Source organism: Myotis myotis, unplaced genomic scaffold, assembly GCF_014108235.1.
Source record: "Myotis myotis isolate mMyoMyo1 unplaced genomic scaffold, mMyoMyo1.p scaffold_m19_p_7, whole genome shotgun sequence".
Taxonomy (NCBI): domain Eukaryota; kingdom Metazoa; phylum Chordata; class Mammalia; order Chiroptera; family Vespertilionidae; genus Myotis; species Myotis myotis.
This window is the reverse complement of record NW_023416379.1, coordinates 54,364,101-54,508,279: the sequence shown is the minus strand read 5'-3', so window position 1 is coordinate 54,508,279 and position 144,179 is coordinate 54,364,101. Positions and strand designations below refer to the sequence as shown.

The window sequence follows — 144,179 nt, the reverse complement described above, 5'->3', positions numbered from 1 at the left end:
ATGTTCCTTCTGCTCAAGGAAAGTTTTATACCCTCCTCATTCTTCTTTCTCTTCCCTGTCCTCTCTCTCTCCCTCATATTTTCCTGCCCTTTCCTCTCACTCCCAGGACACAGGCTGAGGCACAGGAGCCATCCCTATTTTATTGACCTCCTCCTTGGGCCCTCGTCATCAGTGACATCCTTATGATCACTTAGGAGTTGCTCGTCATGGTCAATTCTTGACACAATTACAAAATAGCAGAAGTCTTGCTTCTGGTCTATCCTTTTACAATACCAGACTCCCTCTCTTTCTGGTAACCAGGATCCAGGACCCCCCAGTGCAGACAGACTAGTGGTCCGCTAACTTACCTTGTGGTATGAATGGCCAAGTGTGTTGCCTCAGTCAGATGTGTTGCTATTTTACTGGAAGGTGCCTGAAATAGCACATTTTAGCTATAAGGAAGGAATCTCAAACAGGAGAATTTCATGCAGCCCTCCGGCTGAGGCGAATGATAGAACATTTTCTGAAAGAAGCACCCCTCAAACATGTGCTGGCTCTACCTCTATTACTTCTTTCAGGCATTTTTCACATATAGACTTGAAGCAAAATTCTCAGCCTCCATATCTGCCTCTCTTCACTGCTTATATCTCTGAGATGATAATCTTTTCTCTAGAGAGGGCTCCTGCCAGAGCTGTCTAATTATCCCAAAAGACATAGCACCTATTTTCTCGGCCAGACTGGTCCAGAATCTATCCTTGGTGGTCCAGCATCTTCTCTTCCTCATGGCCTCACATACTCCTGAGCAATTCTAGCCACTCTTGTGGTTTTGATTCCACCGGCCACTGGTGCTCCTCGTGCCTATACCTCCAGGCTGGAGTCCTTTCCTGTGCTCTGTATCACTGAACATGCTGCCTGTCAGAAAGGCTCACCTGCTCCTTAGAGCCTCAAGTCTGCAGGTCCCCAACTGAATTTGTCATCTCCCTTCTTCTGCCATGTCAAACTTTTCCATTTCCCAAGTATTGGCACAATCATCCACCAGCCACCCCAAAACGAGGTGCCACATCCTCAATCATCTCTTTATTTTCTCCCAATTCCTCCCAAATCCATCCCTTCCTTTTACCCTCACTCTCACTGCCTAAGTCCATCACCATCTCTTGCCAAGATAATTTCAAAGGCCCAGATTCGTGATCTTATATCCAGTCTCCCACTTTCTCAGATCACCCTCTACTGCTGCCACAATGGTTTGTGCAAAGCTGAGCATATTATTCCTTTAATAGAATCTCTCAAACTCCTCCACTTAAGTCTTCTAATGGAAGAAGAGTGAACAAGCTCCCAGGAGGTTGGGAGGGTCAGAAGAGCAGGATCCAGAAGTCCTTACTTACAACATGAAATTTCTTTTTAAGTCACAATTTTTAACTCCATTTTTGCAATTTTGCATTCTATTTTATAATAGACTAGAGGCCCAGTGCACAAAATTCATGCACTGGAGGGGGTGTGTCCCTCAGCCCAGCCTGCACCCTCTCCAATCTGGGACCCCTTGGGGGATGTCGGACTACCAGTTTAAACCAGCAAGCCGGACATCCCTCTCACAATCCGGTACTGTTGGCTCCCAACCACTCGCCTGCCTGCCTGATCAACATCTAACTGCTCCCCTGCTGGCCCAATTGCCCCCAACTGCCCTCCCCTGCTGGCCATCTTGTGGCAGCCATCTTGTGATGACATGGGCACAGCCATATTGTGACCACATGGGGGCAGCCATCTTGTGTGAGGCAGTGATGGTCAATTTGCATATTACCTCTTTATTATATAGGATCAGTTTTTGTTTTGAAAGTAAAATAACATTTCCCTCAAATTGTCAAGCAAAATTGATCCTGCAAGAAGGCACATGTTTATCCTGTGGCTTTCAGAAACCCTCAGGCCCTCTAGTTTGAGAAGCTAGGGTCTTAGATAAAATGCACTGTTTTTTTTGCATAATCTTCTTGACAGGTGTCCATTTGTCTCTGCAGCTCCAACCTTCCAACCAGCTACCTGCAGTCTAGTCCAGGGGTGGGCAAACTTTTTGACTTGAGGGCCACAATGGGTTCTTAAACTGGACCGGAGGGCCGGAACAAAAGCATGGATGGAGTGTTTGTGTGAGCTAATATAAATTCAAAGTAAACATCATTACATAAAAGGGTACGGTCTTTTTTTTCAATAGTTTTATTCATTTCAAACGGGCCGGATCCGGCCCGCGGGCCGTAGTTTGCCCACGGCTGGTCTAGTCACACTGGACGTCTTACCATTCTGTGACTATTGTACTGGTTCTCTTCTCAGGATATGTACCTATGCTGTTTCCTCAAACTAGAATGAACCCCTCCCCCATCTATCTAGATCTAACTCAAGAATCGCCTGCCCTATGAATTCTCTATGAAGGACCAGACAGAGTTAGCCATCCCTTCCTTTATGCATCAAAGTCCACACCTCTCCAATAGTAGATACCTCACTAGATCTAACTCCTTGTTTATGTCTCTCTTCCCCACTGGACTGTGAATTTCTTCAGGGCAGGTCTGTGTCTTACCCATGTTGGCCTTCCCAGGACCAGCACTACGCCTGGCACGTGGCCAGAGGGGAGGCCAGGGTTGATTTGGCTGATCTGATTGACCATGAGGATATCCTCTTCCTCCCTCATTACTTCTTCCATCCCCTCTGTCAAATGGGATGATCCCAGAGGGCACTCCAGTCAAGGGTGTATCAGTGGATTTCTCCTGCTGACTCATCCAAACAAGCTCTGAAGACCTGACCCATAGTAGACTCTCAATGAATACCTGTTAAATATTTGAATGATCAGCACCATTATTCTTTCTAATTAAGCTGCATTTTTTCTAAATCTTATCTTCCAGAGAATCCTGATATCTCTGAATCCCCATGATCTAACAACTTCCAGCACTTACTAGACATTAAATAAATGATAATAAATAAATGAATTATAAAGTGAAGTACTAGGATCATGTGCAATTCAGTGCTTCTTAAAAAGTACATGCACTCATTTTAATTTTTTACTCTGACACGTGGTGTGTTTACCAAACTTTTAAGAAGGGACTTTTCACTCAGAAATGGAATCTTGACAAATTGGTGATGACTGAAAACTTTTCTTGAAAACTTTATCTCTGACTAGAATGATTTTCCCCCTAGTTTCAGGCTCCTTTAGAACTAGAACTTTTAGGTTGCCTTGATCTCTCATAGCCAATATAACCTAATGTGTAACAACCATGATCCTCAAAGTAAGGACCATCTCTGTTTTTAAGTATAACTGCTCAATAAATGTGACTTTGAAGCATGTCATCTCTTCAGCATTTGCATAGACGAAGTGAAAGTGCTTGGTACTCTCTCTAGCCCACAGTGAACACTCAGTGAATACTTGGCTCATTGTCTGCTCGTTCCCACTCCGATCTAAAAGTGGCAGGTGAGAGCTGATGCCGCTGGAATTTCAGAGCAATGCCCATTTTTAGTTGAGGATGGTGGTATCTTTTCCTGAGCCACCGCATTCAGTTACAACCTGGCTGCGAGGGACTAATAAGATGCACCTTTTTTTTTTTTTTTTTTTTTTTTTTTTTTTTTTGCTAGACATAAGGCGAGTGGATAGAAACTTCAGGTTGGGAAGGATTTTGTCTTTCCCAAACTCTGGGGCAGTGTTTTGTGGTGGTGGTGTTTTTTCCTGATTGAAAACTTCTACCAGTAAACGTTGATGCATCCCCAAATATGCATAATTACATACTAATGTATCTGTACTTCTACAAAATTCGTCAACCATCAAAGGGATGCTATAAAAATGAATAAAAAATGCAATTTATGTTTTCTTCCCTCATCCCAATGGAATGTCTTATAACTTGCCCACTGGCTGCCGGGTTCCTTGCTCTGGAAGGCTGGGTGGGAAGAAGGTTCTCCAGGGTCAGGTCACTCAGTGAAAGTGGCTCCCGCTCACCCCTGGGCTCACTTCCTTCAATGAATTCTATCAAAATCAACAAGCTTTAAGCTTTGAAGGAAAAAAATTGGAATCCAGTGATAGAATGATGATTTAAAAGACTTTATTTCCAGCAGAACCAGCTTTTTATAGTCATGCTAAATGCTGTATTTCATTCCAAATGAAAAGAACTAACTCCTGATTATTCTGTAGGATAGAGAAAAGCAATAAAGCTGCAGTATATCCTAGAAGCATGTCAAAAGCGGCGTGGTAAGGAAAAGGAGAGTGTTATCTCACAAGGCCAGAAACACTGAACAAATTAATTTTCCATTCCAGGAAATCAGCAGCCATCAACACAGCACTTTGCAAAATATTTAAGATTTGTGATAATAACAAGTACTGCAGTGGCACTCCGTGTGGTTCTCCACTTTGACATTCCCCATTACTGTGGCCTAAAGGTGAACAAAACAAAGTCAGATAATTAGATAGATAGATAGATAGATAGATAGATAGATAGATAGACAATAGGCAAAATTAAAAACTGTTAAATAAAAATATCTGTAGCCAGCTGAGCTAAATAGATGCTTGCTAGATTTGCATTTTCTCCCATTCTGATATTTTGACTCTAAAAGGAGAGTGCACACAATGTGCATGGTGTAAGCATCATACTCTCTCCCAATCCGCCCCTCACTACCTCTGCCCCTATTCTCTTCATTCTAAATAAAACCAGCCTGTACCCACAGGGTTGCTGACTCTTTGATTAAAAAGGACAAATGCAACCCCTCCCACCATTAATGCCCAACAAGGATGTGTCATTAGATGCCTCTGACATTAAACCCCATGAATATGCACTGGGGACATTTCTTCGGTTAGACTGTTAGAAAGCTTCTGGAGCCCTTTAGGTCCTCACCTTGGTAAATGCTTTGGCCACACAGCATGTGGCTTCTGAGGTGATGTTCTTAGGGACCAACATCGTCTTCTTGGACCTTGCTGGAGTGGGGTACGCTCTGGAGAAGCAGCAGCCCATGCATTGGTAAATTGGGGCACCCAGCTTGGAGAAGTATTTGTTTTCCTTTAGCTTGCATTCTGGGCAAACTATTGCCAAAAAGAAAAAGAAAAGGCAAAGAATAAAATAATATGAACACAATTCAAATAGAAACTATAAATTTTTCCTTATTATGGCATGGTATATAGTCTTTTTTCCATTGGGACTAGAATAAATAAATACTTTTTGAATACTATATATGTAATCTTCATACATAATAACTAATTATATGAATTAGAGTTATTTTGTGGGAAAACAATTTTGACAGATATTCATGGAAAATCTCAACAGCAGCAGTCTCTCTCTCTCCCCGCATGACCTCTCTATCCTAGTACTAATGGTATGCCTATAAGGAAACACAGTTTGATAAATGAAAACATCATGCTCATCTGAAAGGAGAATTTTGCCCAAAGGCAAACTATTTTCCCCTTTAAAATCTACTATTGTTCTTTCCAAAAGAAACTCCAAATATTGATAGAGAAAACTATGCCAGATTTAAGCAAGTTTGGTGAGAGCAGAGAGCCTGATATTAGAGGGGACATCTGCATGCAGGATCTGGGATTAAAATATTACCACTTGTCTAGAGAAAAACTCGAACCAATAGTAGCTCACAATTTCAAAGCAGATGGAAATATATCAGCTACTCTATAAAATGTTTCAAACAATACAGCAAAACAAATTTACTGCATAAAAAATGATTTTGCTTTTCTCACTCATTAACTGCTGTGAGACTTCATCTTTCTCAAGTCTTCCAGGAGAAATGTAAAAAAAAAAAAAAACCCACCAAAACTGAGCTAAATTGAATAAGAAACATTTTCTGCTTATAAAACTCAGATAAAGAATAATCAGGAATGTATTTCAGATGAAAATATACAGGCTGCTATTTAAATAGATATGTAAGATATCATTTTCATTAGAACATAATTTAATTTATGTTCACAATCTGCAAGTTCCTGGATATGTATCCAGCAGCCAGGATTTACCACATGTGAAAAGGAGGTAGATATATAATTAGTGGAGTTATTGATGTACATCTGGTTTTCTTATTACTGCAAATGCAAGTTAGGTCACACACCCTGCATTGTAAACTCTCCATCAGGAAAGGAATGGAGAATGTGCAGAAACACAAACAATGTGGCCAGAATGACAGCTGCGTGCTTTCTGTAGTAATCCATGGCTCTTCTGCAAAACAGGATGGGGGGAAAAGTTAACTCTAAAATTGGCTTATCAGTCATAACAACAATCAGTAGTTTTAACAGTGCTACTAATAACAGTCATCAGGGCCTGGATCCCTCTGCTTACAGCTCCCACATACGCTTAAGTCATGTATAAAACAACAATTTGTCTTTTGGGAAGAGGTGGAAATTTGCATCTTCTCATTTCTCACATCAACTGGTAGAATCGGGCTTAATGACAGCAACAATAAATTTTCCTTTTTAAATGTCCTGTAAAGAAGCCTCACTGTCCTTATTTGTAGTTAGTGTTGGGGAGGGAGATGAGGGGTGTCGCACAAGGGATCCTTGTGGTGATGGGACAGCTCTGTATCTTGAAGTGGTAGTTGTCACACTAATCTATACATGGGTAAAATTTCATAGAACTACACACACACACACACACACAATGTTAGTGAAATCTGAATAAGTTTTGTGGGTTGTACCAATGTCAGTTTCCTGGCTTTCTCATTGTACTATGTAATTAAGCAAGGTATTATCATTGAAAAAACTGGCGAACGGGTATCCAGGACTTCCCTGTACATTTTTTGCAACTTCCTCTAAGTCTATACTTATTCAAAACAAAAAGTTAAAAAAAAAAAGACATTTCTGAATGAAATTTAAAAATGCATGTGAGTCAAAACTTATAGTTATTTTTTCATGTAGACTGACATATAAGACCATGGTTTTGCTAGATGTTTATATCTCATAAGAATGATTTGTCAAATAGTAAAACTAACAGTTTATAATACAGAAAAATAGGCTGTATGAGTGCAGATAAGGCTAAAACATATGCACATCATTTCTATCTGATGTATGTACTTATACACAAGTAACTATTGGTTTTATCTTCATCCATAATTAACAAATAAATATTCTAAGTCAGTGGTTCTCAAAGTGTGATTTGGGGGCCCTAAACACTTTCAGTGGTCTGAGAGGTTAAAATGATTTTCATAATAATACTAAGCTGCTGTTCGCCTTTTTCACTCTGATCCTCTCGTGTGTGTTCAAAGAAATTTTCTAGAGCTTACATGGTGTGATATTATAACAGACTAAGTAAAGAAACACATACGAATGTAGTTATGTTCTATTGGGCCAGTCTTTTTTAAATTTTTGCAAAAAGATGAAACAATGCCACTCTTCTCATTGTTTTTTGTTTGTTTGTTTTGGAAATTGTCATTTTTATTATAAATATATGTTATTTGCGTTAACATGTGATGGGTTTGATGTTCTTGCTCTTAAAAGAATAAGTATTTTGAAACTTTTACTGATATAATTTCTAAATCAGTAAATATTGATGAATATAACTTAATTTTAAAAAGATATTTGGGCTCTTCAATAATTTTTAAGAGCATAAACAGGTCTTGAGACCAAATAGTTTGAGAGCCACTGCTTAAGTGATGTACAAAGCCACAAGGAAAATTTCAGAATTAAAAGTGGTTTCCTTTTTAAACTTGCACCACTTTTGTGCTTTGATATTGCAGCTCATATATTATGAAAATTCAGCATTATGCAGTGAACATATATCAGAATTAATTCAGGAAAAAACATTTATAACAAGATTGCTGAATGTGAAAGCATAAAGTCAATCCACATTTTAGAATTTGCTTTATGATAAAGGAAAGAGAAGATTGAAAAGAACAGCACCCAAGTCCGTATTGCTGAACAACAGAAACAGCTTTGTCTTAATTTAAAAATAAGTAAATAAATAAGATTAACCAAGCAGAAAAGGACTAACCCTTAAATTCTAGGTGTTTTTGAAAACATTTTTAAAAATGTTTTTATCATGCTAATCACCTTTATGTCTTTTTGTTTTGGAACTGAAAGAAAAACATTATAAACCAGGGCAGGAAAAATAGTATTCAGCTGAGATTTATGCTATTTTGAAAAATATGCACAATCTAAATCAGATTTGCTAACCACAGCCTCTTAGTATTCTGAGTAGACACCACAGACTCTCTGCATTCAACCCCTCAGTCCATTTCTAACGTCCACTGAACATGCCCTGAGCTCCTGCCACCTGCCACATCAGGATGACGTGAATCCAAGAAACTGTGTTTTCTCAACTTGTCCTGTACAGCCTTTCTTCCCTCTCAGAGCCCATCTACCTCAGAGTCCTTTAAGGAGCTGCCCATGTATATATATATCCACACACATATACATATGAGGTACAAAGATAGACACACCACTTTTTGATGTGCGAGTGTCTATCTTGGCAGAGGGAATGTAGGCTGACAGATATTTTTGTGGCCATCTTTGGAAAGTACAACCTGCCATAGCAGTAAAACCTCATGGGCAATGAATAGTGCGGGGACTTCTCTTTGAAGCGCCTCTGCTCTGTTTGTATCACACACAAAAATCCTTAAAAAGTGCCAGGATTGAGAAATCTATAATCTTGGCCTATCCCATTATTGAAAAACCTCAAGGCAAATTTGATGTGTGTTTTTTACATTAGATAGAAAAATAGGTGTGTATGTGTGTACATATACCTATATATAAAGATTGTTCCAAGGAGACCGTAAGTGTTCTGGTGCAATGTGACACCCTGCCCTTCACTTACAAAGATGCTGCCATTGGTCCCCACTGCCAGAGAGGGAGGTTTTCCGTTTTTCTGATGGTGTGATAGATGGGGTGACTCATCTCTACTCTCCATACCAGGAAGCCCAGCTTACTCATAGCACATTTTTTTAGATGACTGCTAGGATAACAGGCATAATTCTTTAACAAAACAGATTAAATCTAACTGACTTCTAGAGGGTTAACCTAATAGTTCACCTCATTACCTCATCTAACCCAGCTAGCTACCAAGGAGGGGAAGAGTAGGCACCTCCAGAGAACAGCAATTAATGAAAGGGAACCTTGAAAGTTCAGCCTTTAATCCCCAGCATACTGTCTGGCATGAGATAAGTATTCAATAATTGTTATAATGGGGAGCATAAGACATTTTGGGGGCTAGCAATCTGAATTAGTCCCAGTAACCTGCTTTCTACTGCACTCTCTTGCTAGCCGATAATTAACTCCATTTGTGAAAGAATATAGGAGACTAGCAGGAACTCTGTACCTAAGTTAATTAATATCCCTAATGCACATTCTTGTTAGCCTATAGTCTAGTCACTGCCCCTTCTTAATTATCTGGTCTGTCCTTGGTTCCTCCCATGTCAGGTATCTTCTGGTTATCTGAGCTATGCTGTGCTCAAGGCTGCAAGCTTTCTGCAAGATATCTGCTGAGCACAATAAATCTTTCTCTGCCCCGTTTTATTCTCTTTAACCCTTCTAATATATAGAGAGAGAAAATCTCATTGTCCAGGTTGTTTAGGGTCTGGATCTTAGGGTCCCCTGAACCAGCAGTGCTGCTTTAATAAAGACTTTTTCCTGAACTTCACAGTGTCCGACTGTCACTTCCTCACCAATTTCATAAATTCCATAATTCCATTACAGTTAAACAGAAAATAGGCCTGTAAGTTTTAGCATCTTTCCTGGTCCAGAGAAGACAGCAATAGTTCAGCCTGATGAAAGGTTTGAAGATGGAAAGTCACAAGGGAGAGTAGAATGTTTGAGATCCTCCTTTCCACCACCAACTGCGGAGCAGACCCCTGAGCAGGCTCACCTCTGCCTCCCACCAAGTGATCACCTCTGTCTCTGGGTGCACGAATTTAAAGAGTTTGGGGTCCGTGGTCAGGAAATTCAGCTTGGAATGGCCATGTCTACTAGTTTTCTTTACTCATGCACTCTAGTTGCAGTGAGTGAGTTTTTACCTCGTTCTGTGGCATGTTTTGAACCACCAGTCTGGCAGGGAGTGTCTCCATCATTCCATGCTCCAGCCCCCAACTTCAATAATCCTCCTCCAGGTTCCTAGTTTTTCCAAAAAGCCCTTCAAACATTGTTCCCAGGCACTAGAGTGACCTTGAGACCTATTAACACCTTCACTGATAGTTTTCTCCAAGGTAGATAGGGAATATCTGAGAGATTGGGGAGATGGATTAGGAGAGCCTCGTCAACACTCCCAAGATCCATCTCAAATCCCTCATCCATTCTTTGATATGGAGAATTAGTGTTCTCTTTCTTATAAAAAGATGAGTTTAGGCCGAAACCGGTTTGGCTCAGTGGATGGAGCGTCGGCCTGCGGAGGGGGGGGGGGGGGGGGGTGTCCCGGGTTCGATTCCGGTCGGGGGTGTGTGCCTGGGTTGCGGGCACATCCCCAGTGGGGGATGTGCGGGAGGCAGCTGATCGATGTTTCTCTCTCATCGATGTTTCTAGCTCTCTATCTCTCTCCCTTCCTCTCTGTGAAAAATCAATAAAATATATTTTAAAAAGATGAGTTTAGGGTAATTTGACAAGCGTTCAGTGTTGTTAAGTGCCAAATTTAAGATCCAAATTGAACACTTGGAAGATTTAGAAACTTGGAATAATTACCTACTACATGTCAGGCACTGTGCCAAAGTATAAGTAATACAAATATGAATGTTTCCTGCTATCTGACCCAGATACAAAAGCAAATAACTACAAGGTAAAGTGATGAATGCTATAATAAATGCATCTGTAGACACTGAGAGCCTTGATAGTCTGGGTACATGAAGATGGAGAGATGAAAAACTAATGAGAACAAAGAACATGTATTTTATTGTTTTGACATTTGTGCAGGACCTTCATGTATTCAGTCGTCCTCATAATTTCCCCAGAAAGTAGAGGACAAATAGTTTGTCCCCAAAGTGCCCTGGTATCCAGAGGAAAATAAGGCCAAGTGAAATCACACAAGTTCAACAGCAGTATTTGGATTAGGATTTCTGCTTATCCATCACTTAATACTGTTTTGTGCCTTCACAAAATTTTAAAAGGGAGCCAACTTGTTTTCCAGATGAAATAGAGAGAAAAGAAGTGAAAAAGGAGTCCCATGACAAGGGAAATACACAGCATAGCTTATACAGCATAGCTATGCATTCACAAACGGGTGTTCCATAAAGAAGAACAGAACAAAAGATGACCTTAAAATATTTATTTTAGCCGGAACCGGTTTGGCTCAGTGGATAGAGCGTCGGCCTGCGGACTGAAAGGTCCCAGGTTCGATTCCAGTCAAGGGCATGTACCTGGGTTGCGGGCACATCCCCAGTGGGAGATGTGCAGGAGGCAGCTGATCGATGTTTCTCTCTCATCGATGTTTCTAACTCTCTATCTCTCTCCCTTCCTCTCTGTAAAAAATCAATAAAATATATTTTAAAAAATATATATTTATTTTAAAAAATAAATTAAAACAGGCAGTATCTAGAAGAAAACTGAAAGGTTCATAGAATTATAAAAATGATTTCAATTTCTTTATGACCATTCTTATAATAATCACGTTTTGCAAAGTTTTTTTTTTAATTAACTAAATTTAAGGGACTTATAATAAGATATTTACTCTCTACCTTAATTGTTATTTAAAGGCACTTTGCAATGTTTACATAATCTTGTAATGCAAGTCTTGGTTTTTCTATCACCCTTCTGGTTTTCCAAGCACATCAGCATTTTTTAAAATTGTCTTCATACTAAATCAATAAAAAATGTTGATAGGACAAACTCTATGCAACATGAAACATTGTTTTAAATGAGAAATTCAAAGGTTTATTGTTTTAAAATACCCAATTTTTAAAATTAACATCATTTCAGTAACATATACTTATCAGGAATGAAATATTGGATAGTGTCAATTTGTCACTCAGAAAAATAAAACATCCAAAGGCCAATAAAGTTTTATGTGGAGGATTATTATGGTAATATAAGTCTCTATCTTGTGACTTTTTAAATTTGTGCACCATATTTTGTTGTGTTTATTTGAGCTACTTTCAGGCAATCTTTTGATACACCAAGTACCATTCTTAGTTAAAAGCACTAAAGCATAAAAACATATTTGACTTTCCTTGAAGTCTTTCAATAATAGAAGAGACAAACCGGGATTATAGATTTCTCAATCCTGTTACCTTACAAGGATTTTAATTCTGTGATAAAACCAGAGCAGAGGAGCTACAAAGAGAAGCCTCCTTGTTGTTCAGTTGCCTGTAAGTTTTCAATGCTTTGTATTTCCCAAAAGTGGCCACAAAAATATTTCTTAGCCTTTATTTCCTCTGCAGTATGAGCATGCCACTTCCATATCAAAAAGTGGAATGTCTATCTTTGTACCCCCACTTGGTCCAGGTGGGCCCTATGACTATTTAGGCCAATAGGATATGGGAGGGGAAACACTGGGCCAATAGAATTTGGAAGGACCAACACTGGGCCAATAGAAAATGGCAGGAGACCTGGAATTTTCTTCTTCCATCTCTCGGAAGTCAGTTACCATGTAAGAAGTGCTACTACTCTGAGACCATCATAGGATAAAAAGGCTAAGCCACATGGAGAGGCCTGAAGAATGACATGCCACATGGGAAGCAATGAGTGAAGAAACCATCCAGGATGACCAGTCCAGTTGAGCCTTCAGATGACTCCAGCCCCAGCCACTATCTGGTCACAAATGCATGAGAAACGCATGTTAAGAACTGCCTGGATGAGCCTAGTCCACCCATAGAACCTTGAGAGATAACAAACAATAACTTGTTTTACCCACTAAGCTTTTGGGTAGTTTGTTACACAACAGGAACAACTGCTCTCTCTTATAACAAAAACTTCTCCTCCAGCATCTGAGATACGGGATCCCAATCTTACCTCTCTACTTTTCTCCTGATACTTTCTCCCTGTGAAGTGGTATTTATAGAACACCTATTCAAATAACCTATTAGGGGAAATGTAATAAAATGTGGGGAAAAAATTAGACTTAGCATTTTACACAGTATCTGCAATACTGAATTTGGTAATAATAACTTATACCTTGATTATTGATAGAAGAACTATCAGTAACAATATAAGCAGATGACACCATTTTACTAGCAGAAAGTAACAATAATTTGAAATGACTTCTGATGAAAGTTAAAGAAGTAAGTGCCAAAGCAGGACTGCATTTGAACATCAAGAAGACAAATATCATGACCACAGAAGAAATACACAACTTTAACATCTATAATAATAAAAGCATAATATGCTTATTAGACCAGACAGCCGAATGACCTTCCAGATGTCATTCTGGACATCATTCCAGATGAAGCTGCCATGGTGGGGGCCGAGGGAGAGGCAGTTAGGGGTGATCAGGCAGGCAGGCAGAGTGGTTAGGGGCAATCAGGCAGACAGGTGAGCGGTTAGGGGCAATCAGGCGGGCAGGCATAGTGGTTAGGGGTGATGAGGAGGCATGCAGAGTGGTTAGGGGCGTTCAGGCAGGCAGGCAGGCAGGCAGGCAGGGGAGTGGTTAGGATACAGCAGTCCCAGGTTGACAGAGGGATGTCCGAGGGGTCCCGGATTGTGAGAGGGTGCAGGCCGAGCTGAATGACCTCCCCCCACTGCACGAATTTCGTGCACTGGACCTCTAGTAGACAATAAAGATATTGAAATTGCTAAAGATTTTATTTGCCTTGGTTCAGTCATTAATTCAAATGGAGACTGCAGCAGGAAATCAAGACAAGGCTGAGATAGGAAGGGCAGCAGTGGAAGAATTAAGAAAGAACACCAAGAAACTCTTTTTGAACAAAGCAATCAGACTTGGGCAAGTGATTTCGAATGGCAAGGTCACCAGTGATAGTTGGAGAAATACTACTGACTCTTATTTTTGTAGCATTTTATGAAAAAAAAATGGAAACGATGTTGTTCAAGAGATTTCAGTATTGTTATTCAAATCTAGACAAGAACATCTTTTCAAAACATATCAGGATCTATGTCATTTAGCTGAACAGGTGAGCTGCTTTATCAGTGGGCGGCTTCCTCAGTTATGCGTCATTTAAAAACTGATGATAAAACAATATCAGCAACTTACATAATGTCTACTTGCCCTCTGCCTGACCCCTGGAAGCCACTCAGAAGAATGCCTTTCAAATGACTCCAGTATTTCTTGAGGAAATTTTTTAGATACTGACAGGCACTCACACATCTCAGCAGGAGACATTTGGTTTCTGGCTTCTGTTAGATAACATCTTAGGCTGTGATCATAGACCACAATATTACAGACTTCCTCCCAGTTCAATCATGAGTGCTGGAAAGAGAATGTGTAAACGCCTCTCCCTCTTTTTACTAAGGTGTATGCACAGCTCCCCTACATTCTCAAATATTTTACTCCTCACTCAATTAAAATCCCCCAATTTTTTTTCCTTTTACTTTACCTTCCTCTGGACTTTTTGCAGGATGTGTTCAGGATAGTTGATTGTGGGTCTGAAGAATTTTAGCTTCGTTTTGTGGTTTCTCAGTAACTGCAGTTAAACAAAGTCCTCACCTGCTTTTATACCAGCAGAGAAATAAAAACTGCATGTTCCCACCCGCATCTAAGCCCAGGGATCAACAGTAAAATCTACCTAATGACTAAATGGTACTCCGAGTAATTACCATGACATCAATTTGATCTTATCTTGTTTCAACCCTTAGATCATTTTTTAGTTTTGAGCCATTTTCAGGCGGTGATGACCTCAAGGTCAGCCTATGAAACGAGAGCACGCAGTCATTTTCTACGTAATTTTATCGGGACTTACACACAACATCCTGAAAGTTGACACTTTCCTGTAAACAAGACCCTACTGGTCTGACATTTAATTAGCTAAGTACCTGATGTTTACTTAAAGCAGGAGAAGAGCTGTAAATTTCAGATCAGATACAAAGCATTGTCAGGAGTGCAACACGATTCCAGTAGGAAAAAGAAAAATAAAACACATGCCTGTTTAGACTTTTCAAAAATCAAAGGTATATCTGGATTTAATAAGGATGCAGGGAGAAGGAATGATGCAGTTCTGAGAAGGACTAGTTGTGGCTCAACATTTGTGCCTTGTTCCCCCCTCTTTTTTTTTTTTAATATATTTTATTGATTTTTTACAGAGAGGAAGGGAGAGAGATAGAGAGTTAGAAACATCGATGAGAGAGAAACATCGATCAGCTGCCTCCTGCACATCTCCCACTGGGGATGTGCCCGCAACCCAGGTACATGCCCTTGACTGGAATCGAACCTGGGACCTTTCAGTCCGCAGGCCGACGCTCTATCCACTGAGCCAAACCGGTTTCGGCGCCCCCTCTTATTTCACTTTTGTAAAGGTCAGTTTCTTCCTAAGCAGAAGATCAACGTGTTGTGGCTTGTCAGCTGTGGGACATTTAATTCCAAGATTCCCAGTACAGTGTCTCTCTAAAACCTACCTAGCTCCTCAGGCTTTGGCTGCAGCTGCTTTTATCCCCACAGAGATTAGGATCCTAAAAAGGTTCCTGTTTCCATTGACCCAGCTCAAGGCCATTTCTGTAGGGACTGGTTTAGATTCGTGTTAGCAGCAACTGTCCCAAGGTAGAGCTTAGAGGATTCTTGTAATAGAAAATCAACTCTTGTTTAACACAAAGAAATTGGCTAAAGAAAGCAAAGTTGTTCTGAAATTTAAAACCTGTAATAAATTGACTTGTTTCTGTTCTTAAACCATTTCCATCATCTCCTTCTGATGGTCTCTCCCAGTGACTACACTACCCATTCACGTTTTCCTGGTAACTGTTGGTGTCACCATTATTCATGAATTTCTGTCATTTAAATCTCAAATGCCTCAGCTGGGTGGCTGGGTTGCTTGGAGCATGGTCCCAACATCAAAAAGGTTGTGGGTTGGATTCAGGTTGGATCTGGGTTAGGGCGCTTATGTGAGGCAACCTATCTCTCTCTCTCTCTCTCTCTCTCTCTCTCTCTCTCTCTCTCTCTCTCTCCCCTCTCTCCCTCCCTCTCCCTCTCCTTCTTCCTCTCCCCCCCCCCCCCCCGCTCCTGCTCCCCCTTTCTCTCTCTCTCCAATAAAATATCCTCGGGTAAGTATTAAATAAATAAATAAATAAATAAATCTCAAAGGATTGGCAGCATATTTTCAAAGTAGCAGACTTATTTTGGAAATCTGGAGCCTTCATAGTTTCAGGGGAAGGACACCTTTCAAGTCATGAAAAAATTCCTTCTCCTTCCCTCTTTCCATTAAGGCACTTCACTCTCCTTTATTCTATTTTCTCCCCTCCATTTGTCCTTCTTTCAATCCTTTTTTCTTTTTTATTTGGATGATTAGGAAGAAATGTTTCTTGTGTGCTCTTATTAACCATTTTCATTTTATTTATGATTTAGTTAGTAATGGGCTTTGTTTTTGTTTCATATATTTTATACGAATTTAAGAATTTTTATAAGAATATCAGGGAAGCCCTAACCGGTTTGGCTCAGTGGATAGAGCGTCAGCCTGTGGACTGAAGGGTCCCAGGTTTGATTCTGGTCAAGGGCATGTACCTTGGTTGTGGGCATATCCCCAGTGGGGGTTGTGCAGGAGGCAGCTGATGGATGTTTCTCTCTCATCAATGTTTCTAACTCTATCCCTCTCCCTTCCTCTCTGTAAAAAATCAATAAAAATATATTTTAAAAAAAGATTATCAGGGAATTCATATGAATATTTTAGAGCATTTTTAATGTTTGCAGTGCTTTTATATATTTTTTAAAACATGATGTAGCAAAATCAGTTATACAAAAGAATTGTCCCTTTCAAATGTGACCTTTCACTTCCCCTACTTCAGAAATTATGTCTTCTGTCCCTCATATATGTTTCTGCACATAACCTATGCATACATAAATAAATTATATATAACTCCCCATCCCCATTCAAATAGTCCTTAAAATGACGAACAGAATACAAAAATTGAAGAAACTCTGCATTTGTGCTTACACTGTGGAGAAATTTATTTCTGTTAATATAGTATAAGTTATACTTCTCTGTGCTCTCTAAAATGGTACATATTACTTTTAATTATAATTGGGGATATTATTTTTAGTTAATTGGGGAAATGTGATTTTTAAGTGTAATTGGGTAAAGTGCAGTTACCGAAAATGTTTTTAAGTTTCAATATTTTATGTAGCTGCTTTCATCTATTTTTGACAGTTTTATCCCATTCTTAGCAGCTCTATTTTCCCCATCTTGAATAGCTGGTTGAGCTGGTGGGTAAGATGCAAATCACTCCTCATTAATTTACAGTTACCTCCCTGATGCTAAGATCTGGAGTGTCAATTACCGAGAGGGTAGGCTAGCTGAAGACACTGGGATGACATGGCAAATAGTCGCCTTTACTAGGCAAAGTCCTAAAAGCATGTTATGCTACAGAGGATGTATCAGGAACATCTTTTCGTACCAGTATGACAACGTGAGGTACATACAGGCTGTGCCAACTGCATGGATTTTTCCTAATGAAGTTTTGTCATTTACACACTGAATTTTAAAAGGTTGACCACTCTCACCACTCTTGTTCAACATAGTACTGAAAGTGCTAGCCATAGCAATTACACAAGAAGAAGAAATAAAGGGCATCCAAATTGGAAAAGAAGTAAGACTATGATTATTTGCAGATGACATGATATTGTACTTAGAAAACCCTAAAAACTCCAGTGTATTAATGTCTCCATAGCTGGGAAACATCATGAGTACAATTTGCTATCAGTTTCTAAAAATTTTCAAATCATTTGGAATACCAGATTGCTCACACTTAGTTCTGAGTATGTTGTAACTTTAATTTTATATATCAAATTGGCATTTTAAAAATGGGTCTATATTTACCTGGATATAATAAGAGTGCCTGCCACCACCACCAGACAGACCTGGTGCTCTCATGCCGAGTTACATGTGGGGCTATTGCTGTCATGTCTTCATTGGCACTATAAAGGTGGCCCAGAAGACAGGCTCGCAGAGTAAGACGTCCATAGTGGTGGTTATGAAACTCAGGGTAAGAGTACTTTTGTCTCTTAAGTACCAGCTATTTAGCTTATCTTTCTCCAATGAGACCCGCTGTGTGAATCTGGGCTAGATGATGGACTCTGCTCTGTCTGCTAGATGCCATTGTGGATAGAACAACATTTTGAGAAGCTACCTAATGCCTAAGCTTTTTAATGCTGTAAAATATAGTAGCTGAAATTAAATGCCAGTTAATTTTTTCAGAGATGAATTAATGGACAGTCTGGTCAAATTCAAAGCTATTTGATATATAAAACTTTATAAGTGAAACTATTCCATCAATAGGCAAAGTGTAATAAAACCTATCTAGATGGATAGTATGTAATTTCCGCACAGGTCTCTGTTTAGTGAATACATCACTGTATACTGGTCAGGAATCTTGCTCCAATACAGGAACAGAAAGACTAAAAAAAAAATAATAAAAATAAAAATCTTCATAGCAAAAGAAGCCATCAACAAAACAACAAGAAAGCCCACTGCATGGGAGAACATATTTGCCAATGTTATCTCTGATAAGGGTTTAATCTCCACATTTACAGGGAACTCATACAATTTAACAAAAGGAAGATAAACAACCCAATAAAAAAAATGGGCAAAAGACATAAATCAGCGTTGTCAACCTGTGGGTCACGAACAATGAAAATACATCCTGCATATCAGATATTTAAATTACGATTCATAACAGTAGCAAAATTAGTTATGAAGTAGCAACGAAAATAATTTTATGGTTGGGGATCACCACAACATGAAGAACTGTATTAAAGGCTCGCGGCATTAGGAAGGTTGAGAACCACTGACATGAATAGACACTTTCCAAAAGAGGACATACAGAAGGCCAAGAGACATATGAAAACATGCTCAAAGTCACTAATCATCTGAGAGATGCAAATCAAAATGACAATGAGGTATCACCTCACACCTGTCAGGATGGCTATCATCAACAAATCAACAAACGACAAGTGCTGGCAAGGATGTGGAGAAAAAGGACCCCTTGTGCACTGCTGGTAGGAATGCAGACTGGTGCAGCTACTGTGGAGAACAGTATGGTGTTTCCTCAAAAAGTAAAAAATGGAACTCCCATTTGACCCAGTAATCCCACTTTTAGGAATATATCCCGAGAAACCAGAAATGCCAATCACAAAGGATCTATGCACCCCTATGTTCATAGCAGCACAATTTACAATAGCTAAGATTTGGAAACAGCCTAAGTGCCCATCAGCAGATGAGTGGTTTAGAAAACTTTGGCACATCTACACAATGGAATACTACACTGCTATAAAAAAGAAGGTACTCTTACCATTTGCAACAGCGTGGATGGAACTGGAGATCATTATGCTAAGCGAAATAAGCCAATCGGAAAAAGATAAATATCACATGATCTCACTCATTTGTAGAATACAGTGAACAACATAAACTGATGCACAAAAATAGATCCAGAGACAGAGAAGCATCAAACTGACTTTCAAACCTCAGAGAGAAGGGGGGGTGGGGGGTGAAGAAGGGGGAAAGAGATCAACCAAAGGACTTGTATGCATGCATATAAGCATAACCAATGGACACAGTCACTAGGGGGTGAGGGCATTTGCTGGGGGGTGGGAGTGGCCAGAGAGAGGTCAATGGAGGAAAAAAAATAATATTGTAATAGTTATGTATGGGCCGGGGTGGGGGGTACTTGAAATATTAGGGGACCACTCTGTAAAGTATTTGATTGTCTCTAACCTCTATATTGTGCACCAAAACTAATACAGAATGTGAACTATAATGGAAAAAAAAGGAAAATTGTATGTTATATGTTTTTCATCATCATCATCATAAAAATAAATAAAATAAAAAAGAAATGTAGTCTGCCACTTAAAAAACAGAACCACCTTGTAAATGTTACCCATGCTTACTTTACTTGTTTTATTAAGTATAATTTCATCTTTTTCATAGTGAAGTATGATTATCACAAACATTATGTTTAACCAGAAAACTAAAATATATAAAATCCTTGCTTTTTCAAGTAGCTTTTTATTCAGTAATTTCAATGATACATTACATAATTTTAAATTTTCAAGCAATATAAAAGTATATACCATGAAAAACAAGTCTTCCTCCTACCCCAAAATCTTTACTCCCATTCCCAAAGGTACCCATTTTTCACAATTTCTTGATGTTGCCAGAAATTTTCTTATGTGTGTACACACACTTTTTGAGGTTTTGATGTTTACAAATAGAAACAATATACACAGTAGTGTCCTGTCTTCTTTCTTTCTTTTTTTTTTTTTAACTCTAACAATGAATCTTGGTGGCTTTTCCATATCAAATATTCAAATCTAATAACCAGACTTAAAATAGTACAAAGCATTATAGATTATTAATTTTTAACCGGCCTCTATCAGTATTATTTCCATTTTTTACTATTACAAAAAATACTATACTTATCATCTTTGTTCTAATTACATGTACAATTATACTTCATGGATACATCTTTAGAAGTGGAATTGCTGGGTTAAAGAATGTATTTTAAAATTGTATAGAGACTGCTCAAGTGGTCTACTCCACCCTTCCTCAAAGCTGATCCATGAAATATGTTCAAATAGATGAAAAATAGTATCTTATTTTCATTTGCATAATTCTGAGCAGGGTTGAACTTTATTTCATAAATTATATGTCATTTATGGGTTATTTTTCTGTTCAAAAATCTTTTTCTTGTCCTAACCAGTTTGGCTCAGTGGATAGAGCATCAGCCTGCGGACTGAAAGGTCCCAGGTTCGATTCCCGTCAAGGGCATGTACCTTGGTTGTGGGCACATCCCCAGTAGGAGGTGTGAAGGAGGCAGCTGATCGATGTGTCTCTCTCATCGATGTTTCTAACTCTCTATCCCTCTCCCTTTCTCTCTCTAAAAAATCAATAAAATATATTTTTTTTAAAAAAAATCTTTTTCTTGTTAATTTTACCTTTAATTTTAAGCTTGGTTATTTACTCTTTTATGACATTTTTACCATACAATAGTTTTCATATAGGCAAATATGTCTGTCTTTAACTTTTAGACTTGTTGGTTTTATGCAATGCCAAGATGCTAAAAAGAAGTATCTGTACTTTATTCTAGCATATGTCCAGCTTTATATTTTTTTCAGTTTAGATCTTTAATTCATCTATAATTTATTTGGGGGTGAGGAGTGAAGTAGAAATCCAGCTTCTTTTGAAATCTAAATGACGAGCCAGTTGTTATAACACCACGTAGAAAATATTGAAGCCTTTTTTCAAGACTTAATTTGAAATGCTACTAAATTCCCAAATATTTAGGGGGGAGTCTAGTTTTGGGTTCTCTATTATGATTTATATTAATAAAAATATTCAATAAATGATAATAAATATTTTACATTAATTAAGATCACTATTAGATTTAATTATTTAGTGCCCATCTAACAAGTGTATCAGCCAAAGTGCATTACCAAAGAAAAATTAAACATAAATCATATTTTTAAGTTGCTAACAATCTGGTTGCTATAAATGAGAGCTGTATTGAGATTTTCCCTCAATATTATCTTTGACTTGTCACGAGGCTAAGACAGAACCTGATTTTTTTAACCTCCACTAGACTCTTTAATGCTATACAGCTATGTTTCTTGCATTATATCCCATGTTTCATCTAAATCAGAATTACCAGGCTATTTGTTTAAAATACAGATTTCTGGGGTCCCTTCTGGGACCTACTGAATCAAAATCTCTGTCAGTTCAGCTGAGAAATTTGCATTTTATATACCAAAGCTTGAGAAGCATGACTGCTACAGCATTGTTTAGTAAGCCAGAAATGTAGTTAAGGGGCAATGTGGTTTGTTTTCATCTTCGGCTGCCCTGTAGCACAACTAAATTGAAAATGGTAAAGCCATTTGTTCAGCTATGTGAGCCTCCGCTCTGCACAAACAGCTGAACCTCCCAGCAATGGGAACCTACGATAAGCATTGCCCAAAGCACCGAACAGCTATCCGCGGTCACAGACACAAAAACAAGCAGCAGACAGTTTGTTGGTTGAGATAAGGTTTGTAATCAGCAGCAGCAGGAAAGGTGACTGACAGTCTGAAAGCACATCCTGAGACGTGATGTCTAACACATGCAGCAGCAACAAAATCTCCCCAGAATTGATGGACAAGAAGCAGGCCAACTTGACACATGCAAATCAGCCAAGAATATTCACTGCTATTTCAGCCCGAAGAGTGTGACCTAATCAATAATGCAAACATCCTGTTCCTCAGACTAACAACCTCTGTCATTTGAACCCTCAGAGAGAGAAAGAAACTGCTGGTACAATTATGCACAATCTTCCTCTAGTCTGAAATGTCAGTGAATTAGGCAAATAATGCTGGGAAGAATGGGATGAAAATCTCACAGGTGAAGGTAATTTGCTTAACATTTTCCCATTTCTTTTTGCTTTGCACATATATCCTCGCACTTCCACTCAGAAAGCTTTCAGTAGTGGGCTATCAATGAAAGACTTCAGAGGAGGGGGCTTTGTGCAAGAATCAAAAAAGAAGCAACTGTATTGATAGCGTGGTTTGGTTATATTTATAGTGCAGTATGGGAGGGGGATAGAGATAAAACCAGAAAGACCTTTCTACCCTGGTTTTGCAGGGAAAGTCTCAGGAGATTTAGAGATCATATGGGTTTGCCTAAAGAACATAGCTATTTTGCCATGAGAGGTAAGGGTGCTGCATTCAGAAAACTCGGCGTAGTTTCCCTCTCATTTGTATGAATGACCATGTGTCACTTTAGAGCAACCGTGGGCAAACTATGGCCCTCGGGCCAGATCCGGCCCGTTTGAAATGAATAAAACGAAAAAAAAAAAAAAAAAAAAAAAAAAAAGACCGTACCCTTTTATGTAATGATGTTTACTTTGAATTTATATTAGTTCACACAAACACTCCATCCATGCTTTTGTTCCGGCCCTCCGGTCCAGTTTAAGAACCCATTGTGGCCCTCGAGTGAAAAAGTTTGCCCATCCCTGCTTTAGAGACAGTGAAGAACTTGGAAGGAGGGAATCAGACCCAGTTTTATCAAGTAAAGAAGCTTTCCTTTGGATGATGCTTTTGGTGTAGGTCTCAGGAATCACATAGTTCCTACAAGAAGAAGGAGCCAGCAGGGCCAGTTGTCCAGCTGAAATCTTGGCTGCTAGTCACTGAACAATATATCTAAGGGAAAAAAGAAGACATTGTCAAAAACATTATCCCAACACCCCGTCCCCACGTACTCAACCATCCCTACCTTCCAAACTCTAGCTGAACTGAAGGGTGGAAAGATTCTGTCTAATCTCAGCCTCTAAATGCTGCCCAACCCTCTTTTGAGCAGATCAAGTTTCCAGTCATTGTCCAGACAGTGGTATATTCAGCTGTTCACATCGGTGCCTCCGCATTTCTCCAGCGTGTACAAGGCAGTATAAATCAGCCACTGCCCACCAAGCCTTCTCTAGACCCATACATTCCCCACACTCACATCACCAGGGTAAGATCTGAGATTTGGAGCGGGGGCGGGGGGGTGGGTGCGCAAATGGGAATAGAGAGTAAAGGTTTCTCCCACCTCAGTTACCTCAATGCCTGATCAGATTCCATGGGAGTTGCTTTAACTTGGGTCACTCTGTGAAACATGTAAGCTGGGTTCCAGGAAGAAGAGAGGAGGGGAGAAAAGGAAGAGAATTTGCATATATCTGAAAATTGCCAGAGGAATAGAACACCATAAATATAGCATAGGAGTTGTTGATAATAAGACAGAGAGAAACCAGTGTGGAAGCTGACTCCTAAAGTTCAGAGAACTGAGACAACATAATCATTAATTGAGTATGTGGCCTTCTCTCCCTATGCCTCAAATACTGTGTTTTTAAAATTAATTTTGTTTTGTCATTTATATTCTTTGAGATAGAGGTATTCTGGATTTGGTCCCAGAAATAGGGTTGGAAGCTCTGGCCTCAAGCACAAAGTATGCAAGACTCATCCTCTCTCATAGTTTCACATGAAATCTGTTCCAGACCTGGCAGCTCCCTTGAGCTTCATGCTAATGTCTTAGTTCCGTGTGCTATCTATTGCTGTGTAACCAGGTACCCCAAATTTAGCAGCTTGAAACAACTATTATCTCACGTAGTTGCTGAGGGCAGAAATTTGGAAGTATCTTAGCTCAGTGGTTCTGAATCAAAATCTCTCATGAGATTGTAGCCAAGCTATCATCAGATGGGGCTGCTATCATCTTAAGGCTCAGTTAGGACAGAGAACCCAGTTCTGGACTCATTCACAAGGTTACTGGCAAACCTTAGTTCCTCACTGGCTGCTGGGCTGAGACAGGCTGGCTACCCCGGGGGCCTCTCCATAGGACTTCTGGCTTCCCCCAGAGAGAGAGAAGGCACCCAAAACAGCCACTGCTCATGAGGATACAGAGTAACTGGAGCTCTCATACATCATTGGTGAGAATATAAATAATATCATTATTTGAGTCAACAGTTTGGCAATGTCTTATAACATTATATACACATTTTGATCCAGAAACCTCTCTCCTAGGTATTTATCCAAGAGAAATTAAAACATATGTTCATGCAACTGTACATGAAATTTTATACTAGCTTTAAACATCATAGCCAAAAACTAAAAATAATTTAATTGTTCTTCAACTGGTGAATGTATACTAGTAGACTTAATACCTGACCTAATTGCTATTTCAGCCTCTCCCCAAAACATAATCTTAATCAACCAGTCTGGAATGTTCTGGTCAACACCGATGAGATAGCCTGTCATATCTCTCCATCTCCCTGTTTCCAATAAAAAAGAAGAGGCAATCTGTCTTATAAAAACCCTTCCCCCCAAAAGAAGATGTTCTGGTCTAAAAATAATCCTTCTTTTTTTTATGAACAGCTTCCTTGTCCCACCCTTCTTCCTATAAAAACTTCTATTTTGTACAACCCCTCAACACTCCCTTTCTAGTTGCTAGATGGGTTACTGCACAATCCGTGAATCCCTCAATAAAGCCAATTAAATCTTCAAATTTACTCAGTTGAATTTTGTTCCTTAACAATACAAAGTATAGCACATCCATACAGAGGAATGCTATTCAGCCATAAAAAGAAACGAACTACTCATACATGCAACACATGACTGAATCTCAAAATCATTATGCTAAGTAAGGAAACCTGACACAAATTGCTACACACAGTACGATTCTATAGATATGAAATTAGGGAAAAGACAAAACTAGCAAGACAGAGATCAGATTAAAAAATAATTTTAAAAGGTGGGAAGGGCATTCCAATCAGAGATAAAAGCAAGAGAAAAGGCATGGAAGAATGACAGTGTGGTGGTGCATGCAAGAAAAGAGACTACAACTGTCCAACGTTACAGGTACAGACCAGTCAAAGCAATGAGTGGCAAGCAATGGAACCCAGAGCTTTTCACCTGCATCTCCAGCTTTCACCTCAAACTCAATATATCCTGCACGATAGGCTGCATCCCTCTCTCCTGGAATAGTAACGTCTTGCCTGTTGATGATGTCATTTTCCTGGTCACGGAACTGTAACGCTAGATTCATTCTTGGCTGCTTCCCTTATCTGTCCTACCAAATCCTTGCAACTCTCTTGCAATATCTTAGTTTTTGTGGGTTTTGGCAGTGGCAGTGGTGGTACACTGACACCGAAAGGCTTTCGATTTCTCTCACATACTATTCTTTCTTATCCCAGTGCTTTCATATAGATCAGGCTTTTATTTCTTCTCTCCATGATTGGCATGCAGCCCTCTAACTGGTCATAATGCATCTGGTCACTCTCTTTTCTTGCCAGATAAGTCTTCTGAAAATACCAACCTAATCCCACCACTTCCTCACCAAAAGTTGATTCAAAGTCCTTGTCAATGAAAAGACTCTCTCCACCTGATCCTAATCTACTTTTTGTTGTTGTTGTTTTGTTGTTGTTAATCCTCACCCAAGGATTATTTTTCCGTTGATTTTTTTTTAAAGAGAATGAAAGGGAGGGGGAGAGACAGGGAAACAGAAACATCGATGTGAGAGAGACACATTGATTGGTTGCCCTTTGCACACGCCAACTAGGGCTGGGGATAGAGTCTGCAAACAAGGTATATGCCCTTGATTGACCAGAATTGAACCCAGGACCCTTCAGTCTGTGGGCTAAGTAGAATATTTTTTCATACTCTACATTTTTTAGGTAAACAAAAACAGAGCCAGAATATTGGTTTTCAGTCAAGAGGAAGAGGTAGGACTATTTTTAATGGAGAAAAGCTATTTAAAGTCAGAAATAACACATATATAATACCTTAATCAATAAAGAAAAATAAATAAATAAAGTCAGAAATAGACTATGTAAAGTCAGAATTGAACCACAATGACATTTTTACAGACCACAATGTCTGCTTGGTTTTTGCAAGTCTGGTAAGATACTGTGCTAGGCAGAATTCAATCTAAACAGTTCAACAGGTGGATTTTTAAAAAAACTGGGAAACTGTACCTTCAGCCAGCACTTATTTCTACTTTTGCGACTGTAGGAGCTGACTGCGTGGGAGAGTTAACTGCTGCATTAAATATGGAAGTAAAATTAAAAAGCTCTGACATGTATTTTTAGAGAACAGAAAGAATTAAAATTAAATGCAACTGAAAATCCAGTTAGTAGAGTTGGCATTTAAATTGGCTGTTTAATTAGCAAAATTTCTATATGATTAAAGTAGTCACTTGAACATGACTTTCAAAGTAAAGCATTTTAATATGCTCCAGTTCTTAGAGGATCTGCATCACTTTATCTTTGTGTTCCCCTCTGGAATTGACTCATTCTGCAGTTTGAGCTAAGTAAGGAGCTCCTGGACTAATGCTTTAGAAAGGAGCTTATCAGAATGAAAGCAGAAAGAGAATCTTATTCGATAATAAAATATACTAGGCCTTGAAAGTGTTAGCTCTTTTCAATATAGAACGGAGTATAGGGAGAAATCTTTTTCTTCAAAGAGAAGTCTTAGATCTCTATCTTACATCCATCTGTGTTATTGGGTTGGTAACTACCTCTGACAATCAAAGAATTTTTGAGGTTGAAAGGACACATTTTTAAAAACGTACACACACAGGAAGGTCTTGGAGAAAGGATATCTGTCTCATTCCATCTTTTTCATTTAGAACTAGACCAAAACCATGACCAGCAAATTAGAATCCGAACAGTTTCAAAGATTAGCTAGATATTCACCAAATACATTTCCTCTTTCTGTGTACCCAGGTATTTCCCAACTGCCTTGCACTTAGAAATGGAACCACATGATCAGTTCTGGTGAATGAAATGTGAGAAGAGACGTTTCAATGCCCAATCAAGGCAATTAAGAGGTGTGTGCCTTCCCATGTGTTCTCTCTTGATGATGCCCGAGTACCCTTGAAGTGACATGTTGAAGATGGCAAAGCCACAGCATGGAAGGAACCTGCTCATTAAAGGACTGTGTACAGAAGACCCTCCCTCACTGACTCCATGGATCTTCAAGGTAAGCAAGATATAAAGTGTTATTATAATAAGGCACTGGGTTTAGGGCAGAGGTGGGCAACCCCTGACACGCGTGCCAAACATGGCACGCCAGTAACTTTTGCTGGCACACGAAACCCTTTATTATAATCTTCCATTTACAATTTTTTTTTCTTAATATCGACTTTTTTATTTTTCAGATAAATTCAGTGTAGGTGCATCTTAGATAAATAAATAATTTTACATAACAAGTTATCTTAAAGACCATAGACATGGATTGACGAGAGAGGGGAAGAGCAATTTCTATGCCTCTGCCTTAACTCTCCCTGCCTTCCTAGATCTGACCAGTGTTTTGGTTTCATCCACATATGCTTGTGAATCTTTGTTCTCAGTGATGAATTTGGTTAAGTCTCGTAATAGGAGTAGCCTGACGGATGAAAGTAGTAGCTCATGCATATCTCTGAAGGTCACGAAATATAAACCTGATGTAAAATCTCTGTCATCAGTGATGCAGCAGCAAAAGTCCCACTGATAATATCTAACGGAGTCATAAAGTTTTCTGTCGGACTATCAGTGTACATGTATACATTCAAAACTAAATGTATTTTTCATCATCATATACTGTGTTTTTGTCGCTCGAATGAATTTTATTATTTCTTCAAGGTTCTTCACATACGTACACCTTAAGAGATATCAAGTAGGCGTAACATGTTCTCAAAAAATTAGGGTTGGCATGCAGAAGAATTTTGAGTCAGAGATTTTGCTGGTTTTGGCACGCACTCACAAAAAGATTGCCCACCCCTGGTTTAGGGGATTGTTTATTAGACAACTGGGTATTGGCCTACCTACTAACTCTACACTCCACCCAAAAGAATTTTTTGCGACTATAATATCACATGCTATATCTAAACAAAGTTGTTTTATTTGGGTTGTCCTTTTGTTCTAGTTGTCTATGCTAGAAGCCAGTGGATCTTACACTTCTTCGAATCTGATAAAAATTCATAATCCTCATTGCTAGGAAAATAAACAAATGCACATATGCTCAAAATTTTGCCAAAAATTTCAAGATGTTTTCAGAACCCCAACAGGCTCATCAACAGACCCCAGGCTAAGATCCCTGCTATTGGTAATTAATATATAAAGAATGTAGAAGAGCCCTGAGTATTAAGTGTCTATTATTTCCAAGCTTTCCAATTTTACTTATCATCCCCTTCATGTACAGTTACCCAGTCATGTTTATGTCTTTGATCATTAGATTTTAAAAATGCAGAAAAATCTAGTTCTTCAACATTGATTTTCCTCTCCCAAAGCAAAGATGTCAGTGCAATTGTTGCAATGCCAAACACCAACTATGTGACCATGTCTTTTGATTTCTGTATCGATTGTGAGCAATCCCTGCGTTAGAACCATCAGCGATGTGATGGTCAATATTCTATGCCAGACACTGCAATAGCTTTTGGAAATAGAATCTTAACTCCCTAGCATGACCCTTGAGACCTTTTCAAGTTTGCCCTTTTCAGCTCCCTAACCTCATTTCTCATCACTCTCCTACACAAACTTTTTGTTCTTGTAGTATCACACCGCTGATGCTTTACCGAATCTACTATGTTCTTTCATGCCTCTGTGACTTTGCCTGGAATGTTCTTTCCCCGGACTGCCCAAAAACTCCTGTTATCCTTTAATATTCAGCATCATCTGTCTAGTAATCATCCCTAGCCCCCACACTCTCGAGTAGTGTCGCTAAGAGTGCTCCCATGATATTGTCAATGCTCCTACTGCAGTCCTCATCACACACAATGAGGATTTTACTGCCTGCCTCCCATTAGAGGTAGCTCTCGAGGATGAAGACTGTCTTTGATTGCATATTGTTTGTACCATAGTCCTGGCACACATTGAAGCATGCCATGTTCTCAAGGAATTCATCGTCAAGGCAAGTAGTTAGTAATACATGGGGGAGGAGGGAACAACCAAATGTAATATATCATGTTTTAAAGACACCAGCAGAAGAACGCTTAAACTACCATGGGGACACACAGGATAGCAGGATGGGACAATTAGTTCTGGAAGAGTGGGAGGTGGTAGAGAAGAAGGAAGCAGATAAAGGAGACATCCAAGGAAGGTTTCACTGGAAAAGGGACTTTTGTTGTTAATCCTCACCCAAGGACATTTCTCCATTGATTTTCAGAGAGAGTGGAAAGGAAGGGGAGAGACAGGGAGAGAGGAACATTGATGTGAGAGAGACACATCGATTGGTTGCCTCCCACATGTGCCCTGACAAGGGGGTGGGTTGAGGGAGGGGGATGAGCCTGCAACAGAAATACTTCAGTCCCTGGGCCCACGCTCTCTTCACTGAGCCAAACCAGCAAAGGGAGAAGGGTCTTGAGTTAGGCCTTGAGAATTGAGTTAGAGTTTGCCAAAGAGAAGAGATAAGGATTTGTCCAGGACCTCTTAAGGGGAAGAGGTCTACCTCATTATTGTATAATCTGACTGGCAGAAACTTCAGATCTTTTCTAGGCTTTCCTGGCTGAGAGACCTGCTCTCAGTCACTTCACTCCCCAGGCCTTGATCTTGAGTATCATCCTGGTTTATATGAATCACTGATCACCCTGGCCCAGGAATGTGGCTCAGGAGGTCTGTCTTGTTGGTGGACTAGTCAGATACGGGCAAATTTGGTTTTCATGACCTTGGCTTGGAATAACCAGAGTAAGTTAGCCCACCTGTAATTCAGAACTTAACTAATAAGTTGTCAGTGTTAGAAAGCTTTCTCAAATTGTTTAGGCAAAAGGTAGGAATTTGGGAAGATTGTGGTGACTCATGAGGTAAAAGTACACCTGGGCCTTAGCCCCTCCATTTCCCCTTTTGGTCTCTCTTCCAGGGCACTCCCTTCTTTTTCTTTTATACCAGCTTTTTCCACACCTCAAAAAATATGACTGCTGCCCTAGCTGGTTTGGCTCATTGGATAGAGTGTCAGCCTGCAAACTGAAGGGTCCCAGATACAATTTCGGTCAAGGGCACATGCCTGGTTGCAGGCTCGATCCCCAGTAGGGGGCATGTAGGAGGCAGCCAATCAATGATTCTCTCTCATCATTGATGTTTCTATCTCTCTCTCCCTCTCCCTTTTCCTCCGAAATCAATAAGAAATATGACTGCTGATGGAGTGTAAGCATCTTTTGTCAGAGCTTCCATCCCTGTGGGGGATTTTTCTCATGTGCTAGGGCAAAATATCCAGGGCTCTGGCCTGACTTCAGTCAGATTGTACCCCTGGATCAATTGTGGCAGGCTGAAAAATGCCCCTGCCCCAAAGATAATGTGCATGCAAATCCCCAGACCCTGTGACTATGGTATCTCACTTGGTAAAAGGGACTTTGCATATGTGATTAAATTAAGGATTTTGAGATAGAGAGATTATCCTGGATTATAATGATGGGCACAATGTAACCACAAGAGTTCTTATAATAGGATGCAAGAGGGTCAGAGAGAGAAAAATGTAAGGATAGAAACAGAGAGGAGATAAAGTGCTAGGCTGCTGGCTTTGAAGATGGAGGAAGAGGCCATAAACCAAGAAATGTAAGCAGCCTCTAGAACAGTGGTTCTCAACCTGTGGGTCGCGACCCCTTTGGGGGGTCAAACGACCCTTTCACAGGGGTCGCCTAAGACCATCGGAAAACACCTATATAATTACATATTGTTTTTGTGATTAATCACTATGCTTTAATTATGCTCAATTTGTAACAATGAAAATACATCCTGCATATCAGATATTTACATTACGACTCATAACAGTAGCAAAATTACAGTTATGAAGTAGCAACGAAAATAATTTTATGGTTGGGGGTCGCCACAACATGAGGAACTGTATTAAAGTGTCGCGGCATTAGGAAGGTTGAGAACCACTGCTCTAGAAACTAGAAAAGGCAAGGAAATGCGTTTTCCCCTACAGCTTCCAGAAGGAGGCCTGCCTTCGCCAATTTTATCCCAGTGAAACTGATTTAGACTCAGACCTACAGAACTGTAAGATAATAAATTTGTGTTGAGACACTATGTTTCAGTAACAATAGGAAATTAATACACCAATTGAATATGATCAGGAAACTAGCTAAGATTTATCCAGCTTGAGTCAGATTCTCCCTTAGGTTGATTTCCTGTGACCAATACCACTATAGAGAGTGTCTATGTTCCAGGCTAATAGAGGATCAACAGTTGTGGAGTTATTTTTACTTGTTTAAACTATGAAACTACCTTGAGTATCCTCAAAATCTAACATTTCTTTACTATAATATGGCCAGCTGGTAAATTAAAGGTAAGGATTCTAATATGTTGACTTTATGGATAGTCCTATGTAATAAAAGGCTAATATGCAAATAAACCAAACAGCAGAACGACCGGTCGCTATGACACACACTGACCACTAGGGGGCAGACGCTCGGTGCAGGAGCTGCCCCCGGTGGTCAGTAAGCTCCCACAGGGGGAGCTCCACTCAGCCAGAAGCCCTGAGCCGGGCTCATGGCTGGCAAGCACAGAGGCAGTGGCGGGAGCCTCTCCCACCTCTGTGGCAGCGCTAAGGCTGTCCAACTGCCAGCTTAGGCCCGCTCCCTAAACCGTCTGTCAGACATCCACTGAAGGCTCCTGGACTGCAAGAGGGCACAGCGGGCTGAGGGGCCACCCCCCCCCCCAGTGCACAAATTTTGTGCACCTGGACTCTAGTTTTAATACATATTCTTTAAAAATAACTAAATATTGTAACATATTATATAATAATATAACACTATATGTTGTAATTTTCTATTCAATTACTTTTGCTGAATGTCTCCATGTACCAGACACTGTTCACCTATACACTGCTGATGGATAAACAAAAATTTATATGTGAAAAAAAATAAAATAAAAAATAAAAAAAATAAAAAATAAAAAATTAAAAAATAAAAATAAAAAAAAACAAAACAAAAATTTATATGTGAACAAAATGTATAAACTCCCTACCTTCACAGGGCTTATGGTCAAGCAGGACACAAATAATAAACAAACCCCAATCTATAATAATAAAAGCATAATATGCTAATTAGACAGGACATCCTTCCAGATGACCTTCCAGATGAAGCCCAGGCTGCGAGGGAAGCCCGGGTCCCGGGTGCCAGAGGGAAGCCCGGGTCCTGGGTGCAGAGGGAAGCCAGTGCCAGCAGCTAGAGGCACCGGCTTTCATGCATTGGGCCTCTAGTAAATACATAACTATAAATTGTAATAATGTCCTGATGGAAAAGAGGGGATAAAATATGAAACAAAACTTAGAACAAAATTGAACTAGGAAACAGAATAAATAGAGAAGGTTTAAAGTTTTTATCTTCAGTTTTCAAGTGGGGGGAGGGGGGGAGAAAGTGATTGAAAATAGAGATGAATTAGCCATGCTTATTTCTTTTATCCTTAATTAATTTAATGCTTACATTTTTCTAATAATGGCCCAGTCTAAATTTTGGATATGTAGCTTCTCTTTTATGTTTTTCTATCTTTTATTTATATTAAATAGGCCATGAAGGATTGATAGTGACTTCCTGTGGAGCACTATCATAAGCTTTCTGCTGAGCCAGACTTTGAGATAGAACATATTTATCTAAAAGGAAAATTTCTTCCTACATGTATTTTAGCACAGAATCTGGGTGTTCTGAAAAGTAGTAAAAAAGATTAATCTAGAAAAAGCTTTGACTGTATTTTTACATTAGATACAGTTATAAAAAATATCTTGTTTATTCCCTCCCTGCTTTCTCGAAAATTGAATATTTGGACTAGGATAAAGTAATCCCCCTCCCTTTTTTATTCTTTTACCTAGTTTACCCAGAAGCCATTTCTGCTTGGGATTGAATGGTAAAAATTAAGGCTCTGGAAAGGGTAAAGACATCAGGAATCTTTCAGATTTTGTGGGTGGCTTCTTACTATACAATGACTCCTCAAATTCAGCACTGCTACTTCAAAGGTGAGGCTACTCCTCTCACCTTCTGTCAGTGGATTGCTGATCACAAATATGCTGTTCTCTTTCAGCAAATTGATGATGCTCCCAGTAAGCCATTTGATAAAGATTGCAGGGGTCAAAAAAAAAAACCCACATAATTAATAATAAAACATCTGAAACAAATTAGAAGATGCTATTGACTTCTTATTCCCTAGAAATCATTTAATCTCCTTCATTCTCTGTTTTGAAAAGGAAGAAAGAAATCACAATCTCTCTCTCTCTCTCTCTCTCTCTCTCTCTCTCTCTCTCTCTCTCTCTCTCTCACACACACACACACACACACACACACACACACACAGCATATCTTGGATTACAACAGGATCTGGGTTTATTTATCAGATTAGATCTTATAATGAGGGCAAGTTCTAGAGCCAAGTTTTTCAAGGTATGATTTATTTTCTTTTTATTGTTTAAAGTATTACATGTCTCCTTTTTTCATGATTGATCTGCCCCCAGCCACTCCCACCCCAAGGGCAAGCCCCCACCACCCCACTGTCTGTTCCATTGGTTATGCTTATATGCATGCATACAAGTCTTTTGGTCTCTAACCCTCCCCTCCCCTGCCTTCTTTCGGAGGTTGGATGGTCTATTCAGTGCTATCTTGTCTCTGGATCTATTTTTGTTCATCAGTTTATATTGATCATTATATCTCACATATGAGAGAGATCATGTGATAATTACCTTTGTCCAACTGGCTTATTTCACTTAGCATAATGCTCTCCAGTTCCATCCATGCTGTTGCAAATGGTGAAAGTTCCTTCTTTTTATAGCAGCATAGTATTCCATTGTGTAGATGTAACAGTTTTCTAATCCATTCATCTGCTGATGGGCACTTAGGCTGTTTCCAAATCTTAGCTATTGTAAATTGTGCTGCTATGAACATAGGGGTGCATATATCCTTTCTGATTGGTGTTTCTGGTTTCTTGGGATATATTCCCAAAAGTGGGATTACTGGGTCAAATGGGAGTTCCATTTTTAGTTTTTTGAGGAAACTCCATACTGTTCTCCACAGTCACTACACCTGTCTGCATTCCCACCAGCAGTGCACGACTGTTCCTTTTTCTCTGCATCCTCGCCAGCACTTGTCGTTTGTTCATTTGTTGATGATAGCCATTCTGACAGGTGTGAGATGGTACCTCATTGTTGTTTTGATTTGCATCTCTCAGATGATTAGTGACTTTGAGCATGTTTTCATATGTCTCTGGGCCTTCTATATGTCCTCTTTCAAAAAGTGTCTATTTAGGGCCTCTGCCCATTTTTTGATTGGATTGTTTATCTTCCTTTTGTTAAATTGTATGAGTTCCCTGTAAATGTTCGAGATTAAACCCTTATCAGAGATAACATTGGCAAAAATGTTCTCACATGAATTGGGCTTTCTTGTTGTTTTGTTGATGGTTTCTCAAGAAATAATTTCTGATTTAAGTTGTGAAATCTCAGATCTTGGTTAATAAAACCATCATTATTGTCTTTACAATTATAAGTGATTTCTAAGGGCCAGATCCCAGGCTAAACAGTGGATATACATTATATTATCATAATTATTTCTCATAACAACCCTGAAAGACAATCCCAGGAACTTTTATCTCCATTTTACAAATGAGGGAAAAGGCCCTTAGGAAACTAAGAAGCAGTAGAGCCAACACTTAAGCCCAAAGCCAAGATGCTCTCTGACTATGTGTTAGTATTGTTTTCATCTGTTATATATTGACTTTAAAAGTTCAACCTGAATGAATAACAAGTAGTACAAGATTCTGACTAGAATTGTTAAGCCTTAAGTACTATTTTGAATGTATGCTTATTTGTTTATCTTCATTAACTCTACACATATAGATCTCAATTCTAACAATACTTTAATTTCATTTTTCTAAGGACAATTATTTAACCTAAAAACTTACTACATCTTCCATCCAATGGGTATGCCAGTTCCATGTTTTCTAAACTAATATTGGCTTTCTCAAACCAACGTTCATTGTGAAGAGCAGGGATTCTTTCGAGAAAGCCATTTCCCTATGAATATTATTTAACTCTTCTATTAGCTTGTGGAAAAATTCTTGGTGGCTTAACATAATGGAGATTTATTTCTTGCTCGGACCACATGTCTATCACAGGTCAGCAAGGTCTCTGCTCCACACGGTAGCTCAGGCTGACCAACTTGTAGATAGATGCTCCATATGGAGCACATAGCTTCCTCAATAAGGAGAGAGAGACTGACTAGAAAGAGAGACATAGGTTTTTTACTGCCTCAGTCTGAATATCAGTTTTGCTGCCATCATTGGTCAAAACTAGTCACATGGGCTCACAAACTGCAAAGTACAAAGAGGATAAAAAATGTAGGAAATCAAACGGAACATTTGGTATGTATTACTGTCTCGGCCACAAGTAACATCATACTTTTCTTGTCTCTTATCCATCTTTCTTTCCCTTTGAAAACAAAATAAATTGTCAAGCTGCATTTACTCAAATAGAAACATTTTAAAACTTTGTTTTGTTTTATATGCTTATTTAAAATCTATATATATTGAACTAGCTTAAGAATGAGTCTGGGGCAGGGGAGAGTGGTTTCTTGTTGTGTCAGTTAGTAATGTCCATTGAGGCAAAATAGGAATCTGCAATGTCCCCTTCTCCTCTCATATTTTTACCTTTGTGATTTGATGCCACTTTTCCTTGATCTGAATGCATGACCCCACTATAAAGAATAGAAAGGTAAGCACTCTCTTATGTAGAGATGGCATGTCTCTACTCAAACACTCCAAGATTGTCCTTGACAGGGAATCATCTTCCTCTCACATTACTTCCCTCCAAAAGGCTAGAGACCAAGTATTCTAGAATTAGTTATTATTTTCTTTTAATATTACCCAACATTCGATGAGTTCACAATTTATAACTCTATACTAGTAAATCCATTTAATTATATTTTATAATTAGTTTAATTTAATATGTTCACCAGGAAGTTATATTTCTTTAAGGTATATATCCTCTGGATCCTTACTGAAATAGTTTTATGGTTAAAACTATGCATACTTATAGCTGCTGTTAAGTTTTTACGGGATAAAATAATTGTGTTCAGGATCAGGGTGAGGAATTCTGACTTTCTGAAAGCTCTTTGGTCTGTGTTTTAGAGATAACCAAATAATACTTTTTCAGAAGAACTCTGCCGTGACTACAGATGCTGCCACGGCCATCTCTGTGCAGAGATTGGTTAGCTGCCCTACTGGACCCCTAACCTGCCATTGCAGCCAGTTGACTTTTAAATGCCAAGCCTGTGACACTACACATTGAATAACTGCTGCTTTCCAGACACATGTCAGGGAGTATAACCTCACACTTAACCTTGATCCATTCCTATCAAAACTCCCAGAAAGAAAAACAGATAAAGTATTTCCCAGAGAATGTACAGGCTATCCCTTCTCTCATGAATCAAATCCATAGACAAGAAACATCTGCATCACCTGTGAGCTTCTTGGATCTATAGAAACTGAGGCCCTACCTCAGATATAGTAAATCAGAATCTTCATTTTATCAAGATTCATATGTGCAGTAAATTTAAGAAGCACTATTCTAAAGCACATTCTTAGTCTTGAAAGATAAGGAAGCAGAAAGCACCCAATCAAAACAGCAAGAAGAAAAAGAATTTTAAAATATGAGGATAGTTTAAGAGATCTTTGGGACAACATCAAGCAAACAACATCTGCCTCATAAGGGTATCAGAAAGCAAAGAGAAACAGCCAGGGATTAAGAACCTATTTGAAGAAATAATGACTGAAAGCTTCCTGCACCTAGTGAAGGAAAAAGACACACAAGTCCAGGGAGCACAGAGAATTCCACAAGATGAAATCAAAGAGACCCATGCCAAAACACATCATAATTTAAATGCCAAAGGGATAAAAATAAAGAGGGGATCTTAAAAGCAGCAAGAGAAAGATGGTTACGTATATGGGAGCTCCCAAAGTCTGTCAGCTGATTTCTCAACAGAAACCTTGCAGGCCAGAAGGGAGTGGCACAAAATATTCAAAGTGACAAAAGCAAGGACCTATAATAAAGATTACTCTACTCAGCAAAGCTATTATTTAGAATTGAAGGACAGATAAAGAACTTCCCAGACAAGAAAAAGCTAACGGAGTTCATCACCACCATATCAGCATTACATGAAATGTTAGAGGGTCTCCTTTAAAAAGGAAAGAAAATGATAAAAAATATGAATAATAGCCCTGGCCAGTTTGGCTCAGTGGATAGAGCGTTGGCCTGTAAACTGAAAGGTTCCAGGTTTGATTCCAGTCAAGGGCACATGCCTGGGTTATGGGCTCAATCCTCAGTGGGGGACTTGCAGGAGGCAGCCTATCCATGATCCTCTCTCATCATGGATGTTTCTATCTCTCACTCCTTCTTCCTTCCTCTCTGAAATCAATAAAAATATATAAAAAATATGAATAATAAAATGACAATAAATGCATGTCTATCAATAATTACTTTAAATGCAAATGGATTAAATGCACCCATCAAAAGACAAAGGGTGGCTGAACCAATAAGAAATTAGAACCCTTACATACGCTGTCTACAAGAGACCAACTTCAGGTAGAAAGACACAGACAGACTGAAAGTAAAGGATTGGAAAAACATATTTTATGACAATGGAAACAAAACAAAATAAAGCTGAACTAGCAATACTTATACCAGGCAAAATAGACTTTAAAACAAAGGCTATACTAAGAATCAAAGAAGGACCCAGCAACTCCATTTCTGGGCATTTATCCAAAGAAACCCACGACACTAAATTGAAAAGACATGTTCATTTCAGCATTATTTACAATAGTCAAAATATGGGAACAACTTAAGTGTCGATAGGTTAATGGTTAAAGAAGAAGTGGTGCATATATACAATAGAACATGACTCAGCCATAAAAAAGAATGAAATTTTGCCGTCTGCAACAACATAGACGGACCTAGAGGATATTGTGCTGAGTGAAATAAATCAGATAAAGACAAATGCCATGATTTCACATATATGTGGAGTCTAAGAAACAAAATAAATGAACAAGTAGGATAGAAATAGACTCGGATACAGAGAACATTTTGACAGTTGCCTGATAAGAAGGAGGTTGGGGGATGGGTGAAGAGGGTGAAGTGATTAGAAAGTACACCTGGCCAGGTGGCTCAGTTGGCTAGAGCAAAGTCCCATACACCAAAAAGTTGCAGGTTTGATCCCAGTCCGGGCACATACAGGAGGCAACATATAGATCTCTCTCTCTCTCTCTCTCTCTCTCTCTCTCTCAGACTCCCTCCCTTCCTTTCTCTCTAAAAATCAATAAATACATTCTCTGGTGAGGATAAAAAAAAAAAGAAGTACAAATTAGTAGTTACAGAATAGTCATGGAGATATAAAGTGTAGTATGGGGCATATATTCAATAATATTGTAATAGCTATGTAAGGTGTCAGAGATGGGTACCAGATTTATTGGGGTGATCTATCATTGGGTTGTATACCTGAAAATAATATAATATTGTACATCAACTGTAATTGAAAATTTAAAAAGTTATTTTTAAAATTAAATCACAAAAGATAAAGTATTATATTCACAAAGATGAATTGACATTAACAAATTAACAATTGGGGAACGTTTTCCAATTTTCCCCAACCCTGTCTGCATATATCAAGGTGCTTCTAAGTGAACGAGTAAGAGTAACTAATGCTTATTTGATAACTCTTAGTAAAACCTCTTTGGGAGATTTCCCCAAAATGAAGGACTCTAATAACTGAGAAACAAATACTATGCAAGTTGGGTGGTTTCTAGTTCTGTGCTTTCAACAGAATTGAAGAAGCACCTAATCAAGTTGTCAGTTGCAATATTTTTAGCACATACCTTGAAAGAAGTTTTAAAAATTGAGTAATATTGCCACAATAAAACTTCTCCCGTTCCAATTACTAATGGAATAAAGATTTCTCAGAGCTCACATCATTAAAATAAAAAAAAAATAGAATAGAATTGAGGCTGAAAAATCTCATCTTTTTCTAGTCATAAGTAACAATAAATGATAGTTACCCATAGATACATGTAAAAGGTGAGAGTCACCACATTACAAGATTGCCTTGAAAAGTAAATTTACACAAAAAGGACTTAGACAATGAGAGGCACAAAATGAATGGCAATACACAAAAACTATTATTATTAGGTAAAAATTTACGATAAAGACCTTAATTTGGACAGGAACCAGGAGGGCCGAGAGGAGGCGCTCTCTAGTGGTGCAATTGGCTTCTCTAGAAATAACACACATCCTGAAAATTATCCTTTTTGTGGTTTGCTTCTTCACCCAAAATGTTAAGGCCTTTCTTCTCTTTGCAGTAGTCTCTTCTTGTATAAAGTGTGGACTTTTAGCCCTAGCCGGTATAGCTCAGTGGATAGAGTGTCAGGCTGCGGACTGAAGGGTCCCAGGTTCAATTCTGGCCAAGGGCACACGCCTGGATTGCAGGCTCAATCCCTAGTAGGGGATGTGGAGGAGGCAGCCGATCAGTGATTCTCTCTCATCATTGATGTTTCTATCTCTCTCCTCCCTTCCTTTCTGAATTCAATAAAAAGATTTAAAAAAAAAAAAAAGTGTGGACTTTTACTGTTGCCCCCAGAATCCCACTGGAGGTCTGAAGGGGTTCCCGATTCACCTGCCCTTTAAAGGCATCCCAGTATCCTTTGTTCTAATAGACGTAGCAGGCTGGTTCCAACATTTGTATTTTTTTTTTATCTTTGTTTCTATAGCTCAAGATTTCTAAAATTCTGTTCTCCTAATCTGCCATCAATACTTTTTTTAAAAAATATATTTTATTGACTTTTTACAGACAGGAAGGGAGAGGGATAGAGAGTCAGAACCTCCTGAACACCCCCCACCAGGGATGTGCCCACAACCAAAGCACATGCCCTTGACCAGAATCGAACCTGGGACCCTTGAGTCCGCAGGCTGACGCTCTATCCACTGGGCCTAACCGGTTAGGGCTACCATCAATACTTTTGTCATTTTCCTCCTTTCTATTTCCAATTCTCTCTCTTTCCTTAATTGCCCCCAAAATAATCATTCACCTATTTTGGAAATAAATTTTCATACTTACTAAAATGCATACAAAATATAAAATTTAAATATACTAGAATTTCATACAAAGGGAACTTGCACTTCAGGAAGATTCTCTGACCTTACAAGCCTTTAAATATAATTTCTAGTCACTAGTTTCATGCAGACAGCCCAGATTCTGTATATGCCACACAGTCACCATCATTTATGGGGTAATGCGACTTTCCCCAAACGGTAAGACTGATACTTCGTGTCCTTGGCTTGAATAACTCAAGCAGTTTCTCTCCTGCACATGGCCTCACACTTAGTTCAAGGCTTTAACCAATCTGGAACTAGTTTATTCATTCCGTCTGATCATCCCGCAGGTTCTTAACGCCACACTTTCCATCCAAGAAGGCATTACTACTGAGTCTTGCATTTGCTGTGGTGGTGGTTCACAGCATAAGCAGTAGGCTGCCTTCTTTACGTTTATACTTGTTCAACAAACATACCCATTATGCAAAAACTCCTGAGCTCTGTGTATGTGACGATAATGAGGGGCACTGGATTATGTTTCCACAAGACTCTCGAGAAAGTTTGTGATCTGTGCAAATTGTAAACATACGGCTCTAACAGAAAAAGACGTGAGACTTCCTAATCCCTGAGATGACAACACTAAGGGCTTCTCTGACAGTTGTGCCTTTGTGCATAGTTCTGTTCTCTAAATGATACTCTCAAGTAACAATCGGTGTCTCTTTGCTACTGGCATCTTATGACTAGACCCACCTTCAGAACCGGCATGATGATTTATAGGTAGTAAGAAGCAGTAGTTGTGTTCCTCATCATGCATTCCCGGAGATTAAAAGTCAATAGCCACTTGACATTGAGAAAATATCCTCATGCTGGCAAGTCCAGTGCTTCTGTCTTAGTTTGCTCAGGCTGCCATGCCAAAATATTGTAGATTCTGGGGCTGAAACGACAGAAATCTGTTTTTTCACAGTTCTGGAGGCTGGAAATTTGCGAGCAGAGTGCCTGCATGGTCAGGTTCTGGGGAGGACCCTCTTTCTGCCTTGCAGGTGGCTCCCCTCTGGCTGCGTCTTCTCATGGGGAGAGAAAGGGCAAGCTTCATAAGTTGGCACTAAACCCACCATGAGCGCACCGCACCCCCCCCCCCACCACCACCACCACCGGGGATCTCATCTCAACCTAATTACCTCCCAAGGGCCCCTTCTCTAAATAACATGACATTGGGGGTTAGGCTTAAACCTGTTAATTGGGGTGGGGACACAACTTAGTCCATAGCGGTTTTATAACACCTTTTCTGAGTAAGCAATGAAATAGTTACGCAGAGGCCACACTTTGTGAAGAAAGCACCGGGAGGGAGTGATGTAGCAATAGAGGTATAGGTGTGAGGGTTTTATCATGAACTGCACACACACACACACACACACACACACACACACACACACACACACACGGCATCTGAGGAATTCCCCCAAACTGCAGGACTTGGACTTTAACCTAAACAATGCACTTTCCAGTCTGTGGGTCCCATGAAGGAAATTTACACTGCAAAAGCATTTGGGGTGGGTTTGTTTTGTTGTTGTTGTTTGACAACTCCGCCTGAAGACCAACAGGAGAAGCAAAAATAAGGAGCAGCAGTTCTCCCCAGCCTTTACCGTGCTGAAGGGAAGTCACCTCGGATAGCTCTATCCACACTGTGCCTTCACAAAGAGGGCTAAAGGAGTTGTGATTGGGGTTTGTCTAGAGGGAATTCTAGGAATAAAAAATTATCCGTTTGAGGACCTAGTCCTTCCTAGCCTGGTTTTGTGTTTGTTTTATTTTTCCTAATAACCAGTATGTCTACACCTCCCACCAAGGCCTGTCTGCTCCATGACCCTGATTTTCCCTTTCTCTAGCTCTTAAATCACGCATTGTTTGGGCTGTACAATAAATTTCTCAAGAATTCTCTAAGGTGGTCACACACAGCAGTCAATTCATGTTTGATTGATTAATTGACATGCTTTATAAATAGCTATTGACCATTAATTATGTGCGTGTATGTGCAGTTTTTAAAAAGAGAGAGAGGGAGCAGAAAAGAGAGCAAGTTGTATGCAATTGGACTTCTTCCTGGAAGCCTCTTTATTGCTCATGCTACCCAACGCATACCATCTGATCCATATCGCCACTTGGCAGGAAGCAGGACACCAGGCACAGCCACGCTTGGATGCCCAAATTTATCTGGAGAGTCTGTCACCATCACCTCTCCCAATCCAGAGTTTTGTTTGCAGAGGTACAGACCTCCTTTTAAGGAACCACTCACTAATATCTATTATTTTTTTCCCAATGTTCTCCTTCTCTCCCAGTGAGGTTGTGTGTGTGTGTATGTGTGTGTGTGTGTGTGTGTGTGTGTGTGTGTGTGTGTGTTGTTTTGTTAATTTGTTCCCAGGTGGGAATAAAGAGAGGTAGGGGCAAAGTGGAACTGACTTATTAAGTATTCTTTCTAACTCTTCTGCCTTCTACTTGGTACTAAAGATTTGAACTTAAAAAGCAAGCAAACAAAGAAACAAAAACAGGAAGCTGCTACCTTGGTTCTCTGGATCTGTTGTCCTTGGGATAATGGTGGCATGACCCCAGCAGCACCCTTGAGGAAAAGGTGGGGGAATGAAAGAAAATGGAGGGGGAGGACATCCATTCATATTTTGGAACATCATCCAGTTGCAGACTATGGTAATTAGGTTCACTACCAAAGGTAGTTTAGTAATTATTGGAGGAGTTATAAAATAATACTTTTAAGGAACAGGATTTAGGGAACCCTCGTGCACTGCTGGTGGGAATGAAGATTGGTGCAGCCATTACAGAAAACAGTATGAAGTTTCCTCAAAAAAATTAAAAATGGAACTTCCTTTTGACCCAGTGATCCCACTTCTAGGTATATATCCTAAAATCCCGAAACACCAATTAAAAAGAATATATGCACCCCTGTGTTCATAGCAGCATCATTTACCATAGCTAAGATCTGAAAACAGCCCAAGTGCCCATCAGTAGATGAGTGAATAAAAAAGATGTGGTACATTTACACAATGGAATACTATGCAGCTGTGAAAAAGAAAGATCTCTTAACCTTTCTGACAGCATGGATGGACCTGAAGATTATTATGCTCAAAAAATTAAGCCAGTCAGGGAAAGACACACATCACATGATCTCACTTATATGTAGAAACTAATGAACAAAATAAACCATAGGTCCAGAGGCATGGATATATGAAACAGACTGACAGATGGCAGGGGGGAGGAGGATGGGTGACGGGAAGAGATTAACCAAAGAACATATGTGCATATATACATGACCCATGGACACAGACAATAATGTGGTGAAGGCCTGGGGTAGGGTGGGGACTGAGGGACATCTGTAATGCTGTCAATAATTAAAAAGTGATACCTGGCATGGGCCTAAAAAACATTAGCTATATTACAAAAAAAAAAAAAAAGATTTAGTAATAAGTTTAAATAATTATTTTTAAATGAATCATAAAATTAAGTTTGTCTCAGATTCCTTAAGGTTTCCCCAATTCTTATCTCTAGCAACAACTTTTTTCTATGAAAATTCATTAACAATTTTTATCTGTAAAATGAAATTTTGATCATTTGATGGGTGTGAAAAGTAGTGATTTGCTTTTAGCAAAAGTGACATTTTGTTCCTAATCAAGTAAGAGAATAGCTGTGTAAAGAGCTGTTATCTTGGTGTTTAAAAAAAATGGAGGCTACACATCCCTAAAAAATAATGTATTTGTTAAGTCGTTGACCTCAAGGGAGTTATCAAGGAGGAAGTTATTATTTTCTTGCCAAATTTTCACTTACCATAATATTATGAATTAATTGTAAATAGTGTAAATGTTTGTGTGAGTGAAAATTATTTATAAACAAAGAGCTATAGGAAGACATATATAGCTGTGAAGATATGTATAGGCTTTTTATTAAGAAGTATTTATATTACATTCTTCTCTCAGTATTTTCTACATTCTTATTACTGCTAACCAACTATGTTACAAAAGGAATTTGTTACATTCATTATATTCCCATTAATCTTTTTTAGAAAATGAATATTATATTGCTTTTCATTCTATCATTTCACAGCTATTGTTTTTCCACTAAGCAACGATTTTTACCATGAGACTGAAATCAATAGACATTTAACAAGTCATATACATAGGTTTATCATCAATCAAAAACCCGAAGGACCTAACACAGCACTTACTAAAGCTGAGTTTGAGTTCATCTTTGCTGTTATATTTTATGCAGCCTCTTCTACAGGCTCTGGTTTATTTTACTGAGAAAAATAAGGCAGTTCTAGAGGCTGATTGGCAAAAGATTTAAGGAAATATAATTCAAAAAAATTATTTCTTGCATCTAGCTGGGATGTGAAAATGTGGAACTCCCTTTTTTCCATACTTGCTCTGCCTCTGGCAGTATAGGACAGCAGAATATTTTTAGACTACTTTGATTTTGTGCAGTTTTTACATAGAAAACCTTCACTTAGAAAAAGGGTTGGAGATAGAAAGTTTGCTTTCCAGGAAGGTAAAACTAAACTAATATCTTTAGGAAAAACTACTTGAAACATGAAGTTTCCTTTGGTTATCTGATTATACTACCTGGCCCCAAGTCAAGAAACTAAAATGAGACAAATTTAAAGGTCAAATCATTAAAGTGATTGTAGTACCTAAATTAGAATATGACACTAATTAAAATAGGGACTAGGAGGAAAACTATGTCGTTAAAAATAAGGAAAGTTGAAAATATGCCCATAGATGAGCCCACAGATCAAAAGAATCTAGCCAGCAATTAGAGGTCCTGGTAATGGAAACCAGGCAACTCCAGGTATAGAATATACAGCGATGATAGAAATGAGCTGCTATGCCAGGACCTCACACTTTTCATACATCAGTTTCTTTGTCTAATGCCCCTTAATATGGGCACCTCTGCCTTTATCACAGCCCATCATAGTCCAACCTACACTACTTCCTTGGAGCTGCAGGTTTCTCCCACTTGCCAGGGGGAGTTTTATGGGTGAGTGTTTATTAAAGAACTAGAGACCTGATGCACAAAATTCATGCAAAGGGCTCGACCTCTGCCATGGCGGCAGCCGCCTCTGCCTCAGCCCCTGCCCACTGCGGCGGCCGGGGGCCTCTGCCTTGGCCCCCGCTGCCACGGCTTCATCCGGAAGGTTGTCCAGAGGACATCTGGTCTAATTATCATATTACATTTTTATTATTATAGAATATACTAACACTAGAGGCCCAGTGCATGAAATTCATGCACTCAGGGGTGGGGGAAGGTCCCTCAGCCCAACCTGCACCCTCTCACAGTCCAGGAGCCCTTGGGGGATGTCCATGTGGAGCAGGCCTAAGCCAGCAGTCAGACATCCTTAGCACTGCCACAGAGGTGGGAGAGGCTCCCGCCACCACCACTGTGCTCACCAGCCATGAGCCCGGCTCAGGACTTCTGACTGAGCAATGCTCCCCCTGCAGGAGCTCACTGAACACCAGGGGCAGCTCCTGCACTGAGCGTCTGCCCCCTAATGGTCAGTGCACATCATAGCAACTGGTCATTCCGCTGTTCGATCAATTTACATATTAGCCTTTTATTAGATAGGATGGCCAGCATTAACAATTCTAGAAGCACTCTCCCTAGACTTAAAGGAACTTGCAGCAATTATTTTTGCACATTACCCTTACTAAATTAAACTTGGTATTATCTGAAATGGCAATGCTGCAAGTATATGCATGTATATAAGGATATAGAGGAAACTTCTCAGGGAATGTTTTGATAATAAAGGAAAAGATAAACACTTTGCACAGAATAAAGTTTAACAATTGGAAATAAATTTCTGCAAGAAATTGGGACTTTTATAATACCAACCATAACATCTCTGGGTTCATAAATCCTTCTGTAGTCATTTGAACTCTCCTAAAAGCTCTCAGAGGGTTATCCTTTCCCCCTTTTCCTGCTTTTTGTTTATAAATTAGAATCAGAGATATTTTATTGAAAAGGACCAACAAATCAAAAGGCAATACAGCCAATTTAAAATTTGCAGTTTATGAACAGTCAGGGCCTCTTGTCCGAGCCAGAGACTTCTTGACTTCTCTATGGATAGTCTTATTTTGGGGAATACTATACAACTTGAATCTACAGGAATCTGTAAAATATTAGAGGCAAAATGAGAGTAGCAAGCTACACTCCACGCTTTAGAATAGGATGATTTTTCAGAATCTTAAATCCTTTCAATCAAAGGCAGCTTTTATGAATAAGAATAAGGTAGATTCTTAGATCAATACCTTGTTTTTGAGGGGCCAGGTTCTCCTTCTATGTAACTATGGAAATTAGATTACACAGGAAAGCAATCTTTCCAGAGGGAGCTGCTTACAGGTGAACTTTCTGATACTGCTAGTGAAATTGAAATTCTAAAATCCAGCTATGTTGATTGAATGCAACACACTCTAATGGGCACACACATCATTTTCATAAGTTTTATTTTGGTAAAAGAAAACAAAGCACAAATAGTGTGATTGAAAGTCCTTCTTGGCTTCTCAGTATATGCTACTGAACAAATGTGTTAACATTCTCTGCATCAAGAATCTTGTCCACTTAATGTAGCATCCTTTACCTACAGTAGTAACACATTAGCAATTTATTTTGATACACTCGTATATGAGCCAGATTACTGTTGTTTTTTCAAATGCCTATCTTAAATATGTCTATTTTAAAGTTTTAAGTTGTCGTTCCCAATTATACTAAAATTAACCAGTTTACTGACTATCTTCCTTTTCTTTTTCTTTTTTTTATAATATTCACATTTGCATTAGGTTCTTATGACTGCTGTTTTAAATGATCACAAACTTAGTCACTTAGAATAATGCAAATTTGTTAACTTACAGTCCTGGAGGTCAGAAGTCCCTAAGTGGGTCTGAAATCAAGGTTTTGACAGGGCTGCCTTCCTTCTGGGGGCTCAGGAGAGAGTCTGTTTTCTTGCCTTTTCCAGTTTCTAGAGGTTGCTGCATTCTTGGCTGGTAGCCTCCTTTCATCTGCAAAGCCAGCAATGGCTGCTCAAGTCTTTCTCACATCAGAACATTCCGACCTCCTCTTCTGCATCAATCTTCCACATTTAAAGGACATTGTGATGACGTTGGGCCTGCTCGGAGAGTGAGCACCTTATGTTAAAGTCAGATTAGCAACTATAATTCTGTCTGCAACCCTAGTTCTCCCTTGTCAGATAACCTAACATATTCACAGGTTCTGGGGATGAGGACATAGATATCTATAGGGCACATGGGGCATTATCCTGACTAGCATAGCACTCTAATATTGCATGTGATTGATTATATCCTCACAGATTCATTTTTGTGCTAAAGTATATTTGAATTTTAAAAGATCGTTATAGGTCATAATCTGTCATGGGTTGTCCCTTAAAAAGATGTTGAAGTTCTAACCCTGGTACCTGTGTGAATGACCTTATTTAGAATAGGGTCTTTGCATATGTAATTGAGTTAAGATGAAGGGTGGGCCCTAAACCAATACGACTGGTCTTAAAAGAAGAGGAAAACACCATATGATAAATAAACTGTGAATAGAGAACAGTTTGGTATGCATGACTGCAAAAAAAAGTTTGTGAGAGTCAGTAGTAAGTGGAACTCTAGAGAGGTAGGTTAGAGCTGCACCATTGGTTGGGCATTATGGCACCACTGACAGTTTTGAGAGGTAAATTCACATGACAATAATAACTGTTAACATCTATTGAGTGCTAATTAAGTGCCAGTGATAAGTATGTTATATGCATATTTTCATTGAATTGCAACACTAACATACAGGAATTATTATCCACAATACAGATAAGAAAATAGGGAGTAAAAAATAAAATGGCTTAACCAATCCCCTAAACAGCTCACTTCAGATTTGAGGGGTTCAACTCTTCCTGACTGAGTTGCCTTAAAGCCAGAGTTGTCCTTGAGAAGGACATCCTAGCTGGAAATCCTTAGCACAAAATAGAAGATGCAGAGGTAAGCAGTCAAGTTAAAAAACCTGGCCAGCATGGCTCAGTGGTTGAGCATCAACCTATGAACCAGGAGGTCACAGGCTCGATTCCCAGTCAGGGCACATGCCCAGGTTACAGGCTCAATCCCCAGTGTGAGGCATGTAGGAGGCAACTAATCAATGAATCTCATCATTAATGTTTCTATCTCTCTCTTCCTCTCCCTTCCCCTCTGAAATCAATAAAAATATATTTTAAAAAAAGAGAGAGAAAGAGATTTATGAGAACCACTGGGGGACAGCGTTGGGAATGGAAACGTGATACAAAGACTTCTTTGGTAAGTCTGCCTTAGCTGATGTAACCACATTATACCACTGGAGGCAAAAACAAAGGAAACGGAAAGCAAGACTCAAAGCTGAACTCCATGTTTGGAATCTGAAACTTGGAAGGACATCAATGCCCTGTACAGAAATAGGAAAGCAAGAGGAAGCTTAACTCCGGGTGAGAGCAAGGGTGGGAGGGGAGTTGGATGAATTTATCTGGGATTGAGATGCCAGCAAAACATCCAGTGGAGCTGTCCAGCATGCAGGTGGCTGTGTGAAGCTGAAGCTCAGAGAAAAGTTCAGACTGCAGATATTGATTTGAGAGTCACGTTCATAAAAATAAAAATTAAAGCCATAAAATGGAGGAGATTGCCAAAGGAGAGGATATAATGAGGTTGATGGCAGAAACTTAAAAAAAAAAACCCAAACATTTAGCAGCCTGAAGGAGTTTTTAGTGAGATCAAAGATTCAGTGTAATAGAACCATGTTATATCACTGGAGGCAAAAACAAAGAAAATAATTAATCACTGAACATCTTGAGCAACTAAGACAGATGTTCAGGTCTTAAGAATCTTAGAAGATATGCCTCCTAAATAGAAACTAAACAGTGGAAAGGTGTCACAAGGAAGTTCTTTTCCAAAATAATTGTACAGAAAATGGCTTTTTGAGATCAAAGGTGAGAACCTTGGGCTTCCATTCATAAAGGTCATCACTGCAGATTTTCTGGGCATTCTGCACTACACCCTGCAAGGCACAAGTCCTGCTGTCCTCTTTCTCAGAACAAGGTGCTTTACTTTTTCATGTGCTTTTATAGATTTCAGAGAGAGGAAGGGAGAGGGAGAGATAGAATCATCAATGATGAGAGAGAATCATTGATTGCTGCCTCCTGCATGCCCCCTACCTGGATTGAGCCCACAACCGGGGCATGTGCCCTGACTGGGAATCAAACCATGATCCCCTGGTTCATAGGTCAACACACAACCTCTGAGCCACACTGGCCAGCTAAGGGGCTTTACTTTCACTATGCTTTGAGGGAAAAGTATCTGGAATAACTGAAAATTCTTCATGCAAAAAACTTATACAGGGAAGTAATAAAGTCTTTTCTTCCCATATAAAGAGCGCAAGTGTATGAAAAATGCAAAATACTCCAAAATATTGAATTTGTCATAAAACTAGTTTTCATAGTTACAGCCTTATGATCGCAAACAAATATGTACAGAGCAATTTCTAATAATTCTGCGAGGACCAACACACACTGATCATTTGGAAGTTAAAAAATAATGCTTTGACTTTAATCTTGCAAGTTCATTTGAAGCATATTTGGTTCGTTTTGAAGTCCTGGTCTTATGCATTTGACAGGAAACCCAAGCAGAAAGAAAACATACATTTCTCATAGTTTCCTCTTTCAGCTTTACTCCCTGCTGTGTTGTGCCAGAGAGTGCGTGGTGAGAAATGAGTCTTGCTTTCTAAATGATGCAGCAAAGCGGCAGACCGTTGGGTGTTTTTAAGTGCTTTGTTACTTTCTACACTTGAAATAGGGCAGAGCACCAAAGAAGGAAACTTAACAGCAGCACTGAAATGCCAGAGTGAGTCTTGGTATCCTGAAACAAAGGTAAAGGAAGTTGCCTCCTTGCTTCACTGAATATTTCACACCCCAAATAACTTCTTAGAACATTTACCTTTCATCACTAATTCTATTGGCAGAAATATTAAATAAGAAATAAACATTAGCTCGATATATATATATATATATATATATATATATATATATATATATCAAGGAAGGGAGAGAGAGAGAGAGAGAGAGAGAGAGAGAGAGAGAGAAGAGAGGGGAGAGAGAGAGAGAGAAGAGAGGAGAGAGAGAGAGAGAAAGAGAGAGAGAGAGAAAGGAAGGAAGATCGATCAGCTGTCTCCTGCCTGCACCCTACCTGAGCATGTGTCATGTGTCCTGACCAGGAATTGAACCAGCAACCTTTCAGTCCAACTGAACCACACCAGTCAGGGCCACTAGCTCCATCTTAATATTCCTGACCAGGAATCAAACTGTGACCTCTTCATTCTATGCTCAACCACTGAGCCATGCTAGCTGGGCACTGTAGTATTTTTAGAGTGGAAAAAAAGGAAATAACCCAATTGTATATCTGTTAAATAAATAATTAATTTGTCGCATTTATACTGTGGAATACCATGTGGCTATTAGAAATAATGTTGATATGGCAAATTTCTAAAAATTATTAAGGGAAAAGAGCAAAGTGGAACACCACCCAGATGAGTGGTATGAATCAATTTGTTTAAGAAAGTGGAGTGGTAACTTACAAATGCCTATATATATACATATAAGAAAAATTTCTTAAGAATAAATAAACTCTGAGTCTAGTGACAGGGTGGGACTAGAGGTTAGGAATAGAGTATTTTAAATTTTACTTCATGTCTTTCCTTACTTCTTGAAAAATTTCCCCAAACATGAATTATATTTATAATTTAAAAATTAATGATACCCATTAACAATGACAGGAACTGTTGGAACCATGGAGTTCACAGATTGAAATTTAAATTAAGTGTTTCTTTCTGCTCCACTTACCCTTACGCGTATAAAAATGCATTTTAATAAGGCAGATAAATGCAGGAAAGGTTTTGAAGTATCTTCCACTTGTTCCGGCACACACTTCCTGAGAGGGCTGTTAAGAAGTAATCAAGTTCTGCTTAACAAGGAGCATTGCTAGAGAAGGCATGAATAAGGGGTTGAAAATGCACATCTACTGAGAAACCACCTACTATGTGCCGAACATTGAACTAGGGGCTTAAGATCCAAATGATTCACAAAACAAAAGCTTTGGATAATTAGGGTGATTCAAACAAATTATGAAGAGCTGGCTATAACTTTTTTAAAAAGTGGCCTGTGCCCACTGGTGGGTGAAGCCAGAAGGGGGGAATTTGTTACAAAAATGGTGCAAGGGCCCTGAGTTGAAGAAAGGGAAGGGAAAGCAGAATTAGACAACTACAGGTCCAGAGCAGTATGATCTGAAGCACCCTGAAGGGATGGTTAGAAATGCAGATTTCTGGGACCCAGCCTACGGAATCAGACTTTCTAGAAGTGTGGGCTGAGATTCTGCTTTTTAGTCAGATTGTCTAAGTGAGCTAAGGTTTGAGAGGTTCTTCTCTAAGATAACTCAGATCCTGAAGAATAAGTCCTACCTGGAGTCAGAGATAATCTTATATTTATTGTCTCCTTAGATTCCTAGGAAGGTAGTAGGGCCCATATGAAGCAGCGCACTAAATACTATGGTGAAGAAATTGAGAAATTATTCAGTCATGTTAAGAAAACAATTGGCTTGGCGATTTAGAATCTCTTGGGAAGATGATTTTAAAAATGATTATTGTCACACAATGTAAGAGCAAAGACAAAGTTGAATTAGGCCTAAAGCACAGGTTAAGTTTGTGAAAAGGAAAGAAAGCTAGAGTCCACATTTTTGCAGTTCATCTGTTACAGTGAAACAACTGAGCATATCTCTTGTCTTCTTTTGATTATCTCTATATATAAAAGCCTAAGCGACCAAATGACCAGTCGCTATGACGTGCACCTACCACCAGGGGGCAGACGCTCAATGCAGAAGCTGCCCTCTGGTGGTCAGTGCGCTCCCACAGCCAACCTCCCGGGGCCAGCCAACCTCCCGCCGTCCTTCCCCCTGGCCGGCTGGCCCTGATTGGCCATGATCAGGACTGGGTGAGAGGGCCCAAATCGGCCCCCCATTGCCAGCCAGGCCGAAGGACCCCACCCGTGCATGAATTTGTGCACTGGGCCTCTAATGCTATTATAACTTCTTATCATAGAAAATTGCATTAATAAAACATAGATCCTTGAATTATTTAAAAGATAGTTATAAATAAGCTCCTATAGTTTGGAGAACATCTGATCTCCCTGGATAAGTCTGGGATATTTTAGATAATGAGGATAGGTATAAATACATATGTATGACTGCCAAAGATAAACGAAATTGAATTTAGTTCAACGGGCACTTCCTGACTACTTATTACCTTGCAGTGTGCCAAAGGGTATTAGAGAAGGGAGGCTAGATATGACACAGTCTCTACCCTCAAAGGGCTTACAAGTTTGTGAGTGAGGCTTATCTATAGACTATGATAAAAGGCATGAGGACAGATTCCAAATCAAAATACAGGAAGTACTAAATCAAACATACCAGAGTTTTACAGAGTGGTTACTTCTGTATGGGAAGGGGTACGAAGGAAAACAAAACAAGTCAGCCAAATTTACTCTGTTGACAGATATTATATCCTGATTTCACTCCACCTAAACAAAGGAAGTCTTCACAGAGGAGCTCTGGTTGGAGAGGAACTTGAGAGGATGAGGCTGTGAGGAGAGGAATAGTAAGTAAGAACATTTTTTAAAAAAATTCTTTATTGTTTAAAGTATTACATAAGTCTCCTTCCCCCCCCCCCATTGACCTCTCCTTGGCTGCCCCCACCCCCTAGCACATGCCCTCACCCCCTTACTGTCTGTGTCCATTGGTTATGCTCATATGCATGCATACAAGTCTTTTGGTTGATCTCTTACCCCCTCCCCCCCACCTCCCTCCCTGCCTTCCCTCATAGGTTGGGCAGTCTATTAGTAAGAAATTTTTGTAAAGGTATGATAGAGGGTAAGTTTTTGGTGGGACTGATCCTGCTCCAGTATACGAATATAATACTAAATACTCAAAATGATATTATTAAATTGTTGTCATTATTATTGCTATATGTCTGTAGGAATCACTGAAATCAGCAGAACTCCTAAGAAGTTGATGTCTTTAAGTGTGAAGATAAACAGCAGTTCAAGGGCATGGGACACTCTCCACCACAAAAGTGCTATTTTCTGATGGATTTCCAATGAGATACAGTGATTAAAACTTAGAAATATAAATAAAGAAAGGCACTTTTTATATTTATTTCTTTGCTTCTTTGGAGAGATGCTGTGAATCAACTCAAATATTTTGTTACGAGGTTTTATTTTGCTTCATTTCTCAAATATTTTCACCTCGGTTAATTTAAACGTTTGAGGGCCTGGGGCTCTATTAAAAGCATTTTAAAAATGTTATTATTCTTGCCCTGGCCAGGTGGCTCAGTTGGTTGGATCCCTGGTCTGGTACATCAAAAGGCTGGGGATTCTATTCTGGTAAGAGCACATACCTAGGTTGCAGGTTTGGTGCTGGGTTGGGGTGAGGTCAGGAGACAACCCACTGATGTTTCTCTCTCTCTCTCTCTCTCTCTCTCTCTCTCTCTCTCTCTCTCAATCAATCAATAAAAACAAATCCTCTATTGTGGATTAAAAATGATAATAAAAGGTTATTACTTTCTCATTTGCACTGGCTTTTCCTCAGATGGTAAGAAAACAGAATATCCAAATAGGCAATACAAACATCCCTCCTCATTTAATTACCTGTTCATTTAACTGTATGTGTTATCTTTCTGGGAAGAACTCAAGGACTGAAATTAATCCTCTTAAATGTGGGTCCAATGTTTCCGGTGCCTTTGGAATAATTTCAATTCTGTGGTATAGCACCTGTCTCATGTTTTCAACATTTTGTTTCCACTTCGCCGTTCCTCGCAAGGAAAATGTGTTCCTGGGATACGTGTGGCATTTTTAACCGATTCCACTAGGTCTTTAACCCGTGTTCCTTTTCTCTGTCAGTGAGCATAGCACTGCTTTCCAGACTCTGAGGAGGACTTTCCACTGGACAGAGCCCCAGACAGACTCCAGCCCTCACTTCTGGGATCTAGGAGGCGGCCAGTATGGGGCCGGACGCTCGGCCCTTTGCAAGTGAGCAGACTGAGTCTGCGAGCCCGGCAGCAGCGCCCGCGCCCCGACCTCGCGACCTCCGCGGGACAGACTCCAGCACGCCCCGGGGTTGGTTTCCGAGGCCCCGCGCCCCACCGCGCCCTGGAGAGGTTCCAGCATCTTTCGGCCTGGACGCCCCAGGCAACCGCTGCACCGGGGCCCGGAACCACAGCCGTTCTGCGGGCTTGACTTGCAGCTCTGGGTGGAAAAGCCGCGGCTGCAGATGCCGAGGTTGAGGCTGCTGAGCGCCGGCGGCCCGGGACAAACGACTCTGAGCGCCCATGCGGCTGCTGGGCCAGCGCGCGCCGAACCGCGGCCCGGAGCCCAGTCTGGCCTCGGGCAAGTGGGGATCCGCACGCAGGGTCAGCGGAGCAGAACGGAGCCAGCTTTTAGCCTGGTTCCAGTCCTGCGGACCTTCTCAGTCGCCAGGGCCCACCCAGGGAGAGAGCAGGGGGAAGATAAACAGCAGATCCAGGGCGCGGCGCGCTCTCCGCCACCTCCCTGGCCTCGCGCTGTCTCCCCGCGCGCAGGGCCCGGGCCGGGCTGCGGGGTTTCTCTGGACCGGGGCTCGGAAGGACCCGCTGGGCCTTAGTCCTGAGCGATCCGTCCTCTGCAAACGCAGCTCTGGTTGCATCCCTGACGCGATCCCCTGGCTCTGCTTGCAGGCACAAATCAGCTACGTTCCTGCCTGCGAGTCTAGGCCCTGCTATTTCAAGAATTCCAGGGGGAAAATGTGCAGCGGTGCGGTAAGGGTCTGTGCAGCGCAGGGAACTCGTGAAGCAAAGAGGCGCGCGCGGCCTGCAGGCAGACACATTTGTCCCCTCTGGGTCTGCCCAGCTTTACTGCTCGTGGGGGTGGAGTAAAGGTTTGTTTCTCTCTCCCAGAGTTTCCTCTGAAATCAACTCTCTTTAGAGCGAAGGTCCAGTATGGCTCTATCTCGCCTGTAGCAATCGCAATGTGTCCAAAATGGGCACCAGCACAGAGTTTCTCCGAGACGCGGAGTCTCTTGGCCCTGGAGTTCATTCTTGTTTTCTCAATGGAATGGGCCTCCGAAATCCCCCAGGACCGTCTCAGTAAGTACATATATAATGATTCCCCTTAAGTGGCAGCTTGGGACTTAGGTGCAATAAGTCACGTGTACTTGTTGATACACCTTCTCTATGAATAAGAATATTTTTGAGATCTCGGAGGCAAAGTCGATCTGTCAAGGGACAGTATATCCAGTCCTTACCATTTAACTAAAAACCTGCACGTCTATAGAGATTTGGTGGACATTCTAGTTAGCACCTTAGACTACTTTGATGTTCTGCGTTGACTCTATATGCATTTTCATAATACAACACTTATATTGCATATATTACCATTGCAGGTCACTCTTCCACAAAACTGTACATTTCCTTAAGGAAGGGATAGTTTTTACTCACCTTTGATTTTCCCACCAAGTAATGCCTACACGTAAGTACTCAATAAATCATCATTAATTACACAACTCACTCTTAGTCATTAAATTTCTACACTCTGAAACAGAGGAATGAAGGAACGGGAAGATAGGCCTTAAAGATACCAAATACAAGTGAAGGACTTGTATTTGGCATTTGTAAGACAGTAATAGTGCTCAGAAACAATTTGCTAATCAAACCTCCTAGGTTTTAGGACTATCATGAGCGGGAGGTGGGAATGACCTACATTCTCAGGCAATTTTAAAAAAATTAACATTTGGATATATTTTCCTTTCTTTTCTCTCTTTCTATAAACTAGGTGTGTAAGCCATTATGCTTGAAGGGAAAATGTACTTTGCCTACCTTTGATATCTTATCTGTCCTTGGACTTACTGGTACATTTGGCTAACCCCATATTCTCACTTTTTATATTTTCACTGGCATCATAACATAAATTGGAAAAACCTGATTTGGATATCTAAAATACTTACCTTGGGCTGCAAATATTAAAATCCACTAGCTGCCTTAATTGTTGCTTTTTCAGTTCTCAGTGATACTTTATAACTTGTACCTTAGTCTTTGAAGGTACTCCCCAGCTTCTTCCATGGGTAAACATGTGAAGAACCTGTCTTGTTAACATGTATCAGCACACATGCTATACTAATATTTTAGCTGATACTGTTTTTCAAAAGGGTTCAGTTGTGCCCCCTCACCTTACATAAAGGCACTTCAAAAACATCACCGCCACTGATGCATTACAAAACATTCATCCTGGACAACATATTATTAGAACACTTCCTAATAATGCTAGAAATCTCTTGGAGGAGGATGCTGCACACAATAGGAATTCTTTTTATTTTAAATGCTCGAACTAGAAAAATATACTTGGAATGTGAGAGTGAAAATACTAGTTGCCTCATCAATACCATTGTTTTCTGAATTTCTGTAGACCATTCAGTTGTAAGAAAGATAAGCCTCTTGTCTTATTTTCTGCTAACAAAATATTTTTTATTCTGAACTTTAGAGTTAACCACTTGAATTTTTGTACTACTGTTTGTTCAAGTGCCAAGTATTCATTCTTTCCAGATTGTAAGTAAAATATGAATCCGAATGCTATCTCTTTTTGCAGAGTCAGAAAAATGTGCTGTTGAATTTATAACTCTCGATAACCACGTTCTTTTAGCATCAATTTCTCCTCCTTGTTGTGACTTTTAATGGAGTCCTTATTGATGTCTTCCCCCCTTGACCTACTTTCTTTTTAGGTACTTTCATATACAGCGTGTTTTTAGTGATGGCGGTTTCTGTAGTGTGTAGGAGAATCTTAAATCACAGTGACACAGAGCAGTTAGCTACCGCTTAGTCTAGAAATACTTTGGTGGCTTAAAAATCATCTTGCTACAGCGTCCACACTTGCATCGTCTGAAATCTTCCCAGCTATGCTTTTCACGAATTTGCTCCGTCCTCCCGATGAGGATTTGAACTTCATTCTGTCCTGGTCCAGTGGTCATTTTTCTCTGTCGCCTCCGCCTCCCAGAGATTGTTTTTCCTGGGGGAGAGGCGTCCCCGGAGCTGGAGAGGAGAGTGGAGCGAGAGCGGGCGCCCCGGACACTCGATCCCACCTCCCGAGCCCGGTGAGAAGTCACTTTTGACAGCTCGCAGTCCCGCTCTGGCTCTCCCGCTTGTGGTCCAGGGGTAGGTTTTACCTTCCGCCTCCTTCCTGCCCCGGGCCTGTCCCCAGGCCCCCCGCAAAGGCTGCCCCTGGTCCAGCCCGCTCAGAGCTCCCCTACACCGTCCTCGCGGGGAACCCGGGCGCGCGTCCGTGGAAGCCTCCGGGGATGGGAGAGCCGAGCCGGGACCCGGACGCCCCAGGGCGGCCCCTCCCCAGGATTTTCCCTGGGTCCGGGCGCCCACGTGACAGAGAAAGCGCCAGAACCGGCCCTTTCGGCCCTTTCGGCCGCGGCCGCCCGCTTCCCGCCGGGGGAAAGTAAACCGCGGCTCCCCCGCACCGCCCCCACCTCGCCCTCCTCCTCCCCGCTTCCCTTCACCCCCCGGCTCCCTCGCACCACCCTCCCCGCGCCGCCGTCCTCCCCACCCGGCCCTTTGTACGTGCTCGGCGGCGGGCGGGCGAGCGCGCCCGGCACGTGACCCCGCCGAACGTGGCATTGTGTTATCACGTGACCCAGGTGCGTACGCGACGGAGCGGGGTGTGAAGATGGCGGACGAGGAGGCCGAGCAGGAGAGGCTGAGTCGCGGCGGCGGCGGCTGCGTCGCGGAGCTGCAGCGCCTGGGCGAGCGGCTCCAGGAGCTGGAGCGGGAGCTGCGGGAGAGCCGGGCGCCGGCCGTGGAGGCGGCCACGGAGTACTGTCAGCAGCTGTGCCAGGTGAGCGCGCCGGCGGTCCCCTCCCCCTTTCCCCCGCTGGAAGGGGAAGAGGGCGGGCGCGCGAGCGCCGAGGGGCCGAGTGGTGGTCGTCCCTGCCCGGGCGTCCCCGGAGCCGCCGCCCGGCGGCAGCGGGGAGGACGAGGAGGGAGCCTTTGTGTGGCTGCCGTGGTGGCGGCGGCTGTCGGCAGCTCCCGGCTGGGGGAAGGGAGTTGTGGTCGGGGCGGAAAATCCCCCCGCCCCTTCCCTTTCCCCAACTCGGGCTGCGCGGTCCGCGAGGCCGAGAGGATGCAGACGGCGAGGAAGGGAGCCCTCTCGGCCGCCGGCGAGGAAGGGGCGACTGGAGGCCCGGCCGCCTTCTCCCACCTCCTCTCATTGTGCCCGGGGATTACCGCGCCCCCCGCCACCGCGCGTCTCCTCCGCTCCGCCGGGCCTCCGCCCCCTCGGGGTTGATGCCTTTGCTCCCCTGCTTTCATCCGTCCCGCCCCGGCCCCGTCCTCGCCGTCTGCGGGCCTTTGTTGTTCGAGTTGCGCCTCGGGACTGAAGGGGCCTTTGTTGATGGTCGGAGCAGCGGTCCCTGCCGACCCCTTCTGGCTGGGCCAGAGCGCGGGGTGGGGGCGCGCGGCTCGTCCCCTTCTGCCTTTGCTGGCTCGGGGCGCCGCTTCCCTGGGAGAGGGGGCTTTTTTCGGTCGAGAGGCGCTGACTCTGTCTGTGCATCCTAAGCTGGAAGGTCCCCTGCGGCCGCTTGTCCAGCGTCGCTTCTCTTTTGCTTTCACCCTTGTAGGAGTGCAGTGGCCTCTGCCCTCCCCCCCGACACACACCCCCCCCCCCCTCATTTCTTGGAGCCTTTCCTCTTTGGCCTCCTGGTGAAACCGAGAGGATTGAGGTTCTGCGGACCTGTGCGCTTGTCAGTTTCAGACCTTCCCTTCTCTTGCATAAGGACACTGCTTTCCAGTAATTGCGCTCTAGCCAGGATTTAGAATATTGTTAACGCTTTGATAGAAATCGGAGGTTTGGGGGGGGCGGGTGTCTACATTTGGACTTGATTACAAAACCTCCAGTTATGTCTGAAATTTCAAGGAGCTGCTGCTGGCTGTGGTGAAGATTTTCGTTGGATTGTCCTCTTGAGGAGGAAAAAGACGATTTGTCCAGGTCACGTTTAGAGTTGGTTGTGAATGTATCATGGAGAAGTTGTTTTGGAAAGATACTGAATTCAAGGCGGAACAATGACCCTTTTACCATGTCAGAATAGATTACATTTTCACTCAATTCCTAGCCTCTAAGTTCTGAAATCCTTCCTTTATCATTTATAAGATCAGGGATACTTTATACCATACCCCCAAAAAATTCTCCATTGCTGTATGTACATTATTGCCACTAATTATTTGGTGGTTGTTAATTATCTTAAAATTTGTGCGATCAGTCCTAGCCGGTTTGGCTCAGTGGATAGAGCGTCGACCTGCGGAATAAAGGGTCCCAGGTTCGATTCTGGTCAAGGGCACATGCCCAGGTTGCAGGCTCGATCCCCAGGTGCAGCCAATCAATGATTCTCTCTCATCATTGATGTCTCTCTCTCTCTCCCCCTCTTCCTTCCTCTCTGAAATTAATAAAAATATATTTAAAAAAAATTTGTGAGATCAAGTCGTGATTTTCTAAGAGGATGTAAAGGCCATGTGAAAGCTCCCTAAGATAACATAAGTCTGGTGAATACCTATGGCAAAATTAGAGATTCTGTCATTCTTTTGATTCCTAGTTTGAAAGAATTGTTGGAATTTGCAAATTTCACTAACCTGGTAGTACCCACTCATTCTTAATTGGTCTTTCAGATATAAAGACTTACTTTAGATATAAAAATACACTTCAGTAAGATGCCCAAAAAAGGTAGTCTTTCATTTATAAGTTAGGTCAGCTTTTTAATCAGTGAAAAGTATTAAAGTCTCACTTTGCTGAAAGACATTTTTTTCAGGTGACAGTGTCCTGATGGGTTTAAGGCTAATTGTAAATACTCTTTTTTATATTTTTATATATATATACTAGAGGCCCGGTGCACAAAAATTTGTGCACTCGGGGGGGGGGGAGAGGGGGTCCCTCAGCCCGGCCTGTGCCCTCTCGCAGTCTGGGACCCCTTGGGAGATAACGACCTGCTGGCTTAGGCCTGCTCCTGGGTGGCAGAGGGCAGGCCCAATCCCTAGGTGCAGCCCCTGGTCGGGCTCAGAGCAGGGCCGATTGGGGAGTTGGGCCGCCGCCCCCTGTCATGCACAGAGCGGGGCGGATTGGGAGGTTGCGATGCCACCCTCAGTCACGCTCAGGGTAGGGCCGACTGGGGGGTTGGGGCACCGCCCTCCGTCACACACAGAGCAGGATGGATCAGGGGGTTGGGGCGCCGCCCTCTATCACCCACAGAGCAGGGCCAATCAGGGGGTTGGGGCGCCACACCCTGTCACACTCAGGGCAGGGCCGATGGGGAGGTTATGGCTCTACCCCGTCACACACAGAGCAGGGCCCGTGGGGGGGGGGGGTTGGGGCGCCGCCCTCTATCACCCACAGAGCAGGGCCGATTAGGGGGTTGGGGCGCTGTCCCCTGTCACACACAGAGCAGGGCCGATCAGGGGGTTAGGGCGCTGCACTCTGTCACACACAAAGCCGCAGGGCGATCAGGGGGTTTGGGTGCTGCCCCCTGTCACGCTGATCCCGGTGCCGGGAGGCCTCGCGGCTCCGCTGATGCCGGTGCCGGGAGGCCTCGCGGCTCCGCTGATCCCGGTGCCGGGAGGCATATTACCCTTTTACTGTATAGAATAGAGGCCTGGTGCACGGGTGGGGGCTGGCTGGTTTGCCCTGAAGGGTGTCCTGGATCAGGGTGGGAGTCCCCACTGGGGTGTCTGGCCAGTCTGGCTGAGGGGCTGAGGGCCGTTTTCAGGCTGACGGGTGACTGAAGCTCCCAACCACTCCTTTTTTTCTTTTTTCTTTTTTATTCTGGGCCAGCTTTAGCTCTGAGGCCTCGGCTGCTGAAAACAGGTTTCTGGCCTTTGTTTACTGTCTGTATTTGATACAATGTTGCGGTCTGGCTGGCTGAAGCCCCGCTGAGTAAAGCAGGTTTCTGGGGTTTTGTTTAGCTTCTACATTTGCAACATAGTTACTTAGAATTGCAGCTGAGAGGCCAGCAAGTCAGGCGGGGAACGTTGGAGTCCTCCGTCACTGAAGCAAGCAAGCCTCCCTGTTCACATCAGCTGCCTGGCTGCCGGCCGCCATCTTGGCTGGCAGTTAATTTGCATATCTCGCTGATTAGCCAATGGGAAGGGTAGCGGTCGTACACCAATTACCATGTTTCTCTTTTATTAGTGTAGATATATATATGTATGTGTGTGTATATATATTTTATCGATCTCAGAGAGGAAGGGAGAGAGAAAGGGACACAAACGTCAGTGATGAGAGAGAACCATTGATCGGCTGCCTCCTGCACTCCCCACACTGGGGCGTGGCGCCTGCAACCCAGGCATGTACCCCAGCTGGGAATGGAACTGTGACTTCCACCACTGAATCACACTGGCTGGGCATAATGATTGTAAATGCTCTTGGCCAGCAATATTTATAAGTAGGGTTAATAATTCTGGGAAAATGGAATTTCATGCAAGTTGGACTTTTTTGAGGGTGTGCAACATCATAAAGTTATCACTTCTAAAACATTTTAAATGGATAAAATATTTTTTTTATCAGTCAGAAAGTAATTTCCTGTGTTAGTTTTAAGTTATTAGTCTTACAACACATAAATTGTTTTTATTGACCAGTGCTATATGAAATAGTAATCAAACAAATGCTGTGTTTGTGGATTTCAAAAAATAATGAAAGATTTCATGCACTAAAATCCAACAGTAATTTAAATGTATTTTTAAGTGTGATCTCCATTATTTGAATAGGTACAGAGTGTATCTGATGTTTGATCCCCTCTAGAACATTTTCTGTAATTTTTTTTTTTAAGTAACCTATTTGTTAGTGATCTTGTCAAGTGAAAGTAACTTGAAGTTTCTGTTCTTTAAAATTGGATCCTGGCCATTATTATTTAAATATATTTTTATTGATTTCAGAGAGGAAAGGAGAGGGAGAGATAGAAACATCAATGATGAGAGAGAATCATTGATCAGCTGCCTCCTGCACATCCCTTACTGGGGACTGCTCCCGAAACCCAGGCATATGCCCAGACCCTTCAGTCCCCAGGCTGATGCTCTATCCACTGAGCCAAATGGGTTAGGGCTAACCTTTTGATATGAGTTGAGCAAAACAATGGTTAACAATTATAGAATTTATTGAAGCAATCTTAAAGCAGAGCTAGAAATTATTTTTGTTCCTAACCTTAAGATTATCATTTAATGTTTTTCTACCTAATATTTTGCTGTAAAACTGAAATACTCACAGTACTTCAAGAAGGCAAAGATGAATGAATGTCAGAATTAGTGGGCTTTAAAGGTAATAGACTATAAGTGTTGATGTTTAGTGCTTGTGTAATCATCATTTGTTGCATTTATTTGGAAACTAGAGGCCCGGTGCACAAAAATTTGTGCACTGTGTGGGGGGGGGGGGCGTGGGGAAGAGTCCCTTAGCCCGGCCTGTGCCCTCTCGCAGTCTGGGACCCCTCGGGGAATGACCACCTGCTGGCTTAGGCCCGCTCCCTGGGAGATTGGGCCTAAGCTGGCAGTCAGACATCCCTCTGGCAGCCCGGGAGCCCTAGGGGGATGTCCACTTGCCAGCGAGGAGCAGGCCTAAGCTGCAGTCAGACATCCTTAGCACTGCTGAGGAGGCGGGAGAGGCTCCCACCAACACCGCTGTACTGGCAGCCATCAGCCTGGCTTGTGGCTGAGCAGAGCTCCCCCTGTGGGAGCACACTGACCACCAGGGGGCAGCTCCTGCATTGAGCGTCTGCCCACTGGTGGTCAGTGTGTCATAGTGACCAGTCATTCCCAGTCATTCTGCTGTTAGGGTCAATTTGCATATTACCCTTTTATTATAAAGGACAAATTAGTTTACATTCTGAATTTTTACCTCAGCAAAAGGCAAATTTCTGGCGAATAAAGTGAAACCTACAAAAGTAGAAGTTGCTTTCTAATTTATTGATTTTTTTTTTCTTTTCTTTTTTGGTTAATCCTTACCGGAGGATATTTTTATTAATTTTAGAGAGAATAGAAGGGAGTGGGGAGACAGAGAAATATAAACATGCATGTGCCCCAGTTGGGGATTGAGCCTACACCCAAGGTATGTGCCCTTAATCAGAATCGAATCCAGGACCCTTCAATCTGAGGGTTGATGCTCTATCCATTGAGCTATACTGGCTAGGGCAATTTTCTTTCTTTTTGAATGAGGCAGGATAACATTTCTTGAATTTTGAAAAATAAAAAGGCAATGAAAGACATTACATTTTTCTGTTATTATTATTTTGATCTTTATATTGGGTTGCTTCCTAAAAGCATGTCCCATTTATTTATATCAACACTAGAGGCCTGATGCACGAAATTCATGCAAGGGGCTCGGCCCCCACCGTGGCGGCATCTGGGGGCCTCTGCTGCCTCTGTCTTGGCTCCCACCACCACAGCTTCGTCTGGAAGGATGTTCGGTCTAATTAGCATATTATACTTCTATTATTATAGACTAGAGGCCTAATGCACAAAATTCGTGCAAGGGGCTTGGCCCTTGCAGCTGCAGTGGCTTGCCTCAGCTTCGTTCAGCTGTCCTGCCTAATTAGCATATTGTGCTTTTATTATTATAGATTTGCTTAAAGCTCAGTTGGGAGGAGGGGAAGGTGGTAGAGGATGGGTATATTTGAAGTGGCAATCAAAAATCCTTAAATTCCTTATATCTTTACAAGCTAGTTTTAATCTGGATAATGTAATTGACATTAGTTTTCTTAAAGTAATTTCTTAACTTGTTTCAGGATCATTACTATATTTAAAAATTGATTGTAGTTGGAACTTCTTCAACTATTTATTGTATTAGACTGGGCCAGTATTCACTCACCCACTCGTTGTTATTGAATACCTACACTATGGGCCAGGCAAGCATGATCATGGTGTCCCTGGCTTCAAGGAGCCTACACTCTCTGGAGCAAAGTGGACAAATAATGATAGTAAACTGTGATTTATATCTTTTATTTCTAATACATATTTTTTTATTGATTTCAGAGAGGAAAAGAGAGAGATAGAAACATCAATGATAAGAGAGAATTATTGATTGGCTGCCTCCTGCATGCCCCCTACTGGGGGGAACAAGCCTGCAACCAGGGCATGTGCCCTTGGCCAGAATCGAACCTGGGACCCTTTAGTCCACAGGCCTACGCTCTATCCACTGAGCCAAACTAGCTAGGGCAGTGTCTTTTATTTCTGAAATGAGTGCAGTACAGCGGATGGAAGGTTATTTTGGGGGGAAATTTAAACAGCATTCCAACAGAAGAATTGTTCTAAAATGATTTTAAAATAAATATTCCTTTGAAAAGTTCAGCCATTGTATTAGTCAAAGAAGGATGTTTTGGAGAGGTATGATGTTTGTTGATAGTATTATATACTGGGCTGGGTGACTGGTTGATTAATACATGAGTTATGACTTTTACTGGTCGTTTATCTTCTGGTGGCTAATCATTGTTTTAAGAGGTTGAATTGCAGTTGTGGAAATGTGTGTGTGTGTGTATCCCTAAACTTTTTATCGTTTAGTTTGTATAAGCAGTGCTTCTCAACTGGGCATAGTACTTTTCCCTCTGTATTTCTTTCTTTGAGGGCATTTTCAAATATGTGGGGTCAGTTGTTTGGTCATTGCAGTGACTGGGGGTCATGGATGCTAAATTTTCTGAAGTGAACAGGACAGTTCCACTTCATTGAAATTTATCCCTCTCCCTAAATACCCACAGTGCCCTTTTGAGAAACAGTGAACAGATTGAAAAAATTTATTGAGGTTTATTTTTAATCACTATTATCTTTTCATGTTAAGATAATATAGTTTTATTAAGAAATGAAGTTAATCTAGACAGGTCCAGGTAAACGCTCTTCAACCATATTTAAATTCACACTGAGCTTGCAAGGTCAAGAAAATTTCTACTTCCTTAGCAGGAATTATAAGCAATTACTAAAACATTTCACTTTTACTAGGTTAAAGAGGGTAGCATATTATTGTCCTAATTGATACAGATATTTGACCTTTTGATATAATTTAATTCTGTACTTTTAAAAAGCATTTAATGCAAGGACTAGGTTTAGATCAGCGGTTCTCGACCTGTGGGTCGCGACCCCTTTGGGGGTTGAATGACCCTTTCACAGGAGTCATCTAAGACCATCGGAAAACACATATATAATTACATATTGTTTTTGTGATTAATCACTATGCTTTAATTATGTTCAATTTGTAACAATGAAATTGGGGGTCACCACAACATGAGGAACTGTATTAAAGTGTCGCGGCATTAGGAAGGTTGAGAACCACTGGTTTAGATGTTAGCAGGGGATATAAGGTACAGGAGAAGCTAGTGGTATATAAAACAATGAGGGAAGATTTAAATATCACTTCAGGGCGATAGTTGAAGACATGCCAAAAGGTTGTGTACCATTAACTAATAAACTTGCTTTATTTTCTTTTCTCTGTTTTTAAAATGTAGTACATTGAAATGACTTTTAAAAATTCAAACACCAAGAAAGGCTGTACAACAAAAACTTAATCTCCTTCCCACACTAGACCTCCAGTCACCTTCCACAAAGATAATCACCTAATAGTTTTGTATGCATATTTCCAGAAATAGTTTGCTCTTCTTTTAAAAAAAATTTAAAGTCCAGCTATGGTCGCTCAGTGGTTGAGCGTCGACCTATGAACCAGAAGGTCACAGTTTGATTCTTGGTCAGGGCATATGCCCAGGTTGCTGGCTCTATCCTTGATCGTGCAGGAGGCAGACGATCAATGATTCTCTCGTCATTGATGTTTTTTCTCTCTTTAACCTACTCCCTTCCTCTCTGAAATCAATAAAAATATATTTTAAAAAATTAAAGATGAGGACGTACTATACACTGTATTTTGTTTTTCACCCCAAAATAGTGTCTTTGAGGTCATTCCATAGCCACCCATGTAAAATCTATAGCTTTCTGTTTTACATTGTATAATTCCAGTCTATGCTTATAGTGTCTACTTAATTAGTTAATTATTGGTGAATATTTAGAGCAGGGGTGGGGAAAGTCTGGCCCTATAAGGCACTTGAAATCATTTGGTCTGGCCCTGCCAAAGCATTAGGGGTGAGTTAATTAAATGTTTGACCAAATATAGCAGGCTAATTTTTAAGTTGATAGTTTTGTCTGATCCACGAATGATGATATAAATATCCAAATGGCCCAAGGTTCCCCACGCCTGACTTAGAGGAATAATTTAACTTTCTGTATGGTAATTTCAATGAGTTCAAAGTAGATAGTAGCACTTCAGGTTGGGGTATCAGAACGCTTTACTGAGGAAATACGATTTTTGCTAGACCTTAGTACCATATTAACTATTCTTAGTGCCGTATTAGTATAAGAAACAAAAATCAAATTAAAACTATTAGGGAGCCACAGAGTATTTAAATTATGTAGTTAAAATATTTCTGTATATATTTTTGTTTCATCTGTTTGATACATGTTGATTCCTTTATTTGCATGTTTTGCTTAGCTTTACTTATAGTGCTAAGGATTTTGAAAATGCTTGAACATTTTCCCTAAAATAGACATTTGTCTTTTGCATATTGGAGGATATCTTACGTTAATTTATAGGACACTTCAAATCACAAGAAAAAGATGGCTTTCTTGTTAATTAGTGATAATTACTTTAGGTATTAAGGGAATAATAAGTCATTTAAATTTGAAAAGTTTAGGTAATGCTCAGGGGAAATAATTTTCCAAGTTTTCATAATTAGTATGATTGCATGCTGGAGATAGTAAATTTCACATTCTACCTATTTTAGCAAAGGAAATTTTTTTGCCAAATTTTGCTTGCCCCTCCTTCTTGACACTTTTTTGGGTCTAAATTAAAATGGGGGAAGAGAAGATGTATTCTGCAATTTCTCTTCATAATATTTTATGTTATTGACCTGCAAAGCCATGGATTTTTAAAAATATATGTTATTAATACTATATGAAACTGCTCCTGTACTTATTTTCCTTGAAATTCTGTCAAGGTTGAGAAATTACCATATTTTCCTCAATTCCCACACATAAATCTAGTTCTTAAAATTAACCAATCAGTATGTGAGTAGCCTCAAAGTTTGCTTTTCATTAATGTTTGTCACACACCCCATTTAACTTTTAACTATGTATTGTTTTCCAAGAGAGCCATTTGATTCATTGTTTCTCTTTTGTTTTGAAAGTTGCAAAGTACATTTCAGTGGGTTAAAAAAAAGATATCTTCTCCACCCTTAATATGTCACATTACAAAATTTTAATGGTCCCTATGTACATAGACTGTTTGGCCAAGAAGATTTGTTAAAATTCAACCAACTACATTTATTTATTTATTTATTTAAACCAGATTTTTTATTATTTTTTTTATTTTTCCAAAAATTGCACCAAGGTAAAGCAGAGCCCCACCTGATGTGAATGTGTTGTTTAGGTGTTAGCAGTACTGCCTTCACTAGACATTCATTGGATAGTAGTGCAACCCCAGGGAAAGGATGGTTTTAACCAGATATTTAAATTCCTCTTAATGTAAGAGTACTAAGGGAGTTGCAGAGAATTTAGGAGTGGTCCCTTCCTTCTAAGAGTTTACAAAATCTGGTGCACATATTAATAGTTAAGCAACAGTATTGGGTAGTAAAATATCTAGTAATAAATATAATAAGAGTGTAATGTAAGAGAACTAGAACATTTTGAAATTACTTAATTTAGCTAAAAATTGAGCAGGAAAGGGAAGCACTTTTTACATTGGGTCTTGAATGAATTTGTATAACCAAAAAGTGGGAAGAATGGGAATAAACACTCAGAGAAATGAACAACTGTAGCCCTCATCAGTTTGGCTTAGTAGATAGAGCATTGGCCTGCAGACCAAAGGGTACTGGGTTCAATTCCGGTCAAGGGCACATACCTTGGTTGCAGGCTCCTCCCCCACCTGGGCTCTGGTCAGGACATGTGCAGGAGGCAACCAATCAGTGTTTCTCTCACGATGTTTTTCTCTCTTCTACCCTCCCTAAAAATCAATGGAAAAATAGCCTCGAGTGAGGATTAACAAAAAAAAGAAAGAAAGAAATGAAATTACTGTTCAATCTGGCATCTTGCAGAAAAATGTCAGGGCTCAGGATGAAAAATTATATAGAAAAATCAGACAAAGGGTTTAGGATCCAAAACAAGGACTTTTAATTAATCTTGTAGGTGTAAATAATATGTGGTTACGTTGCCTAAAGGCTCACCCTTACAAATTTGGGATCTATATAACAGCCTAAGCGACCGTAACAGCAGAACGACAAGAACGACCAATCACTATGATGTGAACTGACCACCAGGCGGCAGACACTCAACACAAGAGCTGTCCCCTGGTGGTCAGCATGCTCCCACAGGGGGAGCGCTGCTCAGCCAGAATCCGGGCTCATGGCTGGCAAACACAGCTGCCACAGCTGGAGCCTCTTCTGACTCCACATTAGCAGGCTGGGATGAGCGCAAGTGGCACGGTGCCCGACCCCGATTCGGGCTCCTCCCTGGCCACCTGACGCTTGGTGCACAGCTACATCCCCCAAGGGGTCCTGGACTGTGAGAAGGCACAGGCTGGGCTGAGGGATACCCCCCACCCGCCCCCTCCCTCCAGTGCATGAATTTTATGCACCGGGCCTCTAGTGTCTCTCTCTCTCTCTCTCTCTCTCTCTCTCTCTCTATATATATATATATAAAAGTCTAAGTTCGACCATTCAACCAGTCACTATGACACACACTGACCACCAGGGGGCATTCGCTCAATGCAGGAGCTGCCCCCTGGTGGTCAGTGCACTCCCATAGCGGGAGCATCACTCAGCTGACTGATGGGCACCAGACACCAGGCTCACAGCTGGCGAACGCAGCTACGGGGGCGTGAGCCCCTCTGACGGACACTATTCTGCGCGTCCCTCCCCATCCAGACTGGGATTGTGACTGGCATCGGGACTGACTGGGCCTGAGCCCGCGGTCACTTCTTGGTCATGGGCTTGCTGGCATCGCCCTAGGATGGGCACGCAGAGACCACAGTGGAGCGGCAGCAAGCCTCCTGAGCAGCGGCAGCAGGCACAGAGGGACCAGGATGAGTGGGAGCAGCATGGCGCCTGACCTAGGCTTGGGCTTCTCCCCGGCCGCCTGCCCCTTCGTGCACTACTACATCCCTTTGGGAATGTTGGACTGCTGCTTTCGGCCCAATCCCCACAGGCCATGCCAAGGTTCCTCACTGGTGCACGAATCCATGCACTGGGCCTCTAGTATTGAAATAAAATTAAGTTCAGAGTGTTAGAAGCTTTGCTTTGTTTTGAAGTAGTTTGTATCCATTATTGCCATGTAACATACTATCCCAAAACTTAATGGCTTTAAAAGAATGAATGCTTTTATTACTATTCTCAAGTCTTTGGCTCTGTTAGGTGGTTCTGCAATTAGCTGGTAGGTTGTTTGGGTCTGGCTCAGTGGTCCCAAATGGTCTAGCTTAGCAGTCACCAACCTTTCAGACCTCGCGGACCACCAGTGGTTTGCAGACCACCAGTTGGCGACCGCTGGTCTAGCTCATATGTCTTGTGGTTGTCCAATGGGTTGTAGAAGGGCCTCAGTTAGGTTGTAGAGTGGCTCATCTCTGCTCCACTCTTATCCTCTAGTAAGTAGTCTGGATTTCTTTCCATGACAGCAAGAAAGCAAGTTATAGGGCACAGCTGCTTTTCCAGGCTCTGCTTGCGTCCTCTTTGCCATTGTCCCATTGGCTACATCAAGTGGTCAAACCCAGCCTCTTTGTGGGCACAGGGAGATGTGATTCTTTAGGCACCATTGATTTTTAAAGAGAGTAGAAGGGAGAAAGAGAGCAGAGAGAAACATCGATATGAGAGGACACATTGATTGGTTGCCACCTGCATGTGTCCTGACTGGGCCAGGATTGAGCCAGCAACTGAGGTACAGGCCGACGCTCTAACCACTGGGAAAACCGGCTATAGCTAATGTTATTTTCAAAGTAATGACAATAGATGACTTGAAAATTACAAGATTATTAATGCTTTAAAATTATTCTAGGCTATTATCATCAAACATGTTTCTAAAGTAGTCTCTTAAGTGTAAATGAAAATGTCACTTTATATTACAACAGTCATTTTAAATAACTATGTCTTTGATCAGTTCTTTTAACACCAACAAAGGTTTATATCATATCTATTTCAAGGATAAAGCAACAAAAAGTTATAAGGAGCATGCGATGGGTTGCAGTAGACAATTTTGTTAAAATTAAAGCCAGCATCAGCATCCCAAGCCTTTAATTCACAGTATCTAATGGCCTGTCAAGCAAACTATATATGAAAGAATCTAGAGTGTAGGTTTTTTCATCAAGTAAAACAAGATCTATAAAAGATTTTTGGGGTGGGGGGAGTCTCAAACACAAACAACACCAAGTGCTGAGCACTTTGCATATTATGATGCTGGAAGTACATAGTAAATGTTAGCTATTAATGCATTTAAGAGGACTAGGTCTGAAATTTTCCCTCATAAAAGAATACTAATCTTGGTGTTAGTAAAATAGTCTTTAGTTTCTTGTCATCTAGGTAGTAGTTTTCAAACTTAAAAAAAATTAGGGGGACACCCTTCCCCCCAAATCTTACCTGGTAGCTTAATCTATACAGTAGAAAAGTTATCGCTGCAGAACAGTTTGACAAGTTCTAATCTAGAATATAACAGCATCACTGCTAGAGGACGTAAGGGAGTTCAAGCATACTTCTGACATTTTCTTCTTAAACAGGGGTTTTTCTTATTTTTCCTCATTCGAATATTTTCTTCTGTGTACTTTCCCAAAGATAATGAATGCTTTTGTTATAGAAATGTAATAAAGCCATTCATTACTGAAGACTTTCATATATTTTATTTTATTTTGTAAAACTTTTAATTGTGCTGCTTACTCTTGTCTTACATACTAAGACACATTAAATAAACTTATTTTCTTGTACCTGAGTTTTAAAATAATTTTATTTCTCTGGAAGCATGGCACTTGACGTGCATATAGTGTGAATAGAGAAATTGTACCTTATGAGAGGAACAATAAATATTAAGTACTAAAACTTATGCACACAGTTCCACAGATATACCCAGCTAATGTTTATTCTTTCTGAAAATTTATTAAGAAGATCTAGGCATATGCATTCTTCCAAATCATCTTCATCTTATAGTTTCTCTGGATCTTTCATTTTCTTCCTTGGGTTTCCAAAGAAGAGGCAGTTCTCTGGAAAGTGGATCTTTTTCTCTGTGCACTTGATCCTCTCTCCCTCGGAGAACCTTTCCACTTTGTCTTCATCAGTTTTCTTTCCATCATTCCTATCCTTTAATCTATAGATATGCATCTCTCTCTCTCTCTCTCTCTCTCTCTCTCTCTCTCTCTCTTCTGTTTGATAATCTATGTTTAGATTTCTCCCTTTTCTCTAACCTCTTCTCTCTACATATGGGACTTATCCTAAAAGATACTTTCTTTAACTCTTGTTCCCTAATCTTTATAGCCAGACTTTTTAGAAAGGTATATTAATTGCCTTCATTTCTTACCTTTCATTGCAGCTTGGACTGTATCTCTCACCACACGTAAAATGTTCTTTTAAAGGTCCCTTGCTTGGCATATCTATAATAAATACTTAATTAACTGTAGGCCTGAGTAGCAATCTAACAGCTCTGACTACTTCATGTGCGTACATAAGTTAAAGAAAAGTCAATTGTCAGCATTTAAAAGCCATGTTTTTATGTTGAAATGAGGATGTTTGGCCTCTTTTGTGGAAAATCAGAAGATAATGGTAATATTGGACTCACGGTTACAGGCTGAAGTTGCTGCCAGCTTAAACCCTCCCTCTTGGCATTTTAAAATATTTGTGACCTTGCCCTAGCCAGTTTGGCTCAGTGGTAGAGCATCGGCCCGAGGATTGAAGGGTCCTGGGTTTGATTCTGGTCAAGGGCCTTGTACCTTGTTGCAGGCTCCATCCCCGGCCCTGGTCTGGGCATGTGCAGAGGCAACCAATCAGTGTGTCTCTCTCACATTGATGTCTTTCTCCCTCCCTTCCACTGTCTCTAAAAATCAATGGAAAAATATTTTTAGGTGAGGATTAAGTTTGTCTCCCTTCAGTTTATTTACACTGCTCTCCTGATTCTATTACCTGCGTGACTGCTCCATAGTTGTCTTCTGTAAAGGAAAAACTTTTCTCTTTCCTATGTAGGGAAAACCCCAGTTCTTTCCTACTGTTTCTTCCCTGTGAGTCTCCTTTACTACTCACAAAACACTACTAGTCACCAAATGTATGAGGACTTTTTCCTGTAACAACTAGAAGTCTCTGACACCAGCTGGGTGCTCTACAATTTAATTCAATTCTGACACTGTCACCTGAAGTGTCAGACAGATCTCACAGGTTGAGCTCAGTCCCATATGATTACCGCACCCCAACCCCACTTCAGAGGCCAGTCACAAGCCCAGATAATCAACAGTGTTTCTGACTAAATTAGCTATACATCTGAGGTTACCACAACTCCCTCCTCAGTTTGATTAATTTGCTAAAGTGGCTCACAGAACTTGGGGAAAGATTTACTGTGCTTATATTTATTACTTTATTAAAGGACGCATTAAAGAGCCCTGGCCAGTGTGACTTGGTTGGAGCATTGTCCCGTACACCAAAAGGTTGTGGGTTTGCTTCCCAGTCAGGGCACATACCTAGGTTGCGAGTTTGATTCCTGGTAGGGGACATGCAGGAGGCAGCCACTTGATACTGCACTCTCACATCGATGTTTCTCTCTCTTGCTCTCTCTCACTTTCTCTCCCTTTCTCCCTCCCTCTCTAAAATCAATAAAAACATCCTCAGGTGAGTAATTAAAATAAGAAGGATGTGATAAAGAATGGTGCTGGCCAGTGTGGTGCAGTTAGTTGGGTGTCTTCCAGTGCACCAGGAGGTTGCAGGTTCAATTCCCGGGCATGGGTCAAGGGCACATGCCTGGGTTGCGGAATTGTTCCCCCATTGGGGGTGTGCAGGATACAGCCGATTGATGTTGCACTCCCACAATGATGTTTCTCTCTCTCCCCCTTCCTCTGTCTCTAAATATTAATAAATTAAAAAAGAAGAATACAGATGAACAACTAAAGAGAGATATATTCCCTAGCTGGTTTGGCTCAGTGGATATAGCGTTGGCTTGCAGACTCAAGGGTCCCGGGTTCGATTCTGGCCAAGGGCATGTACCTTGGTTGAGGGCACACACCCAGTAGGGAGTGTGCAGGAGGCAGCTGATCGATGTTTCTCTCTCATCGATGTTTCTAACTCTCTATCCTTCTCCCTTCCTCTCTGTGAAAAATCAATAAAATATATATTTTAAAAAAAGAGAGAGAGACAGATAGGGCAAGGTTTGGGAGAGTCCCAAGGGCAGCAGCTTCTCTGTCCTTGTAGAGTTGAGGTACATTACCCTCTCCCTGTGAAGTATTCACCCACCTGGAAGCTCTGTGAACCCTACACTATTAGCTTGCTCAGATAGGCATAATTATTAACTCCATTTCCAGCCCTTCTTCCCTCTCTAGAGCAGTGGTTTTCAACCTTGGCTGCACATTAGAATCACCTGGGAATCTTTTTAAAATCGTGATTTCTGGGCCTCATCCTCCGGAAATTCTGTTTCTTTGTTACTAATGTTGTGGCCCCACCCCATAACAGAGAAACAGAATTTCTGGAGGGTGAGGCCCAGAAATCAGGATTTTAAAAAGATTCCCAGGTGATTCTAATGTGCAGCCAAGGTTGAGAATCACTGCTCTAGAGGATTGGGAATGGGACTGAAACTCCCAAGCTTTTAATAATGACTTGGTTGTCTGGTGATTAATACTCCTTCTCCAGGATGCTGGCCCACAACAAACAAAAATGCTTTTATCTCTTATCACTTAGGAATTTACAGGGTTTTAGAAGTCCTGCGTTAGGAATGGGGTCAAAGACAAATATTAGAACAAGATGCTGCTTGTGTTATCACTTCAGAATTATAAAGGTTTTAGGAGCTCTATGCCAGGAACCAGGGGCAGAAACCAATATATATTTTTCCTATTGTCTCATGTCTTCACTAACTCTTCCTTTCACCTGCTGGCAGCACACAGTAATTATTAGCTAGTCTATATACACTGAATGGCCAGATTATTATGACCACCCCATCCGTACTTTGTTGGGCCACCTTTTGCCTTCAATACTGCGGCGATTCTTCTTGGCATTGACTCCACGACTCCACGAGATGTTGAAAGGTGATGCGAGGAATCTGACACCATGCCTGATGAATAGCACTGTCCACTTCTGTGAGATTTGATGGTGGTGGAACCAGCTGCTGATGGCTCTTTTAACTTCATCCCACAAGTGCTCAATTGGATTGAGATCTGGTGATTGTGGGGGCCACCTAAGCAAGGTAAAGTCTCCCTCATGTTCTTGAAACCACTCCTGCACAATACGAGCACCATGGCATGGCGCATTGTCTTATTGGAAAAAGCCATCTCCATTGGGATACACCATCAACATGATAGAATGAAGTTGATCAGCAATGATACTTAGGTATGTTGTGCTATTCAGACGTTGTTCCACACGAATTAAAGGGCCCAAATCATGCCAGGAAAACATGCCCCAAACCATAACACTGCCCCCACCAGCTTGGTTTGTACTCATGCATGTGGGGTGCATGCTTTCATGCTGTTTCCGCCAAATTCTCACTCTGCCATCTGCATGATGCAACTGGAAACGTGATTCATCGGACCACATGACTTTTTTCCAATGCTCGACCATCCAATCCTTGTGTTCCTGTGCGAATTGGAGACGTTTTGTCTTGGTAACTGTAGACAGCAAAGGTGTTCGAACAGGCCTTCGGCTTCCATATCCCATACGATGCCGTGTACAGCTAATTTGCCTACAAACATCAGGTGGTCATAATAACCTCGCCACTCGCCAAAACCAGTTTTGGCTCAGTAGATAGAGCATCTGAAAGGTCCCAGGTTCGATTCCAGTCAAGGGCATGTACCCCCAGTGGGAGATGTGTAGGAGGCAGCTGATGGATGTTTCTCTCTCATCGATGTTTCTAACTCTCCCTTCCTCTCTGTAAAAAATCAATAAAATATATTTAAAAAAATAATCTGGCCACTCAGTGTATATAAAAACCTAAGCGACCATTCGATCAGTAGCTATGATGCGCACTGACCACCAGGGGGCAGACACTCAACCCATAGGCATGGAAACGTGGAACAGACTGATGAATCTCAGAGGAAAGGGGGAAGGGGAGGGTGGGAAGAGATTAGCTAAAGATCTTATATGCATACTAGAGGCTCTGTGCATGGATTCGTGCACCGGTGGGGTCCCTCAGCCTGGCCTGCGGGGCTTCTAACATCCCCTGAGGGGTCCCAGATTGCGTGAGGGCACAGGCCAGGCCGAGGGATCCCATGGGCCTCTAGTATTAATATATTTTAAAAGGACTAAATTCAAAATTTCTGTGTGTGTGTGTGTGTGTGTGAGAGAGAGAGAGAGAGAGAGAGAGAGAGAGAGAGAGAGATATTTTCCTCAATGTGGTTTTCTTCTTTTCACTCTTCGTTAGTGAAACAACAGTTTTCCCTAACCCATTTTGGCATCTGACCACAGGACTCCCTCAAGTGGCTCATACTGTCCTGGTTGATAACCCATGCTTTACATACTAATCTTAAGTAGTCATCTACTCTGGCAGCATCCCCTGTATCTCACTCTGGATAGGATTTCCACGTGTTCATTGTTTTAGACATTGTCACTTGTCTTAGCTTTGGCTCCTACTTGCAACCACTTGTGAAACTCTTCCACTCAGATATTCATGTCTGATATTGAACTCATCTACTCCCCCACCCTCCACCAAAAAGAAAGCCTGTTGGTATTGGTGACAACCCGACCTCCCCCAAATTTAAGTTTTTAAATCTTCAATCACTTTTAGCTCCCCCTTCTTTCACCTCCACAGCCCAGTCGCCAAATTCACTCATTCACTGTTTACTGTTTCCTTTTCTGGTTAGATCTTCAACAAGAAAATTCAACAAAAACTTTTTTTTAATGAAGGTACTTTTCTGTCCTCTATTCTCTTCTCCAGCCTATCCTCTTCTGTATTATTACTAAGATTATCAGTTATCTTTTCAAAAAACAGGTATCAGATTCTGTCCTTAAAGACTTCAAAAGGCAGCACAATGTTGAAGAGTTCAGATTCTGGATTGGACACCATGAGCTGAAATCCCATTGCTCAGTTTCAACTATGGGCTCAGTTTCTCAACCTATTAAATGATAATAATACCTACTTCATAGGGTTGTGGGGATTAAATGAGACATTAGCATGGTGCCCATCACATAAGTAAACACTACATAAATGCTATTCTCTGAAAAATAAAATTTAAGCTAACTAGTAGCCTTATTTATATTCAAGGACTCCCAGTATGCCAGCATGGCTGATTGGCAGCCATATTTCTTACTTCCTTTGTAGCATTGGGCCTTTATAGTCTGTTTTTACAGCATAGTTTACACATCCTTCCACACCTCTGCTTTGGCTTTAGCTCTCTCCTTTAGTGTTTCCTTCTTTTATCAATCCCATTTCTGCACATTTCTTTCCCTCAATCTGTGATAAGATTATTGTATATTATTACATTTTTCATGAGGCTTTCCTATAGTAATCCTGAATAGATTTAATAATGTATGCTTCATCCTTTTTTATTGGACGGTGTGTATTTTTCTGGCTTTTATCATAGCTTCTCTGTATTATGACTGTATTCCTTGCCCCCAGATTGGAGCTATTTAAAAGAAGGAGCCAGGCCTTATTTTACTGAATGGCAAGTAATTAAATTTCGTTGAATGATTGTCTCCTCTTTTTTCCTTGAATAGGTGTTTTTTGGAGGGAGGAGTTTTCTGGTCATAAGAGTCCATTACTAACTGAAATTAGGTTTCTTATGACCACTCTTGTTTCATCTCAGTTCTGACATTGGGTGATACCTCTGTTCAGGGCAGACAAGGGTTCAGTTTGATCAAATATATATAGTTCTTATAAAGCAAACGTGAGTGTATGAGAGGAAGGAGAGAGAGGAACTCATTTAATCATCAACAATCCTCTTCAGTAGGTAGTTACTAACTCTGTTTATATATAGAGACTGCTGAAGCACAGATAACTATAATAACTTGCCCAAATCAAGTAACTAGGATTTAATTTTCAAAAAACAAGCAAAAGCAAAACCCAAACTAAGTAAAACATTGTTTTTCATAGGTTACTGATTGTGGAAATTTGTTTTATAGTGTACAAAGGGTATTTACAATATTAATCACTTGAAACTAAACTTCAGAAAGAAGAACAATGAATTGGTTAATCCAAGATGGTGGCATAGGTAAAGACCTGTACTTGCTGCCTCCCACAACCATATCAAAATTACAACTAAAATACATGACAACTATCATCCAGAACTATGGGAAACCTGGCTGAGTGGAAGAACTACAACTAGAGAAATAAAGAAGAAAGAGCATTGAGACTGGTAGGAGGTGCGGAGGCGTGGCGGTTCCGAGGTATGGAAGGGGCTGGCACCCGGGTGTGCCACTTTTTAATCGGGGGCGATATAAGCTCCCACGTGCTCCTGAGCTCCAGTGCCGGGCAACACTTTGGTGGACCCAGACACATATGGTGAGAAACTGGACTGTCAGGCATCGGGGCAGGAATGCGGGGGCAGCTTTCTTCCAGACAGAGGTGCGCACAGCAGCAGTCAGACCTCTCCGTGCAGGACTGACTGGCAGCCATTGCTGTTTGCTCTGCCCTCAAGACTCCCTGAGACCCCACCCCACCCAATTTACAACCCTACCCAAGCTGTGCGCAGTGGCTTTTGCATAAGAATGGCCTGTCCTTTCTCAGCCTAAAACCTGTCAAACTGCAGTTGGGTCTGGGAGCCCCAAAGCTATCTAAAGAAGGCAAAGGCAAGCACTGCAGCAGCCTGCCTTGCTTCACAGCTGGGCCTCATCTGGGCACTTTCAAACCCCATATAAAGAGGAGGAATCTGCAGATCTCTCTGTAGGTCTTGCTGGGTGGCCCCAGGCATGCCTGACTTTGCACCTCCTTGGAGATTCAAGAGCCAGTGTACCCAGTGGTCAGTATGAGACCATATCAGATTACAACTCAACATCCATAAGTGACATTCTCAAGGGGCAGACTCAGTGAGCACCAAAGCCCCACTGAAGCAAGTCCTGCCCCATAAGGGTGTCTCCTGCACAGCAGCACTTCCACTGTAGACACAGCTGGTCCTCACAGCCAATTGGCCTGAAGGTAAACAAACACAGGGAAGCAGCCAAAATGCAGAGACAAAGAAACGTGTCACAAGTAAAAGAAATGGAAGAAAGCAAACTACCTGATATAGAGTTCAAAACCACACTTATAAGGTTACTCAAGAATCTTCTAGAAAGCTTCGAGAAACTTAGTGAGACCTTCGAGGAACTTAGACCTTCAAAGATCTTAGTGAGAATGCCAAAAAAAAAAAAAAAAAAAAAAAAAAAACGGAATAGGACCAGTCAGAAATTAAGCTTACACTGACTAAAGAATAATACAGAGATTCAACAGTAGAGTAGAGGATCCCAAGAATCAAGTCAAAGATTTGAAATACAAGGAAGCAGAAAACACCCAACCAGAAGAGCAAAAAGAAAAAAATCCAAAAATATGAAGATAGTGTAAGGAGCCTCTGGGACAACTTCAAGTGTACCAACATCCAAATTATGGGGTGCCAGAAGAGAGAGAGTAAGATATTGAAAACCCATTAGAAGAAATAATGACAGAAAACTTCCCCTACCTGGTGAAAGAAATAGACTTAAAAGCCCAGGAAGTGCAGAGAACCCCAAACAAGAGGAATCCAAAGAGGACCACACCAAGACACATCATAATTAAAATGCCAAGAGCAAAAGATAAAGAGAGACTCTTAAAAGCAGCAAGAGAAAAAAAGTCAGTTACCTACAAGGGAGTACCCATACTACTGTCTGCTGATTTCTCAACAGAAACTATGCAGGCCAGAAGGGAGTGGCAAGATATATTCAAACTGATGAATAGCAAGAACCTACAACCAAGATTACTTTACCCAGCAAAGCTATCATTTAGAATTGAAGGTCAGACAAAGAGCTTCACAGATAAGAAAAAGCTAAAGGAGTTCATCACCACCAAACCAGTATTATATGAAACTAGAGGCCGGTGTGCGAATTCATGTACCAGTGGGGTCCCTCAGCCTGGCCTGCGGGATCGGGCCAAAACTAGCTCTCCAACATCCCCCGAGGGGTCCCAGATTGTGAGAGGGCACAGGCCAGGGCTGAGGGACCCCACTGGTGCACGATCGGGGCCAGAGAGAGACACGGGAGGTTGGCCAGCTGGGGAGGGACTGCAGGGGGCTCCAGGGCATGTCTGGCTCATCTCACTCGGTCCCGATTGGCCAGACCTCAGCAGCAAGCTATCCTACCAGTCAGAGCGTCTTCCCCCTGGTGGTCAGTGCACATTATAGTGACTGTCAGCTGGTCAACTCTCTGCCCCCTGGTGGTCATTGCACATCATAGTGAGCGGTTGAGCGGCCTTAGCATATTACGCTTTGATTGGTTGAAAGGTGGACAGGTCAACCGGACACTTAGCATATTAGGCTTTTATTATATAGGATGCTGAAGGGTATTCTTTAAGAAGAGGAAGAAGAAGAAAAAGGTAGATACAAATTATGAACAACAAAGTGACAACAAATACATATCTATCAACAAGTGAATCTAAAATTCAAGTGAATAAAAAATCTTATGAACAGAATAAACTGGTGAATGTAATAGAATCAGGGACATGGAAATGGAGTGGACTGACAATTCTCAGGGGAAGGGGATGGGGGTGCGGGAAGGGATGGGACAAAGATCTTATATGCATGTATGCAGAACCTATGGACACGGACAGTGGGGTGGCGAGGGCCTGAGGTGGGGAGGGAGCCAGGTGGAGGGGAGCTGGGGCGGAGGGGGGGAAGAGGGACATCTGTAATAATAGGAACAATAAAGATTAAAAAAAAAGAACAATAGCCTTACTAAAAAAAAAAATGTTTTAGTGTTCTTTGTTTAGCAGGAGTTGGAATTAGTTTGAGATTTTTTAAGTAATATGTGGATCTTTTAAAGGTAATCAGTACATATGTATGACCTACAATGAGAGCAACTTGAAGAAATCTGTTTCTGATCCCCAATTATAATTTTTTATTTTATTGCACTAATTTTTAAAAATCTGCATTTCTTAAGTGTTTGGCCTCTTCGTATGGTGCAAAGACGTACTTAAAATCCATGGGGAAAGGTAGGGTCTACATCAGTGGTCTTTAAACTGCTTTTAATTGGGTATTATTCTAGTAAACATTTGAATATGAAACCTCAATATGGGAATGTTTAATTATAAATCATATATACACACTTATGCATACATATGTAGTTTCAGTTTATATAGTTTAATCTGTTTATTAAATAATAAAGTTTTAAGTGAAGGGGGTGTGGGAGATAGAAGAGAGAAAAGGGAGGATAAATGGTGATGGAAGGAGACTTGGCTTGGGGTGGTAAACACACAATACACTAGACAGATGATGTATTGTAGAATTGTACACCTGAAACCTATGTAATTTTATTAGCTGTTGTCACCCCAATAAATTCAATAAAAAGGAGTTTTAGATAAATTAAATAGAAAAATATATCCCCATGCCCCTGTACTTTATTGTATACTCTCTCATTGGAAACCACAGTTTATAGTGCTGTAGGTAGCTGAAGTTTCTGAAATATATTGTTAAATAACTGCCTGAGCTATTTTCCCCATTTTCAGAGTGTAATGGAGAAGTGACAGCAGTGAGCCAATCAGATTTTTTTGAAACTTTTAGTCAAATTTAATGTAATATATACTTACAGTTTATTGCTTCTGTCATGCTTTATCCTTTATGTAGATCCCTGAGTATTGAGTGTGGCAGTTATCAGATTCCCTCCCAGCTCTAAATCAACTCTTTATAACTTGCTCTGCAATATTGGCTTGACCCTGTAGGCATCTATGTTGTGTGAAGTTAAGCTTTGTCAATAGAGGATGCCTAAGGAACTTTACGCAAGCTAGGGGCTTCTGTTTTTGTTTCTTGTTCCAACTGCATGGCTGCAAGTGGCACAGATATATGGCCGTTCAGGTGGATGCCAAGTGGACAGATTTTGTGAGCTCACAGCCCCAACTTAGTGACCACTTCATCAGTTTTCCTGACATGGGCATTGCATACCCCAAACCTCATGTCTCCTGATGGAAAGCCACCAGTCAACATCCCAGCTCCTCATGCATGCCTGTGGTGTCACAGATGGTTATTTCCCCTGGCCCTTCCTATGCAGATGCTGCTGGCAGTCAGGTTCTCAGTATCCTAACTCCCATTGTGTGCTTACCCACCATCCTCTTTGGCCTAGCCCAACATGGAGAACAACTTTGCACTCCAGTAGATTGCAACCACATCTTCTCCAACAAGGTCCAAAACCTAGCTTTGGGGAAGGGCACTCTTCCAGATTTGTATGTTCCTTGGATACTGCAGCTGATCAATGATTCTCTCTCATCATTGATATTTCTATTGCTCTCTCCCTCTCCCTTCTTCTCTGAAAACAATAACAAATATATATTTTTTAAAAAATGCAATGAAGTGGAGTTTCCTTCTAGAAAAGGTCTCTAGAGCTACTAAAAATTTGTATTTACGCAATAGTTGATAAAACTATTTCTCTGGATTGTATAAAGAGGGAGACAGGGATCACTGATAAGACATGGTAAATGATGTTAATTAGACTTGGCTTTCTCCCCTGCTTCATCAGAGTCTGGACTCTCCTCGTTTTTAGTTTCTCTGTTTTCTGTAGGTAGCTTCCTTAGTTTTTTGGTTAGCCGCTAGACTGGTTTCCCTTTGCTTCCCTTTCCCCTTTTGTTTTGCACTTTTTTTTTTGTCTGCAGATTTGTCCTTTCCTGCTGCCTTTTTTGGCTTTGTTTCCACTTTTGCAGGTTTTTAGTTAAAAACCTCACAGATCTCCTCTTGGAGTCTGCCGACCTCTGGGCAGAGCTGGCCTTGCTCCTGGGAATCCTGGCTAGGGAGCCTTCCAGCCATGCACTGAGTACCCTAACTAAGTTCGGAAGCTGGGCTGCCTGGCTGCTGCTGCTCCTCCTCCTGCCTCCCCAGCTGCTGGGACCTGCTGTCGACAGATTTTAAACCAATATTCTAAGTTTCCAGAAATATTTAAACATTGTAAATATCCAAAGGTTATTTTAAAATTAGTTTTTAGGATATCAATATTCTTAACTTTTTTGCATTATGTAAGAAAAATTTTTAAATGTAGATTAACACACAGCCAGCTGTATTATCCTTTTAATTATTTTAGAAAGTTTAGTTCCGTTGTCTTTCAAGTAAAAAAACCAAATATCAAGTTTGAAAATGAACATAATAATGAGGGATTTAAAAAAAATTTTTTACTGTTGAAAGTATTACATATGTCTCCCTTCGTCCCCTTCTAGCCCGCCCCAGGTCTTCACCACTCTATTGTCTGTGTCCATGGGTTATGTATGTATGTATACAAGTTATTTGGTTGATCTGTTTTCACTCACCCGTTCTTCTAGTCTCTAGATCTATTTTGTTTATCAGTTTATTTTGTTCATTAGATTCCACATATGAGTGAGATCATGTGATACTTGTCTTTATTTGGCTTATTTCACTTAGTGTAATACTCTCTAAGTCCCTCCATGCTGTCTCAAAGGGTAAGAAATCTTCTTTTTTAGTGCTGCGTTGTATTCCATGGTATAAATGTACCACAGTTGTTTTGTGTTTTTTTTTGCCACTCATCTACTGATGGGCACTTGGGCTGTTTCCAGATCTTAGCAATTGTAAATTGCGCTGCTATATAAACATAGGGGTACATACATTCTTTCTAATTGGTGTTTCGGGTTTTCTAGGATATATTCCTAGAAGTAGAATCACTGGTCAAATGGCAGTTCCATATTTAATTTTTTGAGGAAACTCCATACTGTTTTCCATAATAGCTGCATTCCCACCAGCAGTGTACTAGGGTTCCCTTTTCTCCACATCCTCACCAGCACTTGTCATTTGTTGATAATAGCCATTCTGACCGGTGTGAGTTGATACCTCGTTGTTTTAATTTGCATCTCTCTAATAGTCAATGACTTTGAGCATTTTTTCATATGTTCCTTCGCCATATGTATGTCCCCTTTGGAGAAGTGTCTATTTAGGTCCTTTGCCTGTTTTTTAATTGGATTGTTTGTCTTCTGTTTCTTAAGTTGTATGAGTTCCTTATATATTTTGGATATTAAACCTTAATCAGATGTATCATTGCCAAATATGTTCTCCCATATTGTGGACCGACTCCCTTTTCATTTTGTTGATTGTTTCTTTTGCTGTGCAGAAGCTTTTTATTTTGATGTAGTCCCATTTGTTTATTTTCTCCTTAGTTTCCTTTGCCCTAGGAGATGTACCCGCAAAGATATTGCTATGACATATATTTGATATTTTGCTACCTATGGTTTTTTCTAAGATTTTTATGGTTTTACTACTTACATTTAAGTCTTTTATCCATTTTGAGTTTATTCTTGTGTATGGTTTAAGTTGGTGGTCTAGTTTCATTTTTTGGTATGTATCTTTTCAATTTCCCCAACACCATTTATTGAAGAGACTATCTTGACTCCATTGTATGCTCTTGCCTCTCCTCTGTCAAATATTAATTGAATATAATGGCTTGGGTCGATTTCTGGGGTCTCTGTTTCCATTGATCTATATGTCTGTGTTTTGTCTTTTTTATAATAGCCATTTCAACAGGTGTGAGATGATATCTCATTAATTATTTTTAGATAAGGACTCTTTTTTTTAAATCCTCGAGGATATGTTTGTGTGTGTTTTTAATTGATTTTAGAGAGAGAGAGTAAAGGAGGGGGAGAGAGAGAATATTGATTGGTTGCCTCTCGTACATACCCCAACGCAACCAACTGGGGGATCAAACCTGCATCCTAAGTATGTGCCCTGACTGGGAATTGAATCTGCAGTTGTGTGGCTTTTTTAATTCTTTATTTTTGAAAGTTTTATATATGTCTCCTTTTTCCCCCATTGACTTCTTCCCGCCTGCTCCTGCCCCCCAGCACATGCCCCCACCCCCCTATTGTCTGTGTCCATCAGTCATGCTTATATGCATAGGTACAAGTTTGGTTGATCTCTTACCCTTCCCTTTCCTTCCCTCTGAGGTTTGATGATCTGTTCGATGCTTCTATGTCTCTGGATCTATTTTTGTTCGTCAGTTTATGTTGTTCATTACATTCCACAAATGAGTGAGATCGAGTGTTATTTACCTTTCTCTGACTGGCTTATTTCGCTTAGCATAATGCTCTCCCGGTCCATCCATGCTGTTGCAAATGGTAAGAGTTCTTTCTTTTTTACAGCAGTGTAGTATTCCATTGTGTAGATGTACCACTGTTTTTAATCCACTCATCTGCTGAAGGGCACTTAGGCTGTTTCCAAATCTTAGGTCTAATACATTCTGTCACTTCTGAGGATATTAATGATAGTTTTTTGGAATTTTGTCTTCTCCTTGAATAGTTTCTGCTCATTCTCAACTTTCTTTTCCTTTTTTAAATTTATTTTTTACTGTTTATTTTGCTCTCTCACCTATTAGATACTTTCCTCAAATGTCTAGCTGTCCTCAGCCATCCACATTTACTTACTAAAAACTGATTGAGAGGTACAAGCTCATGAGTTATTATAGTCTTCACAATAAGGGGACTTAGCTGGTTTTTTTCCTGGGGAAGACCTGGTGTCAGAATATCTCTGTGAGTCTTTTCTCGTGAGTTCCCAGAGAAGGACTCGGCTAAGGACTCTGGAGGTTCTGGCCATGATCTGGGGGAGAAGAGTTGAGAAAGGGCGCTGTCTCTATATAGACAGTATGTGAAGATTACTTACTGCCCTGTTAAAGATAAGATACCTCCCCTCAATTGTGTATATAAAAAAAATCTGTACAGAATAAACTTCTGCTGGGGATAGAGAGGAGTAGTGGCTAGTTTATGTGACCAAGCTGTGGAGAGAGATGAGGAAATCAGGGAGGCTTAACTGCTAAAATAGACTTCCAGCCAATCTTCATTCTTATCCCCATTTTCAGAGGCACCTAGCTCTCTCAATTCTTGAGCCCTTTGGTGATTTCTACAGAGTCAGTATCTTCCTGTAAAGCTTACTTAGAGTGCCAATCTTCATGTACTTTCCACTGTTTAAAATTTTGTTTCTTTTTTCTCCATTACTATTTTCTTGGTTCAGTTTATGCTGCTTTTAAAAAATTAGTTTTAGTAAAGCTTCGAGAGAGCAAGGTGCAAAATGTATGTGTCTAATTTTTCCACAGAAACCTTAAAATAAATTTTAATAACTTTGAAAGTTTAAAGAGTAGTACTCATTCACCAAAAGTTCAGGGGGTCCACAAGGCCAAACCTATAAGATATTTTTCTTCTTTAGCACATGTACAATGGAATGTGTCAGAGGTTACTTGACATATGATATAGCAACAGATTAAATGCAGAAATAGATATGATTTCTGCTCTTTTCTAGTAAGTCAAACACTGAAGAGATCTGAAAAATGTAAAACAATGCCACTGTTTTAAATTTTTTGGAAATGTTTATTTTCATTAAAAATGCCTTATTTATAGTAACATGATGGTTTTATTGTTATTTTAATTCCATTTATAAGTACTTTAAAAATCTAAGTTTTCATTTCTAATATGACTATCAATTGTTGTAAACTACATAAACAAAAACTCTTTGTGATTCTCAGTAATATTTAAGAGAATAAAGGGTCATGAGACCAAAACTGTTGAGAACTTCTAGGGAATCCTATATATAAATTGGAACTAAAACATGAGTTTAACAATATAAACACATTCAACACTCCACTGTTTTTATGTTTATACTAGAGGCCCAGTGCACGAAATCCCTAGGTCTAGCCTACGACCAGGGCCATCTTCTGCCCATTCACCAGTTCCCAGTCCTGCCCCGCCGCCGCCACCACCACCACCGATTGATCAAAAGCTGGGGGGAGGGACCAAGAGGTCAGCCGTTCTACCTGCTTGCCAGTCCCCAGTCTCGCCCCGCCATCACCCACCCGGTTCCCCATGGTTCCCCGTTCGCCATGCTGCAGTCGGAGCCTGCGGTCCAGGGGTCGGGGGGAGGAACCAAGAGGTGGTCAATGCACCTCATAGCGACTGGTCAAGCAGTCATTCTGGTCATTATGGTTGCTGGGCTTTTATTAGATAGGATATATATACATGTCCTATAAACATACACTATAATGTATCTGTAGTACATGTCATTAGGGATGGGGGACAGTTAGGAAAAAGAAGTTAAAAGGCTCCTTGGAAGCAGATGATAATGAAGAAGAGGTTGAGAAACACTATGTTGGAGATCTCCTTAGAGCAGCGGTTCTCAACCTTTGGGTCGCGACCCCTTTGGGGGTCTAACAACCCTTTCACAGGGATCGCCTAAGACCATCGGAAAACACATATATAATTACATATTGTTTTTGTGGTTAATCACTATGCTTTAATTATGTTCAATTTGTAACAATGAAAATACATCCTGCATATCAGATATTTACATTACGATTCATAACAGTAGCAAAATTACAGCTATGAAGTAGCAGCGAAAATAATTTTATGGCTGGGGATCACCACAACATGAGGAACTGTATTAAAGGGTCGCGGCATTAGGAAGGTTGAGAACCACTGCCTTAGAGCAGGATCCTTTAACCTTTTTTTTAATATATTTTATTGATTTTTTTACAGAGAGGAAGGGAGAGAGATAGAGAGTCAGAAACATCAAGGAGAGAGAAACATCGATCAGCTGCCTCCTGCACATCTCCCACCGGGGATGTGCCCGCAACCCAGGTACATGCCCTTGACCGGAATCAAACCTGGGACCCTTCAGTCCGCAGGCCGACGCCCTATCCACTGAGCCAAACCGGTTTCGGCCCTTTAACCTTTTTTTTGGTTAGTATTTCTCTATCTCAGGTCTGTCCATAATACACACTATAGAATAGAGGGTGTAACCACAAATATCTTGTTAGGGGTCCTATAGGTTCCTTAAAGAGAGAGCCAGCTTGTTGAGGCTTTTAGCAGCCAGACTGTCCATGCCTGGTTTCAGTCAGGGTGCTTGGCTCATCTATGACTCAGCTCCAGCCATTAGTTGCCATGCCAGAATATGAGTTGCCTAATTTTCCAAAATTTTAAAAATAGAAAAGTTAGAAATCTAAGGTTTATGTGAAATTTATTCTTTTTAAATATTAAACTAATTAGAATCATTTTTAAGCAATGTATACATTCGTCAAAACCTGTATGAGCTAGCCGCCCCCTTCACATTACACACTGGTGTAGTTTCTTCTGGTATGAAGGAATGTGGCTCCAAAATACGACTCCTATACAGTTTTCTGAACTCAGAATCATCTTGCTCCTTCTTAAATAACTTCAGTTCTGGGTCCTCCTGTGCCAGGAGGCTAACCTGTTCTATTTTTGGTTAACTCTAATTGTTTGATGTTTCTGCCTCATGGAAAGCAGAAATGTATCTTCTTCACACTTTAACCTCGAGCTCCTGGTTTGCCCTGTGAGACCACACAGAAGAAGACTCTTATGTGACAAGTTTTCAGATTTGTGATTTTGGCTATGAATCAAATTTCCATTTGTCCAGAAATGTAGGGTTTGAATCTTCTCTCTGTCTCTTAAATAGCTCTGTGATCTTGGGGCTTATTACTTTAACCTGTTTATGCTCCAGTTTGTCCGTTTTTAAAAGAAGCATATTACTGCCCTGACTGGGTGACTCACTTGGTTAGAGTGTCGTCTAGTACACCAAAAGGTTGCAGGTTCGATACCCAGTCAGGGTACATACCTAGGGTTCAGATTCAGTTCCCTGGCCAGGCAAGTATGGGAGGCAACTGATTGATGTTTCTTTCTCACCTTGATGTGTCTGTCTCTCTCTTAAAAAATAAAATAAAATAAAACATCGGGAAGAGGGTCCTAATATATGGTGACAGGAAAAGTTTTGACTTTGGGTGGTGGGCACATGGCGCAATGTACAGATCAGAAACCCACACCTGAAACCCATATGTTCATGTTGACCAGTGTCACCCCCCAAAAAAAATAATTAAAAAGAATTTTTTAAAGCAATAAAAACATATCCTCAGATGAGGATTAAAAAAAAAAAAAAAAAAAAAAAAAAGTCAGCCATGGGATTCCAGTATGGCTGTGTGACCTTTCGATATAGGTATGTGATGTAATTCTGGCCATTGAGACCTGATGAGAAATCTAATGGGAATTGGTTTGGGGGTATTCTGGAAAAGGTTTCCTTGTTCCTAAAACAGAGGCACATGAAAAGATGGCCTCTTCTTTTCTTCCGGTTATTGCTGACCCTGGGTAAGAAGCTTGTTTCACTCTCTTGACACACCTGGGTGTTAGGTGGGGCATCATCTGACAATGGAAGAGTGAAGACATAGGTTGGTCATATGATAAACCTTTCTTATTGTTAGTGTTTTGAGTTGCATTTTCTTTTAGCTAAAATAATCTTAACAGATAAAGAAGTCACGTTACTTAATTCTATTGTGGCTGGCAAATTGGATAAAAAGTATTTAACCTCATGGAGTTATGAGGAATAATTGAAATAATATAGGTAAAAGGCACTTTGTAATTGTAAAGTAATTCTGCGTATTTATAGTTCTGTTACATTACCACAGTCAGTATCTGTTGGCCAGTGGACAGAATGTTTCACAGACAGTGAGACTGCCTGGCTTTGCTAATTACTAATTGTATTAATATTGTGCAGGTCACTGGACCTTTTAATTACTCCTCTCTAAAATAGAATTAAATATCTTTATAATTCTGTGAAAGGAATGAGTCTGAGCATCCTGGGATGCCCACCGGAAAGACCTTATATAGATTAAGGCAGTAGGTACAAATAATTACAGTGGGGCCTTGACTTACAAGTGTCCCGACTAACGAGTTTTTTGAGATACCAGCTGTCTCTCCGCCAATTTTTTGCATTGAGTTGATAGAGTAATTTGAGTTAACGAGCTCCTTAACGAGCTCGGTCTCGGAACGAATTAAACTCCGTAAGTCAAGGCCCCACTGTAACTCTCTTACTGTTTTGAAACATCGATGTGAGAAACACTGATCGGTCGCCTCTTGCATGCACCCCAACTGGGGATCGAACCTTCCCCCCTTTGGTGTACAGGACAACAATCCAACCAACTGAACTACACTGGCTAGGGCAATAAGTAAGTCTTTTAATTGAGGAAAGCATAATTTATTAACCAATCATGTTTGGGGTGCTTCCATTTTCACAGTGGTTCTACTGATCTTGCTGTCTTGAAATACTCTACTATCAGTATACTTGCTGGTTATGAATATCAATTCTCATAGCTTTATGCAGTTAGGCAGATATTTGCTTTTTTGTTGTTGTTAATCCTAATCCGGAAGGTACTTTTCCATTTTTATTTTATTTTTTTAGAGCGAGAGAGAGTGGAAGGGAGGGGGAGAGACAGAGAGAGAGAAAAAACATCGATGTGAGTGAGACACATCAATTCATTGCCTCCTGCATGCTCCAACCCAGACCTGGGATCAAATTGCAACTGAGGCCGAAACCGGTTTGGCTCAGTGGATAGAGCGTCGGCCTGCGGACTGAAAGGTCCCAGGTTCGATTCCGATCAAGGGCATGTACCTGGGTTGCGGGCACATCCCCAGTGGGGGGTGTGCAGGAGGCGGCTGATTGACGTTTCTCTCTCATCGATGTTTCTAACTCTCTATTTCCCTTCCTCTCTGTAAAAAATCAATAAAATATATTAAAAAAAAAAATTGCAACTGAGGTGCTTGCCCTTGACTGGGAATTGAACCCGAGGCCCTTTGGTCCATGGCTGACACTACCACTGAGCAAAACTGGCTAGGGCTCATGTAACATTTTTTAGATGTAGAACATAATACTCAGTTTTATTCCTAGAAGTAGAGGGATAATAACAGAAGAATCCCAGAATGCAGATTTTTCCATTCATTTGGCAAGTTTTGTTTAGATTTTGTAAGTCCTGTTGAGAGATTGTTTTGACTTCTGACACCAAATAGTAGGTGTCCTACAATTCAATCCAATTCTGACACTAGCTGGAGTTAGTGTCAGACTCCACAGGTTAAAGGGCTTAGTACCACAAGGTGGCCCTAACTTCAGATGCCAATTGTAAGAACTGGGTCTTCAGGTTACCTGCACTTTTGTCCAACTTGGAGGGGTTGGGGTCTATGAATATATGATTATGCAGAAAGTGAGTTTTTATTATATTGCCCCCTTTTTAAAAATTTATTATTTTTTTGAATCCTCACTCAAGGATATTTTTCCATTGATTTTTAGAGAGTGGAAGAGAGAGGGGGGAAACAGAGAAAATATCAATGAATGATAAACACATTGATTTGTTGCCTCCTGCGTGAGGCCAGGCCAGGGCCCGGGCCAGAGAGGAGCCTGCAACCAAAGTACTTGCCCTTGACTGGAATTGAACCCAGGACTCGCTGGTCTGCAGGCCAACACTATCCACTGAGCCAAACCAGCTAGGGCTATTGTGTTGCCCTTTCATTTGCCAGATTACCTTTTCTGTTCCTCCTTTCTTCTTCCTTATTCTCTGTGATCACTTACTACTTCTGCTACTTAGAGATTAATAGAGACAGGATAAGGCAGTATGTGTTTTCTTTTGAATGTTCATTTCCTCTTTCCTTCCTTCCTGCTGTCTCTTCTTCCTTCCTAGCTACCTACAGTTGTTTTTTGGGGTTTTTTAAAGTTGCTTCTGTATGCCAGAGGACACAAGCCCTTGTGGAGTTTCCTTCAAGATAACATCCTCTCTGGGAAATGACATCTGAATTTTCACATGTGATGAGATGAGTCTTAAACCATGAAGTGTGAAGAGGACCAATTGTGGCAGTCTTATATTTGAAAAAACACATTTAATTAGAGCCCTACTTCATTTAGCATAATTCTAGAATCTTTTAGATAGTTTTTAGTAATTTGTGATTTTAGTAGTTATCTTAACATGGGGATATTTAACTACTGTAGCAGTTTGTTCCATCTCTTTATTCTGTAGATAAACAGCATGAAAGTGCTGTTTATCTTTTTGATAATTCTGACAACGTGAATTTGAAATATGTACTTCATTAAGGAATGAGGGTTGCTTTTAATTTAATAAATAAGTACTTTATTACAAAAATCACTTGACCTTGTAATTAGTCTTTAATATTGATTACATTTGTTGAAGGTCTTTAGATGATTTTTTAAATGTTAAAACTTGTTATAAAAGACAGTAATGGTATGTGCTATAATTTTTTATTAACTGAAAAATTACATGTTTTTTGTGACTATGTGATTCATTTATTATGTGTTGAATTTTATACTTCTTATACAAAAAAAAATAGAAAACAAATACTCTTAAATTCTTCACTGCATGTCTGGTCTAGTATTACTTGCCCAGATGTCTTCTATTTAAAATAACTTAAATCTTAGAATTTTGAGTGAAAGCTGGCATTTTGACTAGGGTAGAAAAGAGATAATGCTTACACTATTTAACACCAGCCTTTATGAAATGATGTATTATTGGATGAATTAACACTCTTTTTTTCCCCCCTAAAGAGAACTGGAAGTAAGACTATGGTTTATAACTTTGAATATTTTAACCAGTATAAACTAATTTTTGTTTTTATAAATAAAAAATTATTTTTAAAATTTCTCAGGGAGGAAAGAAAAATAGTTGATTAGTCAGTGTGTAGTTTGATTTACATTGAATACTTTTTATTGTTCCTTCCAAAACAGACACTCCTTGAATATGCAGAGAAATGGAAAACTTCAGAAGATCCCTTACCTTTGCTGGAGGTATACACAGTGGCCATCCAAAGTTATGTAAAAGCCCGACCTTATCTTACCTCTGAATGTGAAAATGTAGCATTGGTTCTGGAACGCTTGGCATTGTGAGTAGACCTTTGAGTAAATTAAAATTAGGTTTAGCTTTTTTTGTTTTACTTTTATATCTTAGCTCTTATGATAATTTAAATTTAAATAGGTTATGGGATGTCTACTAATAATGTTAGAATTCATTTTATTTTACTTCAAATTTTAATAATTATATATATCTTTACCAAATTTTTTTGTTTTTTAGAAGCTGTGTTGAACTTCTACTGTGTCTGCCTGTTGAGTTATCAGATAAACAATGGGAACAATTTCAGACACTGGTGCAGGTGAGAATATTTACCTGTTAGGTTTAATATAGGTACATTTTAAGTTAGTTTTCTTTGTTCTTAATAAATTATTGGGTTAAACTTTAAAACACCTAACGACAAATTTTAATTGCTCTTGTTATTGTTATTAACACTAGTGTTTTGCATATAGCAGATGCTCAATAAATGTTTCCTAAGTGAATTTACACATTTAGGTAGTTTGGTTGAATAATACACTGTTCTTTAAGATCAGGTAACTAAAGGACTTTGTTAGAGTAGTAAGGGAACACAAAAGAAAATGTCCTCATTTGTATTAAGGGACAGTTTAACTAATATTGAAAATCTGCAATATACTTAATAAGAATGTAACATATCTCACTTTTTTTTTGTCTCTCACTTAAGTCTTATGAAAACTTTGTGGGGGTAGGTATGTTTTTTCCCATTTTAAAGGTGAGAAAACTGAGGCTCATACTCTAAAATATTTATTTTCTCATACTTATGCAGCTAATATCACAGAGTAGTTATTTGAACCCAGCTTTTTCATTCCAAAGCACATGCTTTTTTTTTTTCCTAGAGCTGAAAACATGCTTTTTATTTCTTTTATTTAGTGGTTTTTATTCTACTTAGATGAGTACTACACAATTTTACACTTAGTTATTTTGGAGCATTTTCAAGAACATTAAACTTTGTTTCAGGCACTGGATTGTGCTGGATATATTATAGCTTCAAGTAAATTTTGATCAATCGGATAAAAGAGATGTTCCTGCTAGCTAGTTTTCAAAAATATAGTTGTCTTTTTCTCTAGCCACAGTTCTTAAAATATCCTTTGGCCTTATGTTTTTCTGTAGGAGATGTATTAAAGAGGATTAATCTCAAATTTTAGAAGCATGTGAAATATAGTTAGAGAAAGCAATTTTCCTATTTTATATTAAACATTAAACTCAAGTGCAGAATTCTTGAAGGTAGGATTCATATCTTAATACCTTTGGATTCTATTATGTCTTATACATAATAGATACTTAAAAAGTGTTTGTTGAAATGAAAGTGTCTTGTCCTGTTTGTCACATTGCAACTAACTTTTGATCATGCAATTTCTGCTTCAGCATATCATTCCTGTGTCTTAGGATTTTTTTCCTAATGTGTTTATTTTTAGGTAAATAATTCAGAACTTTTCATTGTTTGGCATTCAGATACACTCTACACAGAATTAAATAAGTTGTTTATATACAAATATACTACTGAATCCCTCATGCTACTTAATTTTTTTTTGTAAGATAAACTTCTGAACTTTCCTTTTTAAAACAATAGCATTAATTGATACTTTTTTATGTGAGTTAATGTGAAGGAAATAACTCTTTAAATCCCTCTATAGTATTTTCAGCAGTTGCTCAAAGAAAATTTTTAAAAGCACTTGAAATTGTTGCAGTGGGCAAGTTTTATGGTGTGAGGAATAGCTGTTTTGTATAAACATAGCATGCAGTTTTAAGTTTCCATGACACTTTTCTCTTATTTTAGAGTTTCCTCGGGGTTATTTTATATCTACTTAACAGCATTTGTTTCATTTTACCTGTGTGTCAACTGTTTAAATATTTTTTTACCCGACTAGAAGATAAGCCCCATAAACACTGGGACTAGTTGTTCTCTTCCCTAGTACTTTCTCCATAGAAATTCTCAGTAAACAGTTTTGAATTGAATAAAAATTATTGATCTTTGGTGGTCTATAGAATATGCCAATTGCATGAAAGTTTGGAAAAACTAATAAGTAAGGTTTGTGTCAGCTTTAATAGGATTTTGCCAAGGTTATGTAGTAAATAAATGAAAAATCATGCATTTATTTAGTTGGTTTGCTTTCATACGTCTCTTATTGGAATATGTGTAAGTTGTCACTTAGGCCTTGATGCAGGTCTGTCATTTCTTAATGGTAGAAGTTTTTGAAAATTTTTTTACTAACACAGGATGTAAACGTGTAAGGTCTTTTACGCTATGGGTATTTTGGTAACTTCCTTGAGAAATAACCTTCCTCTTCCTGGTTTAGATTTTGGAGAAAAATTAATATGGACTTATTTATAAAAATACATTGTTTTTATTTAAAATTTATAATAATATAATGCTTATCCTTGAGATTTGACTTTAAAAGTCAGAAGTAAAGGAATTTAGCACTTTGTAATGTGGCATGAGAATTTGAAGATAAAAGTCTTATTTTTCAAAAGTTTAGTATTATATTTAAAGCCTGATAAGCTTGCTTTTAAAAATCTGTTGTAATTCTTTGGATGTTTATTTAATATTTATAGGTAGCTCATGAAAAGCTGATGGAGAATGGCAGCTGTGAATTGCATTTTTTAGCTACTCTAGCTCAAGAGACTGGGGTGTGGAAAAACCCGGTACTGTGCACTATTCTTTCCCAGGAACCATTGGATAAGGATAAAGGTAAATTTTCTAGAGAGAGAGAGAGCGAGAAAAGAGAAAAAAAGAATCATTAGACCAGAGAAAATTAAGTACTTAAAATTGTTTTGATATAACTCATCTCAAGATATTCCAAACAAGGATCATTTAATTACATTTTATCCGAGATGGTTGAGGCCCTTCATTTTTATTTTATTTGGGGGAAAGATGTATTTATAGGACTTTACAATCATATCATTACAGAGAAACTAATTCCCCCCCCACCCCCCCTACATCTCTTTAACAGAGGTATTCCTTTTACAACATCCTGATAGGTGGCAATCTGGCTTATATTTAATATCTAACTTACTTGACAGATGGAGATGCTGAAATAGGGTAGTTAAATTATTTTCTTGAAAATAGAATACAAAATTAGTGTTAGAACTTTCAAGTCTTCTGTCTCTAAGATTAGTATTGTTTCTCAAGCAGCTTATTGCTCAGTCTTATTTTATCCAACTTAGTTGTTATTGTATGAGTTCGGCAATAAAGACTCCAGTTAAACTCAGACTGGCTGGTATCCTGTTGGAAGTAGATGGCTAAATCACTAATATGCATAACAATGTTCAGAGTACAAAAATTGTATATATCACAAAGAAGGGCACAGTTGTTGTCTTTAGTACTTGAGATTATTTTGGAAAGTGCCCAGCTTTCACTCTAATCTTTCCCAAGGTATTAAATTGGAGAATTAAATAAGCTGCTTCCATTGTTTATTGCAGCTTTTCCTGTTGATTGATTGCAGAGTCTAAGTATTTTGCAATATGATAGCAAATCATGAAGGCTCTGAGAAGGGAGTATAAATAGCCCATTGCTTCTGAACACTTCTGATACTTTGATATTTACTGAAAGGCTTCCCTGCTAATCTCCAAAGTTCTCTTCAAGCTGGTTGTTCCTACATGGCCTCCCTTCTTACCATTGCTCTATTGCTTTTCTGATAGTTTATAGCAATGTTATCTGTTTTTTAAATTTTCATAAGAAGTTTATTTTTAGTATCCCCTTCCTTTGTGGCTATCCACAGATTAGCTGCAGTGTTCTCCGTACCTTAGAGAAATAAAGAATAGACACTCATTATTTAAAATAATAAGAAGAACATTTAAAAGTTGAGAATCTTAGTGTTTTGTTTTGTTTTGCCTTTGGCATATTAATTTTCTTTCCATTATATTAATAACACTATGTTGTTGTTGTTTTTGCTATAATGAAATTGTATTTTCTAATGTTCTCAACTTTTAAAAATATTGGTTGTAATATATTAATATCAAATTACATTGTATAGTTTTTAACAGTTTTAAATGTCCTTTAATATGCATGGTTTCATTTAACCTTCACAATGATCCTATGAAAATGGTAGGCCCTTTATTCTGTTTTACAGATCAGAAAGTGGAGGCTCAGAAAGATTACTTGTATTTTCTGTATCACATTGCCAGTGATGTGAGGCAATAGCAGGAATTGAAATGAGATCTTTAACTTCTCTTCTTTTTATAATATGCCCTGTTGAACCTAACTTAATAAAATAAAATTTCATCTAGTTTAAATAAAGAATTAACTCCTTGCCCTGGCCAGGTGGCTCAGTTGGTTGGAGCATTGTCCCATGCACCGAAAGGTTATGGGATCAATTCCTGGTCAGGGCACATATGGGAGGCAAACAATGTTCTTCTCTCTCTCTTAAGGAATTAATTCCTTTTTTTCCTGAAGAGCATTTTTGCCAAACTCACACATTATGCTAAAGTAGGAAAATGAAACTTTCACCTTAGCAGAGATTTAAAATTTATTTTAAAAGAAAGTGCGCTCCATTTCCTGTTTAAATGTGCCCGATGTTGTTTCTGTTAACAAATGTCTGCCCATCTCTGTGCTGCTTTATTTCTTGGTCTTCACCTGATATAGCCACTGGGATAATTTGGATTATGCAACCAAGAGGAGTTTCTACAATAGCAGGTGGATTGTAGATAGCCAGACTTTCATTCAACTCATGAAGCAACCAGAGAAATATATGATTGAGGAATTTTGCAGCCATAATCTTTACTTTGTTCTCTGTTATTTAGAATGCTTCTTTGGTGGGAGTTATTTTATGTATAATTACACAAATTATTCATTTCCTTCTTTGAAAAAGTTGAAGGAACTAACATTTACACACACGTGCTACTTTATTTACATTCTCAAATTTGATGGTTCAAAAGGAACTTTTAGCTTTTTATATTATACTAGAGGCCCAATGCACAAAATTCGTCCAAGAGTAGGCCTTCCTTCCCTCGGCTGCCAGCACTGGCTTCCCTCTGGCACCCAGGACCCGGGCTTCTCTCCAGCACCTGGGACCTGGGCTTCCTTCACAGTCCCGGCTTTGTCCAGAAGGTCGTTGGAAGGATGTCTGGTCTAATTAGCATGTTATGCTTTTATTATTATAGATATTCAGCCCCTTGGTTTAACTTAATCTAACCTATAGCAGCTTTGAAGAGAGGAGCTAGAGCTCAGAGATTAAGAAGTACATGTCAGTAGATATAGCTCATTAGTTTATAGTGAAGTCTTTGAGTTTTGATATAGTATTTCAGTGATTTTCAACTGGTGTGCTGTGGCACCCTGGTATGCCACAAGAGGCACACCAGTGTGCTGCAAGAACTTTTAAAACATGCACTACCTGACTATTTAGTCAGGGGCACTGACTTCTTTTCCCTTAGATGGTCAAATTAAAAAATTACAACAGCCAACACAGCAATAGCCATCAGGTGTGAATTAATCGAAATTATACCTATTTTTTGTCAGATGGGCAAAATATATATATATAATTTATTTATTTATTTATTTTTACTGATTTTAGACCTACTAAAATGCAGCTAAACCAAGAAATCTTTTTGGGATTGGGGGTGGGCATGACTCAGAATTTAAAATGTTGGTTTCATTTTAAGATGTTAGCCTCCTAGAATAAGGTAACTCTAATTACTAGACCAACATAATTCAAGTAGATGGCCTTTGAATATCACAGGAACTTTAGGCTTACATATTACTTGTACTTTTCTTTAATCATAATCTTGGGATTGGAAAGACCAACTGAATACTCATTTTTTTAAACTCAATTTTTGCTCCCTTCTGAAACATTACTGATAAATACATTGGCCTTTGCTTGAATATTTCTAGAGAATGGTAACTGTGTAGTTCAGTCCGTTCTTAGCCCTCTATTAGAAAATAGTCATTGTGAAAACTATATTCTTAGAGTTTACATCTTTTGGATCTAGTGTTACCTCTAAAGCCATACTGAACAAGAGTATAAGTCCCTCTTTTTGCACCATATCAATTGAGATATTTAAAGATTGCCATCATGTCAACACTTAGTCATCTTTTTTTTTGTAGACTAAGAGCCTTCCTGGTGTGGCATGCTTTTAAATCTACAATCATGATACCTAATTTTTGAGTAGATTTTGTTGGTGGTCTCATTAATGTGTAATTCTCAGAACTTGATGTGTACCCTAAATATGAGCTGCCATTGGTACTCTCTCTCCTTCATCCTAATAATTTATACTTAGTATTGACTTAAGATGACATTGTCTTTTGGGGTAGCCATATCTTTCTCAAAACTCAACGAGGTCACTAAAACCATACACACACACACACACACACACACACACACACACACACATTTAAAGTAAATGCTACTATTTTAAATTCTTTACATTTTTATACTTTGTCTTTTGGCACATAGGGTATTACTTTTTTTTCTCTTCAATTTCACTCTTTAATAAGGTTTATTCTGTCTCTGTAACTTGTCAAAACCCTTTTAAATCTTGATTTGTTATTCAGAATCCTTTTCAGTTTCCTCTAATTAGCAGACTTATTAGTGTATATTCTGTTAGCATCCAAGTCGTTGATAATAATCATGAAAAGATCATATCCAGAATACCTAGTCCCTGTGATACTTACAGAAATCATCCTTGCCTTCAGTCCTTTAATCAATTTTTTTTTATTATTGCTTCATCAGACACAACTATTTTTTCTTATGTCTGTCCCATGCTTCTCATTTTGATCTATAAGGATTTGATGAAAACTATTTGGCTAGAGTTCTGTCAAGTTAGACTGGTTAATATTGAGGTTAATCTGATCTAATTTATTATTTTTAAATGAACTTTTTATTTATTTTAGATTTATAGAAAAATTATGAAGAGTTCCCACAACCATTTTCCTATTAATAATATCTTATTATGATATATTTGTCACAATAAATTGATATTTGATACTTTATTATTAACAGTCCATACTTCATTCAGATTTCCTTAGTTTTTACCTATTGTCCCTTTTCTGTTCTAGGATCCCATCCAGGATTCCACATTACATTTAGTCATCATGTCTCCTTAGGCTGCTCTTGGCTGTGACAGTTTTTCAGACTTTCCTTGTTTTTGATGACCTTGACAGTTTTGAGGAATACTGGTCAGGTATTTTGTAGAATGTCCCTCAATTGGGATTTGTCTGATGTTGCTCTCGTGATTAGAACTGGGCTTGTGGGTTTGGGGGAGGAAGATCACAGAGGTAAAGTGCCATTGTCACTACATTATATCTAGGATGCATACTGTCCATATTACTTTTGACTGTTGATGTTAAACTTGATCACCTGGCGTAGATAGTATGTTTGTCAGGTTTTCCACTATGAAGTTACTATTCCCTCCCCCCCTTTCTATGCTGTCCTCTTTGAAAGGAGGTTACTATATGCAGCCCACACTTAAAAGGCAGAGAATTAAGTTCTATTGCCTTGAGGGGGTGGGGGCCAGTATCTACAGAGATTATTTGGAATTCTACACAGGAGATTTGTCTTTTTATCTCCATTTATTTACTTAGTCATTTATATTCATGAGGATTCTTTGGATACTTATTATACTTGGTCATAATCCATTACTACTTTATTTTGTTGCTCCAGTTGTTCCAGCTTTGGCCATTGGGAACTCTGAGTTAACTTCTGTGCCCCTTTGACATAGCCCCATCATTATGAGTTATATTTTGTTTGCATACATCCTTGCTTTCTGGTACTACAAGATACTTCAGGCTTATCTTACATATTTCCTGTTCCAGTTCTAAAATCAGCAGTTTCTCCAAGAAACCCTAGTTTCTTTTATTGAGAATAGTATTAGATACCAAAACCTGGTAACTGGGTGTTCTCATTAATACTGGGATGAACTTGTTTCTAGGACCTCTCAGTAGACAAGGCAAGAAAACATATGTTGGTATACTAATCTGTATATGTACACATATCTATAAATTTCTATGTGTAACTAGCCATATCTATATACTGATGTCTCTAACTGTAATCCATACCACATTGATCATTCTAGCATCCTCCTCTTACCCTATAACCTTCACTTCAACAAAGTGTTATGTAATTGGAATCATACAGTATGTGGTCTTTTCAAATTGTCTTTTTCTCCCATTGACCATCTATATACTTAATCAGTTTTGCTACATACACTTTCTTTTACCGTTTTATAGAGTTCACCTATCCAAAGTTAGTTAGGTAAGAATAAGAACCTTTTCCCCCCACCTCTTTCAGGGAAATTCTTTCATAACATTGGTAATACAATTACATTCTTTTGACATATTTTACATTCTATCCTGGGCTCCCCAGACCTCCGAAATAATTTTTTAAAAAATTTCCATTCCTTAGGATTCCCTCTATGCTATAAAGTTCTATGGGTTTTGACAAACATGTGGTGTCATGTATCCACCATTACAGTATCATACAGAATGATGATTTCTTACTGCTCTAAGAAAATCAACTGCTTCGCTTACTTAGCTTTCTCCTGGACACCTGACAGTTCCTGACCTGTTCACCATCTTTTCTTTGAGACTGTCATAATTAAAGCCTTTTTGGTCTAGTTTCTTTCACTTAGCAATATGCATTTAACATTCATCTATGTCTTTGGCTTAACAGCACATTCCTTTTTATTGCTGAATAATAATCCATTGTATGAATGTATCACAGTTTATCAGTTCACCTAGGAAAGGACATCTTGTTTACTACCAGTTTTTGGTGGTTGAATAAAGCTGTAAACAGTTGCATGCAGATTTTTTTATGTGGACGTAAGTTTTCACATTGATTGGGTTAAATACCTAGGAGTATGATTGCTAGATCATATGGTATGATTGGGTTAAATACCTAGGAGTATGATTGCTAGATCATATGGTAAGACTATGTTTTGTTTTTTAAGAAACTACTAAACTCTCTTGAAAAGTGGCTGTACCTTCCCAGTTGGTGTGGGTCAGTGGTTGAGCATTGACCCTTAAACTGAGAGATCCCTGGTTCAGTTCCCTGTCTGGGGGCATGCAAGAGGCAGCAGTCTATGTGTTACTACTCTCAGTGATGTTTCTATCTCTCTCTCCCTCTCCCTTCTCTCTCTCTGAAATCAATAAAAACGTTAAAAAAAAAAGTGGTTTACCATTGTGTATTCTCACCAGCAATGAAATGAGTTAGTGTTACTGTACACCCTCACCAGTATTGTCAGTTTTTAGAATTTTAGCCATTCTAATAGGTGTGTACTGATAACACATTGTTGTTTTAATTTGTATTTCTATAATGACAAATTATATTGAATATCTTTTGACATGCATTTTTGCCATCTGTATATCTTTCGTGAGGCATATGTTCAGACATTTTTTTGCCTATTTTTTAATTGGTTTGTTCATTTTCTTGTTGATTTTTAATAGTTCTTTGTATATTTTGGATGCAAGTACTTTATCAGATATAAGTTTTGCAAATATGTTCTTTTACCCTGTGGCTTATCCTTTTTTTAAATAATGTGTGTGACAGAGAAGTTTTAAATTTTAATAGAGTCCAACTTACCAATGTTTTCCATGTTTTTGGCATATATTTTTCTCCTGTAAGTTTTATACTTTTGCATTTTACATTTGGGTATGTGATCATTTTGAGATAACTTTTGTGAAGTGTGACTTAATCTATGTTTAGTGACTCTCCTTGGCTCTTCACAGTCACACTCCTTTTTCTCAACAAGCACAAGCCATGTTTTTAGTATAATTAATTTGGAGACTTAGGATTATATCTATTCCTCTAGTCTACAGTTTTGCAAAATGTACCTTTAGCCCCATTTTGAAAATTACATTTTACCATCTGTTTTCATTTGCTTCATTGTTCTACCCTTCTCAGTGTAAAGCTTATTATCAGAACCACCATAAAAAATAGAGAAATTTTTCTTTTTCTCTGTCATCATAAGTAATAGATCATCAGACCCAGTCGGCAGGTCTTTTTTTCCTCAAAAGTTACTCACCTCCACCAGTTTTATTTTTCTCAACATTTTTGGTGAGTTAGGATTCATCTTGGCCTTAGCTTTAATAATGTTTTGCATACTCACAGTGTATCCTTGGTCCTGAGCCTGCTTTTCCTTCTGCATGTCATCATTTGAAAATCTAAATTCTGAGAGAGCTCTCTATTACAGTCACACTGAACCTCTTCAGCCCTTTCTACTTATATATTGGGATAATCTGCAATTGCAAAAATTGTATTTTTATCACTTGCCAGTCTTTTCTTGAATCTAAAAGCCCTAGAACTCCTCTCCCCTCCCCTTCATTTTCAAAGGAAATTTCTAAAGCTTAAGTTTTTCATAGTGCTTATAAATCTACTTCAGAATTTTATGAGAAAATAAGTGTTTATTTCAGTAATAAACTTTACATTTTTAAAGTGAACATGGAAAAATTGCTTTCTTGTTTATCAGATACTAGAGGCCCAGTGCATGAAATTCGTGTACGGGGCTGGGGGTGGAGGGGGTCCTTCAGCCCAGCCTGAAACCTGTCACAATCCGGGACCCCTTGGGGGATGTCTGACTGCTGGTTTAGGCCCGACCCTGCTAAACTGGCAGTCGGACATCCCTCTCGTAATCCAGGACCGCTGGCTCCTAACTGCTCGCCTGCCTGCCTGATCGCCCCTAACCACTCTGTATCTCTACCTTATCACCCCTACATGCTCACCTGCCTGCCTGATCGCCCCTAACCTCTCTGCCTACCTGCTTGATCACCCCTAACCACTTGCCTGCCTGCCTGATCGCCCCTAACCACTCACTTGCCTGCCTGATTGCCCCTAACTGCTAGCCTGCCTGCCTGATTGCTCCTAACCATTCACCTGTCTGCCTGATCTCCCCTAACTGCCTCTGCCTGCCTACCTGATCGCCCCTAACCACTCGCCTGCCTGCCTGATCGCCCCTAACTGCTCACCTGCCTGCCTGATCACCCCTAACCACTCTGCCTGCCTGATTGCCCCTAACTGCTTGCCTGCCTTCCTGATCACCCCTAACTGCCTCTGCCTCGGCCCCCACCACGGCGGCTTCGTTTGGAAGGACATCCGGAATAACATCCAGTGGTTTGGCGGTCCAGTCTAATTAGCATATTATGCTTTTATTATTATAGATTAATATACACAAGATGTAATGGTATCTGAAAGGTGGAAAAGATGAGAAGATGGAGCAAGTGATAACTTATACTTTCAAGGCCAGATCTGATTATTACATGCACAGCTACATTTGCTTTCAGATAGTAAATCTCCAGTCCTTTCACTCTTGGATGCTTTTTGTTACATATATATGGTGTGTGTGTGTGTGTGTGTGTGTGTGTGTGTGTGTGTATCTATCTTTACCTGTTTATATATAGAATTCCTAAAGGGGTGACTTTGAGACCTAGACTTAAATCTATTGACAATGTTTTGGGGTTGTTTTTTTTAAATTTATTTTAATTGAAAGTATTACAGATATCCCCCTTTTTTCCCCCATTGACTCCTCCCCTCTACCTCACAGCCTCCCCCCTATGCCTTCACCGCACGGTGTCCATGGGTTATGTATATATGCATATAAATTCTTTCGTTATTCTTTTCCTGGCACCCCCTCCCCACTTCCCTCTGAAGGTCAGTCTGTTCCTTGCTTCCATGTCTCTGGATCTATTTTGTTTGTCAGTATATTTTGTTTATTAGATTTCACATATAAGTGAAATCATGTGATACTTATCTTTCTCTGACTGCCTTATTTCGCTTAGTATAATATTCTCCAGGTCCTTCCATGCTGTCTTAAAGGGTAAGAGATCCTTCTTTTTTACAGCTGCATAGCATTCCATAGTGTAAATGTACCACAGCTTTTTTATTCCCTCATCTACTGATGGCGCTTGGGCTGTTTCCAAATTGACAATGCTTTTTGTGGTAGGACATTTCTTACACAAAGACACTAAAAGAGCACCTTTATAGAGTATGTATTAAAACTGTTAGAAATACACTTTTCCTAACCTTTCTATCTTTCCTTTTTCACATTTCACTTTGCTTTGTTTCTCTTTCTTTGTTCTTAACTGACATTGTCTTCTTATAAAACATAAGTAAATTGACCATTTTAGGTTTTTTTAAAAAATGACTACTAAGTTATATTGTCTCTTACTTGTGTAGATCCCTTAGATCCTTAAGGATCAGCAACTCTGGATAGAATTAAGCTAATAGAACTTAACAGCAGTAAGCTTATAAAAGTAGTCTCTGTCCAATTTCAGGCTGATGACATGTTTTGTATTTTGTGTTTTGTTAACATTCATTATACTCTATTATATAATTAAATAGAAGCATTGTGACCCCAAAATTTTTATTCTTTCTAAAAATGATTTTAAAATGTATACATACTTGATTTCAGAGAGAAACATCAATGATAAGAATCATTGATTGGCTGCCTCCTGCACGCCCCCTACTAGGGACTGACCCTGCAACCCCTTATGTGCCCCAACCAGGAATCTGGCTCATAGGTGACACTCAACCACTGAGCCACACAAGCTGGACCTAAAAAATTATTTTAACCCTTTGCGGGGTTAAATGTTATTTTTGTAATTCAAACAATCTGGTCCAAATTAATTGACGGGATTGAATGTTAAACTTTTTAATGTTCTTATTGCTCGAGGTTGGACCTGCTCCTAGCACCTGGTCTGTCGAGTCAGCCTTGAGGTTGGACCGAAAAGGGTTAAAACTCTCATTGGCTTCTTGAAACATTCTAGAAAAACATATTTCTATTTTAATGAGTGTAATTTATATAATAAGAACCTAAGCGACCCTTACAGCAGAACGACCGGTCACTGTGATGCACACTGACCACCAGGGGCAGATGCTCAACGCAGGAGCTGCCCCCCTGGTGGTCAGTGTGCTCCCACAGGGGGAGCGCTGCTCAGCCCGAAGCTGGGCTCACGGCTGGTGAGCGCAGCAGCGGTGGCAGGAGCCTCTCCTGACTCCGTGGCAACACTAAGGAGCAGTGAGCAGGTGGGCAGTAAGGAGTATAAGGGATCCTGGACTGCAAGAGGGCTCAGGCTGGGCTGAGAGGGGGGAACACCCGCGCCCGCCCCCCCCCCCCCCCCGCACGAATTTCATGCACCAGGCCTCTAGTTAATAATAATTTTATATGGATAACTATATCAGAATTTAATTACTAATAATTGTTATTTCACATAAAAATTTTTAGTGTCACATGCTAACTAGGTAGACCTAGGACATGAAATATTTAATCTTTAAAAATTATGTTTTATATCAATTGTGTCTAAAAATCATTTATGATCATGGAGTTTACCATAATCAGTTATAACCATAAAATTTCAGAATTAGTAAAAAAGCAAGCAACTTGACTTAAGAAATTCTGAAATCTTTAAGTGAAACTTCTCTTTCTTATAAATGTAATATGTTCCTCAGGAAAGGGTAAGAGGTGGGTGAATATTAAGACTATCTCTAACTGGTAATTTTGACAATGAAATATACTTACCTAGAACATTTGTCTCAATCTTGGCTGTGCTTAAATCACCAGGAGAGTTTTTTAGACACACTAGTGCTGGAGGCCTACTTCAGTCCAGTTAATTAGAGCCTATGTGTGAGCTGTAGGCATTAGTACTTTTTAGATGTTTAAGATTATTGTACAGGTGGGGTTAAGAACCACTGACCTAAAGCTTGAAATGTTGTGTTTTTATTAAATTTCCAAATTTAGAATTTTTTGAAAATCCTCACCCAAGGACATGTCCATTGATTTGAGAGAGAGAGAAAGAGAAACATAGATTGGTTGCCTCCCATATGCACCCTGACCAGGGATTGAACCTACAACCCAGTTATGTGCTCTGTCCAGCAGTTGAACCAGTGACCTTTCATGTATTGTATGATGCTCCAACCAACTGACCCACACTGGCCATGGCTGGATTTTTTTGACTAACATTGCTGAATTGATTTTTTTTTAATGCATAAAAAGCACATAACATCAAATGTATAATTTAATCATTTTTAAATGTACAGTTTAATAGTGTTAAGTATGTTCATTGGTGTGAAGTACACAGATCTCCAGAACTTTTTTATATTACAAAAGTAAAATTGTATAGCAAAACAACTTCCCTTTTCCCCCACCCTCCACTTCCAGACCCTAGATAACCAGCATTCTATTTTTTGTTTTTATGACTGTCTACTTTATACCTCATATAAATGGAATCATACCATATTTACTTTTTTTGTGTGACTGGCTTATTTAACTTAGCCAAATGTCCTACATATTGTAGAATATGACAGGATTTCCTTCCTTTCTATGGAGTGAATAATAGCTTATTGTGTGTGTGTGTGTATATACCACATTTTGTTTATTCATCCATGTGTTGATGGGCATTTGAATTGCTTCCACCTCTTGGCTGTTGTGAGGAGTGCTGCTGTAAATATGAGCATGCAGATATCTCTTCAATAGCCTCCTTTCAATTCTTTTGAGTCCATACCCAGAAGTGGGATAGTTAGATCATTTGGTAGTTCTTTTTTAATTTTTTGAGGAACTTCAGGTTCTTCCGTAGAGGTTGCAGCATTTTATAGTCCCATCAATAGTGCAGAAATGTTCTAATTTCTTCACATCCTCACAGACACTTGTTTTTTTGATAGTAGCCATTATGATGGGTGTGAGCTAATATCTTACTGTTTTGATTTACATTTCTCTGATGATTAGTGATGTTGAGCATCTTTTTATATGCTTATTGGTCATTTGTATATCATTGGAGAAATATCTCTTCAAGTCTTTTGCTCACTTTTTAATAGGATTTTATTTTTTGTTGTTGAGTTGTAGGAGTCCCTATATATTCTGGATGTTAACCCCTTACCAGATGTATAATTTGTAAATATTTTCCCCCATTCTGTACATTGCCTTTTCACTCTGTTGATTCTGTCTCCTGTTTTGATGCAACAAAGTTAAGTTTGATGTAATTCCATTTGTCTGTTTTTATTGCTTATCCTTTGATGTTATATCCAATGAATCATTGCCAAATCCAGTGTCTTGAAACTTTTCCCCTTTGTTTTCTTCTAGGAGTTTATATTTTTAGGTCTTACATTTAGGTCTTTAATCCATTTGGAATGTTTTATATGGTGTAGGTAAGATAAGAGTGCAACTCTATTCTATTGCATGCGGATATCCTTTCCCCAGCACCATTTGTTATAAAGACTGTCCTTTTTCCATTGTGTGGTCTTGGCACCCTTGTTGAACATCGTTTGCCCATACATGTGAGGGTTTATTTCTGAGCTTTCTATTTTATTGCATTACCTATATGTCTATCTTTATGCCAGTGCCATACTGTTTTGATTACTGTACCTTTAAGTGTGAGACCTCCAACTTTGTTCTTTTTTGAAATTGTTTTGGCTATTTGAGGTCCTTTGAGATTATAATTGTAGGATAAATTTTTCTATCTCTGCAAAAAATGCCATTGTGACTTTTATAGGGATAATATTGAATCTGTAGATTGCTTTTGGTAGTTGTAACTCTTAACATTATTAAGTCTTCTAATCTATGAGCTTGGGATCTTTCTATGTACTGTGTCTTTAATTTTTTTAACAGTATTTTATAGGATCCAGTGTATAAATTTTTCATCTTCTTGGTTAAAGTTTATTCCTAAGTATTCTCTCTGCTGTTATTGTAAATGGAATTTTTAAAATTTTCTTTTCAGATTGTTCATTGACTAGCTACTGAGGATAAAAATCATAAAACTTTTAAAATAAATCTGGCAAGCTCTAAAAGAGGGAGCCTTTGATGTGGTATTATAAGTCTAAAGAAAGACATGTTCTGGATTGGAGCAAAGTAGAGAAAGATATGGAAGAAAGGGGAGGAGAGATAAAGCAGTTGAAGAGAAATGGACAAGGGAGGATGGGATAGGTTCTCAATTGAGTATTCAAATGTAATCTACTTTTGATCTATTTGAATCATGAGCTTCAGAATACGTATTATTTTCCTTTTAAAATACTTCTTCAGGAGGTACCAGAGAGTTAGACATTTATAAACTTTGTCTTCAGTCTTTATACTTTTTGTCTTCACTGCTATAAACTTGTTCTAATTAGATATACTAGTCAAATGAGATTTTGTTTTTTCTCCTCTTACCACTGTATAAAGCTGGAAATTAGAAGATTCCATTATTCTGGTCCTGGTTCTGTTGTTAACTGGCTTTATGAACCTAGGAAGTCACTTGCCTTCTGTGAGCCTCAGTTTACTCATCTGCCAAATCTTGGAGCTGGACAAAATGACCTATATGGAAATATTCTGTATTTCTTTGAAATCAGTTTTGCCCTAAGTATGGCAGTGGTTTCCCATGTTAAAAAACAAACACAACTATGCTTTTGAAATTTATATTACCACATATTCTCTTAAATATCAAGTTAGCACAGAAATTATTTTGCACAATCTGTTATTCTAACTTACTTGCTGCTATTTGAGATTTTAGGGACTGTTTGCAGTTCTCCTGTTAAGATTGTCATCAGTTTTTTTTAAATACTTGGCACCTGTAAATAATTTTTTGCATGATCTTCAGAGTTCATTGATTATGAATTATTGTGGGAGTATTTGAAATAATTCCCAGACTTTGTATCAGAGTTTCCTTTTGAGAGAACTATTGTATTAGGAAACTAAAGCTGTTTTTTCAAGTGTGTGATTTATTTATAGCTAGGATAGCTTTATTTTAACTTTACTTAAAGTTTTTATTTAAAACCTTTACACATTTTGCTTTGATAGTGAACTACAATTGACCCTAATAGGATCATGTGATATTGAAGAAAGAAAAGTAATGCCATGTATATGTAAGACATATAGTCAGAGGTACCAGAGAGTTAGGCATTTATAAACATTGTCTTCTGTCTTTATACTTTTTGGTTTAGTTTAATGTAAAGATTATAGAGTAGCAGGTACAAAGGTCTAGTTATCAAGAAAAAGATGAAATTTGGCATAGCTTATATGGTCATGGTTTAATACTGAGGAGCATTGATCATACTATCTTATAGACACTAGAGGGTAGCAAAGAATAAAGAAGGGAAGAGAATCTCTCATTTTTCATCTTCTAATGTGCAAATTACATACTAGACATATCTTCCAGTATGTTCATAAGTAGTTAAATTGTGTGTTTTATTTAAAGGGCATTTAAAGTTTTATTACTAAAAGCCTTCCAAAGGTTTCAAGTTGGCCATCACCAAATAAATTTTTCAATATGATTTTCATCATGGTAAAGAAAACATTAGGGAAAAATTTAAACTTGTATTTCTTATTTTTAGTGGATCAAATGAACAGTAGGAAATTAAAAGAATAAAATGTATGATGCTTAAGTGGTACTTAAGCAAATGTTGAGGTTTATTGATTGATGTTTAAAAAAAAACAGAAGTTCTAGCAGACTCCCCCCACCTTTTAATTTATTTTTATGTCTTAATTTGTTCTAAAACACTTATTAAAGCAAGATAGACTTCAATCATTAGTACTGAAACACAATTTTAGTTGAATCTCATTTCCTAGAGTATCCAAACATCCTTTTGTGATTGTCTATATAATATGTAATGCCCTAGTACTGCAAATTTCTAAGGATGCTAACTCCTGGTATTCAAGAATAAATGAGTGGGGGAGGGGGAAGTTGTAAGGATGGAGTAGTATAATTTTAATAACATTGACCATTAGAATTTAATGTGAAATTATTTTATCATCAAGAAGTTAATTCACCTCATTCTAAATGGTACTCTCAGGGGCAAAAAGTATTTAATGCAATTTTTAAATGTTAGCTATATAATATCATTTTACTTATAAGGTCAAGTATTTTGTTATAACCATGTAATAGTAATAGTTGATTGCAAAGAAGGGTTGGGGTAGCTCCTGTGCTCTTAAGTATTATTGCAAACGAATTATTACCAAATGTTAATGGGTAGTTCCTATGCTTTAAAAAAAAATACTCCTTATAAGTATTTTATTGCAAATGAATTATTACCAAATGTTAATGGGTAGTTCCTATGCTTTAAAAAAAAAAATACTCCTTATAAGTATTTTATTGCAAATGAATTATTACTAAATATTAATAATATATTATGTCTTGTTTTTTAAAGTGAATGAATTTTTAGCTTTTGAGGGTCCCATCTTGTTGGATATGAGAATTAAACATCTAATCAAAACAAATCAGTTAAGTCAAGCAACTGCTCTAGCAAAGCTGTGTTCTGACCATCCAGAGATTGGTACAAAAGGTAGTTTTAAGCAAACTTACCTTGTCTGTCTTTGCACATCATCACCAAATGAAAAGTTAATCGAGGAGGTGAGTATATTTTCTTCTGTTAGTAATTCTTTTTTAAACTGAAGAAACTTTTAAGTTAGATTAGAATGCTTTGACTTCCCTTTGTCTTAATGAGGGACCATTGTTAATCTTATCTTTGGTATGCTCTTGGATAGTGATTCTAAACAACTTTCAGAATTATAATGTAAAGTAATTTTATCTAGCTTTGGTTTAAATAATTTGGATCTTTTAACTGCTTTGGCTGAAGTATGGGAAAGGTAGTGGTGACTTAACAGTTTAATAGAATTTTTATTATTTGTCAGCATTTGGGCCTTAACGTAGTTTTACCTGACTTCCAGATATTTGCAGATCTATTTTAAATTAAAATAACTTTATAGAATTTATATGACTTCCCCCAGGAGTATTTTTTCTGTTTTTAATGTGTATAAGAAACATTTCATTTAATTTATATCTCTTTTTTTTTTTAATATATTTTATTGATTTTTCAGAGAGGAAGGGAGAGAGATAGAGTTAGAAACATCGATGAGAGAGAAACATCGATCAGCTGCCTCATGCACATCCCCCACCGGGGATGTGCCCGAAACCCAGGTACATGCCCTTGACCGGAATCGAACCCGGGACCTCTCAGTCCGCAGGCCGACACTCTATCCACTGAGCCAAACCGGTTTCGGCTAATATTATATCTCTTATGAGAGCTAGATGTCTATATCTCTTCCTAATTATATGTAAAAATAAATTTTATATTTGCATATTAATGTAAAACTATTTTCTTTGTGACACATGACTTTTTTTCCTCCTCGTTTCATGTAAAGCATAGTATTCATGTATTTTTATGTTTTATATTAAAGAATTCTGAGAGTAGAATCATGGTTCAAATGGAAATTTTGCATTTTGGGTGACTCATAATTCCAAAGTGAATGAAGTTGAAGGCAGTTGTCAGGGAATTAAATGTTGTTCAAGAAATAGGGAATATGTATTGAAAGGATATGTATTTAGATAAAACTAATATGTTAGACAGTATTGTGTGAGAATATAATGTGTACAAGTGTCTTGTATTTCTAATATAGGTATCCTTTAGCTCCAGAACAAAAGAGAGGAGAACAAAGGGATTGTGGGACAAACTTAAAGATATATAAATGGAAAAGTTGAGATTTAAGACAGAGGACATTTAACAGAGTATGCATGATCAGCTGAGTAGACAGAGATTTCAAACAGAAAGCTGAATGCCCATATGCAGTTAGAGGTTGTATTTGTAATGGACCAAGATTAGATATAAGTCTGTTGTGTATAGCAAGGATAATGAGGATACTGAGAAGAGTGATGTCAGGCAATTTCTGAGCTGGATGGAGTAGAGCAAAGGGTTCTAGCTTAGGAAATTATACCATTAATTTGAACATTGGCTCATCTATAGATTTTTTTTTTTTTGCTATTTTTATCTCAGGTAATTGGCTTTTTAATCACTGTATAGCAAAACAAAATAGAAGATTGAAGTTTTCTTATTAGTTCAGAATAACTGTAGACAAGTTAATAGGCTGAAGTATAAAGTTTCTTGAGAAAGTCTTTGATATGTGTGTAACATTTTTTAAATTCTTAAATTAGTTATTATGCTGCTACATAAAGCTTTTATCTGTTCAGTCCCTGCCCTAAGTCATTCTGTCTATTGGTCCTTCCTTCCTGTAGCAATTTTTATTTAGTGAATGATGTGTGCTAAGCACCGGGATGTGGGGAAGCAGGGGGAGGGGAGAGTTAAAGGTGAGTAAGGCATAGGCTCTGCCCTAAAGAGCATCCCATCCCTTCTAGCAGAAAACTATCTAAACATAGGGCTGTTGGGTTAGCTTTGAAGTCCTATTTGAAGTTGAAGACTATGAATTTGTAATCTCCAGGAAAATAATTTTATGTTTTTAGCTGTTTTAAATTAAAAAATTATGCAATACTGAACCTAAATTAAATTCCCTTTTGGTTTAATTATCCTGAGTTGAGTAGCAGCAGCTCAGCCTACTCTGGGAGACCCTAAAGAAAATTCTCTATGTGAACTCTGGGTAGTTCTGATGTCATATGAAATGATTTTATTTTTCCTTCTCCTGTTAAGCAGGAAGAATTAAGACATTCCATATTCTTTTTTTAAAAATATATTTTTATTGATTTCAGAGAGGGAGGTAGATGGAGAGAAAAATAGAAACATCAATGATGAGAGAGAATCATTGATCAGCTGCCTCCTGCACACACCACACTGGGGCTTGAGCCCACAACCCATGCATGTGCCCTGACTGGGAGTCAAACCATGACCTCCTGGTTCATAGGTTGACGCTCAACCACTGAGCCACGCCGGCCGGGCCATTTCATATTCTTGAACAGAATTTACTAATGTTTCTGTACCCTACCCCAGAAACAAAACTAGATCACATAATACAGGACAGAATTTCTGTGTAAGTCTACACATTTTCTTGTTAAAAGTACCTTTTTGCTTAGAGATTGATTGATTATTCTTTTATATTTCTGTTACAAACATAGAAACTTTTTCTTCATTGTTTTATGTGAAGTAAATTTTCTTACTATTTCTGGCCCAAGTAAAGGTAGTCACTTTGGAACAATTGTTCCCGTCAGAATAGGTATGCTTGCTCTCTTACATGACCTACTTCATTCATTTACTTTACCTGTCTGGTTTTTGTAAGCATTTGAGATTTTTACCCATTCCTTAGAGTATGGTGGAAATAGATTTTGGAAAGACTCAACTATACCTTGGATCTATAATCCTTTTGCAGAAATCCTTATCGAAGTGAGCCAGTAGGCAAGGGATTGACTATTTTCCAGGACCCTTTCAATGTGATAAAAATAGCAGCTAGCCCTGGCAGAGGAGTTGCTGCTGAGGGAAATTAGTATCTATCTGGCATCTCTGGAAGGAATGAGTTTTGGCCTGGATTCTTGGGTTAGGTATAAAAACAAAGTTAGCAGTGTTCATTTTAAATCCAGTATTTTATTGTTTTTTTCTTGTTAAAGTTAACATAGAAATTTGAATAGTAAAATCCTCTATCTTGTGTCTTTCTAGCCAACTTTTCCTCAGTTAATACTCCCCAAAATAATCACTAAGTTTGAAATTTGATATATAACCTTTCTGACATTTTTTTTGTGTATATGTATACATATTATATACTTTACATATTAAAACATACATATACACACCCTGGATGCTAGTCACTTTTCACCTCTTATTATGAACATCTTTCCATGTTATTCCATATAGATTAATTTTTTCTCATGGCTGCATAATTTCATATTACGGATTTGTAGTATATTTAAGGCACTGGGGAACATTTAAATTGTTGGCTTGTACATACAACCTTTCATTCTTGTCAGAGGTGTACTGGTAGAGTAAATTTCTAGAAGTGATAAATTGCTGGATCAAAGCATCTACACATTTTTTTAAAAATATATTTTATTGATTTTTTTTACAGAGAAGAAGGGAGAGGGATAGAGAGTTAGAAACATCGATGAGAGAGAAACATCAATCAGCTGCCTTCTGCACACCCCCTAACTGGGGATGTGCCTGCAACCAAGGTACATGCCCTTGACTGGAATCGAACCTGGGACCCTTTAGTCCGCAGGCCGATGCTCTATCCACTGAGCCAAACCAGTTAGGGCCATCTACACATTTTAAATTTATTCACAACCATACTGTCATCCAAAAAAAGATTATGCCAATTTATTCTCCCATAAGTAGTATATGAAATTTCTTCTTTCCTAATACTAGAAGGTTATCCATCTTTTAAATCTTTGCTAGCCTGAGAGTTAAAAAAATAAAAAATAGGAGCCCATTTTTTGATTTTATGTTTCCTAACTTCCTTTATGGATGGAAAACAATTTTATTTTGATAAGTAAAAGACTATTTTTGAAATGTAATTAGAGCAAATACATTTTAAAAAAGTACACTTGGTAAAAGTAGATAATAAAGTATTGAAGTGTTGCATATTTTTTGAATACCTGGCATAAAGAGCCATATTAAAACAAAAATTGTTCACATTTTTTAAATGATTTTTTTGCTATATAAACAGATTTAGCATAGTATGTCTTTAACAAACTTCAATCTAATTGGCTTTAAGTATTTTATTCAGAATTCTAAATTTCCTGGTATTTAAATTTTTGCTCACTTTAAAAAAATATATTTTTACTGATTTCAGAGAGGAAGAAAGAGGGGGAGAGAGAGAGAGAAACATCAGTGATGAGAGAGAATCATTGATTGGCTTCCTCCTGCATGCCCCCTACTGGGATTGGGCCTGCAACCTGGGCATATGCCCTGACCAGGAATTGAACCAGTGACCTCTTGTTTCCTGGGTTAATGCTCAATCACTGAGCCACACCTGGCCAGGCAACTTTTTGCTCACTTTTCAAAGCAGTAGAGAAGAGTTGGTAATCTCTACCTTGGATTTAAAAAATAATTCTTAGACATTGATGGCTATATTTGACATGTATTTCACCACAGTTTTAACTCAACCATTCATTAATTTAATTATGGTTTCATTTCCTCTGCCATTCTCTTTAGTGTCACATTTTTAAAATAGGGCCATGTAGTGGCAAATCAGGGATTTAATAAAGGCTATCAAGTACACAGTACAAATTGTTTTCTTAGTATACCTATAAAAAGTGATGTGTTTCGCCCTAACCGGTTTGGCTCAGTGGATAGAGCGTCGGCCTGCGGACTGAAAGGTCCCAGGTTCGATTCCGGTCAAGGGCATGTACCTTGGTTGCAGGCACATCCCCAGTAGGGGGTGTGCAGGAGGCAGCTGATCGATGTTTCTCTGTCATCGATGTTTCTAACTCTCTATCCCTCTCCTTTCCTCTCTGTAAAAAATCAATAAAATATATTTTAAAAAAAGTGATGTGTTTCTATATTATTGAGTATAGCAAATGTTTCAGTTGGTATATTGTATATCTACTTATACAAAAACCATGAGTGGTGTTCATCACAACCATCAGAATCGCGACCAAGGGAAGGAAGTCGGTCCTGAAGGGGTTGTCTTGGCAACGGCTGCTCCCTCCCCCGAGCTGTTGCCTGTGAAGGTGGGGTTTGAGGCAGGAACCCGCCCTCAGAGCATGGACCCACTGAATCCTGGGTCGCTTTGCCAAGGGCTGCTCCCTCCCCAGCTGTTTCCCAGAGCTGTTTGGGTGTAACATCAAGCCAGAAGCTCAACTAAGCAGAAGTCAGTCAGTCCTACAGGGGTTTCTTGGCAACGGCTGCGCCCTCCCCCAAGCTGTTTCCTGGAGCTGTTTCCTGTGAGGGCGGGGTTTGAGGCAGGAACCTGGCCTCGGAGCATGGACCCACTGAATCCTGGGTCGTTTTGCCAAGGGCTGTGCCCTCCCCAGCTGTTTCCCGTGTGGCCTGAGGGAAGAACCCACCCTCAGAGCACCAGGAGTGCCCAGCAGCAGTCAGTCCTGGGTTGCTGAGGTGGAGGCCACGATGCGGTAGAACTCTGGGTCTGTCCCAACAGGGGGCATGGCCGACCTTCAAACCAGACCCTGACAGTAGAAAGGAGGGAACCCTATTCCTCACAGAATACTCTGTTGGATAGCTTGCTGTCAGTGGCCTGCCAGCCAGGAACCCCATTCTCCTGCACCCTGGACCCTGACAGGAGGGAGGAGGGAGCCCCTTTCCTTACAGAATCGACAGGTGGCCAGTTTGCTGTCAGGGGCCTGCCAGCTAGCAATCCTATTCACCTCCACCCTGGCCCCTGACAGCAGGGAGGAGAGAATATGTTTAAAGGCCAACTATTGGAACAAAGTACCTCTGAAGCCAAAAGAAGCCATTGTTGGCGACAGAATAGAGAGTTAGAAACATCGATGAGAGAGAAACATCTATCAGCTGCCTCCTGCACACTCCCCAATGGGGATGTGCCTGCAACCCAGGTACATGCCCTTGACCAGAATTGAACCTGGGACCCTTGAGCCAAACCAGTTAGGGCAATTAATTCCCTTTTAATGTGCACGAATTTCATGCACTGGGCTACTAGTATGAGAATAAATATGTAGAGGCTATCGTAAATATATACAAGTATATGTTAAATTACTAAGTGTAAGCTAATGCAGGTAATATCATTAGGAAAATAAATTTATTTCCTTATATATGATGTACACATTTTACATCATTTGAACATTTAGCAAAAATGGCTTAGGTTTTAGAACAGCAGTTCTCAATCTGTGGGTCGTGACCCCTTTGGGGGTCGAACGACCCTTTCACAGGGGTCGCCTAAGACCATCGGAAAACACATATATAATTACATATTGTTTTGTGATTAATCACTATGCTTTAATTACAGTGGGGCCTTGACTTACGAGTTTAATTCGTTAAGGAGCTCGTTAACTCAAATTACTCTATCAACTCAATGCACAAAATTGGCCGGGAGACAGCTGGTATCTCAAAAAACTCGTTAGTCGGGACACTCGTAAGTCAAGGCCCCACTGTATGTTCAATTTGTAACAATGAAAATACATTCTGCATATCAGATATTTACATTACAATTCATAACAGTAGCAAAATTACAGTTATGAAGTAGCAATGAAAATAATTTTATGGTTGTGAGTCACCACAACATGATGAACTGTATTAAAGGGTCGCAGCATTAGGAAGGTTGAGAACTACTGTTTTAGAAGATTAAAAAGAAATAATCAGAATTAAAGTAAATCAGAGTTTTAAGATAAAAGAATTGTTGTTAAACCTGAAAATGTAAAAATCAATATTTAGCAATAAAGGGCCTCAGTGTGCTTGTGCCTGTGGAATTCTGGCAAGTGCAGAGACTTTGAAACTAGACCTGGATTGAAATCTTGATTCTGCCACTAATTAAGCATGTACCTTTGAGCAAGTAACTTTACCTCTCTGAACCTTATCTCTAAAATGAAGTTGTAGTATCTACCAGGCAAACTACTGTGCTGACTAGCAATGCTATTTAAGAAGCTGGCATTAATAAATGAATAGTATCTGTTATTGTTATTGCCATCTATGAAAAAGTAAAAACAAAACAAAAAAACAACCACACACACACACACACACACACACACACACACACACACACACACAGCTCATGGGTTGATTTCCTAACATTTGTCTGCATGGGTGTGCCAGGATAATTGTTTAAAGTTAATACTGCTTTTAATAAAAGATACTGTGATAAAAAAAAAAAGTAGGTCTTTGATGTCAGTCAGACATAACTTAATTTGTGGCATTACCACTTAACTAACTAACTGTGGTAACTTGGGTAAATTACATAATTTATTTGACCCTCACATTCATTATGTATAAAATGTTAATATCAGCCCTGACTGGTTTGGCTCAGTGGATAGAGTGTCAGCCTGTGGACTCAAGGGTCCCAGGTTCGATTCCGGTCAAGGGCATGTACCTTGGTTGCGGGCACATCTCCATTGGGGAGTGTGCAGGAGGCAGCTGATCGATGTTTCTCTCTTGCTCTCTGTAAAAAATCAATAAAATATTTTTTAAAAACGTTAATATCAACCTAGTGGAAAAGTTGTGATTAAATGTAATGCATATAATCTCTGACAGTGCATTTAATGTTGTAGGTATTTGAAAATATTGGTTGTATAAATATATACACGTGTGTATATATATATACATATACATATATATATATTGTTCAGCCCTTTTTGTTTATTAGTTTGTTTAAGTGGAGTAACTTTGTAAGAAAGAGGCAGACAGAGGGCCAGTGGAAAGAACACTGCACCTAGGCATTTCAACACTTAGGTTTCAGTCTTAACTCTGCCATTAACTTCATACTTAACTTTAAGAAATTATTGTTGTTAAACACAGACAAGGAATTGGGTCTTTTCTTGTCTTAGTGTTTTCTAGCCCAATTTAATATATAAAGTGGAACCTCTGAATCTATCTCCAGGTAACTTTTGTCCTCATTATCAAAGGTCAACTACAAGATACCCTCATCTCCAGTTAGACACTTGTTCAATCCTAAATGCATTACATTTTACACTTAGACACACACACACACACACACGTATATTTAAAAGTTGAAGGGGAGAGATAGAAGATCTACTAAGGAGGGACATTGTTACCTCTGTGGTACATGGGTGCTAATGGTCTGTATTTATCTTCAGTTAAGTTGTACGTGTTGGAATTAGTCTTTCTCTTCTGTGGAACACCAGTGATTTCTCATTGCATGCTATTTGTTACATCCTTGTCTTAGAGCAGATGCTTGTGGAAATCTTAGGTAAATTTTGTTTGTTTTATGTAGTAAATCGTTGTAATGAGGTACTAAATTTTAATTTAAGAAGCAATAGATTTAAGTGCATAATTAAATGAAGCAAGTTGCCATCATCTAGGTATTATACTTTTGCATGCATGACTGTTGACAAGCTTTGAGATGGAATAATTGTATATGAAAAGAAAAAAACTGGAGATTTATAGAAAACTGAGGTGAGCTTAATTTAAAAGTGTTACATCTATATAAAATGTTTTATACTTTATTCCCTCAGATGAATAAACACTTTTTTTATTAGTCTATATCCAGTATATCTTTCTGTATATTTCTGCTAATTCTAATGCTTTTTAAATTATTGGATAAAGGGGTAAAATACAAATACTGCAGCTTTACTTTCTCAGTATCATAAATGTGACTTAATGGGTAGAGAGAGTGCTTATAATTAGCATTAGTTATTTATATATAAATGCATGCTTGTAAAGTTCTTGAAAATAGTTGGTTTTCTGGCTTGAAGAAAGATTATTTCTTTAAATTCTAGCCTAGAAATGACAAATTACGAATTGATAGTGGTTGAGTTAATGTGGTTTTACTGATGAAAATGATCTGTAAATGTTTAATGAAAATTTGCAAGTATATTACTATATATCTTAATATAATACCATTTTATGGCATATTTCTATATCCTTTTTCTAGATTTCAGAAGTTGATTGCAAAGATGCACTAGAAATGATCTGTAACTTGGAATCTGAGGGTGATGAAAAAAGTGCCCTTGTTTTATGTACTGCATTTTTGTCACGTCAGCTCCAACAAGGAGAAATGTATTGTGCTTGGTGAGTTGCTTTTCTTTTATAAAGAGAAGTTTGTTAAGTAAGAATACAAGATAGGTTGTGAGAATTCAGATAACTTAAGAGCATATTTTTAAAAATCTTTTTTAAGTCTTATCAAGACGAAAAGCTTATTTTCAGATACTAAGTGCTGTTTAAAGTGATTATCAAGTAGTTCATACTACAACTTCAAAAACTTTTTGTATTAAGGACCACACAACTCCTTAAAATACCAGTAATGATCACATAATGATCCATATTGATGAGAAAATTTTTAATGTTGAAAAATGAAAGGTTTATTTTGTCTAATGCCACAATAAATAATTCCTCACATATTTATATAGCCTATGATTGTGTCTATTTTTTTCCTCTGCATATTGCACACTTTTAACTCTATGAAACTGCTAGTCATTTATGTATAGAAATATAGTTCTTTTTTTTTTTTTTCCTATGAGAGCTCATTTTACATCACTGACTTCTTCAATGCACATTTCTTTATATATGGTACATTTCCAAGTGGGCAAAGGCTGTTATATTTAGTCCTTGGGAAGGCGGGGAGGGAAAGATGCAGCTTCAGGAAACTTCAGTTAACTCAAAAAACTTTAAGATCAGCTATCATAAATTAGTGCTAAAATTGACCATTTATCTGGTCAGTCAGCAGCATTGATAATCTTTATTGTTGTTTTGCTATTATAGGAATAAAAAAGAAAATTTAGTTTATAGAATTCTGACATTTACAAATGTGTTCCAAGTGGCACATGGCATACAAATAAGTATAGAGCAGGCAAGTTAAATAAATGGTTGTGTAACCAAAGATTTATAATGCATAATTATAAAGGTTTTCTGAGCAGTTGAGCTTTGTTATGAAGGAAAATTATATATGCAATATAGAGAAAACTAATATAAAAGTCAGGTAGAAAGATTCTGAAGAGAATAGATGACGTATTTATTGAGGACAAGTAAATTTTCTATATAACAAGTATCAGTGATGACTAATAAATTAATTATTATATTGGTTTTCTAAATTATCTAAGGTTATATATGAAAAGTGAAAGCAGTCTTATTATAATAAGACCTTAAGTAGAAGTAGGACAAAACAGAAGTTTTTGTTTAGAAACACTGTTTAAGACAAGCAGTTGAGAATGGCTTGGGAGCTGAATGGTGAGGGCAGAGTTGGGGAGAATGAAATCCTATATGATAAAGTGGTAATATGCAAATTGACCCTCACACCATAACGCCACCACAAGAATGCGGTATGCACAGTGGGGGTAGTGCCGGTGGCCGCTTCACGTGGCTACTGCCAGGGTTTCTGCGGTCCTGTGCGTGCCATGGAGGTAGGGCCCGGCGGCTGCTGTGCATGGGGGGGAGGGGGGGGGGTCTGGGTCTCACACAATTTCACGCTACAGGTCACTAGTAGCAGTATAATAGTCCAGTTGGGAGGCTATGAAGGCTTCCTTATAGGTGTAGGGTGTGGTGAAAGAAACATAAGGTAACAGTGTTGGGGATAGTAAAAAGCAGAGGCTGATAGGGTCAGTGACAATGATGCATTAAGTTAGAAAGATGGTGAACTATAAAGAATGTTAATCATCTTTTTCATATATTAAGTTTCAGGTTTCAGAAGAGATCAAAGTGGAGAAGTCTTATAAAGAAATAGGTGAAAGTGTTAAAGACTGGAGAGACAGATTTTGAAGTCCTCAATATATAGTTTAAAATCCAGAAATGAGCAAGTTATTCAAGTGGGTGGTGAAAAGATCAGAGTTCCTAGGAGTGGAAACTGAGGAAATGCTAATAGGAAGGCCTGTATTGAGAATACTTGGTGAAAGAAGATTTTTGTGGAAGTTAACCACGGAGGAGAGAAGAGAAATAGAATGATAGGTAAAAGGGAGAAAAATTCACAACTTGAGTAAGATTATTTTCTATGAAAAATACATTGTAATTGCATTTGAATATATTTCAAAGTTCATTTTTTAAAATTTCTATTTTTTTTCACTGCTGAGACACAGGATAGTTACTTATTTCCAGGTTCTGTGTCATAGATTCGTAACATTTATCTAATGATAATTTATTTGAAATTTAATTGACCAATTAAATGGGTCAATTTTAAACTTAAGGTAAAAGATAAAAATTAAATGCCTCTTAAAAACCATTATACCATCGGTGCATTATATATATATATATATATATACATACACACACACACACACACACACATATACACATACATATACACTAGAGACTTGGTGCACGAAAATCATGCACTCAGGGGTGGAGGTCCCTCAGCCCACCCTGTGCCCTCTCACAGTCCAGGAGCCCTCAGGGGATGTCTGACTGACGGCTTAGGCTGTGCTCATCAGCCGTGAGCCCAGCTTCTGACTGAGCAGCACTCCCTCTGTGGGAGCGCACTGACCACTAGGGGGCAGCTCCTGTGTTGAGCGTCTGTCCCCTGATGGTCATTGCATGTCATAGTGACCGGTCGTTCTGCCCTTTGGTCGATTTGCATATTAGGGTTTTATTATATACTAGAGGCCTGATGCATGAAATTCTGCAAGGGGCTCATCCCCTGCCGCCATGGCGGCCACCTCCTCTGCCTCGGCCCCAGCCTCCATGGCTTCGTCCAGAAGGGCGTCCGGTCTAATTAGCATATTATGCTTTTATTCTTATAGATTATTTGCATATTAGGGTACACACATTTTGTATTTCTTATTAAAATTCAGATGTGGCTCAAAGTTACCATTTATTTAAATTATTTAAATGTCAGGTACTTTCCTAGTAAAAGGCAGTGCTTTTCTCTCTGAGATTGAAAAATAATAATAAAATGGTAAAGTATATCCTGATTTTATTTAGTCTTAGAAATTTGAGATTTTTATTTTGCTTTTAAGCTTACTTATACCTGTAGAATTCAAATATAAAATCAGTTTTAATTTCAAGTGTAATGACTGCATTGTCATAGTCCAAGTTTATTACCTTATTGCTCCAACTTATTTTTATACATTTTTAGGGAACTCACTCTCTTTTGGAGTAAATTACAGCAGAGAGTAGAGCCATCTATACACGTGTACCTGGAAAGATGTCGTCAACTTTCTTTGTTAACCAAGACAGTATATCACATTTTCTTCCTGATTAAAGTTATTAATTCAGAGGTAAGAATAATCAAGGTATCTTTTCTTAATTCAAAATACATAAATTATCTTTAATAAGAGTCTTATTTTCACACCTTTTCCACTGATTTTTATTTCATTTAATGCTTTTGAACATTGATTTTTTTATAGTCCTTTAAAACATATGATGCAGAGAAACTTAAAAATGCAAATGAGAGCCAGGAGTTTGTTCTTAGCCTGTAGAAAAGTAACATATTTAATATTTGTAGTTTACCATTCTATAATTTTCACTGGTAGGTGTCATTCTATTTTGATAATTTGCCACGATCGAAATGTAGAGAGTATAAAGAGAAATACACAATTGGCTTCCTTTGCCAGCCATCTGGCAGATCACACGATCTAAAAATCCTTCTTCTACAGAACACCCAGAAATACTTGATAAAATAAAACAATATTTTTTTTTTATGTATAATAACTGAGATTGCAAGGATTAGGGAGATCCCCAGGCTCAAAGTGAAGAGGAACCTGTAAAGTGGAGCAGAGAGCTTAAGCTGATGGTGGACCTCTCCTTCCTTGTGGATATTGAGATATAAGGGGTTTGAGTTTTAGTATTTACATGGGGACAGAAGAGCCATATGAGGATAGGAGATAAGATCTTGGCTCTCTCAAGTTGGAGAGTTAGAGCTAAGCTCTATGTCTCTCTCCCCTCTTCCGCCAACCTGTGAAGTACTATAATTTAATTGAAAAGTGGATTAGAAAAATATTACTAACACAGATGGATGATAGGGAACCTTATGCATGTCCAACTGCACTGCGAGACAGAACAAAATGTTTCCTCTAAGAAGTTATAACCATTAGTCTACCCCCACACAGATGTGGAGTCCAGTAAAAAATATATTTTAAAAAAAAATCAATGGGAAAAATACCCTTGGGTGAGGATTAACAAAAAACAACACATACACACAAAACAACTTTGTTATAAATAAAGTTGAAATCTTAACACCAAAAAAACAATAAACTACCAAAATTTTTATTCTTCTGCATATTTAATTTTCTATGTGTAATTAAAAATTAAGTTTATAAGTAATATTCATATCATAAACTGATTATATAAGAAGTGTTTTTAAAGTTGAGTTTGAAATCACAGTTTCCCATAAGTACATGTAATTAATTAGTCCATAAGAATTTACTTAATAACCTCATTTGATAAAAGTACTGATAACACCAGCTTAATTATGAGCCATAGAACAGAAAGCTAAGTGATACCAATTTAAAGGAGGAATAGAGACAAATAGCCCTTCCTGGCACTGGTATAGCAGCAGGCAAGCTTCTAAAAAAAATGCAAGGTTTTATCTTTGTAATCCCACTCTTTTCTGTTCCTTTCCTCTGGCTGGCTAGTATCCTTGACTCAAAGCTACCCAAGGCTTACATGCTGATATCAGTTCCCCATGTACATCCCTGTAATCCTTTCCTAGCCTTCCACAGCATTATATCTTATCATGCTTCAAAATTCTTAAATGGTTACCTATGTATTTCAAAATTAAAAATAACTAAGCATGGAATACAAAAGGGTCTTCACAATCTAACCTGTGTGTCATCTCATCTAGCTTCATCTTTTTACCTTTCCCCCTACCCAAATAGCCTACAATTCCAGGCAAACTGACCTCATCTCTCCCCACCCCTCCATATGATAAAATAGGAGTAACCTAATTGTCTACTATTATGAGTAGCCCCTAAGGCAGCGGTTCTGAACCTGTGGGTCGCGACCCCTTTGGCGGCTGAACGACCCTTTTACAGGGGTCGCCTAAGACCATCCTGCATATCAGATATTTACATTACGATTCATAACAGTACCAACATTACAGTTATGAATTAGCAACGAAAATAATTTTATGGTTGTGTCACAACATGAGGAACTGTATTTAAAGGGCCAGAAGGTTGAGAACCACTGCCTAAGGTAACAACGATGCAAACGTTTTTACTGTAAAAGTTTTCTGGCTCAAATCTATCTCAAAATAGCATAAAATAATGATTCAATTTTATGTGAAAGCCAGAGACAACCATATGGTTCCACCTCTTTCCCAGTTGTTCTTTTTTCACTATCACTTATAAAAATGGGTTTTATGTTCTTGTTTTGTCCAATTTCTTTGTTTGTTTTCTTCTTCGTCTTCGTGCCCTTCCTTTTCTTGAAATTAAGTCCAGTTCAGTATACCAGCCTCCTTTCCTCACTCTTCTTTTTGGCTCACAAATCTAAGCTTCTGTTTATTAAAATATTTAGTTTTCTTCATAATCTGTGAAAATACAGACACTGTCAGCTATTTTGACTTCTTTGCTCTCTTGCCTTTTCATCTGATACAACACATATTTCATTCTCATAAATGTGGCCACATATTTTGGCTGGCTTGTTTTTCATATATATATTCCCTTTTAAACCCATTTTATCTTCATGTATCTTTCAAATGACTTACATTCATTACTGCTATCCTATCTAATAATAGACAAACATGGTAATTGACCGTACCTTCGCTACACCTCCCATTGGCTAATCGGCGAGATATGCAAAATAACCACCAACAAAGATGGCGGTTAATTTGCATACGTAGGCACAAAGCCGAGAAATGAAGACTGAATGCAGCTCCAGCCGGAGCAGCGAAGGCTTGAAGGCAGCTTCAGCCAGAGTGAAGGCCTGGGTCCCAGGTCCCAGAGGAAAACCGGTGCCAGCAGCCAGGGGAAGGGAAGGCCTATTGCACGAATCTTTTCGTGCAACAGGCCTCTCTAGTCTTATAATAACAGTGCAAGATGCTAATTCAAAAGGGGAAAAGTTTATTATGTCTCCTTGTACTCCTAAATCTTAAGCTGATCTGGCCATGAGGTAGGTAATTTGACATTCAGTTTTGTGATAGAACTAGAATCTCCACTATTAAGGGTCAAATAACTTTATTCTGTTAAAAGTGAAAACCTTGTTTTATTACTCAGGAAATATGAGGACATTATCATTTTGTAATTGGGTTTTGTTTCAGAAGGGTTGCAAATGCAAAGTTAGGAAATGAGATTTTTGATAAAGTTTATGCTTTTTTTTATCTCTATTTTATAAGTGGGATATGAAAGGTCAGAGAAGTTAAATAACTTCCCAGTTTGCCTAGCTATTAGATAATCTAGGCTGTCAGTGCTTATGCTTTCTGTGCTATTTTGTGCAGTTCATTTTACACACACACACACCATCACCAGTCCAGGCTATGGTGCAGTGCTTTATAAGGAGCATCTTTTCATGCATTGGCTATTGCAAAATTTGAGAAACCTTGATTTTAAATTATTAAATTCACAAATCTGTGTTGATTAGTGTAGATTAAGTTAATATTTCCTATTTGTTTTTTCACAGACTGAAGGTGCTGGACTTGCTACCTGTATAGAACTATGTGTAAAAGCTCTTCGCTTGGAATCTACAGAAAATACTGAAGTGAAAATATCTATTTGCAAGACCATTTCTTGTTTGTTGCCTGATGATCTGGAAGTTAAACGTGCTTGTCAACTGAGCGAATTTCTTATTGAGCCTACAGTAGATGCATATTATGCTGTGGAAATGTTATATAACCAGCCAGACCAGAAATATGATGAAGAGAATCTTCCAATACCAAATTCTCTACGCTGTGAGCTCTTACTTGTATTAAAAACTCAGTGGCCCTTTGATCCAGAATTCTGGGACTGGAAAACCTTAAAACGACAGTGTCTTGCATTAATGGGGGAAGAAGCATCCATTGTGTCTTCAATTGATGAACTAAATGACAGTGAAGTTTATGAGAAAGTAGTAGACTACCAGGAAGAGACTAAAGAAACTTCTGTGAATGGACTTTCTGGTGGAGTTGGTGCTAATTCTGGCCTTCTTTGTGATGAAAAGCAGAAGAAGAGAGAGATAAAGCAATTAAGAGAGAGAGGATTTATATCTGCTAGGTTTCGGAATTGGCAAGCCTACATGCAGTATTGTGTGCTATGTGACAAAGAATTTCTTGGTCATAGAATAGTACGACATGCTCAGAAACATTACAAAGATGGGATTTACAGTTGTCCTATATGTGCAAAGAACTTTAATTCTAAAGAAACTTTTGTCCCTCATGTCACATTGCATGTTAAACAATCTAGTAAAGAGAGACTAGCAGCTATGAAACCATTAAGAAGATTGGGAAGGCCGCCTAAGATCACAACTACCAGTGATAATCAGAAGATTAATGCTGTAGCCAAGCAGGAACAGCGGCCTATAAAAAAGAATAGTCTTTATTCAACAGACTTTATAGTATTTAATGACAATGATGGTTCAGATGATGAAAATGATGACAAAGATAAGTCTTATGAGCCAGAAGTCATCCCAGTCCAGAAACCAGTACCTGTCAATGAATTTAATTGCCCTGTAACTTTTTGTAAAAAGGGCTTTAAGTACTTTAAAAATCTAATTGCTCATGTAAAGGGGCATAAGGATAATGAAGATGCCAAGCGCTTTCTTGAAATGCAAAGCAAAAAAGTTATTTGCCAGTACTGTAGACGCCATTTTGTAAGTGTTACTCATCTCAATGATCACTTACAAATGCACTGTGGCAGTAAACCATATATCTGTATACAGATGAAATGTAAGGCTGGTTTTAATAGTTACGCAGAGCTCTTAACCCACCGAAAGGAGCATCAAGTTTTTAGAGCAAAGTGTATGTTTCCAAAATGTGGCAGGATTTTTTCAGAAGCTTATTTACTATACGATCATGAAGCACAGCATTATAATACCTATACTTGTAAGTTCACAGGTTGTGGTAAAGTGTATCGTTCTCAGAGTGAGCTAGAAAAGCATCTGGATGATCATAGCACTTCTGAAAATGCACTGCCTCCAGAAGACCAACTTAATTCTTCTGGAGCTTCTGTTCCGCTTCCCAAAGTGAATCAGAACTCAGAAGGGACAACTGATAAAGAAAGATCTATGCTTCCTTCACAAAATAACGTTGAAAATACGTTATCAACAGATAGATGTGATGCTTGGGATAAAAGCAGTGCAGAATCAGCTGTGGCCAAACAAGACCATATTTCTGCTTCTGAGCTCAGACAAGCTGATGAACCATTGTCAGATGGTTTGGAAAATCCTGCTACTACTCCTCTGCTACAGGCCAGTGAAGTGGCTGTGTCCATTAAGGTGTCCCTCAATCAGGGAATTGAGGATAACTTTGGAAAGCAAGAAAACTCAACTGTGGAAGACACTGGAGAATCACTGGTCACAAACATACATACAGTAGTTGAAGATACTTGTAATGATTTGTGTCATCCAAGTTTCCAGGAGAGAAAAGAACAGGATTGCTTTAATGAAGCCCAGATTACTCAGAATTCTTTAGTAAATTCAGAAACGCTCAAAATAGGTGACCTTACCCCACAAAACTTAGAAAGACAAGTGAACAACTTGATGACTTTTTCTGTGCAAAATCAGACAGGATTTCAAAACAGTTTGCCAACATCCAAACTTGAATGTGGAGGTAATGTTAAAACATCGGCCAATCTTTATAATTTACCCCTTAAGACATTAGAAAGTATCACATTTGTTCCACCACAGCCCAATCTAAATAGTTCTTTAGGAACTCCATCAGTGCCTCCAAAAGCGCCAGTTCAGAAGTTCAGTTGCCAGGTTGAGGGATGTACTCGAACCTATAATTCTTCACAGAGTATTGGGAAGCACATGAAGACAGCACACCCTGACCAGTATGCTGCATTTAAAATGCAATGCAAAAGTAAAAAAGGCCAGAAATCTAACAACTTGAATGTACCAAATAATGGAAAGTTTGTTTATTTTTTGCCATCACAGGTGAGCAGCTCTAACAATGCATTTTTTACACCACAAACCAAAGCCAATGGGAATTCTACTTGTTCAGATCAGTTGCAGCCCGTCTCATCATCCATTTTTCCAGCTCAGTTAGCCAGTGTATCAACTCCATTGTTACCCTCAGTGGAAAGTGTCATAAATCCAAATTTAACTTCTCAGGATAAAAATGAACAGGATGGTAGTATGTTATGTTCCCAGATGGAAAATTTGTCTAATACTACCTTACCAGCACAAATGGAAGATCTAACCAAAACAGTTTTGCCTTTGAATATTGACAGTGGCTCAGATCCTTTCCTTCCTTTACCTGCAGAAAGTAGTTCAATGTCTCTCTTTCCTTCACCAGCAGATAGTGGAACTAACTCTGTTTTTTCCCAACTGGAAAACAATACAAATAATTTTTCCTCACAGATTGAAGGAAACACTAATTCCTCCTTTCTAAAAGGTAATGTTGAAAATGCAGTTTTTCCCTCACAAGTAAATGTTGCAAATGACTTCAGCAGCACCAGTACGCAACAATCTGCTCCTGAGAAAGTTAAAAAAGACCGTGGGCGAGGCCCAAATGGGAAGGAAAGAAAACCCAAGCACAACAAAAGGGCTAAGTGGCCTGCAATTATCAGAGATGGGAAATTTATCTGTAGCAGGTGTTACAGGGCTTTTACCAATCCCAGATCACTGGGTGGACACTTGTCTAAGCGATCTTATTGTAAACCTCTGGATGGAGCAGAAATTGCTCAAGAACTTCTACAGAGTAATGGACAGCCTTCTCTTCTTGCCAGCATGATTCTCTCCACAAATGCAATAAATTTGCAGCAGCCGCAACAGTCTACCTTCAATCCAGAAACATGTTTTAAAGATCCATCATTCCTGCAACTTCTTGCTGCTGAAAATCGCTCTTCAACATTTTTACCAAATACATTTCCTAGGACTGGTATGACTAACTTTAATACAAGTGTTAGCCAAGAAGGAAGTGAAATTATTAAACAGGCTTTGGAAACTGCTGGCATTCCCAGTACATTTGAGGGTGCTGAAATGCTTTCTCAAGCTCCAACAGGTTGTGTCTCAGATGCAGCACAAGTAAATGCTACAGTGGTACCAAATCCAGCAGTGCCACCAACCCTGTTGCAGACTGTATGCCACCCAAACTCCCTGCTGACAAGCCAGAATAGAACACCAAACTCCAAAACTCCCTCCATTGAGGAATGCAGCAGTTTGCCTATTTTTCCAACAAATGACTTACTACTGAAGACTGTTGAAAATGGTTTGTGCTCTAGTACATTCCCTAATTCTAGTGGGCCATCACAAAATTTTACCAGTAACAGTTCACGTGTTTCAGTTATAAGTGGCCCTCAGAACACAAGGTCCAGTCATTTAAATAAAAAGGGAAACAGTGCTTCTAAGAGAAGAAAGAAAGTTACTCCTCCGCTAATTGCACCTAATGCTTCCCAAAACTTGGTAACTAATGACTTAACAGCAATGGGACTTATAGCAAAGAGTATTGAGATACCAGCTAACCTTCATTCAAACGTAATTCCAAATTGTGAACCTCAGGCTTTGGTGGAAAATCTAACACAGAAATTAAGTAATGTGGACAATCAGATATTTCTGACTGATGTGAAAGAAAACTTTAAAACTAATCTTGAGTCTCATACAGTGTTAGCGCCTTTACCATTAAAAACTGAAAATGGTGATTCCCAAATGATGGCTTTGAATTCATGCACTTCGATAAATTCTGATTTGCAGATTACTGAAGATAATGTTATACAAAACTTTGAAAAGACTCTTGAAATTATTAAAAGTGCTATGAATTCTCAAATACTTGAGGTAAAAAGTGGATCTCAGGGTGTTGGTGAAACATCACAGAATGCTCAAATAAATTATAACATTCAACTTCCTTCAGTAAACACTGTACAAAATAACAAATTACCTGACTCTTCTCAGTTTTCCTCCTTCGTAGGTGTTGTGCCAACAAAGAGTAACATTCCTCAGTCTGAAGTATTCCATAAGGAGGATCAAATACAGGAAATTTTAGAAGGCTTACAGAAATTAAAATTAGAAAATGACCTATCTGCTCCAGCATCCCAATGTGTACTAATAAATACATCAGTGACACTGACTCCTGCTCCTGTTAAAGCAATTCCAAATGTTACAGTCGTTCAGCCAGTTTCTGAAATGATAAATATTCAGTTTATTGACAAAGTTAATAAACCCTTTGTGTGTCAAAACCAAGGCTGTAATTACAGTGCAATGACAAAGGATGCACTATTTAAGCACTATGGTAAAATTCATCAGTACACTCCAGAGATGATACTTGAAATTAAGAAGAATCAGTTGAAATTTGCTCCATTTAAATGTGTAGTACCTACCTGCACAAAAACATTTACAAGAAATTCTAACCTCCGGGCGCACTGTCAGTTGGTACATCATTTTACAACAGAGGAAATGGTAAAGTTAAAAATAAAAAGACCTTATGGGAGAAAATCTCAGAATGAAAGTTTGTCAGTCTCACGAATAACACAAGTAAAAAGACAGCTAGCTATGATAGAGGAAAATAAACGGGAATTTCAGTCTGCTATGGAATTGGGAGCAATGAAGGAAAATGCCTTCAGTAATATAGCAGTGATTCCAGAAAATCAACTTATAGAAAAAAAAAGTTCTGAAAAAACAGAAAGTTCTTCGCAAGTAAGTACAGTTACTTCAGAACAGTGTAATACAAATTCTCTCACAAACATACAAACCAAAGGACGGAAAATCAGGAGACATAAAAAAGAAAAGGAGGAGAAAAAACGCAAGAAGCCAGTTTCTCAGTCTGTTGAGTTTCCAACAAGATACAGTCCTTACAGACCTTACCGATGTGTTCATCAGGGTTGCTTTGCTGCCTTTACAATACAGCAAAACTTAATACTGCATTACCAGGCTGTACACAAATCAGATCTACCTGCATTTTCTGCAGAGGTTGAAGAGGAAAGCGAAACTGGTAAAGAAAGTGAAGAAATTGAAACTAAACAAACTGTGAAAGAATTTCGATGTCAGGTGAGTGACTGTTCTAGAATTTTCCAAGCTATTACTGGCTTAATACAACACTATATGAAACTTCATGAAATGACTCCTGAAGAAATTGAAAGTATGACTGCTTCCGTGGATGTTGGGAAATTTCCATGTGACCAGTTAGAGTGTAAATCTTCCTTTACCACATATTTGAACTATGTTGTTCATCTTGAGGCAGACCATGGAATTGGGATAAGGGGGAGTAAAACTGAAGAAGATGGCATATACAAGTGTGATTGTGAAGGCTGTGACCGTATATATGCAACTCGGTCTAATCTCCTTCGACACATTTTTAATAAGCATAATGATAAACATAAAGCTCATTTGATTCGGCCAAGAAGATTAACATCTGGTCAGGAAAATATATCAAGCAAAGCAAACCAAGAAAAGACAAAGTCTAAATATCGGGGGACAAAACACAGATCTGGAAAGGAAGGAACCAAAATGCCTAAGATCAAACGAAGGAAAAAAAATAATTTAGAAAACAAGAATGCAAAGATTGTACAGATTGAAGAAAATAAGCCTTATTCTCTGAAACGTGGAAAGCATGTATATTCTATAAAGGCAAGAAATGATGCCTTATCTGAATGTACAAGCAAATTTGTAACCCAATATCCATGTATGATAAAGGGGTGTACATCAGTTGTTACAAGTGAAAGCAATATAATTAGACATTATAAATGCCATAAATTATCTAAAGCATTTACATCACAGCACCGCAATCTTCTTATTGTCTTCAAACAGTGTTGCAACTCACAACTAAAGGAAACCTCTCAGCAAGAAGTTGATAAGAATGATGTCAAAGAATCTGATACATGTGTATCAGAGAGCAGTGATAACTCAAGAACAACTACAGTTCTACAGAAGGAAGTTGAAAAAAATGAAAAAGATGAAATGGATGAACTAGCAGAATTATTTATTACAAAATTAATAAATGAAGACAACACAAGTGTGGAGACCCAAGCTCAATCCTCTCCAAATGTAAATAATGATTTCCAGGAAAATAAGCCCTGCCAACCAGAAAAACAAAAAGGAAGTAATTTGAAGAGAGGTAATAAAGAAAAAAATGTCTCCCAAAATAAAAAGAGGAAAGTTGAAAAGGCTGAACCAGCACCAGCAGTTGAATTAAGTAATACGCATAAAGAAGAAGAAACTGCTGTTGCAATTCAAACCACTGAGGAGCATCCTGCATCTTTTGACTGGAGCTCATTTAAACCGATGGGATTTGAAGTATCATTTCTGAAGTTTCTTGAGGAGTCTGCAGTGAAGCAGAAGAAAAATACTGACAAAGAGCATTCAAATAGTGGAAATAAAAAAGGATCCCATTCAAATTCAAGAAAAAATATTGACAAGACTGCTGTGAGTAGTGGAAATCATATATGTTCTCATAAAGAAAGTGAAACCTTTGTACAGTTTGCCAATCCATCACAGCTTCAGTGCAGTGATAATGTAAAGATTGTTTTAGACAAGACTCTGAAAGACTGCACCGAGCTTGTCTTAAAGCAACTTCAGGAAATGAAACCTACTGTCAGTCTGAAAAAACTTGAAGTACATTCAAATGATCGATCTGTGTCTGTTGTAAAAGAAATCAGTATGGGCAAAGCCACAGGGAGAGGACAGTACTGATAACTAATGTGCTATAAATATGTCCTTTAGAATTTTATTTTAAATAGCCATCAAGCATGCTAGAATTGTGAAACTTTTTCATTATTTTTGTTATTGACATGAATTAACCTGGCCAAAAAAAGGAGGAAAAAAAAAAAAACATGACATTTGTCATGTAAAACTTTTTTTATCCCTATGGGACTTGAAGAACAGAATCAAAACTTAAGTTATTGTAAATATTGAGCTAAACCTCAAATTTCTATGAACCAATTGTCCTTTTCATGAACTAAAATGAATTATCTATGAGATTGATTTGTTTCACCAATCACTGCTCATGTATAACAGTACTCTTTGTTTGTAGATATCTTTTTTGTATATATTTATTATTGTAAATCATTTGCTGCCACCAGCAGTATGTAAGTCTAAACTATTAAATGACACATTTATATTTGGAATTTTAATTTTTAACTAAGCAAGTTTTTAAAACTTCTTTTATTGTTTTAAATTAAGAATTTTTTAAACTAAAACTAGAAACTCTGCCATAGTTCATTAATTTTTACATAAAGCATTTATTTACAAGATGATCTCAAAATCACTTTTCACAAAGCAGGCACATTATATTAACACCTTGCTCTGCTTTGTAAATTTGCCATCCAGGATTTTAGGGTGGTATTTATGTGAAATTAAAGCAGATTCTTTAGCAGTTTCCTATAGCTACAGTCTCCCCACTCCCTCTGCTTCTAATTGGATATAGATAATATGATTCCATGATATATAATGGAAATGTGAATAAAGAATTTACATCAAAGATTTTAAACATTTGGTATTATAAAAAAAAATCCTTTGTGAATGTGATAGAAACTAGTAGTGTGGAGCAGTGTAAATATTTGAGGTGGTGATTTGTGAAGTAGCCCAGTATTGCCTTAAATAAAATCACATTTCATTTGTTGTTTTATACATGTGATCTTATAAAGGTTTTTTTTCTCCCATTTTCTGAGATTTATAGATTGGTGTATAGCTTTAAACTGTATAAACTTTTGTGGAAAATTTTTTTAAACATTTTTATAAATCTTAAAATTGGTATCATCAAAGTGAGCCCATCTTGTGTTTATAAAATGCAAGAGTCTTTTGAAACACTTTCTATAAGGAAGTTGGATGTTTCGGTTTTACTGTTTATAGATGTTAGATTGTACAGATTTGTCTGTATTTCCCACCAAATCTAATGATACTTTTTTCATTAGATTGGTCTTCCAGAGCAGTATTAGTTATTATTATTGATTATCTTGGTTATTCAGTATATAGTTAGCTCTTATAGTTTGGCTTTATTTACCATATTTATACTGTGGATTTACAGCTAGAGATAGACGTTAATTTCACGAGAGTTTAGTTGAAGTCCAACTAAAAGCATGGGAAACAAAAGAAAAACATCCTTTCAAATTGACTTTTGTTTCTGTTTGCCATAAGTAGTAGCATTGAGTTTTGACTTTGTGTTTGTTATAAACCAGTTGCATTCACAATATTATTAGCCTGAGATATTGATAAGATTGTGATGATATGAAAATGTGTATAATTCCCTGTGCAACATCAGATTTACAGGAAAATGAAGCACTTAACATGAACTGAAATTGCTGGTACTCTGAATAAATGAGCAAGTATTATAGTTTTATTTTTAGGGCCTAATGGGTTATATTGAATAGTTGGTTTCACCTCCTTAAGGTTTATTACCAATATCCATAAAACTTGACACATTAAAATCCCTACCTACCCTTTGGTAAGTCCACTGTTATTTATTAAAATAAAAGTTCTTGTGGGTGATTAAGACATGTTTTCTTTCCTATATTAACAATAACTTTGAGTAATTTTAATATTAAATTTTTGTTAACAACTTATGTTTTTGTACACTTTTCTTCAAAGTTGATCTAGCTCTTAAAGGTAGGCATTTGGCAAAATTTCCCTATATTGTGCAGAGGCAAGTAGATTTATTTCTGATGAATTTAGTGATGAGCCACTGTTAAATGAAAATGTGAATGTATTTGGGGCTTTTCTTTTGCTCATTAACTTAAGAACATTGACCACTAGACATTTCTGTAATGGTTCTCCTATATGTTAGAAGAGTTTGACAACATTAAGTTAAATTTTTTATATTCCAGGTTCTGTATGCTACAAGTTATATGGAAGAGTGGGCTTTTTAGCATGGAACAGAAATAATCAAATTATGGTATAAAATAAATATGAATTTATAGAATAGCATGTTGGTAAGCTTTGATATGGAATGTAATGCCTAAGTATTAAAAAAAATCATAAATATATTTTTCATGGTATACTTTTCCTTAGTCATTTGTCTTGAGATATATTTTCCCTGCAGCCTCAATTTGCCTAAGATTTCATCATTATAAAATTGTTGTTTTTTCTCTTCTGAACCCAAAGAATTTGAATCTTACAGATCAGAACATGTTATTTATTCAAAATACATTGTTGTGTTAAGTGAAATGTAACAGTTTGGGAAATTTTCAGTAATTCAGCATAGTTAAATTTTTTTAAAGGGCTAGGCAAAGGTAGAGTTTTAACAAGACAAATTCTGATTAAGCTATCAAATACAGTTGCTATAGTTATTAAAATAAAAGTACGTAAATACTACAGCTAGAAACAGCAAAGGAAGAATGCTCTTATTTTGTAAGGGGAAAGAAGGTTGGCAGTTATGAAAGTCTTATAGAAAATATGAGTCTTGAAAGATGAATGAGTAGACATCAGATAGTAAGGGGTGGGGGGAGGAATTCTAGGCATGAAGGTATAAAGGGGCATAGTGCATTTGCAGTTTTGTAAGTGTTCCATGTGGGAAGGGAGTTGGAGAAACTAAAGAGGCAGATGGGTGAGATCATGAAGGTTCTTGTATGCCATATTGATCTTTATCTTATTTTATGTTTGATTGTTTAAGTGGTTACTTAATGCATTTAAATTGAACAATTCGATCAGGTACCTATTTTAGAAAGATAATTGGCACTATAGAGAGAATATATTGGGTAACTTGGAGATTAAAAGCAAGGAGGTTTGCCCTAGCTGGTTTTGCTCAGTGGATAGAGTATCGGCCCTCGGACTCAAAGGTCCCAGGTTTGATTCCAGTCAGGGCCTTGTACTTTGGTTTCAGGCAACCAATTGATGTGTCTCTCTCACATTGATGTTTCTGTCCCTCCCACCCTTCCACACTCTAAAAATCAGGGGATCCCTAGCTGGTTTGGTTCAGTGGATAGAGCATCAGCCTGTGGACTGAAGGGTCCTGGGTTCCATTCTAGTCAAGGGCACATGCCCAGGTTGTGGGCTCGATCCCCAGTAGGGGACGTGCAGGTGGCAGCGGATCAATGATTCTCATCGATGTTTCTATCTCTCCCCCTCCCTTCCTCCCTTGAAGTCAATAAAAAATATATTTTAAAAAATAAAAATCAATGGAAAAAATATTCTCAAGTCAGGATTAACAACAACAAGACAAAATAAAAAAGCAGGGAGGCTTGAAATAGTCCAGGCAAAAAATGATGGGAGCCAGATAAAAGAATGTTAATGGAGGTGAGCAACTAGTGGATGAGAGGTGTTAAAATGTAGAGCAGTAAAGTAGCCTTTTCCAAAATGTTTATTGTAGTGAGATACCAGAGGGTTGGAAGGCGAGGTCTATTCAATGTTTTTTAATATTGAGGTATGAATCACTAAATTAGTGTAGTAAGGAGCACACTTTGGGGAAATGATCTAAAATGGCATTTATTTAGCCAGGACTGATCAGCAGGTGCACACCAAGGTGGCTTGATTAGCTGTTTACTAATGGTTGTTATTCTGACTGGTCAATTTATCCATCCTAGTTGATTGAATGTATTAATGTTTTGAATATCATCCTGCATTTAAATATTTATTGAATGCCAACTAACTGCACTTTTATTAAAATCTAATCTTATTACTCAAAGTCCCTGACAATTTCTCCAAATACTTAGCTACCTATCACTTTCCTGATGTTTCCATCTCTTTGAACACACACTAAGCGTCTTCCCCCATCTCAAGGCCTTTACTCATATCATCTCATCTGTCTGGAATGCTTATTCCTGTATTTGTATGGCTGACTCACCCATGAATTCTCATTGGAGATAATTAATAAAATGTCACACGCCCATTCTCTATATGTGTTTAATTTTTATATTTATTGTGCCTCACAAATCATTTATTAATCAAGGTGCTCTCATTTCAATAATCCTCCTATAAATGGGGAGCTCTACACCCACACCACCATTATTTCTTGTCTAGATGTTATATTCAAAACCTCTTACTTCCAAGTCTTGGATTCAACATTCCCTTTCTCCAACCACAATTTTTTTCCAGCTCACCTCGAATTACCGCCACTAAAAAATTCTACCATATCATAACTAATCAGTCCTACCACCAGTACTGTCTTACTGTTGGTCAGCTCACTTATTGGCTTATTCATCTTAAGAGACTAGATCCCACTGTTAAACACACTCCCTTGTAAATATCCTGAGACCATGCCGCTCTCTGTAATGATCTAGAAAAATCTCAAAACCTTCTGTCTACTTCTATACAGTTGAATGGGAGGAAATTATTACACCAGGAAGGTTTATCTGAAATCTGCCTGACAGTTTTTTTTATGGTTTTATTGTAACTAACTTCTACAAACTTCCAATGATTTATATATGCTTTCACTCAATATTCTCATTCCCTTTTAACCATTTTCGCCACCAAATTAACAAACCCATCTATATCTGCACTATCTTATACTTACTAAAAACCAACCCCTTCCCATGTAGTCTGGATTCCATCCCCCCTCACTTTCTAAACTTTTAATTACTCATCAAACTTCCTTGATTAAATCATTTATAACAGATTATAAGTATACCATAGTAGCTACTGTTGTTCAAAGAAGGAGCTGCCATTTATTTGGTTCCTGCCATAGCTAATCTAAATTACCTTCTCAGACACCCATTTCTTGTCTTCTGATTTACTCCCACTTTATATGCCCCTACAGTTCTGAAGTTGCTCTCGTGAGGATCACCAGTCTCTTCCATGGTGCCATATCTATTGGGTTTCTTTTTCTGCCCTCAATCACTGCCTGAGGAGCATTCAGTAGTTTTGATGACTTCTTCTTTGTTGACATTTTTCTCTTGGTTTTTCTTCTTACCCTTTCTGGCTGCCCCATCACTGACTCCAACCCTAGTTCCTCTACTAGCACCTGACCTTTGGCTTGTTGTGTATGTCTCTGTATTCTCCCTCTAAATGATTTAGTCGGTTCTGTGCTTTTTAGTATTACTAATATATCTGCTGCCCAGCTTTGTACTTCTAAGACCAAACTTTTCTTCGGTCAGGCTTGTACTGGTCCATCTGATAGCTAAGCAAACCACATCCAAATCATTCTGTTTCTTCTCAGTATTCTTAAGTGAAGTCACTGAGTTTCTCAAGATAGCTTCTTTAATGTTGTCATAGTAACCAATTCATGTGCTTTTCCTGTGTTAGGTCACAATTAACAATTATTTCTACTTACTAGGTGAAGAACCCTCTTGCTTCTCTTCTTGTCTCACCCAAGCCACCATTATTTCTTGCCTAGACCACTACAATGTTCTTATAGGCTTTATTTCAGAATATTCCCCACCAGGCAGCTAGGTTGTTTCTTTTTAAGAAATATTTTTGGGTGAGGGGCAGGTTCAGGGAACTCATTCATTGTCTTCACACTGCCCTTTGAATAAAGTATGGTTTGTTTTTACTGTGTCTTCTGCTTCTCTCTAAGCACTTTGTGTTACTCTCCTTTGTCCATTGTGTTCTAGCTATGTTGTTTTCTTTTGACTTTCTCAAACCAGCCCAGCCCTTTAGAGGAGCAGTATTGTACATGGAAGGTTACCTAGGGATGGAGTATATATAGAAAAGGGCCTAGCGCAGTGATAGCGAACCTTTTGAGCTTGGCGTGTCAGCATTTTGAAAAACCCTAACAACTCTGGTGCCGTGTCACATATAGAAATTTTTTTATATTTGCAACCATAGTAAAACAAAGACTTATATTTTTGATACTTATTTTATATATTTAAATGCCATTTAACAAAGAAAAATCAACCAAAAAAATGAGTTCGCGTGTCACCTCTGACACACGTGTCATAGGTTCGCCATTACTGGCCTAGCGCTTAACTCCAAGTAACTCATTATTTAAAAGTAGATAAGAAGAAGTAGGAAAGCATGAGACTAGCTTGATGGAAGTATTTTAAGGAGGTGTGTTCAATTCTGTCACATTCTACTAAGGTAAGATAAGGATTGTAAAATATCCATTGGATTTAGTGGTAAGAAAATGATCAGTGACCCTTGCAGTTACTTAGTTTGAATGGAAGCCAGTTTGGGGAGAGTGGAGCCCAACTGTAAACACCTATTTTGGGGATATTTGGTTGTGAAGGAGAGAAGATAGATTCTGGAGGGTATCATAACCTTTCTTAAAATAGAGACAAATAGAACATACTCAAATGTCAATGAGCAGGACTGGTAAAGGGATTAAGTTGAGAGAAATAACATTTTATAGAATACTTAAGTTTCTGGCTTGGGTAATTGTAAATGGTGATGCTGTTTACCAAGGTAGTACAGTAAGAATAGAATTGACGGGAAGGTTTAATGTTCAGTTTGAGGTTCTTGTAGGTCATCAAGGCTCAGAGGAGTAGTGATCAATTCTTTATAGGGGTCTGAAACCATAGTTCTAGAATTTAAACCCTTTGAGGACAAGCATTATTTTTCTTGTATCTCCTGAGATATAGTAAGCTCTTAATACATTTTGCTGGAAGTTGAAAGAAGCAGCAAGCATGTAGGAAAAGATAGATCTCAAGGAGAGAAGCCTGAGGAACACCAGCACTTAATGGGCAGGAAAAAAAAATAGCAAAGAAGATTCGGGAAGGAAGAGATAGGTGAGAACCAGGAAGTAAGATAAGGGTATACAGAGCATTATGAAAGCCAGAGAGAGAATGATGAAGGGTAGTTATACCAAATGCCACCGGGAGAGCAAGTAAGAGTGAGAATAAAGAGGCTACTAGAATTAACCATTGGTGGCCACTGACCTTTCGAGAAGTTTTAGTGGATGCTAAATAATGTTTATTTCCCAATTATGTGCAGTTGTATGGTGAATGGCTAACTAAAGAAATGAAGGCAATGGATTATTAAGTATCTTGCTCTAAAGAAAAGGAACATGGTTAGTACCTGACCTTATTTGAAGGCTTTTAAGATTAGTCTTCGATATTTGTGGATTCTAGAGAGGTACCCATTATAGAGCTCAAAGTTAAAGAAGAGTAGTAGGTAGAACCTGGTCCTAAGAACATAGGTAAGTGGAAGTATTAGCATTACAAAATAGGAAGGATATCTCTTACACTAAGTCTGTTAAGTAGAAATGTTGAGCTCCTTGCGAGGGGGGAGGAGGGGCACATTCCTGCCCCACAGCAAGCCTTGGAAGGGTAGGAAATCAAAGTATAAATGATGAAGGCATAAGATGAGAATGGGAGAAGGAGCTAAGTAGGAGATATACAGGAATTACTGATCAGCATTTAAGCCTCAGCTGATCTATGAGAGCACAATCTATGGCACTTAGTGATTAGATAATATATCTAGGAGTTTTCCTTGGTTTGAATGGAGGAAAAAGTTGCATGGTCCTGGTATGGGTAATGCATCATGAATTGGCTGGGGTTAGGGTTAGGAAACAGCCAAGAAGAAAAGGGAGTGGTGAAGGGACTGGAGGTCTTATGCTCTTAAAGGGAGGGTTTCATGAGAATAAGGCCAAGAAATAGGTGTGAGAGACTGGTGGGGCATTGAAATTTAAGATTTTAGGAGTAATGCAGCTTGCAGTGTCTGGAAATGGCCATAGAAGTAGATTCCTGAATTAGAATGTAAAGGCTGTTGCAGTTGAGAAATTTAGAGAACTTTTGGTCTAATATAGTGGACTGTACACAGATGTGTTCAGTAGAAATTGGTTTATGAAGATGGATTAAGAGAGTCCCTCTAGGCTATGTGGCACATGTGAGGAGTTTGGGAAGTTTTCAGAGTATCCACTTGTCCCAAAAGTCTTGGGAGATACAAGTTAAAGTTGCAGAATATAAATTTGTGAAGCAGCAAAGAACAGTCTAGAAGGACCCCTTTTAAAGAGCATAATGAGCAGGATTGGAACGCTTACATGGAGAAAGTCAGGGAGAGGAACTAGAATAGTAAAAATGTAAGTATAGGTAGTAGTAGAAGGTCATCTTTAGTGGCCAAGAGGAAAGGTAAGCTATGAAAGCTAACAGAAATCTGTATCTAGCTTTTCCTGGCCTAGGTTCCATGTATCAAATCTGCTAATGATAGTAACAGTTTATAGTTACTGGCTGGGCACTGTGCTAAAAACTTTCCTTGTATTTCTATTTATTCGTAGACTAACCCTAAGAGTTAGATGCTCTTACCTCATTTTAAGATGAAATTGAAGAAGATGAGGAAAGGCTAGGTGTCGTGCCTAAGGGGTTTACACAGCTATTATGTGACAGAGCTGAGAGTTGAAACCAGATAAACCTATCAGAGCTTGTGCATGCCTTGATTTGGAGAGTACGGGCAAGCCAAATGAGGTAACAGATGGCTCAAGTGTCTTTAGCTGGAATGATGCTGTCAAAATTGTTCTGTTAGCTGAAGAAAATTCTCCCCAGGTGAGTAGAAAACAGTATTGGGAGATATTTTGTAAATGACTTTGTTGTTGTTGTTAATCCTCACCTGAGGATATTTTTAGAGAGAGTGGGAGGGAGGGAGACAGAAACATCGATTTGAGAAAGACATCGATTGGTTGCCTCCCACGTGTACCCTGACCTGGGCTGGTGATTGAGCCTGCACATGAGGTACATGCCCTTGATCAGGAATCTAACCCAACACCCTTCAGTCAGCAGACTGACGCTCTAACTACTGAGCGGAACCAACCAGGGCTGTAGATTACTTTTAAGACCCACTTTTATTTTTATATTTTTTGTTTTCAGTTTGATTGTTTACAAAGGAAAAAAGTTGACCTGGAGCCATGAAAGAGGAGACTATTGTTGAAGGTAGAGAACACAGAATAACAAAGGGCTCAACTCTAGACATCTTCCCTAGAGCTGTGTTATTCTTAAACCACAGAAGCTAAGAGAAAAGGCAGTGAGTGAGACACACTGGTGGAAAGATTGAATGGGTTCTGACCAGCACTCTAGTCACTTGTGTGTTGGGAGCACTATATTGAAACTTGTAATCAGAGGTTTGTTTACTGCCATCTTAGCTACCAGGTTCCTGTGATCCCCCAGGTAGCTGCAGGTATGGCAAAAGAATTCACTGCGAAGCTGCACTTACACAGGCTTCAGCGTTACCACACCTGGATCCTTTCAATACCCTCACCTTCCCGCCCCACTGCAGGCTAATTGGGGAACAGGGCATTGGTGATTGATTCAAAATATATGAGGAGTTCAAGCAGTCACTGGGTTTCTGAGGACAGGTGGGTTTAAACTATTCAGGAGCAGAGCATTACCAGGAAACTCTTAATGGGAAACAGGCACCTAGGAGTCATTATAAGAGGAGTGCGCCCCCCCCCCCCCCCACACACACACACACTTTGCCAAGCCAAAGTAGCCCCTTTTATATGGAGGCTTCAAGATGCTAATCAACACCTAGACAGGATGGTAAGGGGGTTGGAATATACCAAGAATCAATCTGTTACCTATTTCTGGTAAACTTGAAGTCAATACACTCCAAATGTTCAAACAGCTAGGTCATTTTGGTCATTCTTTAAAACTTACATAGATAAACTTACCATATTTACTTACTTGAAAATTTCAAAATCAGCCTAATGTTTTTAGTAAATTATGGCTACTTAAAACTGGAGCATTACAGTTTTCACTGAAGTATATATACCCTCAAAGGAAATTTTGGATCCCATGATAGAAGTTGGGTGTTACTGCTGCAGTGTGAAATATAATTCTCAAGCCCTGCCCCATCAGAACAGGAGAATTAGGAACCCCATTTTATAGATGAATACTGACATGGGCAAATTAACAAAGCAGGTCTGGTCGCTGGTTCAAAATGCTTTCTCTGCTGTCCAGCTTGTTGAAGGTATTACCATTTCAAAGCAGGATAAAGGTGGGGAGTGTTAGGATTATATAGGGAAATATTCATTGCAAGTATGAGAAGCATACTTAGTTCAGTAAGAAAGTTAAAATTGTAAGTTCTATTGCATCTCAAGCATACATAGGTGTCTTACACTTTAGTTTTTTAAATGTAGTCTATAGTATAAAATGAGAAACTGAAAGAAACAATTCTAGTTTGTTCCAATACAAGTTGATCCCACACCAGCTCCCAGCCAAAGTAGATGAGTCAGATGTATGAAAGGCAAAAAACAGCTGCTTTGCTAGGGGTGAAATATTTAGAATATTCTATTTGATAATGGTCTGCGTCTTTCCAACACTCAAGTTATGGTTGTGTGTAATCATTGACCTTTTAACTGTATGACTCCTGTGTATGTACCTGACAATGAGGAAAAAAAATCTGAATTTTTATTTTAAATCTATGGTTGGAACCCAGTATTCCTAGTGGCCTGGCTATGATTTTTGTTTGTTTTTCTATTTGTCTTTCACTAACTAAGCTATAGCATCTGTATAGGCAGTTTTTCTCAGAAGTGGACATTGAAGTGAAGGGCAGACATGATCCTGCAGAGCCTCCAAGCCTGG

At 39.0% G+C, this 144,179-nt stretch overlaps 2 protein-coding genes, 1 long non-coding RNA gene and 1 other non-coding gene across 7 annotated transcripts; 1 reads left to right on the top strand and 3 right to left on the bottom strand.

The window, feature by feature from the left end:
- Positions 1-4,026: 4,026 nt before the first annotated feature.
- On the bottom strand, positions 4,027-14,702 carry CGA (glycoprotein hormones, alpha polypeptide). The gene is made up of 4 exons (XM_036317526.1): positions 14,389-14,702; positions 6,040-6,146; positions 4,830-5,014; positions 4,027-4,371 (listed from the first exon to the last, which is right to left on the bottom strand). Exons 2-4 carry the CDS (start codon positions 6,137-6,139, stop codon positions 4,294-4,296), a joined length of 363 nt encoding a protein of 120 aa, XP_036173419.1. The 5' UTR covers positions 6,140-6,146; positions 14,389-14,702; the 3' UTR covers positions 4,027-4,293.
- Positions 14,703-41,288: 26,586 nt separating this feature from the next.
- LOC118659768 lies at positions 41,289-51,500 on the bottom strand. The gene is made up of 3 exons (XR_004968697.1): positions 51,406-51,500; positions 47,409-47,664; positions 41,289-41,445 (listed from the first exon to the last, which is right to left on the bottom strand). It is a non-coding gene; the product is annotated as an uncharacterized LOC118659768 (long non-coding RNA).
- A 6,775-nt stretch (positions 51,501-58,275) lies between these two features.
- Positions 58,276-135,791, top strand: ZNF292 (zinc finger protein 292). 4 transcript variants are annotated; one of them, XM_036316428.1, is made up of 8 exons: positions 58,276-58,476; positions 92,485-92,639; positions 92,828-92,906; positions 95,177-95,312; positions 110,659-110,861; positions 119,747-119,883; positions 122,876-123,017; positions 126,355-135,791. In XM_036316428.1, exons 1-8 carry the CDS (start codon positions 58,309-58,311, stop codon positions 133,489-133,491), a joined length of 8,157 nt encoding a protein of 2,718 aa, XP_036172321.1. In that variant the 5' UTR covers positions 58,276-58,308; the 3' UTR covers positions 133,492-135,791. The 4 variants fall into 4 exon arrangements, with proteins under 4 accessions (XP_036172321.1, XP_036172322.1, XP_036172323.1 ...); XM_036316429.1 differs by lacking the exon at positions 58,276-58,476 and adding an exon at positions 85,022-85,046; XM_036316430.1 differs by lacking the exons at positions 58,276-58,476; positions 92,485-92,639; positions 92,828-92,906; positions 95,177-95,312 and adding an exon at positions 106,562-107,688.
- Positions 68,008-68,133, bottom strand: LOC118660905. Its single transcript, XR_004969086.1, has one exon. It is a non-coding gene; the product is annotated as a U4atac minor spliceosomal RNA (small nuclear RNA).
- Positions 135,792-144,179: the final 8,388 nt, after the last annotated feature.

Coding starts and splice junctions, on each gene's coding strand:
- CGA (XM_036317526.1), bottom strand. CDS start 6,139: ATGGATTACTACAGAAAGCACGCAGCTGTCATTCTGGCCACATTGTTT. Junction 5,015..6,039: donor TGGAGAGTTTACAATGCAGG/GTGTGTGACCTA, acceptor TTTTGGCAATAG/TTTGCCCAGAATGCAAGCTA. Junction 4,372..4,829: donor TGGCCAAAGCATTTACCAAG/GTGAGGACCTAA, acceptor GTTCACCTTTAG/GCCACAGTAATGGGGAATGT.
- ZNF292 (XM_036316428.1), top strand. CDS start 58,309: ATGGCGGACGAGGAGGCCGAGCAGGAGAGGCTGAGTCGCGGCGGCGGC. Junction 92,640..92,827: donor GTTCTGGAACGCTTGGCATT/GTGAGTAGACCT, acceptor TTTGTTTTTTAG/AAGCTGTGTTGAACTTCTAC. Junction 92,907..95,176: donor AATTTCAGACACTGGTGCAG/GTGAGAATATTT, acceptor TAATATTTATAG/GTAGCTCATGAAAAGCTGAT.